General features: G+C 41.5%; 12 protein-coding genes across 16 annotated transcripts; 5 read left to right on the top strand and 7 right to left on the bottom strand.

Moving 5' to 3' along the window:
- Positions 1-223: 223 nt before the first annotated feature.
- Positions 224-27,057, top strand: LOC119745952 (secretin receptor-like). Of its 3 annotated transcripts, XM_038222669.1 has the most exons (12): positions 224-315; positions 16,607-16,726; positions 17,430-17,524; positions 18,290-18,381; positions 18,690-18,837; positions 19,244-19,412; positions 19,660-19,720; positions 19,833-19,905; positions 20,524-20,609; positions 21,437-21,487; positions 23,251-23,386; positions 23,826-27,057. In XM_038222669.1, the coding sequence occupies exons 1-12, from the start codon at positions 279-281 to the stop codon at positions 24,510-24,512; spliced, it is 1,755 nt and encodes a 584-aa protein (XP_038078597.1). In that variant the 5' UTR covers positions 224-278; the 3' UTR covers positions 24,513-27,057. The 3 variants fall into 3 exon arrangements, with proteins under 3 accessions (XP_038078597.1, XP_038078599.1, XP_038078598.1); XM_038222671.1 differs by lacking the exon at positions 21,437-21,487 and having other exon boundaries at positions 20,524-20,603; XM_038222670.1 differs by lacking the exon at positions 21,437-21,487.
- An 8,456-nt stretch (positions 27,058-35,513) lies between these two features.
- Positions 35,514-38,747, bottom strand: LOC119746386. Of its 2 annotated transcripts, none has more exons than XM_038223299.1 (3): positions 38,446-38,747; positions 37,485-37,629; positions 35,514-36,905 (listed from the first exon to the last, which is right to left on the bottom strand). In XM_038223299.1, the coding sequence occupies exons 1-3, from the start codon at positions 38,564-38,566 to the stop codon at positions 36,677-36,679; spliced, it is 495 nt and encodes a 164-aa protein (XP_038079227.1). In that variant the 5' UTR covers positions 38,567-38,747; the 3' UTR covers positions 35,514-36,676. The 2 variants fall into 2 exon arrangements, with proteins under 2 accessions (XP_038079227.1, XP_038079229.1); XM_038223301.1 differs by having other exon boundaries at positions 38,464-38,732.
- A 1,708-nt stretch (positions 38,748-40,455) lies between these two features.
- LOC119745216 (arrestin domain-containing protein 3-like) lies at positions 40,456-44,428 on the bottom strand. Its single transcript, XM_038221439.1, has 6 exons — positions 44,311-44,428; positions 43,085-43,332; positions 42,231-42,410; positions 41,616-41,807; positions 40,895-41,081; positions 40,456-40,616 (listed from the first exon to the last, which is right to left on the bottom strand). The coding sequence occupies exons 1-6, from the start codon at positions 44,426-44,428 to the stop codon at positions 40,456-40,458; spliced, it is 1,086 nt and encodes a 361-aa protein (XP_038077367.1).
- Positions 44,429-45,015: 587 nt separating this feature from the next.
- On the bottom strand, positions 45,016-51,107 carry LOC119745215 (arrestin domain-containing protein 3-like). The gene is made up of 7 exons (XM_038221438.1): positions 50,670-51,107; positions 50,037-50,150; positions 48,951-49,195; positions 48,211-48,396; positions 47,153-47,350; positions 46,667-46,826; positions 45,016-46,380 (listed from the first exon to the last, which is right to left on the bottom strand). The coding sequence occupies exons 1-7, from the start codon at positions 50,923-50,925 to the stop codon at positions 46,220-46,222; spliced, it is 1,320 nt and encodes a 439-aa protein (XP_038077366.1). The 5' UTR covers positions 50,926-51,107; the 3' UTR covers positions 45,016-46,219.
- A 35-nt stretch (positions 51,108-51,142) lies between these two features.
- Positions 51,143-57,140, bottom strand: LOC119745489 (arrestin domain-containing protein 3-like). Its single transcript, XM_038221860.1, has 7 exons — positions 56,732-57,140; positions 56,095-56,208; positions 55,009-55,253; positions 54,270-54,449; positions 53,236-53,433; positions 52,785-52,944; positions 51,143-52,501 (listed from the first exon to the last, which is right to left on the bottom strand). Exons 1-7 carry the CDS (start codon positions 56,919-56,921, stop codon positions 52,341-52,343), a joined length of 1,248 nt encoding a protein of 415 aa, XP_038077788.1. The 5' UTR covers positions 56,922-57,140; the 3' UTR covers positions 51,143-52,340.
- A 1,444-nt stretch (positions 57,141-58,584) lies between these two features.
- LOC119745491 (histamine N-methyltransferase A-like) lies at positions 58,585-63,516 on the bottom strand. The gene is made up of 4 exons (XM_038221861.1): positions 63,119-63,516; positions 62,668-62,978; positions 61,246-61,581; positions 58,585-60,246 (listed from the first exon to the last, which is right to left on the bottom strand). Exons 2-4 carry the CDS (start codon positions 62,900-62,902, stop codon positions 59,864-59,866), a joined length of 954 nt encoding a protein of 317 aa, XP_038077789.1. The 5' UTR covers positions 62,903-62,978; positions 63,119-63,516; the 3' UTR covers positions 58,585-59,863.
- Positions 63,517-65,055: 1,539 nt separating this feature from the next.
- Positions 65,056-67,221, bottom strand: LOC119744344 (melatonin receptor type 1A-like). The gene has a single exon (XM_038220217.1). The coding sequence runs from the start codon at positions 67,070-67,072 to the stop codon at positions 65,858-65,860; it is 1,215 nt and encodes a 404-aa protein (XP_038076145.1). The 5' UTR covers positions 67,073-67,221; the 3' UTR covers positions 65,056-65,857.
- Positions 67,222-70,149: 2,928 nt separating this feature from the next.
- Positions 70,150-79,140, bottom strand: LOC119745757 (probable ubiquitin carboxyl-terminal hydrolase MINDY-4). Its single transcript, XM_038222344.1, has 15 exons — positions 78,925-79,140; positions 78,117-78,236; positions 77,620-77,932; positions 77,059-77,342; positions 76,334-76,710; positions 75,992-76,145; positions 75,326-75,442; positions 74,951-75,138; positions 74,421-74,484; positions 74,164-74,300; positions 73,553-73,616; positions 72,959-73,120; positions 72,617-72,797; positions 72,095-72,167; positions 70,150-71,786 (listed from the first exon to the last, which is right to left on the bottom strand). The coding sequence occupies exons 1-15, from the start codon at positions 78,988-78,990 to the stop codon at positions 71,738-71,740; spliced, it is 2,349 nt and encodes a 782-aa protein (XP_038078272.1). The 5' UTR covers positions 78,991-79,140; the 3' UTR covers positions 70,150-71,737.
- A 933-nt stretch (positions 79,141-80,073) lies between these two features.
- On the top strand, positions 80,074-83,082 carry LOC119745406 (melatonin receptor type 1B-B-like). The gene is made up of 2 exons (XM_038221730.1): positions 80,074-80,475; positions 80,917-83,082. The coding sequence occupies exon 2, from the start codon at positions 81,045-81,047 to the stop codon at positions 82,158-82,160; it is 1,116 nt and encodes a 371-aa protein (XP_038077658.1). The 5' UTR covers positions 80,074-80,475; positions 80,917-81,044; the 3' UTR covers positions 82,161-83,082.
- A 173-nt stretch (positions 83,083-83,255) lies between these two features.
- Positions 83,256-86,217, top strand: LOC119745407 (melatonin receptor type 1B-B-like). 2 transcript variants are annotated; one of them, XM_038221732.1, is made up of 2 exons: positions 83,256-83,966; positions 84,365-86,217. In XM_038221732.1, exon 2 carries the CDS (start codon positions 84,562-84,564, stop codon positions 85,672-85,674), a length of 1,113 nt encoding a protein of 370 aa, XP_038077660.1. In that variant the 5' UTR covers positions 83,256-83,966; positions 84,365-84,561; the 3' UTR covers positions 85,675-86,217. The 2 variants fall into 2 exon arrangements, with proteins under 2 accessions (XP_038077660.1, XP_038077659.1); XM_038221731.1 differs by having other exon boundaries at positions 83,256-84,051.
- Positions 86,218-88,985: 2,768 nt separating this feature from the next.
- Positions 88,986-91,773, top strand: LOC119745408 (melatonin receptor type 1B-A-like). The gene has a single exon (XM_038221733.1). The coding sequence runs from the start codon at positions 88,986-88,988 to the stop codon at positions 90,087-90,089; it is 1,104 nt and encodes a 367-aa protein (XP_038077661.1). The 3' UTR covers positions 90,090-91,773.
- Positions 91,774-92,610: 837 nt separating this feature from the next.
- On the top strand, positions 92,611-97,589 carry LOC119745405 (melatonin receptor type 1B-A-like). Its single transcript, XM_038221729.1, has 2 exons — positions 92,611-92,828; positions 96,148-97,589. The coding sequence occupies exon 2, from the start codon at positions 96,179-96,181 to the stop codon at positions 97,370-97,372; it is 1,194 nt and encodes a 397-aa protein (XP_038077657.1). The 5' UTR covers positions 92,611-92,828; positions 96,148-96,178; the 3' UTR covers positions 97,373-97,589.
- The last annotated feature ends 7,086 nt before the right edge of the window (positions 97,590-104,675 follow it).

Genomic DNA, 104,675 nt, shown 5'->3' with positions numbered 1-104,675 from the left:
TCGCAGGTTCAAATCCCGCGAAAGTCAATTCCTTTGCTCAACATAATACAATAAGACCACGGAGCTTTCTCAGTGAAGGCTGTTCCACTGTAGTATCCTGCATCCTACCTTGCTTCAACATCACGTCAATTTAAAACAACGTCTGATCTGAACGAAGGTCTATTTTTAGCTTACAAAATGGTTTGACGATTAAAGAGATTTCTCTGTTTTGTTGGCAGGTTGGCAGTCAGATAGAAGAGGAGCAGCTAGATCATTACTTAATCAGTAGAGAGGAGTGCATGAACCTTACGGTGCAATCGACGCTGCCCGATGATGGTAAGTCGAAACTTAAAAAAAAAATGATTGCAATGCTTTCTCAACTGTAAGCTTCGTTTATTTGTGTAATTTAACACAAACCGACTTCACATCTTATATTTCTGAAAAAAATGCATTGACGTTATGAGCGACCTGATGAGGGCGCTATTAGCCTAGCAAAATGGCGGTCGAAGCTCGGTTACATTTCGCTTGTCTACGCACGGTATTTGTCCATTTACATTTTCAAATGTATACCAGCGAAGGCGAGGTGCGTTGTAAAGAGAACAAAGGCTGGTTTCCAGCTAATTCATTACAGACTTGTCTTCGAAGAGCGGGGGCGGTATCCAGTCTCCATAGAGCTACGGCGTTGTTAGTTTTTTGTTTTTACAGTGTGGTTTTTTTTACCAGACGCTGTCGCTTGTTTTGTCTGGTTTTATTTTAGTCCCCTAGGATCCCACAACCCAAGTTTTCATTTCTGGACGAAATGACATTTTCTGAACAGCGCGTTCGTGACATTTATTCTTCAACAGTGGATTGAAATGTATTATTGCGATCGTTGTGAAGCATAAGCTCTTAGATGCTTGTCAGAAATGTCAGACTGCTACTTCGGGTTATTATTTGCTCAAGGATCTTATAGACGCAATTACCTTTGAACAATCGTTCGGAAGACGTACTTGGACTACATCGTTTATTCCCTGACACAGCAAGGGGAAAACATTGTACTAATACTAATACAACCTTACATCATAGCTCTATTGGCGTGTATACACATGTTTGTTTGGACTGTTGCCAACTGTTAGTTGAGCGACCGAATGCCGTTCCGTAGCACGTACGGTTTGACTACCTGGTCCGTTCATTTCCCGCGTAAGTTAATTTGCAGTTGTGTAATTAAGTTATCTGTGAGCTTTAATTCCGTTTGACGTAAATCGGATGAGGACGCAGCTGGCTTTAGCTAATACAAACTTCTTATTAATTGCTTGTATCCCCTTCAGGAATTCACCTTTTTTCACAAAAAGGACGTGGGAGAGCAAAGCTCTTTGCACGTTTTAAAAAAACAAAATCATTTAATTCGGAAGATTTTGAGACTTTTAAGTGGCAGTCTTGTTAATCTTCTGAAATCTCATTTGAGGATTTTTTTATACGGACTCCAGCTGAAAATAACTTGTGAAATGAATCGGGAAAAATGTGTGTGCTGCCACCAAGCGTCGACAGCAGACCTATGCTGTGGTTTCAGTAACCGGTGAATTTTACTTCTCTTTGTATTAAAGTGTGACGTCATTGCAACTTTCACCACTTGACTCAGACGTGATCCAACCCACAATTATCAGTAGTGATGAAACGGAATGTAAAATTCTTTACTGCCAACATCGTCTTGACAAACATATCACTGTATGGTTAGAATTTCAAAACCGATACAATTACATTGTGCTAGGCACGAAACAGTGAAGACCCAGATGACTGCAGTGCGGATCCGTTGACCATTTCACACTGTTTCTGATTTAAGGGAGAATGTTTTTAAATATTCATCTTGCCATAACCCGGGGATCCGGGGGAAAAAAACACCTGTATCGTTTGTTTGACAAAACGTCGTGTGCCGAGTCCTTTTCTCCTGTACTTCAAAAATGGCTTTCATTGTAGTACACAATGTGTTCAAGTAAGTGTTATCGAGCTAACTTCATCGCTAGAGCGAGAATTTCAGCCGATAGAACGTCAATCTGACTTTCCAGTTTCGGAATCCACTGTCCGTAAGGATGAAATCAAGCGAGCGCAATACCAGGCCTCGATGCCCTCAAGTCTGTTTTCTAGGTCCATCAACATTTTTCTATCAGCCCTCGCAAATTGTCGTTATATTTCCCCATTGATTTTCCGGAGTATGGGCCCATCTGCTCGTAATTCCGCTTCCTCCGGTATAAGGTCACACCTGGCTAGCCAATGGCCTGCCTTCTTCCCAGAGCGCCTGAGGTATGTACTGCCTTACGACTCTCTCGTCGTCCTAATTTCATTAGCTCGATTTATGGGGGTCGTACACGCGAAACGCGCCCCTGGGCTTGGGATCGATCCGAGCAGGTTGCAGGTATGTAACGCCAAATTATCTGCAAACCGTAATTCGTCTCTGTCCGGATTCAAGAATCGAACCCTCCGTTCACAAAAAAGAAGAAGTTGGTTTGTTCCGCTATATCGACTTTTTTTGTGACAGTCCTCTGGCCGTATTCGCTTTTTGTATACGGTATCAAAATATTAGGACAAACGGAATGGCCAAGAGCGAAGAACTCATGCAAGGTGGTTGGAACTTGCCCCTACAAGCCTCAGTGTTGTCGGGTCCACCACGAGTCCGGTAAAACTAAATCACAAGTAATACTCAAGTCCAGTCACAAAGGAATGCTTTTGACACAATTCTGGTCGGAGTGGTCGGAGCTTGCCCCTACAGCCTCAGTGCTGTAGTTGAGTCCATCACATTGTCTGGTATAAAACGTTGATTTACAAGTCTCTTTACAAGTCCTGTCACAAGAACAAAAGAATGTTGTTGTCACAGGTCATTGGGATAGCCTGTAACTGACTTAAGAATGTGAGAGCTTATGATGGACTTGTGAGGTCTTGTGATGACTTACGATGGACTCATGGATGTCCATCCAGTCGTGCAAATAGGGCCTTAATAAAAGCTGTTTAAACAAAATGTAAAAAATGTATTCAGTTAAAAAATAAAACAGAGATTGATCGATGTTAATCTTGTAGGTGTGACTAAGGTATCACGGAGTCTAATTTCTTTTGAGGAAAATAATCCCAATTCTCTTCTAGCTAACAAAGATACAAGAAGTTCGTGCGTGAAAAGACTCTGACATGGTCACAAGAGAAACTATTGACTTTTTGACAACGGAACTTAATCTGTAAGAAGAAATAAACTATAATGATACCAATGCGTCATTGCATGACACAACTATACGACTTGATAAACGCAAGTTACGTGTTGTCTTTAAGTTCTTCAATCTATATCGATTTCCATTCGATAGTCCTCTCTTTACGCGCGAATCCATCGGCCCTCAATCGCGCGGTTTGTTCCGGCAGTATCTGGTTCCCTGACTCCCACGATCCCAAGCTCCATTTGTAGATCATGACTCGATTTGTCTCAGATCGTTCGGGGACCCGGGTGTTGACCGAGGCTCGTTGAGTTACGCAATAATCTGCGTAACCGGGCCGACCGGATTCGGCTGGACCGGGGAGAAAACAGTCACCTGAGCTCGCTGCGTGAAATTAAAGAAAGCGCCGCAATCAATTGGTTGTAGGTCGGTATCTGAAAGGGGTCTTCGAGTAAGCCATCGGGCCTCGAAGGACTGCGAAGGGCGAATAGTCACTCGCTGCACTCTCCAACAATACAAGTATATCATAACATGAACAACATATACGAGGGTTGTCGCAGAAGATTTGATTTCCTCAACAAATTGGATTTCATGAACCGTCGCGTTTGACAGGCAGTTCATTTAAAGTACGTGACGGTTTGTTTCCCCCCACGGAACTGGAGGCTTAGAGATAGGAATAAAGGATCGAATTACGTCCCCGTTCAATGTGCAGCAATATTGCAAAGTTCTCGTTGAAGTTAACGATGGTTTGCCCAGTGTTAACTGAACTTTGTATAACTATAACAAGCTTGAAATACTGTCTGTCACTTGTTTTATACACTGAAACGAGCAGTATCACCTTGCGATTGTCGTCTATAACATTTTACCCGGAGGTATGGGCTCATTGTAAGAACACTCACACTAATTTGCAATTTAGCTGCCGGGACAGCATATCGCAGCTCTTTTTTGCCCCTAAATTTCTACCATGGCTTGTCAACTTACGGAGCACATCAATTCCTCTTTATGAAGACATGTTGTTTCCCGAAGCAGTTCGTTAGTCCGTCCCGTATTGCACTCTAGAGAGTACCAGACAGTACTTAGGGTCTAAGTGGATAATAAATCTAGCTGATTTAGTGCATCGTGGGACTTCGCGTACGATATGTTATCTAGAAAATTTAATGTCGGAATCGTGAGCATGTGAACTAAACGTATTACCAGCGAGGTGACTACGCCCCCACATCTAAAAGCTTGTTACCCCACCTCCGCATAGAATTTGAAAAAAATTAAATGAGGGTTTTATTGTTCAAAACCTCAAGAGAATGAGACCTTGAAAGTGCCCCCCCCCCCCTGCAACATGGACCGTAAGCCGCTGGGGATTAGACCGGGGAAAAAATGATATTAGAAGCCCACAATAAATTTCTGACTGATCAGGGAAGTATGTTACAGGATGTCATCTGTGCACTTTTACCGAATTAAAGGAATTGAAATCGCGAGATCAAGTTTATCACATATTGGTGTTTCGTGAGACAATTTCGATTTTACTCAACTTAACTCCAATCCTCATTCTCGATTTCACCTCTTTTGTCTTTTTATAAAGTTTCTGGAGTACTTTTTACCCGTTTGTTTTACCCTTTTTTTTGTATAGGGAAATAGAAAAGAAATACGAAGAGTTTATTTTCCGAAACGCGACATGTCCATTTGAAAAAGTCGAAAATTGTGCATGGTTCTGAAACTTTAAAGACTAAAAACAGTATAACAGCTGTTTCTAGAGTTCATTTTTCGCTTTATTGAATTCTTAGGTTGTGCTTAAGTATATACATGTAACAGCCGTCGAAAGTGTTTTTGGTTAGACAGGGGATAGCAGGATTCTAAAGGGGAACACGGTGGCGTATATCGCGTTCCGAAAATAAACTCTTCATATATGTACTCTAATATTTTTCTTATTCACAAATGTCAATTCCATATAGGCAGGTTAGATCCCAATGCTGAAGTATTTCTTACTACCGAAGTATATTCGTTTGAAGAAATGAAATCGGCTTATTAGTTCTTATAGGCTATTTTTGGAGAAAAATATAAAGAAAAAAACAATTAATAATAGCAGAAAAGCCAAGCGATTTTTTTTGTCTTATTCTTCAATGGTATTCTCAAATGAGAAGGTCGCAGCATATATAGCCCTAGAGTATATTTTTTTCTGCTTAATTTTTGCAATGTAAAAATCAGATTAAACTATGGCATTTTCAAGCTACTGAAGGCCATACGGGAGTAGCGGACAGAGACAGTCTCAAGTGGAACGTGTTTACATCATTTGGTGATGCTATGTAGGAAAACACCTTCTACAAGACAAAGTAGCCACAGCTTGTGGGATGTCGCGGTCAGTAGAGTTTGCCATTAGGTTCTGAAGAGACTCCAGCGTGAGCGAGCATCAAAAGCAAAGCTTACACGGGCAACATTCGGCTAATACCCGTCCGGGTTTCCCCTTGCGACCGGCCTCCAATATTTACAATCTCCCCAGCGAGTCAACGCCGTCAGAATTAATCAAACTGCCACTGTACCTTCCTTGAGACTGACAGCAAATAATTCTACTGTTCATGCAGATTTCTTTAAAAACCTTTTTACTGACTGGCCAATATTTTGCTGCAGAAGACAGCAGCCCCAGGCCTTTGAACTCGAACGCGTCTCGGTTTACGCTGGGTTTCTAAAAACTAGCTTATTGTGTCTGAAAGTACGTCATGTTATTCAACAACATTTTTCGGCCTCGGGGGGAACTGTTGTCAAGCATTGAGTGGACAAGGATGCAAGTTATCGGTGTCTGGTTGGCATGTACGATCCAGTGAGGGGTCAGGGGCCTGCCATACCCGATATCTCAAACTAGCAGGTGTTTTTGGAGGGCTCGGGGTGTATTCCTCCTTCCTCCTGTGTCCTTTCCTTTGTCTCCATCGCATCCTCAAGTCAGTATTCATCCATGTCGCTTGGGAAACACTTTCTGGAGGGGCAGTGGCTGTACTAACAAAAGTCTTGCTATTTTAACGGCACATTCGTCTGGGTCGTGATTGAATAGAATGGCATCCGGAGGTGTTGACACGTAACATTATTTGCTATCATGCTGATCATTTTACATTTTTGCAACAGAACGAAAATGAGACTTCCAAAAGCCTCGATTTGGCCTTAAAATAATAACTGAACAATGAGCCAGAAAGAGCCTAGAATTATTGCTTCAAAATGTCAGGCCATCAGAGTTGTTGATTGTAGCCGAAACTCAATTTATATCTCCGATTTCTTCATAAAAAAATCTGATCGAGAAAAGATAGAAATCCTTGCTATTAAACTGAGCTGGGCTCAAAAAGAACATCGACATCTTGGCAAACCTTCTTAGTTTCTTCCAAGTGCATGATGTGACGTCCTTCTTGTAACCGCAAAAAAGGTCTTTGCTCCCTTTTCTGCTTTGCACTTTTTAACCCATGTGATACATCAAGCTTCATTAGGCCTACTCATTTTAACATTTATATGTGTGCTAGTTTTGCCTTGAAGTCAAGCATGTTAATGCGTTATCGTCGACTCGAACTCACAAGCTCATTTTCGAATTTCCAGCACCTGCCTTGGTAGATGTTTTTTAAGTTTGCATGTAGCTCATCAATTAATGATGTCGTCGAATCTCCCCCAAACACATATCAACCGCGTGGGAGCCTTAATGAGGCCGTCTGGTTTATAGGTCTGCTGGGTTGTGTAGTATTAAACACAACATAAAATATGAAAACTGGCTTTTCTGGAATTCAGTATTTCCCCTTTGTCAACGAATTCTGGACAGAGCCATGCAATTGCATCTTTGTGATATCGTGAGTATATAGGTGTGTCACTATATCCCCTTTTCACGATACGATATACGTACTACTACACGATACGATATACCGGTACTTCACGATACGTATCGTGAACTTCAGTTATGGAAGCCTTTGGCAGCTGCATGCATGCATTAAAGTGTAATGATAAGCCTTTCAGCGACTCGATACATATCATTTCAAGTTCAGTTTATATTGTGTGTCACTTTATATCCGCTTTCACGTTAGGATAGGTACTATACCACTATGATGCCACGATACGATATACTACTATACGTATCGTGAACTTACGTTATGGCAGTTTTAGTAGCTGCACGATAAATTATGTATGTATTAAGGCTGTAACGATAACCCTTTCCACGACTCAATACATAATCATATCCAGTTAAGCCTAAGTGTGAACTCGTAGCCAAGTTTCGCTATTTTTCGTATCGGGGTAATCGCTTATCACGATGTATCGGCACACCTATACATTGATGAGAACATGGATATCACTAAAAAGGAGAGATGTGGTCAAATCTAGCGACGAACAAAGGTCAAAGATGAGTACATGTAGTAGGCAGATGTGCTTTACTCTATTGTCTAAAGCGGGAAGATCCTTATATCCTCTGTGTATACCATACTTCAATCAAGCCACGCAGTAAGCTGTAATTATCGTAACCATGCGCTCACCAAAGGATTTAACAACCTGTCAGATGACGTCTGTTTAGATCGTCAACATTCCCTCAGTTTGCTGTCCTCGCTTCAGGGAAATACACCCAGCACAGCCCTTCACCGCCTGCCGGGGTTCGGCGTTTCTAGCGTTTGCAACAAGTCTTTGGTTTTTGTTTTTGTTGGTAATAATGGGATCCAAGCTCGGTGTTGTTATTAGGCCGCATCTCATCACGGCTGATCCGGGCTGATCGTCCCACGGATTCCGCTCCGTCGCTCGGTCGGAAATTTTGCCTGGGGGACGCTGAAACGCGCGTCGTTTTTTTTTCTTTTAGCAGAGACTGCAGTCACTGGACCTTATGGCAAGACTCAATTTAAAGAAGTCACAGGATACTCTCAGCTAATTTCAGATTGGACTGCTCATCGTAGCGTTAGAATGGCAATATCAGATCGGAGACGTGTCTTGGTAATTTTCAACTGCTTAAGAAACGAGAATTTGCGGTTGATCGAGTAGGAACCAATCTTCTCATTTTATGTACCAAATATGGTGTTTTTATGCACCTGCTGATGAATAAAATCTGGAATTTTTTTCATGCATCTGGTTGGCACAGTGGCCTGGATTTAGCTCAATCATAGGTGTTACGGAGTAATCCTATACGACAGCACTGCTCGGATTATAAGCGACAGTCAGTCAGTGAGTTAGTCTGTGAGTCAGTCAGTCAATGATATAGGTACAAAGATGTAGGTGACTATCTGGGGACACTTGTCAGGTCGGTCACATCCACGGAATCGGTTCATCCTCATCATAGATCAACTAGCATCCTTTCTCTGCGTAAAGGTTTTTTCGGTAATTATATGCCTCCTTCCGTGGTGGATTCTTTATTTAAAGCACAATGAAAATTTAAAACTGTCTCGCCCTTCGGCAATAGTGGGTTACGGGGGCAAGCAGGCGGGAAAAATTACGGCGTTTTCGTTTTCGCACGCGTAAGGCGTGAAACGTGGTGTTCCCTGAATCAAGAGGGAGTTCAGGGGTGAGCGCACTCTTAATCGTGGGGTCAAGTTGTGTTGCCTTGATTGCGTCTAGCTCCGAAATGCTTTCAAACAACCAACAGAAATGTTCAGCTTTTTGCGAATCCCCTAAAGCACAGGGTAGCAAATGACACACAATAAATTATGCGATTTCAATAATGGAATAACTGCGGAAACGGGGTTTCCGGATGACACGTTGTGAATATCGATTTCTTCTGTGTAAAAGTGTTGGTACATAATTTGTAAACAACCCCGTTTTGAAAGTGTTTTCTCTGCATTTTAGACATAATCTAACCGTTCTAAGAAAAAGCTTGAAAAAGCTGCTTACGGTCTGTACCTTAAAAGCGTATGTGTAGGGGATGATTCAGCCATATCGAATCTGGGGGAAATGACGTGTAAAAAAAAAATTGATGAGCATTAAACATTTTTTTTTTTAAGTTGTCTTCCGATGAGGATAAATTAAAGAAAGCATAAACCAAAACATCTAAATCAGTTTCCATTCAGCATTCACGTTTATTGCATTTTGAGACCACTTTGGCTAAAGCGAATTAAGGGCTTTGATGATAGTGTCGTCAAAGAATTTTCCACCGATGGAGAAACAACTCCCCCGGAAAAGAAACAGGAAAAAACTTTCAACTGCATATCTCTCAACTTTACCCCCCAATCAACAGACCAGACAGCCTCTTGTTTGAACAGACTGTTTCTCAGAAACATCCTGGTTTGATTGGACGAACACTTCAGGGATTCCTAGCTAACAAATCAAAGATCAGTAAAAACCAGAGCTCCTCCCCATCTATGCTTTAGTCAAACATTCCGTGCAACTTGTGTCCTCTTCTGGCTCTTCAGGGATGCCGCACGAAGCGAATCTTCTTCCCTATACTCCCTCGTGCACGGTTCTCTCTCCATCAGAAATCGATCATTCTCTGCTATTTTGGGGGGTTAAGGTCAGCCAAACGTGCCGATCCGGCGGTGCGGCGAGCGGCCCGGCTGTATACACAGCTGTATCTAAAGTCCAGGGCCTTGCTCCATTAATGCCGAAAAGTCCCTAATTGAGCAAGGGAGGAGAGGGGGAAGGCTCTGGCAGTAGCAGGCACGCTCGGCCGGCTGGAACGCGTTCAAATAAGCAAGGCACGAGGACCAAACACTAAGAAATAGCCTGCAGCTCCTCCAAGATAAAAACGGGTTGACTGATTGGTCTGGAGATAACGACGAGTATTTTGCTCAAGCGATATGCAACTTCGCTAGAAAGGGATGTCGATTGGATGTCACTTTGCGGATGTCTTGCCTTAGAAGAGATACCGCAGAATTCATTCCTTGTGTTCATTTTATGGCCGCCATTTTCAGCGAGGATTATTGAAAGGCTTCTTCTTTTTTCTGTTTCATGATGCAACACAATTTGGAAGAAAAAAGGTTTTAAAAAGGTTGGAGGTTAAAGGTCTTGAAGGCCATAGACGATGCTCAAATAACTTTGGTCATGCGCACGACGTCTTAAGATATCCAGGGACATAGGAAATCGTCAAAAACAAGATGAACAACGTACACTGTTTCTTCTTGTGTCATTGCGAGAGCCTTCATTACTTGGAATCGTGTCCTCCGTCCACATCCAATTGGGATTCAAGTTTTCAAATAAAGAATCTTCGACATCTAGAACTACGTGGAAACATTCGGACAAGATCCGTAGACGTAGCTCTGAACATTCATTTAGGACGCAAGCCTTCATAACTTTCTTGCTACACGACCGAAAAACCGCCGTCAGTACAGTGGTAAAACATTCTCGTTTGCATTAAAGTTCGAAACGAGCAACAAACAATACAATTTCAATCCTGAATTTTTTGGAAACAAAATCGTGTTCCTATTCAATTTACGACATCCTCAGAATGCAAATCGGATTCGAAAGTAATCTCCCCATGATTTTCGACCATCTTAAAACATTCAATGGGGGATATACGGTAATCCTAAAAAGAAAACTCCACAAGTGTTTTCTTTTATCACGAATAACGGTAAAATTAAGATAATATTACCGTGCAAGTACTTTGATCCTTCGGCCGATTATCCCGACGAGTTTTCAATCACGTTCTTTCGATGCCTCTCTCTTGTAAATTGGAAAAACGCGGCGCTAAGCATGCACAGGGGATTATTTATCAATCTTTTAACCCAATTCGGAAGATGGTTTACATCCAGAAATACTTGACAGAATTCTTTAGTAAACGTTCGGCACATATCGACGTTCCACGAACCACGTCCCTTAATGCTTGCATCACGATATCGTACAAAATATAGGCCAGCGTGGTATTTAGTAACATAACAAGAGGGTTTTTTTAGGGGGGAGGCTGATGGGAAACAACAATTTGTAAGTCGACGGCCGTCACAATTTGGACAACGGAGGGTCCGGGGGTATCATAAACACGTCGTCTTACAAGAGTGTCTGGCAAGAGTGGAATAATACCAACTTGTACCCCTGCCATAATGGTAATACTGGACATCTTTGTGACCAAATAAAGGATCATAACAAGATCAAACGTGTGGGGGTGTGGCCTAGTGGCTAGGGTTTGTGACTCATGATCAGAGGGTCAGGGGCTCAAATCCAGTCGCTGGCCATGTGTTGTGTCCTTGGGCAAGACACTTCATCCCCACTTGCCACATGTAGCAATGTGCACAAAATATCCAAGTTCGCATAGTTGCCATCTGTGTAATGTTCATAGAGTGTAAAATGTTTAGTATGCCTATTTCTTGATAGCTGTATACCCGAGTGACGTGAATGACGTAGTTGATAGTACTTCAAATGACTTTGGACTATGACTGGATCTTCATTATGTCCCGATGATTAAATAAGCATGTTATCCCGAAGAGTCGACAAATTACCAAATGCGCCATTCTCTGAACATTATTTACCATTCGATACCTATTTGTAGGCCTACGCTATCGGTCAACCGTTTGGTTCGTATTGTGGGAGGTGGCCCAGATGTAAATGGAATTGTCACAAATGGCTTTGACAACATGGCTGCCTCCGAATTTCATGGCTACGACTAGCTTATTGTAATGCCTATGGAATCGGCCGAATCCATTCTCCATAGATGTACACGTTTATCTGCCATAGCCAATCATAGCCTCCTTTGATTAATACATGCGTCATAAGCACAATAATAAGACTGCGCGTAGAAATCATTTTTGGTCCAGATGTGGGAGTCTTATATCAGTTTCTCATAACAACAGTGTTCTATCACGGTACGCCCTCCACTTACAACTTTGACCACGCCCATAAACTGCATATGCCCATATATGGTTCAGAAAACTTAGTTAGTTTGCAGGTCAGGGCAAGCGTTGTCTTTTCCTTGACTGTGTGCAGTCTCTCATGAGACTGGGAACGATACTGGCAGGTACTGTATGTCGCCCGCGCTCGGCGATGTTGCAAATCATTTATTTTCCCGGCAATGAGGCATTTCTTATCTCCACTGGCACAATTCCACCCCCTTTAGGCTGTTAAAACAAATGAAAACCTGAAATTTTAATGGACTTCTAAGTGGATATTTTTCCCCTCTTTTGTTGAGGCCGACCGGGGCAATCTGCGGCCGAATTGCGCGTGGCGGTGGGAAAACTGGAGGCCGCTGGATTGATTTTAGACGGCTGTTCACGGCAATTACGTTTGCAATCGAAGTAACCCAGAAAATATACAGTGAACTTCCGACGACTGTTTAGTTAGAAAGTGGGTTTGCTTATAAAGCCCCGCAAGAAATAAGGTTGTCAGGTTGGCGCAGTGGTTACTGTCCTCGCCTACCACCACTATGGCCCGGGTTCGATTCCTCCCCTGGCCCACATGTGGATTGACTTTGCAATCCCTACCTGATTCCGTGGGTTTGCCCACTATTCTTCCGCGGGGTTTTCCTCCCACCTCGAAAACTGTAATGTCGCCTCATTGTCTTCTCTCTACAGGTGTCCTCAGGCTTGCCAGCTACAGCGCCGAGGGCGCTTTTGAGGAATCCTTGGTTTCATTGCGGAAATAAAATACCAGAATTGAAAGTACATCGGTCGTTTCCAAGATGAATAAATACATTTTCACATTTTGTATACGTATGGTTACATGAGCTCACATTTTGGAACTCTATTCTGATCAAACTCTCGTAGATGTCATTTTGTATTTCAAGCCGTAACTGTCAAAGCTTTTGCATGTTTCATCAATAATTGCCGTAATTTCTTGGCACGAGAAATGCATTTTGTTCAAACAAGACAAGGCGAGCAAGAGAGAGGTAATTTACAAAAGGATCTTACATTCCTACCTAAAAAAAAAACCACGAAATTTCCATGAAAACTACAAAAACGTTACAAGTTAGACTAAAAACAATAAAAACTCGCGCGAGCTTTGTGCCACCGCAGAAAATCATAATGCATCAGTTTACACAACTGGTTGGGTTTAGTCCATTCATCGGCGTTACGGGGTAATCCAATTTCGAACTTTGTGGTCTAGGTGAGACTTAAGCAAGTCTAACTCACAAGTGACAGTCAGTCAGTGAGTCAGCCAGCCAGTCAGTGATACGACTGTAGGAAAATTGTATCATGGAATTTAATCAAACCTTCTGTTAAGGAACGGAGATCGAGTTTCTTCCAAGACATTAAGCCTACTGTTAATATGCGCGTTCCGTGGAAATATGCGCAGATAGTCTTGGCCGCTAACGCCCTTGGGGGCGTTTACGCCCGCCAATAAGCCCACATTTCCGTACCTAACGGCCGTTCCAACAAACCAATAACGAAGATTATTGCCAGCACGACCGCCACGAGGTTTCAGTCTGGTATACAAACGACCCACATATTCAGTATGGGTTCACATTCATTTTGATTGCGCCTGCATGCATGGTGCGTTCGTGCGCATTACCTTAGATGGAAAATTACATTTGCAATTTCGGACAACATTAACTTCCAAATGTCGTCTTCGCTGCGAGTTTGCGAAAATATTTCGTGTATACCCAGAGAGATTCTTGAAACACTTTCTGTTGGTAGACTTGTGTTGTAAAAAAAAATATGGCACTTACGAAATTGAAAAGTAAAATCCGTTATATCGATATTGATTTTGTTTTTCGATTTAAGGTTGTAACTAGATTTTAAGCTGCAAAGCAAGTACCGTGCCTTAAACGACCAGAAAAAATAACTCTGCAAACTTCTAACGTATTAAAGAAAAATGGGTGTTAAACAATTTGCTAACATTTTTACTTCATTTAACATACGCTCAATAAACAACTCAACTTTGCCAGTAGAACCTGTAATTTATTCTCACAGATCCTCTACATTTTTATTGCGATTCTTAGCTTTCCCCGGCCCTAACCTGGAGTTTTCTCTGAACATTTCTTTCCAGTCTGATACTCAATTGATAGTCATCTTGCCGATGAATGATATTTGTCAATTGTGAAGTCGCCTGCCCCCTGGCGACAAGCCGACTCGTCTTGTCTTCATCAGCGAAAGAATTCTTGTTTTTTTTAGAAAAACTGATCAATTTAAGTAAGCTCCAACTGTTCCCTTCCTCAGAGGACCGATAGAAGAAACCCGCTGAATAAATGAATCACGATTCCTTGTTTGTGAGTTAATGCGTGGGCCGAAATTCCGCAGAATTGGTATACTTCAGAGACCAAAATGTGAAGATTCATATCATAACTGCTCGTGTGATTGACTTTATAAAAAGGAGACAGGCATACGTGACATTTTCCCCGTTTGAACACGGCAGGGTACTCTCAGGTATTAATCCAAGTGTGTCCATTTTTAGCTTCGTAAACAACTTTTGCCAAATATTTTCTTTTCAGGCCTGTGGAAAAGCTGTCGCGCAAGAATGGGAAATTCGCTTTATCTACCTGTGAATAAAATAGAGTCTCTATTTAAAGAATGAAGCCAGGCATTCGTAACATGACTGGATGTTGACAATGAGGTTTGAAACATAATGGTGAACATTTTTTTCCAGTGGAGAAATGGTTGTTTAACGAGCAAAATAAAACTTTGTCTAGCTTTAAACAATGTTTTTATTTTTATGCCAAACATTCTTTTTGTGCAGATGGAAATGTTATTTTATAAGATGGGGATGCATGAATCTTATCATATAATGTGCCACTTTTTAAACTTATAAGTGGAACACAAGTTGGTCTTATACGTGAGTAAAAAACGTCCTCATGAGCACGTCGTATTTGTTTCTCGGGGAACATAATAACAGTCAGGACTGAGTAAGAGATAGTTGTTTACAGCCAATTCATCTAGCGGAATCAAATTTATAATACATACACGACAATTGATATTTTTATTTCTTTTTATTCTCTGGGAATTTTGCGATCAACACCTCCAAAGAATCCAGGGACCTATGGGAAAAAAACCAGACTTATCACCAGTGGATATGTTGTAGTTAATGTGAGTGCAAACTACAAACTTAAAACATTCCTCTTGAAGCAGTTAGTCACACACGCTGGGACAGAGAATATCCGAAACCGCAGGGGCCAATCACAAAAGAAGAACACTGATGTTGTCTTACTGAGTGGAAAGATGCAAGAATTTGTTTCGTTGGAGTGGCTTTTTGTTTATATTGAAATATATGACCCTCCTCATCCCGGGATGTGGACGGACTTTAAAAGCACAGTTTGAGGGTATCGGTGTCGATCCTTTCAGTCGGGTAATTGCATTGTTATCTCGGATGAGATAGTTTACCATCCATCCCCGCTTTTCAAACTAAACAAAAGCAGTTCATTTTTGGTGATCCGAATTGGGAAGCTCTTCCTCGGGCAATCTCGTGGATTCTCGGGTTACTCCTCTTCATTTCCGCCCTCTGAGCCCCTCTGATCTTTCTAGGCCAGCTCATCTGTTCTCCTCGCGTGCGTTGCATCACTCGATCGTACCACATAGGGACAAACTCGCGCCGATAGCAGCACGCGTTGATGAAGGAGACACCAAGCTAGGAAGTCCCCTTGGGCGGCCACCGTATAACACCGATTACGGAAAGAGAAAAGAAGCGGCCGCTAAAACTTCACTTCTATACCGGGATATCAAGCTCGACTCCCCTTGCGGTCAGTGCCCACATCGGTTCTCTGACGCAATCATCCGCAGCCGATATCTGATTAAAAAAAGAGCCCAGGCTGACGGCCGCAAATTAACCCGAATATAGTGATGTCAGGAGGAAAGGCAGAGGCAACTAGGGACGTAGAAAATTGGGCCCGGCTGATTCCTCAGAGTCCGGAGGTGGCCAGAAATTGTGAAAATTGAAACTGTTTGACGGAAATTATTTAATTAGAGGCATAAATGGTAAGACGATGCCGAAACGATTGCCTTACCATAACAGACGGGAGTTGAGGCTAGCCATATGGAATCGCCGCCGGCAAGATAACTCGGAGGGCCATGCATAGACGTGTGTCCCCCCCCCCCCTCCCCGTTCTTCAAACATAACCGTTCATATCAAAATGTTTATTCCTGTTCAAGTAATTGTCAATTTTGTAATTGTAAATTTTAAGGCCTCCGGCCTGTTAGAATATTGTTGAACATGTTTGTGCTACCTCGCATAAAACTACACGGGTTTTTTTCGAAATGGTTTTATGTTCAAGCCTACCAATTTCTCATTATATATACATATTTGATCTTTTTTTAAATTCCGAATTGGGATTGGTATGGAAACGTTAAGAACGTGCAAACTTTGTCAACCTTTCTTAAACGAGATTTCAAGTTATACCGCATTTGCATCACTGCAGTCATCGATGACCAAATATCATCGAATCCAAAACTAAATCATTTTAAACTTTTTTCTCAAGTTAAATAAACACAGTTTTTTCATGGATTCGATTTGAGTCTGATTGGTAATCCGAGTCAGCCACCAGTCAAAAAATTGACTCGGATCTGAGTCTGGACTCGAGTCCTCCATCACACTGGCACCTTACTCATGGTCTGGACTTTTTCTTGACACGTACGATTTCAGTTTATTTCTCATCTTGTTTTTCTTTTGCCATTCAGGAAGTCCAAGATGCAATCGAAGTTTTGACAAGATTCTGTGTTGGTTGGAAGCTCCAGTCAACACTACTGTCAGGCAGCCATGCCCGTCCATAGGCCTAACCGCTCCCCCGCCAGAACCAGGTATATTTGGTATCACGGTGCTTGTTTCATAACAAACTAACGGACTGTATTACTTAATTATATTTTAATTGACAGATCATTTTTACCTCAATTAATTATAATGACCTGTGTAAGCATTACCGGTAGTTTGCAAGAAATATGATGCGAGGAATGCCAAACGAGGGGTCGGTCATTTTACTAGACAAAATTCAGGGGGAATCATTTTGGAATGATGTTGGCTTGATATGTGCCACTTATCCCTACGACTTTAACTCATCAAAAAAAGCACGATTGGACAACATGCAGATTTCAATCCCCTCGGTGTATTTCCCACTTCTCATCATATTAGGGTATATGTGAATAGGTATAGTTGAATGCTGTGTTGTGTCAAGACAAAGGGTATGTAATAGTTTTATCATTTTTCGCAAACATAAAGTTTGTCAAGAAACTGTTCTCGATGTAAATGAACTCTTCACTTTTCAATGTTGGTCTTGTGACGCTGTTACAAGCTTTTTAAATCTAAGAAAGACGGATCCAAAAAAAAAAATCACGAGGCGACTTTAATAGTGTTCCCGGAAGGTTTGTTCTGAGTGATTTTAATCAATAATGACGGTGGAAAATGTAGTTCGGTGCGCAGTGAAGCTCGGCATCCGACACGCGTGCACATTAAAGATTCAAGAAACGTCTGAATGTTTGGATTTCTGCTTTTTGTCCTATGTTCAAGTGTTTGCTTACAAGTTCTGCTTTGAGAACGGCGTGTACGATGAGTGGACCAACTACTCCATGTGCCACTTTAGTCTGCCACCCCCGGGACACAAGGTCAGTGTTTTCATGGATGGACCCAAGACTCAGTCTCGTTCCCAGAATGTCTAACAGTACGCTGCCACCACTACCTGCTCTCTCACCCTGGTAACGGGATCATTTGCATATCCAACATTCCTGGATACGTATGCAAATGAGGAATAATCTGGTGCCTGCCTGTGCTTTCATCTTTGTTTTTTTTTTATGTGGTGACTGGGATAAAAACAGAATCACTCCCACGACTGAAACTAGGAACCAGACGTTTTAGAGTGAAATTCATTCAATCGAAACGATAGAGTTTCACTCGAGTTTTTACTGGATTGGTTATTTTCCCAGAGTTTTTCAATCTAAAATGAGAGTGATCCTCACCCTAAATCATCTAGTCCCAAGTTTTGCTCTTTGGTAATTAGACAAGTACGAAGGTTCCTTTCTGTTCTTCTGTAATGTTTCACTTCGTGCATTGCCTGCTTTTTGTTTTTGTGATGGATTAAAATGGCCTTATCATTGAAGTATAGCACGCGTGAGAAATGGTACAGATTGCATGTTATCTGTATGTAAAAAGCCCACTTTGTTTTTTAAAATCAATTGATTTTGGGGGGTTAAGTTGGACGATAGTGTAAAACTAGCCTTTAAACAATGACTCCAGAATAAGCTACTTCCTTTCAATGCGAGAAGGATGCATTGCCTCCTCGTTCCCGTGTAGAAGAAACTGTCAATAATCTAATCTTTTATATGTTACTACCTAATTTCTTTTAAATGTCTTCTTTATTTTGCTGCATTCAGGATCTGCGGGTTCTCCAGATTGTCTACAGCATTGGATACTCGCTGTCCTTGGTCGCACTGGCCGTTGCTATGGGGATATTCCTTTATTTCAAGTAAGTAGTCCCACCAAACAGAACACCTAATGGCAACACATCCCCGAATGCAATTTCATAAATTTTACTACTATTTCAAAAATTGCATATGTTCTTACGATCACACAGCGATCATACAATGCATTCAGATGAAATACCGTATAAGGGCTTCACAATCCTGAGAAAATAGGCGCGAGGCTCGAACAGAGCGCCACCAAGAGCCAAATAAAGGTAATTCTCCCCCTGTCAATATGAGAAAAAGTTGACACTCTGTACCGCAAATCATTAGTGTCAAAACATAACCCTTTAAAAACCTCTCTCGTTAACAGAAAACTACGGTGTCCTCGAAATACCATCCACATGCATCTGTTCATGTCGTTCATCGTGAGGGCGGTATTCGTCTTCGTGCGTGACATCATTCAGACCGTCAGCCTAAACATTGATGAGGAGACTTTCAGTAAAACCAGCACATTACATGTAGGTAGTCTTAGAATTATTGTTCTCCGTGCGCGAATATGAGAGGGCGCTTTGTGACTACTTTCGAGAGGCCCGTGGACGTGACACAGCGCGTGCGCGTACTGGTTTGCGCGCGTATATAGCGCGAAGTACGCACCACGTATTTTAATCTCAATGTGCTCAAAGCGCCCTCATGGGCGTAGTTGCGTTGTACAACAAACTGCTCAGTTAATCTTGTATGGTGGTGCAGTAGGTATACCACACGATGTGTACACCACAGTTCTGCAATGTATGGCCCGAAAATGATGTCACTTGGGCCTACATTATACGGCAATAAAGATGAAAACCTTGTTGAAATAGACTGTTAGATAGTAGGCCTATCCGGTCAAAATGACTCGTTACTTTACAGGGTTTTTTTACATTACAGGGCATATCCTGCCATCAAGCATTGACGATAGCCGTCAGCATCTGCCAGTACGCCCTGGTGTCCAACTATTACTGGCTGCTCGTTGAGGGCGTCTATCTCCACGCTCTGATCACACTGGCTGTATTCTCAGAATCGTCGTCACTCAAGCTGTACATTGCTCTGGGATGGGGTAGGTCAAAGGTCACACAAATGCCTGTTTCTTTGCGCTCCATGTTCTATTCTTCGTATCGCTACCGATTGGTCGAGGTTTAAACGCGGAGCGCACGACTATTTGAAAATGTACATGAATATTTTATTAAAGTTTAACCGGCCGCGTCGAAGTGATTAGGACTACGAAGTGTTGGAAGTTCCATGACTCCATGAAATTCTGAGGAAGTGATGGAAATAACTGATCACTTATGCTTTATTATTTGCAGGAGTTCCCATTTTATTCGTTCTTCCGTGGGTCATAGTACAAGAATATACCAATCCTGGCGGGTAAGTTAAGATCCAGATTTTCCTTGGTGCACGAAAGAAACAACCATAGACGTAACTGATAGTCCAACAAGAATAACGTTTTTTACATATTGACGTAATGTTAACTCTTCAGGTGTTGGCTGGCGTCCATGACACAGAAGGACATCTACTGGATCATCAAAGCTCCCGTGATGTGCTCCGTAGTGGTGAGTTGGAATACCTCCGCATTATATCTATACTGTGGAATGAAACTCGGCGGATTGTTTGAATAATACCAAGCAAGTACATCGTAAATCCTTCCTTAGCTTCCTTCATTTTGTTTTGGTTCGGTTTGGTTTGGTTTATTACCCAACATGACAGATATAAAGAAATAACATACACAACTAGAAAGCACGCAGAGAGCGCAAACCTCCGCCAAGGCTTAACAATTCCCCGCCATATTGTCAGTACACCCAAAAGAAATACTCGCATATATGGTGAAGAATCCTTAAAAAAAATCCTGGATCCTGACCAGATCCGGATCACTTGCAAAATCTAATCAATTTGTACTTGTACCAAGGACCGCCCCTAAAGACATTTTTATGCAAATCTGTTCTAAGTTTTTGAGATATCTTGTTAATAGACAAACCAACCAACCAACAAACTAACCAAATCCGATGAAAACATAACTCGGTGGAGGAAATAAAACTCATAATATTTAACATAAACATTATCTGCATAACAATGGGTGAAAAGACCAAACAAATATACGCGCTAATCAATCAAACCCTCGATACACTGCCAGAAGTGCTGTCATCGTCACAATTGATTTTTTTTATCTACAGCTCAACTTCATCCTTTTCCTAAACATCTTGCGCGTGTTGGCGACCAAGCTGAGCGCCACCAACGCCGCTGAAGCCAGAAGGTATAGGTAAGATGGCATGGCCGAGGGCTGCTTCGCTTCCTCCATTAGACCCTTGCATCCGTAGGACGACACTCCCACGTCTTTCCCCTCACCAGCTATAGAAAGAAAAAGAAAAAGCTTAGAAAGAAAAAGAAAACATTGAGCGAAGTAGTCAAGTCCTCCCAAATCAATCACAAGTCACGCAGTCTCATAATTTTTACGAGCTTATCGATTGAAATATGACAACTTTGCCAAAGTTCCAATTTCTCACCTGTGACTTGTTTGAGTTAGGCCGGACTTGACTACAACTTTGAATGCAAGAAATACGCAGTGTAGTGCCGCCAAAACATTCACGATAACACCCAACGCCCTTCTCTAGAATAAGTAATAAGATTTCACAGTCCATAATGTGTAAGCGAAGCACATGAAGGTCTCCTATCGTTTCAGGAATTTTTATACTGGAGGAACTGACCCTAATTTTAGCAACATTTAGATAAACACCAATGGCACGTTTTATCTGTTAAGTTTTTGGGGACCCAATTACTGACTCCCGTCAACACTAAGCCTTATCACAAGAAGCCCAATCGTACAAACTTGAGAAATTGGTGCCTTGTTTGTGATTTTCACTGCCAATTAAAAGAAGAGATTTGTTGAAGACTACATTGTTGATAAAGGCACCAAGATCTACAGCCACCATAACATAGCAATACATCGTATCTGATGAAGACACCATGTGGAATCCATAAGTAAACCACGCGTTCCATTTTAGAAACCGTGGAAAAAAACGCAAGTGGCGCATTCGGTTCAGGTTTGAGCTTTAGCTGTGTAAAATGATCGTGTGTTCTCTTAATTAGCTTCAGCGTGCATATCCCTGTATCAGGGAGGAGCGATCGACACTGGTGCTGGTAAATATTGCTCAAAGCTGAAGAGACACAATTAATTACACTTGATGATAAACACGTGGTGGCGGTGATGGGGCTCGTAGACACATGGCAATACTAGTTGGTGGTATATTGTTTCAGAAAGCACATTTTAGTCTGGATTAATTTGGTAACTTGCATTCGCGTGATCTGCAAACATGTCGTGCATGGGGCTAGATTTTAATGAACTGCATGGCAAATGCATATATCATAAAAAGGAATCATGTCATAAGAGTATTTGGCGGTAAGTGTAAGAATTTACTAGCCTCTATACTACTTTAGCTACAACCTTACACCATACCCGTCAAGCTCAGACGCACCGAACCCACGAAGATTCTTTTATGGTACGCACCACTTTATATCGCTAATACAACCTGCTTCTTGGTCAGATTTTATCGGTGTAACCAAACGATGGTTACACCATCGTGGTAAAAACCCTGAATTTTGAGAAGTCGTCGCCCAACTAAAGTCAAACATTTGTCTGAAAAAGTGCAGCATTTGTACATTCTGATGTTCCATTTTGCGACAAAAAATATAATACTTGAATTGGAAAGGAACGCCGTTACCCCCATCACTTCAATACCTTACAAGCATGACCCAGCATGGTGGTAGATTAATTGCACTTAACAAAAAGAAAAACCACACATTCACAACTATATCCCATCGTTACCTCATGGTACATTTGCATATAAATTACTTTGCTCTTTGACCTTTTCGTTTCTAGCATTTCAATTCTCCTGCAAAAACAAAACGGGCCATTAAAAAATACGTCCGATCGGAGGGCCTCCTGGCCTGGCGCGTTTGCCGAAATGACCCCATTTTGATAACTAGTTGCTAAATTTATTTGATGATTGTCCAAGTCAATAATTGATAATGGCCGTTACATGGCTGTACTGTCATTTTGTTCGAAGAATATAAACACTTTTTTACTTTTTACTTTTTGAGAGCAAAATGGTCAAAGGGCATAGCCCATAATGGTAGCAAGCGGGACAAGCTTTCTAATACACCCACCCATATACCATGCCTGCACGTCCACAGCGTATGAGCTCAGAAATGCTTAAACGGCCATGCCCTTTTTTATATTTCTCAATTCAATGAATGTGCCTCCTCTGCTGTTTGTGTCCATTCTAACACCTTCAGCAACATTCCCGAGATGTAATGTTTTCCTTGTTAACACTTGTCCTTTTAACCCCTACCCTTGTTATCTCTGAAGGGTTACATTATTACATGAAATCAATGGATATTTAACATCCTTGAAAGTTCGTCCTATGTGAATCACTCAGTAGTTAATTTATAAATGTCAAGATGTTGATGCGCTTTTGCTCATTAAGACACGAATAAGGGACTTAGGAGATTGGTGAAGTTCACAGCTTCACTTTTAAGCACCGGATAAGCCCAGGGGTGTGCACTCACACTATCATGGAAGGGTGACGGGATCTTTGGCTGACCTGGTTAACTGATTGGTTGACTGGCTGGCTGGCGAACTGGTTGATTGGCTAGTTAGCTGATTGGCTGTTTATTGGTTGGTTTGACTGGATGATTGGTCAACTGGTTTACTAGTTTGCCAGTTAGCCCACACTTCGAAGAGAGAACCACAATTTGTTGAAACTTATGAGGACAGTAATGACATCTCGCAAGCAACTTTGGGCCAAGTAAGGTTCCAACGAAAATGTGCCTCTACTTATCAGTTCCACCTAGTTACGATTTCAATTCCAAACTTGCATTAACCTCCGCTTTGCCACTTTCAGCAAGCTTGCCAAGTCGACGCTGGTCTTGATCCCACTGTTTGGTGTGTATTACATCGTCACCATTGGCATGTACGCCACCGACGATCCCATAGTAGTCAAGATGCGCATGTACATAGAGCTGGGCATGTCTTGTCAGGTGAGTTTATCATGACTAAGTCTCTGTCCTTGGTTCAAGTCGCTAGTGATCGCTATCGGATCTACCGACATCATCTGTACTGAAGTGCGCCCTCATCGGAGAGAGAATAAATAGGATGGTCAAAACCAACACTGTGAGGGCGCACCACCATGCAAACGGCTTTGCAGCGGTCTATTTTCAATCACTAACGTCTTGGACTAAAATTACACGCAAATTGACCAAGGAAAGCCTAGTGGCAAATTGCAGGTTATCGAGACAAACTTTCGTGAAGTAACTTACTCGTCGCTTGTTTCAGATGATAAACTTTAAACTTTGACATGTATTTTCCTCATGACAGCTTCTTGTTCATTGAGTCTTGGTTTCCAACATTTGCTTCTTAAGGTTCCTTTTTAACCAACACTCTTCAGATATTCTCGGTTAATTATTGACTTCTTTTTAGGGATTCTTGGTGGCAGTGTTGTACTGCTTCATGAACGGTGAGGTCAGAGCGGAGATCAGACGCAAGTGGCGGGTCCGTCAGCTCAATCGGACACTGAGCACTCACCGGTCGTTACGTAACGGTCAATCCAGGTCATCCTTCTCCACTCCATCTCGCCAGGACTCGCTCAAGGAGCCCCTGAAAGACGCCACCGCGGCCGACAAGAACTCAATCAAGGCCAAGTTGAGAGCGCTGAAGCGCCACGCCTTCGGGCCCTACCACAACCTGAACGGGCACCTGGGGAACGGGAACATGGCACGGCCCAGCCAGACGGCGGTGAGTGAGATCGACAACGACAGTGACTCAGCAGAGCGGGCCAGGGCGTCGTCGGAGATCCGCCCAGTCAGGCACGCTGTGGACATCGACCAAGCCGAGCCCAACGAGAAGACGTCAATGAGCGCCAAACCGCCTTACTACAACCTCCCCGAGAACACGCCCACCGTCATCATCGATGAGGCCAGGGATTCCGATGATGATGACGATTGTGGTGGGTACGAGGTAGATATGTACGACCCGCACGATGTCGGCAGTCACGAGGTCGAGGTTGAGATCGATCACGAGGCCATCGGAAGCTGCTCAGCAGGGACGTGTATGGACGGAGGCTGTGAACGAGGACGCGCTTATCCAAACATTGAAACGGAAGTGTGATTTCCCAAATTATGGTACGGTACCTTGACTTCTCGTAACTTCTCAAATCTTGGCCTCGTCTCCGGCTATTTGAGGCCCCGACGTAAAGTCACCTGGGTTCAAGATAGGTCCAAGACCTGGAAGGATCCCTTCGTAATGACACCCGCTTTCAATTTGTCAGCTATTGGAAGCTTCTGGGTATGGAGTACCGAAGTGTGACGTCATTTAGAACCAGAAAATGTAGTGCAAACGAATGGAATACGAGCGCGTTTTGGTTCACAGGCTGAATCACGCGCTTAATGTCTTTTACACACATTTTGTGCGCGTGACGTATTCACTTCGGTACTCCATTGCTGTAACGAACCATGGTCTATCAAAGAGCTTTTCTGCTCAAAACAGTAGTAGGAGCGATTCCTTAGAGTTATATTAATTTCATAAAATAGGGCAAGTTCGAGCAAGGCCAGTGGTAAACTAGTGGTTGGTTCGTGACGTACCGATGGCGCATGCGCACTGAAGTTGAAGTGCGAACGACTCTAGTCGAAATTTTGTCACGTCAACGACCGTCAAAAAATGGTAGTCGCACAATTATTCAACACTTGTTGTTTCTCTTTATTTACACAAATAATAGCGATTGTGGATAGTTTAGGACATCTTTCATAATCGCCAATATTAGTATACAATGGTGACAAAAGTGACAACTGAGCAATGAAAATGAAATTAAGCGCTTACAGTTTCGTTTTCCGTCACGAATCAACTACTAGTCGACTAGTGGTCATTTCCCGAATTTGCGGCGCATTATGTTGTGAATCACTTCTCTATAATTATACGAGATAATTAATCTAATCGCCACTATAGCTACTTTACGGACCACTTGATGTCGGCTTATCTACGAAGGCAAATGATAGTGTGATGTAAGAGGTAGGCGGTAAATTACTTGATCTTTTGTATACCTGTTAAACTTTTGTAACAAAATATGAGAAACGTGAGGGCGCAAAAATCGTCTAAAATTGGGGACTTTTCAGTCTCAGAATTTTCGATTCTTGGGGAAATGAAATTTTTAAGCATACCATTTAAACTCCATATCTGTGTTCCCATATATAAACTCCAAACAAAATAGATTGTGTAAAAAAAGAGAAGCATATTCTTTTATGTTTTATATGTAAGAACAATGTTAGAGGAAAATATTTTAAAACGGGAAATTCAGACGAGGGGGCGGTAGCCTATGGATGCATCTGCTCAGAATTGTGCGTTCAATTCAAACTTGACAATTTGGTCAACTGTTATATAACGTGCGCTAACACCTGTCCAGAATGTATAGGCAGATATCGCCCGTTGTTGTTTGTGCTGTATGTGAAATATAAAACTGAAGATTTTCAATATGAATTGAATTTATAAAATTATTGGTTAGGCCCTATGTTAACTTTGTGTCATAGCTTTCGTATATTGAAGGTTGGAAAATTCCTTGTCCTCTTTACAGCAAAAACATTCTAGTCAGTGGATCCAGAATGGGATTCATTGAAAGTATTTTCATGCGTCTGGTGTCCACATCGGGTTGTTTTTTGTCCGTTACGAGGTGTACCTATACAACGGCACTGCTCGGGTCACAGGTGCAGTCACGGAGACGATGAGTGTGTATACTATAATGAACACTTTACAGGGTCCTCTTGGACACGTTTTTTGTTGTATAATTGGTATTGGAGTGTGTATAGCCTGTTGAAAACAAACAAGTTACATTCATTTCTAGGAAATTATTTTGTTATCATCTATGTTTTCTAATGTTGTTTGGAAGTTTTTTCCCCGACTGAAATCGTCTGAAGTCGTTATTGTTTTGAATACGCCGATTGGGCGATTCGCTGTTCAGAAAATCGCCAATTAAATATATGTATTATGTATGTAATGTCATTTTCCACCATACCTTATGCGACGAGAGTAAAGGTTTTGGGTTAAGTTGCAATACTTTGTTAATGTCTGTAGACTGTGAAAATTTAGTTTAAAATATTTATAAACAGTTTTGCCGAGAATACATGTGACTTCCTGAATACACAGTCAACAACTTAAAAAAAAAAACCCATTTAAACTTATTTGTTTCTTTATTTGTTGTACAACTTTTTTTTTCTTTAATCTTGTGAGGTACAATTGGTGTTTTTATATAGATTAATGTAAACATGTATATTCTGTTTGAGCGGCATACGTCCGATGCCAAATATTGTACAGTAAAGAATGAATGGAAAAACTCTATATCCGTATCTTGCCTTTGTATAAAATTATATGTAGAGATACTATAAAAACATAATAACCAACACTTGAAATTGTCCTGTAATATAAGTGTTTCTTTGTAAATAATTCACTAAAACGGATGACTTGGACGATTTTCTGTAAAAAGGGACAATGCGGGGTTTCTATTGTAGAATGTTTAGTATATAATAACAACCTTAACCACCCGAAGCATGCATCCCGAATATTTCAAACCGCATGTTATACAATTTGAAAAATGATTTATTACACGTTTAATTGACGATAACAAATAAATGAAGTAATATTGGAATACACAATTCCGTTGAGATTGCACCGTTTTCAGCTTGTTGAATTTAGAATACATTTTAACCGTGGAGGTTTATGGTCACATTGTATTCTATGTCACTTTTTGTAGAAAAAGTCAGAACTGGATTTTGTGTCACCCTCAACTCGAATATTTGTTTATTTATAGTTTTAAATTGTTTTCGGAAGAAATCAGTCTAAAATGTTAATTTACCGCCCCCCCCCCCCAAAAAAAATGACTGTTTTTGCCTAGTCTTCCGACTTTTAGGTGTTTGAATATTGATTGATGCAGTCGGAACTTTTGCGTTGGAGAAAAGGCAATTTTTGGCCAAATTTGGTAAAAAAATGCTTAGGCTAACCCCTTGTCTTTTTTTCAATTTTTGCCACAAAATGAAATTCCTTGAAACTTGCTGGAAAGATGCCTAAGGTAACCCTGAACACATTCCAATTCGATTTGGTAACAGATGTGCCTTTGAAAAAGGAAAAATTGGCCAGCAATTGGCGTAAAAATAGTCAAAATTATTATTTATTTACTTTTATTTCCTTGCAAAAAAAGGATGATTTTTACCCAAATCTGCCAAAATGTGGGTGTTTGACTATTGATCCATGCTCCACACGTCTCCTGAGGAATTTCTGCGTTGTTTGGAGAAAAGTCAATTTTTGGCCAAATTTGGTGAAAAATGTAAGGCACCCCTTGTCTTTTTTTCAATTTTGGCCAAAAAATGAAATTCCTTGAAACTTGCTGGAAAGATGCCTAAGGTAACCCTGAACACATATCAATTCCATTTGGGAACAGATATGCCTTTGAAAAAGAAAAATTGGCCGGAAATTGAGGAAAAAAAACTCTAAATTATTATTTATTTACTTTTATTTCCTTGCAAAAAAAGGATGCTTTCTACCCAAATCTGCCAAAATGTGGGTGTTTGACTATTGATCCATGCTCCACACGTCTCCTGAGGAATTTCTGCGTTGTTTGGAGAAAAGTAAATTTTTGGCCAAATTTGGTAAAAAATGTAAGGCTAACCCCTTGTATTTTTTTCAATTTTGGCCAAAAAATGAAATTCCTTGAAACTTGCTGGAAAGATGCCTAAGGTAACCCTGAACACATTCCAATTCGATTTGGGAACAGATATGCCTTTGAAAAAGAAAAATTGGCCGGAAATTGGGGTAAAAACACTCAAAATTATTATTTATTTACTTTTATCTCCTTGCAAAAAAAGGATGATTTTTACCCAAATCTGCCAAAATGTGGGTGTTTGACTATTGATCCATGCTCCACACGTCTCCTGAGGAATTTCTGCGTTGTTTGGAGAAAAGTCAATTTTTGGCCAAATTTGGTGAAAAATGTAAGGCACCCCTTGTCTTTTTTTCAATTTTGGCCAAAAAATGAAATTCCTTGAAACTTGCTGGAAAGATGCCTAAGGTAACCCTGAACACATATCAATTCCATTTGGGAACAGATATGCCTTTGAAAAAGAAAAATTGGCCGGAAATTGAGGTAAAAACACTCAAAATTATTATTTATTTACTTTTATTTCCTTGCAAAAAAAGGATGCTTTCTACCCAAATCTGCCAAAATGTTGGTGTTTGACTATTGATCCATGCTCCACACGTCTCCTGAGGAATTTCTGCGTTGTTTGGAGAAAAGTCAATTTTTGGCCAAATTTGGTGAAAAATGTAAGGCTAACCCCTTGTATTTTTTTCAATTTTGGCCAAAAAATGAAATTCCTTGAAACTTGCTGGAAAGATGCCTAAGGTAACCCTGAACACATTCCAATTCCATTTGGGAACAGATATGCCTTTGAAAAAGAAAAATTGGCCAGAAATTGCGGTAAAAACACTCAAAATTATTATTTATTTACTTTTATTTCCTTGCAAAAAAAGGATGATTTTTACCCAAATCTGCCAAAATGTGGGTGTTTGACTATTGATCCATGCTCCACACGTCTCCTGAGGAATTTCTGCGTTGTTTGGAGAAAAGTCAATTTTTGGCCAAATTTGGTGAAAAATGTAAGGCTAACCCCTTGTCTTTTTTTCAATTTTGGCCAAAAAATGAAATTCCTTGAAACTTGCTGGAAAGATGCCTAAGGTAACCCTGAACACATTCCAATTCCATTTGGGAACAGATATGCCTTTGAAAAAGAAAAATTGGCCAGAAATTGGGGTAAAAACACTCAAAATTATTATTTATTTACTTTTATTTCCTTGCAAAAAAAGGATGATTTTTACCCAAATCTGCCAAAATGTGGGTGTTTGACTATTGATCCATGCTCCACACGTCTCCTGAGGAATTTCTGCGTTGTTTGGAGAAAAGTCAATTTTTGGCCAAATTTGGTGAAAAATGTAAGGCTAACCCCTTGTATTTTTTTCAATTTTGGCCAAAAAATGAAATTCCTTGAAACTTGCTGGAAAGATGCCTAAGGTAACCCTGAACACATTCCAATTCCATTTGGGAACAGATATGCCTTTGAAAAAGAAAAATTGGCCAGAAATTGCGGTAAAAACACTCAAAATTATTATTTATTTACTTTTATTTCCTTGCAAAAAAAGGATGATTTTTACCCAAATCTGCCAAAATGTGGGTGTTTGACTATTGATCCATGCTCCACACGTCTCCTGAGGAATTTCTGCGTTGTTTGGAGAAAAGTCAATTTTTGGCCAAATTTGGTGAAAAATGTAAGGCTAACCCCTTGTCTTTTTTTCAATTTTGGCCAAAAAATGAAATTCCTTGAAACTTGCTGGAAAGATGCCTAAGGTAACCCTGAACACATTCCAATTCCATTTGGGAACAGATATGCCTTTGAAAAAGAAAAATTGGCCAGAAATTGGGGTAAAAACACTCAAAATTATTATTTTTTTACTTTTATTTCCTTGCAAAAAAAGGATGATTTTTACCCAAATCTGCCAAAATGTGGGTGTTTGACTATTGATCCATGCTCCACACGTCTCCTGAGGAATTTCTGCGTTGTTTGGAGAAAAGTCAATTTTTGGCCAAATTTGGTGAAAAATGTAAGGCTAACCCCTTGTATTTTTTTCAATTTTGGCCAAAAAATGAAATTCCTTGAAACTTGCTGGAAAGATGCCTCAGGTAACCCTGTACACATTCCAATTCGATTTGGGAACAGATATGCCTTTGAAAAAGAAAAAAATTGGCCGGAAATTGGTGTAAAAACACTCAAAATTATTATTTATTTACTTTTATTTCCTTGCAAAAAAGGGATGATTTTTACCCAAATCTGCCAAAATGTGGGTGTTTGACTATTGATCCATGCTCCACACGTCTCCTGAGGAATTTTTGCGTTGTTTGGAGAAAAGTAAATTTTTTGCCAAATTTGGTGAAAAATGTAAGGCCCTTGTATTTTGTTCAATTTTGGCCAAAAAATGAAATTCCTTGAAACTTGCTGGAAAGATGCCTAAGGTAACCCTGAACACATTCCAATTCGATTTGGGAACAGATATGCCTTTGAAAAAGAAAAATTGGCCGGAAATTGGGGTAAAAACACTCAAAATTATTATTTATTTACTTTTATCTCCTTGCAAAAAAAGGATGATTTTTACCCAAATCTGCCAAAATGTGGGTGTTTGACTATTGATCCATGCTCCACACGTCTCCTGAGGAATTTCTGCGTTGTTTGGAGAAAAGTCAATTTTTGGCCAAATTTGGTTAAAAATGTAAGGCTAACCCCTTGTCTTTTTTTCAATTTTGGCCAAAAAATGAAATTCCTTGAAACTTGCTGGAAAGATGCCTAAGGTAACCCTGAACACATATCAATTCGATTTGGGAACAGATATGCCTTTGAAAAAGAAAAATTGGCCGGAAATTGAGGTAAAAACACTCAAAATTATTATTTATTTACTTTTATTTCCTTGCAAAAAAAGGATGCTTTCTACCCAAATCTGCCAAAATGTTGGTGTTTGACTATTGATCCATGCTCCACACGTCTCCTGAGGAATTTCTGCGTTGTTTGGAGAAAAGTCAATTTTTGGCCAAATTTGGTGAAAAATGTAAGGCTAACCCCTTGTCTTTTTTTCAATTTTGGCCAAAAAATGAAATTCCTTGAAACTTGCTGGAAAGATGCCTAAGGTAACCCTGAACACATTCCAATTCCATTTGGGAACAGATATGCCTTTGAAAAAGAAAAATTGGCCAGAAATTGCGGTAAAAACACTCAAAATTATTATTTATTTACTTTTATTTCCTTGCAAAAAAAGGATGATTTTTACCCAAATCTGCCAAAATGTGGGTGTTTGACTATTGATCCATGCTCCACACGTCTCCTGAGGAATTTCTGCGTTGTTTGGAGAAAAGTCAATTTTTGGCCAAATTTGGTGAAAAATGTAAGGCTAACCCCTTGTCTTTTTTTCAATTTTGGCCAAAAATGAAATTCCTTGAAACTTGCTGGAAAGATGCCTAAGGTAACCCTGAACACATTCCAATTCCATTTGGGAACAGATATGCCTTTGAAAAAGAAAAATTGGCCAGAAATTGGGGTAAAAACACTCAAAATTATTATTTATTTACTTTTATTTCCTTGCAAAAAAAGGATGATTTTTACCCAAATCTGCCAAAATGTGGGTGTTTGACTATTGATCCATGCTCCACACGTCTCCTGAGGAATTTCTGCGTTGTTTGGAGAAAAGTCAATTTTTGGCCAAATTTGGTGAAAAATGTAAGGCTAACCCCTTGTCTTTTTTTCAATTTTGGCCAAAAAATGAAATTCCTTGAAACTTGCTGGAAAGATGCCTCAGGTAACCCTGTACACATTCCAATTCGATTTGGGAACAGATATGCCTTTGAAAAAGAAAAAAATTGGCCGGAAATTGGTGTAAAAACACTCAAAATTATTATTTATTTACTTTTATTTCCTTGCAAAAAAGGGATGATTTTTACCCAAATCTGCCAAAATGTGGGTGTTTGACTATTGATCCATGCTCCACACGTCTCCTGAGGAATTTTTGCGTTGTTTGGAGAAAAGTAATTTTTTTGCCAAATTTGGTGAAAAATGTAAGGCTAACCCCTTGTATTTTTTTCAATTTTGGCCAAAAAATGAAATTCCTTGAAACTTGCTGGAAAGATGCCTAAGGTAACCCTGAACACATATCAATTCGATTTGGGAACAGATATGCCTTTGAAAAAGAAAAATTGGCCGGAAATTGATGTAAAAACACTCAAAATTATTATTTATTTACTTTTATTTCCTTGCAAAAAAAGGATGATTTTTACCCAAATCTGCCAAAATGTGGGTGTTTGACTATTGATCCATGCTCCACACGTCTCCTGAGGAATTTCTGCGTTGTTTGGAGAAAAGTCAATTTTTGGCCAAATTTGGTGAAAAATGTAAGGCTAACCCCTTGTATTTTTTTCAATTTTGGCCAAAAAATGAAATTCCTTGAAACTTGCTGGAAAGATGCCTAAGGTAACCCTGAACACATTCCAATTCCATTTGGGAACAGATATGCCTTTGAAAAAGAAAAATTAGCCAGAAATTGGCATAACAACACTCAAAATTATTATTTATTTACTTTTATTTCCTTGCAAAAAAAGGATGATTTTTACCCAAATCTGCCAAAATGTGGGTGTTTGACTATTGATCGATGCTCCACACGTCTCCTGAGGAATTTTTGCGTTGTTTGGAGAAAAGTCAATTTTTGGCCAAATTTGGTGGAAAATGTAAGGCTAACCCCTTGTATTGTTTTCAATTTAGGCCAAAAAATGAAATTCCTTGAAACTTGCTGGAAAGATGCCTAAGGTAACCCTGAACACATTCCAATTCCATTTGGGAACAGATATGCCTTTGAAAAAGAAAAATTAGCCAGAAATTGGGTAAAAACACTCAAAATTATTATTTATTTACTTTTATTTCCTTGCAAAAAAAGGATGATTTTTACCCAAATCTGCCAAAATGTGGGTGTTTGACTATTGATCCATGCTCCACACGTCTCCTGAGGAATTTTTGCGTTGTTTGGAGAAAAGTCAATTTTTGGCCAAATTTGGTGAAAAATGTAAGGCTAACCCCTTGTATTTTTTTCAATTTTGGCCAAAAAATGAAATTCCTTGAAACTTGCTGGAAAGATGCCTAAGGTAACCCTGAACACATTCCAATTCCATTTGGGAACAGATATGCCTTTGAAAAAGAAAAATTAGCCAGAAATTGGGGTAAAAACACTCAAAATTATTATTTATTTACTTTTATTTCCTTGCAAAAAAAGGATGATTTTTACCCAAATCTGCCAAAATGTGGGTGTTTGACTATTGATCCATGCTCCACACGTCTCCTGAGGAATTTCTGCGTTGTTTGGAGAAAAGTCAATTTTTGGCCAAATTTGGTGAAAAATGTAAGGCTAACCCCTTGTATTTTTTTTCAATTTTGGCCAACAAATGAAATTCCTTGAAACTTGCTGGAAAGATGCCTAAGGTAACCCTGAACACATTCCAATTCGATTTGGGAACAGATATGCCTTTGAAAAAGAAAAATTGGCCGGAAATTGGGGTAAAAACACTCAAAATTATTATTTATATACTTTTATTTCCTTGCAAAAAAAGGATGATTTTTACCCAAATCTGCCAAAATGTGGGTGTTTGACTATTGATCCATGCTCCACACGTCTCCTGAGGAATTTCTGCGTTGTTTGGAGAAAAGTCAATTTTTGGCCAAATTTGGTGAAAAATGTAAGGCTAACCCCTTGTATTGTTTTCAATTTTGGCCAAAAAATGAAATTCCTTGAAACTTGCTGGAAAGATGCCTAAGGTAACCCTGAACACATTCCAATTCCATTTGGGAACAGATATGCCTTTGAAAAACAAAAATTGGCCAGAAATTGGGGTAAAAACACTCACAATTATTATTTATTTACTTTTATTTCCTTGCAAAAAAAGGATGATTTTTACCCAAATCTGCCAAAATGTGGGTGTTTGACTATTGATCCATGCTCCACACGTCTCCTGAGGAATTTTTGCGTTGTTTGGAGAAAAGTCAATTTTTGGCCAAATTTGGTGAAAAATGTAAGGCTAACCCCTTGTATTTTTTTCAATTTTGGCCAACAAATGAAATTCCTTGAAACTTGCTGGAAAGATGCCTAAGGTAACCCTGAACACATTCCAATTCCATTTGGGAACAGATATGCCTTTGAAAAAGAAAAATTGGCCGGAAATTGGGGTAAAAACACTCAAAATTATTATTTATTTACTTTCATTTCCTTGCAAAAAAAGGATGATTTTTACCCAAATCTGCCAAAATGTGGGTGTTTGACTATTGATCCATGCTCCACACGTCTCCTGAGGAATTTCTGCGTTGTTTGGAGAAAAGTCAATTTTTGGCCAAATTTGGTGAAAAATGTAAGGCTAACCCCTTGTCTTTTTTTCAATTTTGGCCAAAAAATGAAATTCCTTGAAACTTGCTGGAAAGATGCCTAAGGTAACCCTGAACACATATCAATTCCATTTGGGAACAGATATGCCTTTGAAAAAGAAAAATTGGCCGGAAATTGAGGTAAAAACACTCAAAATTATTATTTATTTACTTTCATTTCCTTGCAAAAAAAGGATGCTTTCTACCCAAATCTGCCAAAATGTGGGTGTTTGACTATTGATCCATGCTCCACACGTCTCCTGAGGAATTTCTGCGTTGTTTGGAGAAAAGTCAATTTTTGGCCAAATTTGGTGAAAAATGTAAGGCTAACCCCTTGTATTTTTTTCAATTTTGGCCAAAAAATGAAATTCCTTGAAACTTGCTGGAAAGATGCCTAAGGTAACCCTGAACACATTCCAATTCCATTTGGGAACAGATATGCCTTTGAAAAAGAAAAATTGGCCAGAAATTGGCGTAAAAACACTCAAAATTATTATTTATTTACTTTTATTTCCTTGCAAAAAAGGATGATTTTTACCCAAATCTGCCAAAATGTTGGTGTTTGACTATTGATCCATGCTCCACACGTCTCCTGAGGAATTTCTGCGTTGTTTGGAGAAAAGTCAATTTTTGGCCAAATTTGGTGAAAAATGTAAAGCTAACCCCTTGTATTTTTTTCAATTTTGGCCAAAAAATGAAATTCCTTGAAACTTGCTGGAAAGATGCCTAAGGTAACCCTGAACACATTCCAATTCCATTTGGGAACAGATATGCCTTTGAAAAAGAAAAATTGGCCGGAAATTGGGGTAAAAACATTCAAAATTATTATTCATTTACTTTTATTTCCTTGCAAAAAAAGGATGCTTTCTACCCAAATCTGCCAAAATGTGGGTGTTTGACTATTGATCCATGCTCCACACGTCTCCTGAGGAATTTTTGCGTTGTTTGGAGAAAAGTCAATTTTTGGCCAAATTTGGTGAAAAATGTAAGGCTAACCCCTTGTATTTTTTTCAATTTTGGCCAAAAAATGAAATTCCTTGAAACTTGCTGGAAAGATGCCTAAGGTCACCCTGAACACATTCCAATTCGATTTCCGGACAGATGTACTTTTGAAAAGAAAATCTCGACAAAAAAGTTGTAAAAACAAAAATTTAATTTTTAAATCCCTTGCAAATTTTGATTAAAGTTCCTTTAAACTTGCAGGATTGCTATAACTATCTCAGGATTAACACTTTGTGAGCATTTTTGTTTGCCAGAAGTTTAAACGGTTAATCCCTTATAAAATATTTCCTCCAAATATCTTCAGATTTATTTCTTTTGAAATATTCAAAATTGCCAGGTAAATCACTCGCAACCATATTTTCTTATCAGGCAACATCTTTCGTGTTGTTAAGGTCAAGATAACATCAATGTCCATTATTTTTTCAATTATTACTCAAAATATTAAATTCTTCAAATGTCATTCATAATTACAATGTTTAGAGGCAGTTTCAAGGATCTGGTCTCTTTGTTGGTCACGTGGTATCCTCAGAGGCATACATCCCATAGTGATAGCGACACAATTGCATGATGGGATGTCTTTTCAATGAACTACCCCCTGCGATTACCACGTGACCACAGAGATGACGACATCCGTTACACCGTCCATAAGGTGAATTGTACAGAAGTCAAGTAGAAAAAAAACACAATATAATTTAAGCAGTTACAAGTTATACATATATTATTTTAGGGTTTAACAATGGAGGCAGAAATTTAAACATTAACATGACATAATGAGCAAGAGTTACAACAGAAAATGAAGCCTGAAACTGTATTTACTGCGGACCAGTGTACATCGCCGAGGCCGGCAGGGTAGAACTAGTCGCCCCACCCCTCACAAAACACACACACACACACACACACACACCCACAATTTGTTATTAATTTATTTACACAGCTTTGGTAATAAATTTTGCTCACCCATCCTGTGGGCGGGTCCGAGGGAGGGATTGGGGTGGCTAAGCACTCCTCCCCTGCCCTAGCCTCCCCGACTGGCCAATGTTAATTATTTACAAAATTGAACGAAATCCCCAAATAACGTCATCATCAATCTTGTTTCGTTGCTTTGGGCTTTTGGTTTGTTCATGTGCTACCTGTAACGTCTCATCATCCCCGTTTACCCTTGAACTGTTTTTGGAATTTAACACCCAAGCTATCCTGGACCAACCACTGGCATCTCATGCTTGCTCAGAAACTTCACTGCTATCTAAATATATCTAAATAGCGCATCGGAAACCACACCTATAAACTTAATTTCCATCATATGGCACCGTACGTCTGGACTGAGATATCAATGGTGCTAGACATTCGATTCCCGTTTTCATTGGTATTCGGTTCGGTATTCGATTCGGTATTCGGTGCGTCCGCGGCGTTAATGTACACGTAGTACGTGGAGACTTCATTCTTCCCGTCTGTCGAGTGTCTTTGGCTGGTCAAATGTCTCGTATCGTCGCCATCTCCTGGATTTGCTTCATTCCTTATGGAGATGCTGTCAAAGACACAAAAATAATAGAATAGATTGTCCGAATATAATGACATAGGGCCCATTCCCCCCCCCCCCTAAAAAAAAAAACAGTGTTAATTAAGGAATCGACTAATCAACCAGGCCATGCAGGGTGTTCTGAAGGGCACTCCGTGTGCCCCCCCCCCCCCCCCCCCCCCGTTATGCCACCAAAATTAAGGCAGACATCCACCATCTTGAGTCACACATGACGCATCCGCTGGGTTTTTTTTAACAGACAGCTGGCATTGAAACTTTTCTTAAGAGTAAAGACGGTAAAAATAACAATCATATTTTCCTGACCAGCTACATGCATTTAGATTTAAATAGTTGTATCGAACGATTGGCCAACATCCTATAAAAATAATTGATATTATTAGGGTAATTGCTGTCTAAATTAAGTGGGGAAAAGCCTCACCTACACAATGATCGATGAACATGTAACTCTTTGGCATGACCCAACATGGCGGATCAGTGTTTCAAGGCGTATTGGCGAATCAACATGTATAACCCAGCCCAGTTAGTATACATGTAGATGTCAATGGGTCTAAAACACAAGTTACTTACCAGCGTCGTATCAGGGCATAAATGAGCGCCGAGACCACGAAGAGTATGATAAGACCCCACAGAGACACCGCAACTATAGTCAGGACTCCCTCCAAATCCAGAGGATAAAATCTCAAGGTCAACGTCGATGAAGAGGCGGCGGATTCTTTAAGTAAAAAAGTTTGCAAGGGGGAAAAGATCGTGTCAATTTTGCATATCCGATCCCAGACTGGGAGCTGAAGTGCTCTGCAACGTGCAAAACTCAATCAGGCCAACTTTACTCACTCTTTAGCCAGCAAATTTCTCCGAAAATTCCACTGGCAAAAAAATATCATCAGTGTTTCACCAACCAAGTTTGCAGACTCAATTCTATTTTAAAAGGAGAAATGTCTTCAACATTTCTCACATGAGGTCAAGTTATTTCAAAATGAGGCTAAAACGATATAGACTGGTACATGTCCTACTATTTTAAAAGACTAACCTCTACATTCAATGTCATTAATCTGGTGCCTAACTATGGAGAAATATGTAGAAATATAGATCTAGTACCTGACATTCTAGATATTTCTTTTGGCAAAGCTAGCTGACAGCTGATTCATGCAGCACTGAAGAGTTGTTGGACTGGCTGTTTCAGATGTCAGTCTATTGTCTTGTTTTGCATGTTTTCAGTAACTTTTGCATAGTTTTGGGACTCTCATTCACAGTATATTGAGAGTCCCAAATTTTCGGACTAAGCAATGACTCGACTTGTGGAAGTCTGAAACTCATTTGTTGCAAAGATAAGTCGAATTTCGGGAACACTAGATAGGCCTAAAAGCACAGTCAACCATAAAAGAAGTCATTATGTCTTCTTCCACTGTACAATGTACATTAAACTGTTGGTTTGTGTCAGTTGTAGTGCACACACCTAAACAAGCAGACTAGCATACGATTTTACAGTGCATAGTGTTCAGTCTCATATACGAGGTACATGTTTCCACACCTTCATGCGTGTTTTTACCTGCTGATACAGTTGTCCACGGTCCTGTCAGATCCCCTAGTCCGAACACTAAGAAGCCAAAGATCGGCAGGAAACCAAAAGACCAGTACCGGTATCCCTCCATTTTGATAGCGGGTGTCCGAGTCAATAGTCACGGCCCGCGTATCCCCTTGCCACTCGCTACTTCGCACAACCATGTGTGGCAGTACAATGGGCGACACACAGAATACTATTCAGCGGTTGTAAAGGAACATAATTATGCAACTGAACAGCCTGGCGTTTGTAAAATACCAAATCAGTGTAAAGTTCTTCAAAGAGATCATTGAAGCGTGGTTTTTAAACCGTAGAGCTATGAACGGGTCTCTTGCAGCCTGCTTGTACCGAATGTATTTACACATGAGCTTTGCGACTTGAAGAGCTGGACAGTTTCACGGCCATTCGTTCCTGTGCAATCATAAAATTCAAAAGCTCTACGTCCGTATAGGATGCCAAAAATCGGATGCAAAATATTTTCGAGGCAGCAACAAATTTAATGTCTTCAATGTCAAGGCGTATTATATGCGTTTGTTTATGGTGTAAATCGAGGACACACACGCGCAACATCGTCGGTGAATCGAGGACAGGAACCAAATCGAGGACGACCTCGATTAGAAAACGTGTACAAAACTGCTGTTGCGAAAAAATTAAAATACAAACAAAGGAAATGGGAAGAGGAACAAAAAAGATCCTCGATTTACACCATAAACAATCGTGTATGTTTGTGTGAAGGGGATAAAGATTATCTGCTCAGAGATATTTTGAAACAGCTATTGTGACAAAGAAAGACTATTCATAAGTTTCTATTAAGTTATCCACTATTGTCAGAAACTGATTTTATAATACAAATAAATACAATTCTGCACATTTTGAACCTCGTTTCCACTCAATTATTACTTTACAGTTTTTAAAGAAATATAATATGTCATATACTGCATATATGATTGTTTATTTTAATATGATTTTTCATTACATATTAAAGTGATTTTACATTACATGTAAACACAGGGTTTCGGTTGAAGGCATACTCCCTTCAGATTGTATGTCTTCGCGTAAAATTTTTCTAGTTAGTTAAATAAACTGCAGAAAGACAAGTCTAACATTTCTACGGCCGCCATTTATTCTAATACCGTCCTCATTCCCTGTAGTCTTGGTTCAAGGCGCTCTCATTGAGTTATTCTGACAGTACAGCCTTCATACCGTGCGCAGCAGCATGTATGTTCCTGTTCATAGGGGTGCACGCGGGTCAGTAAATTAGGCCCAAAATTGCCTACGCCAAATCACGATTTACATGCCCACAAAGTTTCCGGTATAAGAATATTTCTATTGGGCCATGAACTTGCCGGTTTGCAAAAAAAAGGAAGGGTGGATCCCGTGCAGAGGACCGCTAGCTCGTATTTAGGTGAAATTAGGCCACAAAATGGCTCTCTTTTGGAGTGGACTGTAGGCATCTTTTTTTTTCAAAATGGCGATGTGCTTCAGGACTACTTTTGGAATGGAGCGTAGGCATCCTCTTTCAAAATGGCGATGGGCTTCAGGACTACTTTTAGGGGTGATCCTCTTTTGATGGAATTTTCCCCCAAACGTCATTGGTTAAACCCAATAAATTGAACAGAAAATGAAAAATGAGGAAAAAGCTTTAACTTGATGTGGGTATCAAATATCTTGGATAATTGTGAGTATTCGCATAATAAAGGGCGCCAGCTTCGATGAATCGCTGCTAAGTCCAATAAACCCGTTCAAATATTTGTATTACATTTATTCACCCCAGGGTATCATAATGCCCAAGCTGTTCAAAACTGGTTTCCATTGGGGCCCTGCATACAATAAAAATTACTACAAACATGTATACATATACAATATATTACAAATGCAATTCAACACATTACAATTTGCCGATTATGTGCACAGTATTCTACACACATGCAGATTCCCCAAAATGGCGTCGTTGTAAACAGCGCCCTCATTCGCCTGTATTCATTTGCCTGAGAGATTGAAGTAAGGGTAACGAGGGACGAAGTGGTCCTCACTCCTGAAGTAATCCTCCCGGTCCTGTCCGCCAGTGGGTTGATCGGGCACTCCCACCGCCTCCTCGTAAGACGGGGGAGATGCCTCCTGCAACGCGTCGTATGAGGCCGCTGTGTGTTAAAACAAATTAACGTGAATACCAGCGTTTTTTAGAAATAGAGGGCGCTATTAGGTTCGGGTGAATGGAATCCATAACCAGCAGCGCTCTCCTGTAATGTTTGTTCATATCTCGAAGGCTCATGAAAATCATGAGTGCACGGCCTTAATTTATTAAGTAAGGTTTAATAGCTGACCATCAAAACATTGATCATATTTAAAAAGTGAGACGATGTTTCACAGTTATTCAGCATGAGTTGAAATACACGTACTGTATGACTAATATTAATACCTGAAGATGTGCATTTCTGAGAGCTCCTTTTCTCAAGTCGTGCTGCTAATTCGGCCGTGAAATCAGTAGCAACCGGGAGGCTGGGCACGGGGGCAGCTGGGAGGCTGAGCACGGGGGCAGAAGTGCGCAGCGGCACGGTGCCGATATACACTAGAAATCGAACCTTGTCCAAATCAGCTTCCTTGATCTGTTGAAGAAGCAGGAGTTGTGAAATCAAATTCAGTCAATTCAGTCGATTCCTTACTTATGGGGATTCGGGTAGGCGTAGCGGTGCTTCCCTTGACTTCCAACTCTGTGGGCCTATAGGTTCGGGTCCGGTCCCAGATCAGTGGCTTGGATTTTCAGTCCCTACCTGATTCTAAGATTTTCCACTGGAATGTCGATTTGTTGTTTTTTTCCCTTAAATATCATATATCCGTATTTTCTCAAGGTTTCTTTATTTCCATACTACATCGCGGTTGCACTTTTGAAGAACTCAAGCACTTTTATACGCCTCGAGCAAAACAAGCTGTTTACATGAGAACACTGTTTGCAGGCCTACTTGTAAAGATTTTAAAACTCTGGCTGTCGGTTACCGAGAAAAAAACAGCAACCGAGAAAAACCAGATCCCATTATTCTGGTCTGGTGTGTCGACAATTGTGTGCTCTCTCCAATTCGAATGGTGAAGTGACGCCCGTACATGCAAAGCACCAAAAGAGTAGAGTTTAAAGTGTAGCCTACCTGGACGAAGTACTCGATGTCAATGAGACCGCAGCCAACTAAGCCCGAGGCTGGTACCGGGGGAATCAGCAGCGGTCCTACCGTGAAATCCGTCCTATCCTCCCGCTGGCAAGCCACCTTCGCACTCGCTGTCGATAAAGTGACATCTTCAGAGCGGTTGTTGTCAGTCACTTTGAATTTGAAGATAGTTTTCTGGAGAAAAAATATTCAAACCAGACATTAGAATGTATGTCTATGATTTCACAAAGAGTAGGCCTATGGTATCGCCACTGTGTTGCTTGAAATGTTATGGCTTACTCCTGGAGATACGAATTTGTAAGTTGGATTCATTGATACCCAAGGTATGGCCGGAAACTATGCGTGTCTATAGGCAATAGTCTACATGCCTATGCGGCAACAGTGCACTTTCATTCCCACCAGGAACTAGTGCTCATATGCCTATTCTATGAACATTTAGCCATTCTGAAACATTTAAATAGAATTTAGTGCACTCTGCTAGGCTCACCTTGTCTTTTGCGCTAGGTATTAAAGGACTACATTTTTGACCAACTGTGTACAATTGCCGGTTCATGATTGCTTTAAACATTTGTTAACATAGAGTGTTGAGATTTGCACCTGAACGAGTTTTGCCTTAAACTGCCTCTGATTCTTGCCGACGCGGTTATCCACGTGACCGGTGACAGTGATGCTTTCGCCGGGCACATAGCCACGCCTTGGCAGACCGACCGTTGTGACATTCTGCACTCGTCCAACGTTTAAGAATTGACGCGTTGTGGTCGTTTTGTCCACCTCTGTCTGAATGACAAGAACAGAAAAATTGCTGTACTAGGGTATGCAACCTCGTCTCCGTAATGTGTTAAGCATTACGCTACTACTACCAGTGGCTTTCCACTATTGTCTTAAGAACATGAGAAGCCAAGAAATAACTATTAAAAAAAATTGCATTACACTGTTCTTTCATCCTTCTTCTTTAGAATTTCCATCGCTGTTACGATCAGTCAAAGACCAAATTCAGGGAGAGGGACGATTCGGGTTCCATTATTCCATTTTTTTTAACGAGTATCCCACATGGGCGTCGCTAGAGTGTGTGGGGGTGAGTTTGTCTTCCAGTCACTATGTGAACATGTTAACAAAAGTTGTCCACATAATGCAGGTTGTGTTCGCCTTCTCTGGACAACAGGTTTGTTAGAGGCATTTTCGGGTTAGGGTTATCAATCACAGAATAAAGCGAAACATTCAAGGAAATCAAAAATAAAATTGGGGTTGAAAGAGTTTTCACAGTTTGAGTAAAATTATTATTTGTACCGAGTTTTCAGAACTACGCGAAAACAAAGGAATGTCCACATAGCGTATGTAAAACAAACATGGGTGGGTCTCCGCGTGTGGAGTTCTCAGATTGAGTCTATACACATGCAAAACCTTAGAGTTTTAGATTCTCAGAAGAACAAGAGGATGAAATTGAATCTAACCTGCACGTCAGCCATGGTGTTGAGATCAGCTGTGGGTCCGATCATACTGAAGTGCTTCAGTGTCTTGTAATCCTTGGTCAGGAGCAACTGCTTGACGGACACAGTTGCCTTGGCCCAGTAGCGAACATATCCCACTTTGCTCTCGAAGGAAAATGGGAGGGGCTGGATATTAGGGAGCTGGAACTCGAACGGGATACGGTTCGTTCCCGGCTGGATTTCAAGTTTTCTGTCAGTTCTCTGTCCATGACCTGCAGATGGAACATTGAAAGACATAAAGGGACTGACTTATCATGCATGAAGATTAAAGGTTTGGTGTTATTTTGGTCCGAAACATTTTCGAGGCTATGAAGAATAAAAAAGTTAGATCATTTTGATCGCAACTAGATGTAGACCTGAAAACATTGATTTGGGCAATATTCTTTTATAGGGCATTATACTTATCTGTACTAAAATGAGAAAATCGTATAAAAACAGCCACATTACTAACCTGCCTCGAAAACATCCAAAGTTTTATCGAAGTAATCCTCTTTAAATTCATAGTTCCCGCCATTATTTTTATTATGTCCATGCATCCTGGCGATACCTTTGAATTGCATCCGGATACCTACAAACAATAAGAAAATCCTGACATAATTATATTCTGCCTATTAATAGGCATGAAGCTTCATTAATATTCATGAACCCAACGCTACCTTCTTGCAAAGCCTGCTTTGAACTTTCATAACATGCAACCCTGTGTGTTCGTTTAAATTGTTCAGAAATTACAGAAAAGGTATACTGAAAACGGGATTTGTCTAGAAACCATCGGCAAACTATCGGTGAACCATCAGGAAACCATCGGGAAACCATAAGGAAACCATAGGGAAACCATCGGGAATTTTGTAACAAGGAAAAGACAAGTTCACTTCTTTATGTTTTTCTTTGGTTACTAAAGGCGGTTTGCTGAAATTATGGTCATTTACCAAACCCGACCTTGTCTCCAGATTCGGGTACATATCTGACTCCAGAACCTTTAGCCTTCGTGTTAAAATAAAAAGAAACACTCCACAATTGAACCTCACATTATAGGATGTAAAACACTGACGTACAGTCTTAGCCGAAGTCCCCGAAGTGGGGGCCTTACATACATATCTTCCGACGCCAAAACCGGAGAATTTATGCCTTTTATGTTTGAAAAACCACCTGCTCATTAATACATTGATTGATCCCAAACATATTGTACTTACTTTTCATGTTTTTCGAACCGTCCGAGTCCACCTCCATGTTAATGTGCCCCTTGATGACGTCGCCCTGACCAAACACATTCTTGTCCAAGACAATCTGTAGATTTTTCAATTTTCCCATTTCAAAGTATCTGTACGGATTGACTTCACAGCTCAAAAATGCATTACAATGTTGCGGTTATATTGCTCAACACAACATGTATTATACAGACAGCTTAACGAGGGAAGTGTCTCACAGGCCCTACGTGTATTTCTTCTATGCCATGGTTGTTTTTACCGTGACTTGATTTTTCCAGCGGTACGCGTGCAAAGTCCATTCTGGCTTTTAATTATTAAAATGATTTTCTTTTCATTAGGAGGGCGTTTACAAGATAGAGAGTTCAAAGAGCATGACGTCATGTATCCATAGTTCATAATGATAGTACATGTCGAGTACTTGTCTGGACATACGAATACAACGGAAGTGTAGGGTAAAGGTTATATACGTTGCAATGCATTATGGGGCCGATTGCGCTGGCAGTTTGGATTTAGTGTGGCGCGCATGCTGTCCCACTATGCATTGGGATTTAGTGTGGCGCGCATGCTGTCCCACAATGCATTGGGATTTAGTGTGGCGTGCATACTATCCCACAATGCATTGGGATTTAGTGTGACGCGCATATTTACGACAGATACTGTGACAAAAGAAAGACTATTAATACGTTTCCATTAAGTAATCCACAATTAAAGGAACTGACTTTATTAAATAAATAAACTTTCAAAATTCTGCATATTGAACTTTTTGAGCTGGGATCCATGGGAGATCAGTTGAGTTTTTCTCACTGAAAGGATCACGCAGGATAAATAAGAAAGAAAGAAATAAACCTTGTTTGACTGAATTATTACTTTACAGTCTTTAAAGAAATAAAAATTTTGTCATAAACTGCATATACGATTGTGTATTTCACTATGATTTTACATTACATGTTAAGTGATTTTACATTACATGTTAACCATTCAGGGTTTCAACTGAGGAAGGCAAGGCATCCTCCCTTTAGATTTTATGTCCACGTGATATTCTTCTAGTTAATAACATAAACATTTTATGCTGAAATTCTCGAAGACAAGTCTAACATTTTTACTGTCGTTATTTTTTCTAATACTTTCCTCGTTCCCTGTAGTCTTGGTGCAGGACGTTCTTAGCGGGGTAATTCGGTACAGCCTTTGTACCGCGCGCAGCTAGCATGCGTGTTCCTTGTCCTGATCACTGATCTCAATAGAAAGACCTCCGATCCTATATGGCGCCATCACGAACCTCCAAGAACCGCACGCAAAGCTCCTTGTTGGCTTGTGAATAGAGGGCGCCCTCTTCGGTGAACCGCTGCTAAGTCCAATGAACCCTTGCCCGCTGAAACATCGCACAAGGTAGGACGTCTTGAAACCAAGACTACGTTCCCTTAAATATATATATGTCGTTTCGATCAACTCACAAAAATCCTTTCGTAATACGTTGAGAACATTACCATAACAAAACTGCGTTCACGCTCAAGTGAACAAAGTATTACTTAGAGGAGGAAAGATTTATGGCTTACTGGAAATTTCGACAGCCATTATTGCATTAGTTCCTAGCCAGAAGACCCTAATTAATTTCGCATGGTTTGAAGCGCCGCTTTAAAGGATTATCATAGGCGCTATAAGACTCCAATTATTATTATTATATTAACAATCAACAAGATGAAGAAACAATAATGGCACATCCCAAATTGGCAGTCATCGGCAAGCTACGTCCACAAACAATGGTTTCTTACCTAAAGAGTTAATCAACCAGGCCAACGTCAATAACCTTGGTTAATTGTTACACTTCTGTTTATACACCAAAATGGCGTCGTTGTAAACAGCGCCCTCTTTCGTTCAAGAACTTGTTTAGTCCTGTTTATCTGCCTGAGAGATTGAAGTAAGGGTAACGAGGGACGAAGTGGTCTTCACTCCTGAAGTAATCCTCCCGGTCCTGCCCACCAGTGGGTTGATCGGACACGCCCACCGCCTCCTCGTAAGACGGGGGAGGGGCCTCATGCGAATCGTCGTAAGAGGGCACTGTGTGTAAAGAACAAAAAGGGTGATAACAATATCGTGAATAAGCCCCTTTTTGAGAAAAAGAGGGTGCTATTAGGTTCGGGTTAATAATAAAATTTTTACCTAAACCAATAGCCCCCTCCTGCTTTGTTTCTTTTCATACCTATAAAAAGGCTCATGAAAATCCTCAGTGCATGGATTTTCATCAAAATATTGATCACTTTTTTTAATAATAAATTGTGAGACGCTTGTTCGCACATACTCAGCAATGAGTCGAAACACTGAATGGCTAATATTAAATTAATACCTAAAGGTGTCCGTTCGTCTGGGCTCCATTTCTCAACTCGTGCTGCTGATTGGTCCGTGAAATCACTGGCAGCCGGCAGGCTCGGCACAGGGGAACGAGTGCGCAGCGGCACGGTGCCGATAACCAGTGGAAGGATTCCACTTCCGTCCAAGTACTTTATCTGTTGAAAAAGCAGGAGTTGTGAACCATTGATAAATTCAATGAGCTATACCAAAACGGCATGTTTTAATGAAAAGCGCCACCAAGTGTCAAATGGTGTCCAATTATCTTTTTATGTAACAGCGCCACCAAGAGTCAAATGAATTGTGTCGAATCGGCTCTGGCTGTTGTGTTTGAAACCGAGAAAAACTAACAACCGAGAAAAACCAGATCCAATCATTCTAGTGGTGTGTCGACAATTTTGTGCTTTCTTCAATTCTGATTGGTGAAGTGATGACGTTCGCTCGTGCTTAAAAGGCACTAATTGATATTGGAGGTGTAGCCTACCCTGACGAAGTACTGGGTGTCAATCAGTCCGCAGCCAATTAAGCCTGAGGGTGGTACCGGGGGAATCAGCAGTGGTCCTACCGTCAAATCAGTACTCTGGCCCCGCGGACAAGTCACGCTCGCACTCGCTGTCGATAAAAGAGTATTCCGAAAAGGGTAGCAGCTCTCCTTGTTCACTGGGAATATAAAAATGGATTTCTGCAAAAAACAATATCCAAAATAATACATAAGAATGGAGGTTTATGATTTCATCATCATCATCATCATCCCCATCCCCATCATCATCATCATCCTCATCATCATCATCTAGCGGTCGCAACCGAGATCTCGTTCACAACGCCACGCCAGGTGTCTTTATCCCTCATAATGTACGGAAGGTCTTCAATTTCACATTGGGTATCTCTGCCAATCACATCAATGTAGTTGAAGGGTCTTCGTCTTCTATTAGGCCATGGAAGTCTCCAACATCATACCTCAGATATGACCTGGTTTACAACACGGTAGCAGTGGCCAGCAAAGCGAACTCTTCGTTGAGCAACAATAGCAGAGAAAAGTGGAACGTCTCCGTAAATCTGTTCTTTAGTCCTGCGCTCACGCCATGAGATGTTCTGCACCCTTATAAGAAGCCTGGTGTGCCATAAAGGCTCCTTTGAAGCTCCTTCTTCATGGTCCAAGTTTCGGCTCAAGAGTATGATCGCGCGTTCCACTGAATTGCTTGAAATACTATGGCTTAGCCTACTCGGGGAGGTAAGAACTTGTAAATTGGAATCATTGATATTCAAGGAATGGGGAATTTTAGTATAATAGGCAATTAGTCAAGTCTGCGGCAACACTAGAATTATCCTATACAGCAACTGACAGTGGATTTACATGTCCACCACGTATATATATTACGACTATTTTAGCCATTCTGAAACAATTTAACAAGATTTTGTGGCTCTGCTAGGCTCACATTGTCTTTTGGCCTATAAGGACTACACTTTTGACACACTGTGTACAATTTCTCTGTCATCATTGCTTTGTAACATTGGAACAAAAGCTGCAGACATTTTTTTTACCTGAACGAGTTTCGCCTTGAACTGCGTCTGTATCTGCCTGCCACGATTTTCCACATGACCTGTGACAGTGATGCTTTCACCAGGCACATAGCCACGCCTTGGCAGGCCGACCGTTGTGACATCCTGCACTCGTCCAAATTTAAAGCCAAGGAATTGACGCCTTGTGATTGTTTCCTTGAACTCTGTCTGAATGACGAGAACAGATAATTTGCTTTACATTGGTATGCAACCTCGTCTCCATTTTCTACCAGCAGCTTTCCACTACTGTCTTAAGGGGCTGAAAGTGGACACTTGAACACGAGAGATACGAAATAAGTTAAACATTTTAGGACCGCTCATACTCTCTAAATTCCAAAGAGTGAACATTCACTCCATTCGAGTGAAGATTCACTCCCCCAGTCGGAAACTGTATAGGGACTAGACGTTTTAGAGTGAAACTTTTTTCTTCATTCGTAAGGATCGAGTTTTCACTCGAGCTTCGACTGAAGTGGTTCATTTTTCAGACTTTTTCAATCGAAATTGAGAGTGATTTTCACGCTAAAACGTCTTGTCCCTTATTTCACTCTTTAGAATTTGGAGAGTAAGTCCGACGCCTCATAGGTCAGACGCGCCTCGTTAAGTCCGACAAAATCTCACTGCTCCGTGAGAGCGGAGTTCTCAGATCGGGTCTATATAGCCTACATGCAGAGCATTAGGGTTTTAGATTCTCAGAAGAACAAGAGGATGAAATTGAAACTAACCCCCACGTCAGCCATGGTGTTGAGATCAGCTTTGGGTCCGATCATACTGAAGTGCTTCAGTGTTTTGTAATCCTTGGTCAGGAGCAACTGCTTGACGGACACCTTCGCCTTGGCCAGGTAGATGACACCGCCCAGTTCGTTCGCGAAGGAGAACGGGAGGGGCCTGTCAGTAGGAAGCGGGAACTCGAACGGGATACGGTTCATTCCCGGCTGGATTTGAGGGTTTCTCGCAGTACTTCCTTGATCTACAAATGGTGCATTTAAAGACATTACGAAAGTGGCTTAGGCCTAACTTTTGTCTATAAAGATGATTTGATGCAAAAACAAATACATGAAATAAACGGAACGGCGTACTTCTGCTACCCTGAGACTCTAGCAACCTTGTTATGCATGGGGGATCAGTAATGTGTGGAACAAAGTCGGTAGTCAATTTGTCCCGATGAATTACTAAAAAGCGCCAACCAATTTGACTGATATTGTAATTGAAAGAGGTATTATGTAACAATACCCACATGAAAGATGTATGCTTCACATACATTGTTGGGACCCTGTTTAATAGCACCAGTGGTGTTAAACGTTTACACAGGTGGTTCTATGTAGGCTATACCACCGGTGTTTAATGTACACCATATTTTCTGCAGTGTAAACACAGTATGACCTTCCCCTAGGGATTATATCTGCGCTGCAGGGTACAGTGCGCCCTCCAGCGGTCTCAACTACACGGTGGAGTGACATTTATGCAAATAAATGACACTGCACTGATTCACCGATCGATTGTAATTAGATTTCAGCACACGCAAAAACATGTGCCATTTTCAAGGTTGTTCAGATGATTTTGACCGCAAGTAGCTGCATTCCTGAAAACATTTATTGGGGCTATATTTAATTTATGAGGTATGATATCATACTCATCTGTACTAACTGCGAAAATCGAACACGTTACTCTTTTTAACACGTACAATTTTCTTATGTTGATAACACTTTTAGACAACATGAAACCCGTGAACTAAAGTATAAAACGTCCGGAAAACATGAAAAGATCGTACTTTTTGGATTTGTTTAATTTGAAACTCAGACGAGACTAACCAATATCGAAAACACACAACGTTGTATCGAAGTATTCCTCATGAAAATAACGGGGATCATATTTCCCGCGCTTTAAATAGATCCTGGTGAAACCTCTGAATCGCATCCGGATACCTGCAGACGAGAACAAGCATTTAATCCTGTCATCATATTCATGCAGATTATTATTAATATTCATAAACCCCACGCGACCTTTTTTTGCAAAGCTTTGAACTTACAGCATGTCACAATGCGTTTTCGTTAAAATGTCAAAACATTACAGGGACAAATACTGAAAACGGGATTTGTGTAGAAACTGTCGGGGATTTTGTGGCGAGGAAAAATGAATTAATTTCTTCATGTTTTCTGTGTTATTGTTTTACTGAAGTTCATTCACCAAACGCCGAATTCGTTTCTAGCTCTGGTTATTATCTGACGCCAGAAGCTTTTATTGTCTCTTTACAAAAAGTAAAACTCCAAAATCTGACGTCACATTATAGGATTCGATGATCCCCAAACACAACATTGACTTCAGTCTGAGACTGAGTCCCCTAAGTGAAGGACCAAAGCCAAAGCCAGACAAAGGCCGATGTTTCAAAAACACCTGTACAGTTATACATGGATTGATTATTCAACATTCATACATGTACTTACTTTTCACATCTTTCAGGGCTTCCGGGTCCACCTCCATGGCAATGTGCCCCTTGATGACGTCACCCTGACCAAACACATTCTTGTCCGAGACAATCTGTAGATTTTGCAATTTCCCCATGTCAAAATATCTATGCGGATTGACTTCACCGTACAGCTCTAATTTGTTCAACACAACAAGTATACAGACAGGTAAACGTCTATAGCTGGTTGGTTTTCCCTGTGACTTGATATTTCCAGCCGTGTGCGCAAAGTCCATTCTGGCTTTTAATGATTAAAATGGTTTTCTTTTTATGCGAAGGGCGCTTACATGACGTCACCATCCATAGTTCACATTCACAACAGTACATGTCGGGTACGCGGCATAGACCTGTCTCGGGAACTACCACTGGGCAATGCATTTGGATTTAGCGTGACGCGCATATTTGCGACAGATAATGTGTCAAAAGAAAGACAATTAATACGTTTCCATTATTAGTAATCCACAATTAAAGGAACTGACTTTATTAAATAAATAAACTTTCATAATTCTGCATATTGAACTTTTTGAGTTGGGATCCATGGGAGATCAGTGAGTTTTTCTCACTGAATGGATCACCCAGGATAAATAAGAAAGAAATAAATAAACCTTGTTTGACTGAATTATTACTTTACAGTCTTTAAAGAAATAAAAATTTGTCATAAACTGCATATACGATTTTGTATTTCAATATGATTTTACATTACATGTTAAGTGATTTTACATTACATGTTAACCATTCAGGGTTTCAACTGAGGAAGGTAAGGCATCCTCCCTTTAGATTTTATGTCCACGTGATATTCTTCTAGTTAATAACATGAACATTTTATGCTAAAATTCTCGAAGACAAGTCTAAATTTTTACTGTCGTTATTTTTTCTAATACTGTCCTCGTTCCCTGTAGTCTTGGTGCAGGACGTTCTTAGCGGGGTAATTCGGTACAGCCTTTGTACCGCGCGCAGCTAGCATGCGTGTTCCTTGTCCTGAACACTGATCTCTTTAGAAAGACCTCCGATCCTAATATGGCGCCATCACGAACCTCCAAGAACCGCACGCAAAGCTCCTTGTTGGCTTGTGAATAGAGGGCGCCCTCTTCGGTAAACCGCAGCTAAGTCCAATGAACCCTTGCCCGCTGAAACATCGCACAACGTAGGACGTCTTGAAACCAAGACTACGTTCCCTTAAATATATATATGTCGTTTCGATCAACTCACAAAAATCCTTTCGTAATACTTGAGAACATTACCATAACAAAACTGCGTTCACGCTCAAGTGAACAAAGTATTACTTAGAGGAGGAAAGATTTATGGCTTACTGGACATTTCGACAGCCATTATTGCATTAGTTCCTAGCCAGAAGACCCTAATTAATTTCGCATGGTTTGAAGCGCCGCTTTAAAGGATTATCATAGGCGCTATAAGACTCCAATTATTATTATTATATTAACAATCAACAAGATGAAGAAACAATAATGGCACATCCCAAATTGGCAGTCATCGGCAAGCTACGTCCACAAACAATGGTTTCTTACCTAAAGAGTACGTTAATCAACCAGGCCAACGTCAATAACCTTGGTTGTTACACTTCTGTTTATACACCAAAATGGCGTCGTTGTAAACAGCGCCCTCTTTCGTTCAAGAACTTGTTTAGTCCTGTTTATCTGCCTGAGAGATTGAAGTAAGGGTAACGAGGGACGAAGTGGTCCTCACTCCTGAAGTAATCCTCCCGGTCCTGCCCGCCAGTGGGTTGATGGGACACGCCCACCGCCTCCTCGTAAGACGGGGGAGGGGCCTCATGCGAATCGTCGTAAGAGGGCGCTGTGTGGAAAAAACAAAAAGGTGATAACAATATCGTGAATAAGCCCCTTTTTGAGAAAAAGAGGGTGCTATTAGGTTCGGGTTAATAATAAAAATTTTACCTAAACCAATAGCCTCCTCCTGCTTTGATTTTTTTTCATACCTAAAAAAGCTCATGAAAATCCTCAGTGCATGGATTTTAATCAAAATATTGATCACTTTTTTAAATAATAAATTGTGAGACGATTGTTCGCACATACTCAGCATGAGTCCAAACACTGAATGGTTAATATTAAATTAATACCTGAAGGTGTCCGTCCGTCTGGGCTCCATTTCTCAACTCGTGCTGCTGATTGGTCCGTGAAATCACTGGCAGCCGGCAGGCTGGGCACGGGGGAACGAGTGCGCAGCGGCACGGTGCCGATAACCAGCGGGAGGATTCCACTTCTGTCAAAGTACTTTACCTGTTGAAAAAGCAGTTGTGAACCATTGATCAATTCAATGAGCTATACCAATAAGGCATGTTTTAATGAAAAGCGCCACCAAGTGTCAAATGTTGTCCAATTATCTTCTTATTTGACAGCACCACCAAGAGTCAAATGAATTGTTTCGAATCTCTGGCTGTTGTGTTGGAAACCGAGAAAAACCAGATCCAATCATTCTAGTGGTGTGTCGACAATTTTGTGCTTTCTACAATTCTGATTGGTGAAGTGACGTACGCCCGTGCTTAAAAGGATACTGGAGGTGTAGCCTACCCTGACGAAGTACTGGGTGTCAATCAGTCCGCAGCCAACTAAGCCTGAGGGTGGTACCGGGGGAATCAGCAGTGGTCCTACCGTCAAATCAGTACTCTGGCCCCGCGGACAAGTCACGCTCGCACTCGCTGTCGATAAAAGAGTATTCCGACAAGGGTGGCAGCTCTCCCTGTTGTCTGGGGATATAAAACTGGATTTCTGCAAAAAACAATAGAATGGAGGTTTATGATTTCATCATCATCATCATCATCATCATCATCATCATCATCATCATCATCATCATCATCATCATCTAGCGGTCGCAACCGAGATCTCGTTCACAACGCCACGCCAGGTGTCTTTATCCCTCAGTATGTACGGGAAGGTCTTCAATTTCACATTGGGTATCTCTGCCAATCACATCAATGTAGTTGAAGGGTCTATGTCCTCTATTAGGCCATGGAAGTCTCCAACATAATACATCAGATATGACCTGGTTTACATCACGGTAGCAGTGGCCAACAAAGTGAACTCGTCGTTGAGCAATAATAGCAGAGATAGGTGGAACGTCTCCGTAAATCTGTTCTTTAGTCCTGCGCTCACGCCATGAGATGCTCTGCACCCTCATAAGAAGCCTGGTGTGCCATCAAGGCTCCTTTGAAGCTCCTTCTTCATGGTCCAAGTTTCGGCTCCAGAGTATGATCGCGCGTTCCACTGAATTGCTTGAAATATTATGGCTTAACCTTCTCCGGGAGGTAAAGAATTTGTAAATTGGAATCATTGATATTCAAGGAACTGGGAGTTTTAGTATAAATAGGCAATTAGTCAAGTCTACGGCAACACTAGAATTATCCTATACAGCAACTGACAGTGGATTTACAGATCCACCACGTATATATATTGCGAATATTTTAGCCATTCTGAAACAATTTAACAGAATTTTGTGGCTCTGCTAGGCTCACCTTGTCTTTTGGCCTATAAGGACTACACTTTTGACACACTGTGTACAATTTCTCTGTCATCATTGCACAAAAGCTGCAGAAAATTCTTTTTACCTGAACGAGTTTCGCCTTAAACTGCGTCTGTATCTGCCCGCCACGATTATCCACATGACCGGTGACAGTGATGCTTTCACCAGGCACATAGCCACGCCTTGGCAGACCGATCGTTGTGACATCCTGCACTCGTCCAAAGCCAAGGAATCGATGCCTTGTGGTTGTTTCCTTGAACTCTGTCTGAATGACGAGAACAGATAATTTGCTGTACATGGGTATGCAACCTCGTCTCCATTATGTTACTACTATCAGCAGCTTTCTACTGTTGTCTTAAGGGGTTGAAAGTGGACACTGGAACACGAGACATGAAATAAGTTAAAATATTTGGGATCCGCTCATACTCTCTAAATTCCAAAGAGTGAAAATTCACTCCATTCGAGTGAAGATTCACTCCCCCAGTCGGAAACTGTATAGGGACTAGACGTTTTAGAGTGAATTTTTTTCTTCATTCGTAAGGATCGAGTTTTCACTCGAGCTTCGACTGAAGTGGTTCATTTTTCAGACTATTTCAATCGAAAATGAGGGCGATTTTCACGCTAAAACGTCTAGTCCCTAATTTCACTCTTTGGAATTTGGAGAGTAAGTCCGACGCCTCATAGGTCAGACGCGCCTCGTTAAGTCCGACAAAATCTCACTGATCCGTGAGTGCGGAGTTCTCAGATCGGGTCTATATAGCCTACATGCAGAGCATTAGGGTTTTAGATTCTCAGAAGAACAAGAGGATGAAATTGAAACTAACCCCCACGTCAGCCATGGTGTTGAGATCAGCTTTGGGTCCGATCATACTGAAGTGCTTCAGTGTTTTGTAATCCTTGGTCAGGAGCAACTGCTTGACGGACACCTCCGCCTTGGCCAGGTAGGTGACACCGCCCAGTTCGTTCGCGAAGGAGAACGGGAGGGGCCTGTCAGTAGGCAGCGGGAACTCGAACGGGATACGGTTCGTTCCCGGCTGGATTGGAGGGTTTCTCGCAGTACTTCCTTGATCTACAAATGGTGCATTTAAAGACATTACGAGAGTGGCTTAGGCCTAACTTTCGTCTATAAAGATGACTTGATGCAAAAACAAATAAATGAAATAAACGGAACGGCGTACTTCTGCTACCCTGAGACTCTAGCAACCTTCTAATGCATGGGGGGATCAATAATGTGTGGAAAAAAGTCGGTAGTCAATTTGTCCCGATGAATTACTAAAAAGCGCCAACGAATTTGACTGACATTGTTGATAGAGGTATTATGTAACAATACCCACATGAAAGATGTAGGCTTCACATACATTGTTGGGGACCCTGTATAATAGCACCAGTGGTGTTAAACGTTTACACAGGTTGTTCCATGTAGGCTATACCACCGGTGTTTAATGTACACCATATTTTCTGCAGTGTAAACACAGTATGACCTTCCCCCAGGCATTATACCTGCACTGCAGGGTACAGTGCGCCCTCCAGCGGTCTCAACTACACGGCGGAGTGACATTTATGCAAATAAACTAACACTGCACTGATTCACTGATCGATTGTAATTAGATTTCAGCACACGCAAAAACATGTGCCATTTTCAAGGTTGTTCAGATTATTTTGACCGTAACTAGCTGCAGTCCTGAAAACATTTATTGGGGCTATATTTAATTTGTGAGGCATATTATCGTACTCATCTCTACTAACTGCGAAAATCGAACAAGTTACTATTTTGAACACGTACAATTTTCTTATGTTGATAACACTTTTAGATAACTTGAAACCCGTGAATTAAAGTATAAAACGTGCGGAAAACATGAACAGATCGTACTTTTTGGATTTGTTTCATTTGAAACTCAGACGAGACTAACCGGTATCGAAAACACACAACGTTGTATTGAAGTATTCCTCTTGGAAATAACGGGGCTCATATTTCCCGCGCCTTAAACAGATCCTGGTGAAACCTCTGAATCGCATCCGGATACCTGAAGACAAAAACAAGCAGGAAAATACTGACATCATTATTCATGCAGATTATCATTAATAGTCATAAATTCCACGCGACCTTTTTTTGCAAAGCTTTGAACTTACAGCATGTCACAATGCGTTTTCGTTTAAACTGTCAAAACATTACAGGGACAAATACTGAAAACGGGATTCGTGTAGAAACTGTCGGGGATTTTGTGGCGAGGAAAAAAAGAATTAATTTCTTCGTGTTATCTGTGTTATTGTTTTACTGAAGTTCATTCACCAAACGCCGAATTCGTTTCTAGCTCTGGTTAATACCTGACGCCAGAAGCTTTTATTGTCTCTTTGCAAAAAGTAAAACTCCGAAGTCTGACGTCACATTATAGGATTCGATGATCCCCAAACACAACATTGACTTCAGTCTGAGACTGAGTCCCCTAAGTGAAGGACCAAAGCCAAAGCCAGACAAAGGCCGATGTTTCAAAAACACCTGTACAGTTATACATGGCTTGATTATTCAACATTCATACATGTACTTACTTTTCACATCTTTCAGGGCTTCCGGGTCCACCTCCATGGCAATGTGCCCCTTGATGACGTCACCCTGACCAAACACATTCTTGTCCAAGACAATCTGTAGATTTTGCAATTTCCCCATGTCAAAGTATCTATGCAGATTGAATTCACCGTACAGCTCCAATTTGTTCAACACAACCAGAAACAGACACATAAACGTCTACAGCTCGTTGTTTTCCCTGTGACTTGATATTTCCAGCCATGCGCGCAAAGTCCATTCTGGCTTTTAATGATTAAAATGGTTTTCTTTTTATGAGAAGGGCGCTTACATGACCGTGGTATCTTTAGGGGAGCGGGCACTAGAAAGAGTCAAACGTGGCGGCCATTTTGCACGAGACACTCTCCGGTGTCGTTTATTCAACATCAAGAGAGGGCGCTCTTTAACATTAACAGCAATACGTTAACACATTACAATGACGTCACCATCCACAGTTCACATACACAACAGAACATGTCGGGTACGCGGCATAGACCTGTCTCGGGTACTTGGCATAGACCTGTCTTGGAAACTACCACTAGGCATAGACCTGCCTCGGGTACTAGGCATTGACCTGTCTCAAGTACTAGACATAGTCTCGGGTACTAGGCATTGACCTGTCTCGGGTACTAGGCATAGACCTATCTCGGTCACTGGGCATGGAGCTGTCTCGGGCACTAGGCATAGACCTGTCTCGGGTACTGGGCATGGAGCTGTGTCGGGTACTTGGCATGGACCTGTCTCAGGTACTGGGCATAGACCCGTCTCGGGTACTAGGCATTGACCTGTCTCGGGAACTACCACTAGGCATAGACCTGTCTCGGGTACTACGCATAAATCTGTCTCGGGTACTAGGCATAGACCTATCTCGGTCACTGGGCATTGACCTGTCTCGGGCACTAGGCATAGACCTGTCTCGGGTACTTGGCATAAACCTGTCTCGGGTACTAGGCATTGACCTGTCTCGGGAACTACCACTAGGCACAGACCTGTCTCGGGTACTACGCATAAACTTGTCTCGGGTACTGGGCATAGACCTGTCTCGGGTACTAGGCATAGACCTGTCTCGGGTACTGGGCACCGTCTCGGGTACTAGGCATAGACCTGTCTCAAGTACTAGGCATAGACCTATCTCGGTCACTGGGCATAGACCTGTCTCGGGTACTGGGCATAGACCTGTCTCTGGCACTAGGCATAAACCCGTCTCTGGTACAGGGCATATAGCTGTCTCTGGTACAGGGCATATAGGCCTAGCTGTCTCGGGTACTGGGCATGGAGCTGTCTCGGGTACTGGGCATGGAGCTGTCTCGGGTACTAGGCATAGACCTGTCTCGGGTACTAGGCATAGACCTGTCTCGGGTACTAGGCATAGACCTGTCTCTAGGCATAGACATGTCTCGGGTACTAGGCATAGACCTGTCTCTGGTACTAGGCATAGACCTTTCTCTGGTACTGGGCATGGAGTTGTCTCGGGTACTAGGCATAGATCTGTCTCGGGTACTGGGCATGGACTTGTCTCGGGTTCTGGGCATAGTTCTGTCTCTACTGGGCATAGTTCTACACTAGAATCTAGAACTAAACTGGAATCTTTAAAAGACTTTTCAGGTCATAATAAAGCCATTGTGTGGTCACGATGTCTTGTTATGCATCTGGTCACAGGGTAAGTCGTCATAAATGCCAATCAGTCAGTCAGTCAGTCAGTCAGTGATCGAGATATGCACAAGGTGCAATGGGCTGGCTCGTCTGGGACCGGCAAAATCTACATTGTTCATCTTCATGTCTCACTGCTGAAGGACGCGAGGCACTATTGACAAAGGGAGGACCAGCTGAAACAGAAATGGATGCTCAACAAAAAGGACTCTTAAAAGTCTCACATTTTTATTTCCTCAAAAACAGTTAAATATTTCAATCATTCAGATAAACGAGTTCCACAGAGGTAAAAGGTAATTTCAAAAACTTGCGTAAGTAGAAAATTTCAATAGTGGATCATACCTACTCCATGAAACTTCCAAAAGGTGTGTTTTTTAATCTGCGGACATCAGTTCAACAAATCGTTGTGTCTCTCTGTTGGGGAGTGAGTGAGTTATTAGTTAGTGAGTGAGTTATTTAGTTAGTTAGTTAGCTCGTAACAAACGTTCAGCCCACGCGCCGGCTGACGGCGGTAACCGCAGCTCAATGAAAGGTGATAACCCGTAATCCGATAATCCCATAATCCGTAATTCATAGACAATGATCCGCAGCTTCAAAGATCATTTCGAGGTGTTCGGTTAACATATCTGTCACCTCTCCGTTGTTTCCAATGAGGTAGCTGTTGGGCAGTTTCACACCGATAACGAAGAAGTATACAGTCTGGTACTTACAGATACAAATATAATTAGCACTTGAACTTGACTATTAAACTAAAATAAATTTATGGCGTAAGTTTTCGTAGCTTTTAAAGCTACTTCATCATACAGACTCACACAAGTGTACGTTTTTGAAAATTTACAACCGAAATAGACATACAACAGACACGAAAGAGATATTCAAAATAAACTCGGACTATTTCAAATTACAAATATACATTTGTTCCGATAAAATCTTGTTCAGACTCTTCATGTCATCACCAAGGCACAGTGTCACATGGCGATTTTGTGATTAAAAATGTGCACTGACAAACCTATAGTAGCTACGAGCTTCCCACTCGAGTAGAGATTACACGAACATTCACCGTGACACATGACCCCTTCACCTATGACCAAAAAAAAACCGCCCTCCACCGAAACCCTAATCGATGTCCGTAATGCGCATGCGTCAGTTGCTAAAAGAATGATTATCGGACTTTACTAAGTTTGAAAACATCATGAAGAGCCAAGAACGAGAAGAATAGGCTGAATTTCATTTTAGCGATAATCAGGACTCGATTAAACACAATTAAGGGAAGAAAATTGATTTTTGGAGGGGAAAAAATAAAATGTACAATTCCTCAGAGATTCAAACCCGAAACATGCAGCGAAACCACACTGATTGCCATGGATTTGAAACCATAAGAACGTATCCCGAATCAGGTCACATAATGTATTCGTTCACGTGATATGTTTCACGCATGCGTATCACGGTCAATGATGATGGAAACTTAACTATAACTCCTTCCGGGAAGTTGCCATTCTGGGTTTCCATGCGATGATGTGCTCCGAGTCGTAGTACAGGAACTCTTTGCCGTCCCTGCCGGTGGCCAGGCTCCTGAGATAGGCCTTGAACTCCTCAAGGACGGAGGAAGACACGCTCTCTCGGAAGTTCAGGACATTAGAGAGGAAGTCCAGCAGCAGGGCGCCCTCTTCCGACGAGTCGTCGAAGGCGGCCGTGATGTCGAAGTCGTGGTGTTCGTTGAGTTGGCCGCAGACGGCGTGCGGAATGCTGTGCCCGCTGAAGTAGTCACGGAGGTCGCGACTGCTGAAAAGTGGGTTCAGGTCGTCCTGTGCGAACCGAAATCTCTCCTCGATCTTGATGACGTCACACTTTTCTGAAAAACACAAGCCAGAAAGATGTTACCTATACAGTCACGGACCATGCTTTAAAGGGAATGTACATTTTGTACATCATTGGCTTTCGCTTTAATTTTTAGAAATGAACTATTTGAGGGGTTAGTATAATATGATCAAATATTGTTACACTGACATGTTTGAAGTTTTGTGTTCGAAAATGCTGGAAAAACCAAGAAAAACAAAAATGTTCAAGAAGTCTGGTTCCCTGACTCAATTAAAATTTAAATGGATCAATTTATAGATGCCGAAAAATTGTGAGGTAAGGGAACCAGTCTAGCTGGCCTGCACTCGTTCATGAACATGTAACCAAAAGCAAACACAATTCCAACGGTGGTCGGCCGACCACCGTTGGAAATGAATACAAAAATACCATTTTCTTGAAAATGACTTCACACCAGATGCCATAATTTTACAGGATGCTTTAAAGAGTGTCATTTACCAACATCCTAGTTAGGTATTTCGTAAAAAATTGGTAGTTTTATTTTTCGATGTTTGCAAATGTTGTATTTTCCCTTTAATGAATTATGAAGTGGGTCAAATAGTTTAGCGTCTATCGGAACGGATTATTTTATTGTCTGGCAGCAAATAATTAAAACTGGAAAATAATGGGGTCCATAACTTAACATAGACTGGGGTTTTGGGGTTGGTTTTTGGGGGTCTATGTCTCATTCAAAATTGAGTAACTGTTTGTATTGTTTGAAAATTTAGCAATTTAGAAAATGAATCTAATTTCGGAATGAAAGTTGAAAAAAAAAGACAATAATCATATTGCGGCCATCTTGATTTTTCCCACTCAAATCAACGTAACAAAAACGAGGCTGGCAGGGAAAATAGTCTGGTTCCTTTCTGCACAAAAAACATTATCATTCAGTACTGTTATTGGATACAGGGAGCATGACTGAAATGGTGGCAGCATGATAAAGGGAAACACAACTTTAAAGAGCGCCATCTCCTGCCCACGCAAATACAGTCCGTACCTGACTCCAATGCTACGAGTAGGACGCCCCCAGGCTCCAAGCGGCTGTACAGATAATCCAGCATTGAATCCATATCTGGCTCGTAGTAGAGACAGAACAAAGCGCTGATGAGGTGGAATTTGGTCTGGTCCCCAGACTGCTCGCTGGAGAGCCTGTACTGGGCCAGGGTCTCGGCATGCCAGTCGAAATCCACGCCACGGAGCGCCGACTGCTGCTGGATGTCCTTAACGCGGGCATTGTAGAGGTCAAGCTGGGTCACGCTGGGGTCGACAACAGTGTTGTGGATGGATCGATACGTGGTCAGGACACGCGAGATCAAGTTACATTCCACTTCGCCTACAAGGTCAAGACACAGGACATTCGAATTAAGGCGCGTGCCACTGAAAAAAGCAAGGCCATTGCTTCGTCATTTTGCTGCCCATACCAACCAGAAAAAATTATCTTAAATTCCTCATTTCAATTGGACCGACTATCGGTGGAGGACATGGGGGTGTGGGAAGGGGTTACGGGGTAGGTTTCCTGTAATTTTCAGGCAAATTTGCAGTGAATATGTTTAGTTCTGAATTCATATTCAGAGTGGAGTGATGTGGCCTCGTGGTTAAGGGCATCGGATTTGTGGTCTGCGGGTAATTCTGCAAGTTGTGGGTTGGAGTCCAGCCTGGGGTTATGGTGCATGTGCCCTTGGGCAAGGCACTTTGTCACTCATTGCTTCTCTCTACCCAGGAGTAAATATGGGTACCTGTGAGGGCAGAGATGGTTATACTGTGTCTGATTTAGCTTCCTTGCGCCTAACAGGCTGCATCGAGCTGTATACTCCCCAGGGAGCTGAGATGGTATTTGGAATGTTTCATGGGCTCAATGAGTAGGGGTAATAATGATGTAGCGCCTTGAGCACCAGTCCTGGTGGATACGTGCGCTTTATAAATAGCCACTTTTATTATATTTACTAGTTCTAAAGCCAATCTGTCGATTTATTATAGCTTTCATTATACTTGTGATGCCTATCCCTTCAAGCACCTGTCATCATAACTTCTTTTTTCAATACCACCCATTTTTATTTCAGTGTTCTCATTTACTGTTTTAATTTTTAATTTATATTGATTGGATTTTAATTTGAATTCATTGAAAATCTGGAATGCTTATCTTTTATGTTTTGTATATGTACTGTTAATTTTTTTTTGTAAACCGTCAGGTGTTGTTTTTAATCTAATGATAAACCTGAATTGACTTGAATTGAATTGAACAAGGCAGCATACAAGTTTTTGACATTCAGTAATCCTGTAGGTCTACGGAAATCAAATCTTTTCTACGTTTGAATTTTTGAACTCTAGGAAAATTAATCTTGATTAATAATAATTTGATTAATAGTATAGCATCATGACATGTCCGTCCCCACAGCATAACCAAAACAATGTAGATTACCTTCGCCACTTCCTACACCCAGGATCCGCAGTTGACCTCCCTCCGGCACGGCGACATCCAGCTTCTCCAGAATCCTCGTGCCCAGGTCATCCTTCACCCATATCTTGTAGTCGGCCAGCCAGCCGGACACGCCTTTGTCAAACTGCGCGATGCAGCGGAGATAGTGCTCGTAGTCGTTGCACAAGCTAACCAGAGAGGCGGATTGCGAATTGTCCTTCGTTATTTCCGCCATCATACTAGTGCAGTTCTATACACTCGTCCCCCTAGATCCTCTCCGCTGGCTGGCGCTGGCAGGCCCCACGTTCGATGGACTGACAACCAGGCAACAAAGCAAAAGTCAACAGACGGTCTTTAAACAAACAGCCGATATCCCCAACAAACGCTCGCAATCGATTTAAAGCAGAGTAAAATAATGATAATTCACAATCGGACAACCCTTTTTTTAATGTACCTTCTGTCTCGCGTGGAAGTTAATTAGCCGGAACTCTTGTCTACTACCGACGGCTGTAGGTGTTGACCACTACAACATCTACCGTCTATTTATCACAACAGCGTTGAGTCACTCACATTATACAGCCCTACCGTTGCAATATCATTGCTCCGTGAAGGCTACGCACGAAACGACTGACCTCTCCTTCTTATTATGGTCAGCGGTAATTTCAAGGGCGCAGGACAGTGTGGTACCGATATGCCTACCAAGTTTATGTACATGTACATGTACACGTTGTACATGTACAGCTACAACCCCTGTCAATGCACTTCCACTGAGACGCGGCACGCATTATACAATCCATAGTACGAGCGTCCTTGACCTGGGTTTATTATAAAATGCAGGGAACACTAGACATTTTTGGTAATATATATTAATTATTCACATCGTACACAAACCCATAAATATTATAATTCGCAGTTGAAGGTATCCACCTAGCTCGTGCGGGCTGCATAAGCCGTGAGGTCAATTGCAGGGGAATCGTCATGAAAACAAACCGTCAGTTCAGAATTGAAGGTTTTGGCCTGGGACGATTGGGCTGAATTGAAATCGTGGACAATGGAGGTACCTAGAAAAAGGTCAACGAGGGCAAGTGCCCGAGGACACGCCGCGATCACACTGAGCTTGCGCAGTGGACGGAGTACGCCACGCGCGGGGTGGACAACGAGAACACGGCGTGCACTACGTCTCCTCATTTAGGGCCAGGGGAATCAATCCCCCATAGGCTGGGTTTTATCAGAGCTGGGAGCTGGGGGATGGGTTATTGAATCACCCCCCCCCCCCCCCCCCCCCCACACACACACACACACACACAATTTTTCGTGATGAGAAAAAAATGTGGATTAGTTGAGGTATTCAACATCTCAACGTCAAATTAGGTTTTGCCCTTCAAAAAAAATTCCATCTTATAATAACGTCTCAACGACCAAAATGTATTGAATAGCACTGAAGAGTAGAGAAAACAAAGTACAAAAGCTTTTAAAATGCGCCTATGTTGATGTAAGCGCGAGTATACATAATTGATACATCTAAATCCTGAAGAGCGCCCCTTAGTGTAATTTGGTGAAAATTCCATCCAAAAATTATCACCCCTAAAAGTAGGCCTGAAGCTCATCGCCATTTTGAAAAGTGATGCCTGTAGTGCACTCTATTGAAAATTTGAGCAGTTCAATTTAGGGCTAATTGAATACTTTCATCCGAATTTCACAGAAATACGAGCTCGCAGTCCCGTTTTCGGCTACCTTGTTGTTTTTTTTACAAACCCTCTAGTTTACGACCCACAAAATGATAAGCCAAAAAGATGGGGGCGTGCAAATCGTGATGTGGCCGGCGTAGGCGACAATTTAGGGCCTAATTGGCCCGCAACCTTTAATCGAAGTGACGGAATCGCTCATGCAGACCTCCCTAGCTGCCACGCTGTCCAATGGCTCCAATGGCATAATATTATTATGGCGACCCCTTTAATTCACTGAGAAAGTGCATGTGACGTCACCTCCTCCCCAGTACTATGTCAGGCGCACTTCCTTGACAACTTGCATCTTTTCAATAGATGGGAAAAGGAGTACGGTACTATACGGACTGTGAGCCGCAGATATGCCAGAAATGACTGGCATGCCTGAGGATGACTTCAGTCGTCGACTACGGAATGTCACGGTTCAGGCAGCCTGAGAGAGTAATCGGCCAACATAATAGAAAATGAAAACACAGACAATCAAGAAACAAGGGACGTAAATCCCGGGTATATATCCCCCACACTTTTTTGTTTATTTTATTTTTTATTTTATATCTTCAGACAATAAATAAAAATCTATTATAAAAGAAAAGAAAGATTGTCCCGGTCTAGACAAAAGTTTGTAAAAAAACTGTCATCAAAGACCAGGGGAGGGGGATGGACTATTTTATCCCCCCCCCCCACTTTTTGGTGATGAGAAACATAAAATGCGGATTTCTAGGTATTTTTCGAACTTCCTAACATACATAATGACAAGCAATATGTATTCAATTGCACTGAAAAATTTAGCGACCAGTAATTTCTATTTTTGTCCGTGTAACTGCAGATGTATTGATTGGTATAAAGAAGATTGTCAGACCCTTCGAAAATGCCTAGCTTTAAATAATTTACAAGAGGGTGTGAGAGCCACGCCCCCTACCCGCCCCGCTCAAGGCCTTTGCGCCCACCAGAAATCGGACAAAAGTGAAGGATTTTTTTATTGTTTAAAACAAAAAATAATGGCCCCCATGCCTCCCCTGGCAATTTCACCACTGCTAGCTGCGACTAAACATGAAATAGAGGAGATCACTCGAATGAAGTTCATCAAAACAATGGACAAAGTCTGAGTCATTTTAAAATAGTTTACTTTACAATTTCGGGTGATGTTGCAGATGACGCTTCGACAGTGTTGTAGTCGAGTACTTTTTTCCGAGTACCGAGTACTGCCGAGTACTATACAGGCAGTAACTAATAGGCCTGAGACCTAATGACGTCACGCTTTGTTTACATGTGCGCTTTTCTATGTGGTAGACGGTCCCTACTTCGTCTAGCTTCCCGACTTCGCTCCCATAGGAAAGCGCATTATGTAACCAAAGCCGTTACGTCATTAGGTCTTAGGTCTATAGTGTGCGCTGCTTCTAGTTTTCTCTCTTCCTCATAAAAGTCTAAATGAATTAGAGATTATTTTCAATCTATGTTGTTCTTTAGGTTTAAGTGGGCTTCCCCACTGACCTCTTGCTGTGCGCCATCAGAGCTTTTAGCGCGTTAGATGGCTCCTCAATCTGCGAGTACTGGCATTTTATCAGGCGTCGCATCACTTTCTTGAACTGTGGATGCTTGGCTCCGTAGATGATCGGGTTGACGATGCTGTTGCAGAAGAACAAGAGGCCGCCGAAGAGCAAGAAGCGATCGTTGTTGGGGATGAAGAGCGCCACGCAGTAAGGAGTGATGCAGACGAAGAAGGCACAGACGGCCATGAAGAGATTCTTGGTGATCTGGAGCTGCTGGCGGTTGATGCGATCCATGTGGGCAGACTTGGCCGCAGTGGCATCCTCTACCACCACAAAGGAACTATTGGAGCTCGATGTGGCACCTGTGGGAGCGGTATCACTGATGCCAGAGTGCATGGCCTTCTGTTTCTTGAAGTGTCGCCGGACGTGCACGAAGATCATGATGTAGCTGGTCACGATGATGACGAGAGGGATCGGGTAGGAGACGATGGTCTGGATCATCTCGAAGGTCTTGGCCTTCGGGTGGGTGTCCAGGTCGCTGCAGGAGTGATGCTGCTCGTCATAGCCCCAGCCGCCGATGCCGAACAGGGGTGGCAGGGACATGGCGCAGATGGGGACAAGCCAGTTGACGGCCACGTTGATGACCAAGTTGCGCCTGGTGTAGATGCTACGATAGAGAGTCATGGGGTGCTTGATGAGGATCAGTCTATTCAGAGCGATTGAGGCCAAGTTGAAGAGACTGGCAGCGGAGCTGATGTAGAGAAGCAGGCCGGCTATCGAGCAGGGAACCTCGGTAGACCACGGCCACTCATCCCCGGCACTGAGCAACCCCACGCTGCTCATGGGTGCCGCTAGGCCGGCCAGCAGGTCCGCCACGCTGAGGCTGACCACGAAGACATTAGTTGACGTCCGGAGCTTCTTGCTGAACACCACGGCAAGGACGACCAGGCTGTTACCGGTGATGTTGGTCAGTGAGATCAGGAATATGAAGACGGCTACCACGACTCTGTCGGCGTAGGTTTGCAGGGAGGCGCTCATCGGGTCCTCGGTGCTCGGAAATACCGTCATGTTGTCCATGCTGGAAACTGCCGTTGTGTTTGAATGATCGATTGAAATGTTGCTCAAAAAACGAGCTGACGGACTGTTGTCAGCTAGCGTATAATTCACATCCATCGTGGTGATTGTGTGGTTCATTTTGGTAGAATTTTAGGATGATTCACCTTTGTGGGTACGGGTAGGCTTTCTTCCGTGTTCAAAGCGGACATCAACCTACAGATCGGAAAGAACAAATCGGAAATGCTCAAATAACAACAGGAAAACAATCACAGCAGCATTTGGAAATCACGAAAGCCCGTAATAGTGCCACCACTTTTTTCAAAAGCGATAATTTTTTTTCGAAAGCAATTATTTTTTTTACAAAAGAATTTTTTTTAAAATAGAAAATAGAATATTTCTGTTCCCCCTGCATGGGATGCCAGTCCATCGCAGGTTACTCCCCAGCTAATGCCCGTACCCATTTATACTCCTGGTCGGAGAGGGGCAAGTGGGGATGAAGTGGCTTGCCCATGGGCACAACATATGGCCAGCAGCTGGAATCGAACCCCTGTCCCTATGATCACGAGTCACGAACCCTAACCACTAGGCCATACTCCCCCAACGACTTTTGAAAAAAAAAACAAGATATACAAATCCTCAGTCTATGCACACAGTCAAGATACAAAGGCCGCGTTTCTGCATACGCATACAAAACATTAATATTAATGGTTAAATTTCATATAACTTAGTCACATAAACTCACCTCTACAGTACCTCTGATTGCCGCAAAGTTGTGTCACTGTATCTGACGAGACTGACAAAGGACCTTCTTTTATACCGTCAAGACAGCCTGAGCTCGTCAATACCGATTCTGGGAACACGGAAACGGGCGGAAACGAAAGCGCAACCAACAAAACCCCCGCGCAATGGCAACAGGCTGAACTTGACTCGCACGTGATCAATATGCTTCCGCCTTAGTTCCGTGTAGTGGGATTAGATTTAGATGCAACTTCCACCTCGAATTGCAAGCGAAAGTCACAATGACTCTTTCAAAACTTCTCATCCATTGTTCAATCACCATCGCACGTCCTTGTCTTTTTCCCTCTTTCATTGCGAAGATACTCATAATACTTAAAAGAGAAATACATGTTGTTGTTTTTTAAATCGATTTTGTTTTAATTGGGCGCATTGTTAATTTCCTCCACTCTGTAACGCGGGTGAAAATGACTAATAAATGGCATAAAAATGCGTATTTCGTTACTCTTTAAAATAATTCAATGCACACGTGAAATCATTCAGCATAATTTTTCAGTGTGAATTCCTTTCAAAGGGTTGGCGAGGAAAAAAGAGGGTTTGTCAAGACCGAATTATATTTGGTTTCTTGGAAGGTTTCACAAGTCCAACAGTAAACGGGAAATGTGTCACGTCAAATGAACTCTGCAAAGTACACAGGGGTTCCCAAACAAAATCAGCGATGACTCATTGGGAATGTTGCAATGGGAAAACCAAATATTTTGGTTCACTCCACGTCCAGTACATGTAGTAAAAAGGAAATCATCATCCGCAATACGTGGGCTATATACATCATCACCAGTAGATACTGCGCATGTCTTCTGCAGATTATTTTCCTGCTTTTTGTTTGATATTGTGTGATTGTCTGTGGTCTTGAATACGACTTCACAAAATACAAGTTTATGAACTTTTTCCTACTGGAGTCAAGGCTCCCGACCATTTTTATGTTGCCCTGGTAAATTACACGCGACATTTTGTAAGCCAATCAAGGAAGTACTGAAAGGTAATATACATTCGCAAACATCGAAACACAAAACTAGTTACATGTATTACGACATACCTAACTTAATAAGTGAACGATTATAGTCTCAAGCACCCTGTTAAATCATGGCAAGTACCTGGTGTGCTGTCATTTTCAAGAAAAGTGGATTTTTTAAAATCAAATTTCCACTGATGGACGGCCGACCATCGTTGGTAAAAAACAAAAACAAAATCGATTCGTAATCGTATTTCGAGTCCAAATATCACACTACACCGACACGACGCAACGGACATTAAACGCCTCCACCAGCTGTTGCTAAATGACGTCATTTCCCGGCCCCAGTCAACAACTATCCATGTTATTTGAGACCGGAAACTGAGTCAATCTAGCCGCAAGGTAAAATAGTGCGAAATGGGTTGGGAATACACATCATCATGTCTTCATCAATTCTGGCAAAGCTGGTCCCAGGACGCACAAAATTGTATCCAATCGATTCAGAATGACTATTCACTGGAAGTCTTTTCTCGCATCAGCGATCTACACTGAGGGGGCGCTGTGGTCCAATGGTTACGGTATTCGACTCGTGTGCCGTGGTACATGGGTTCGAATCCTGACTGTGGGAACATGGTGCTTGCGCTCTTGAGCATGGCACTTTACCATTATTGCTTCGTCCTTCGGATGGGACGTAAAGCCGTAGGTCCCGTGTGTTATGTAATGCACGTTAAAGAACCCAGTAACACTCGTCGCTAAGAGAAGGGGTTTGCCCCGGTGTTTCTGGCAGTGGCAGCAATATGCGCCGCAGCACCTAGCAAAAAGGTGCTACATAATGGGTCTCATATGTTCATATACTTCATTTACCCGTCTTTGGTTGCATTCTCCCCCAGCGCTTTGTATCCTCTGGCAAAAGGCACTATATAAATACAGTTATAATTATTATTATTACATAATGGGCCGGTTTTTGCCCATTCATTGGCGTTACAGGGTAATCATACACGATTGCACTGCCCGACTCACACGTGACAGTCAGTTAGTCAGTCAGTACGAGGACTGTTGGCTGGCTGTCTAGCTGCAGCAACCGATCAAAACATGGCGTTTTAAAACTCCATCATGTCTAACTTGCAACAGTTATCGATACTTCGAACTGAAAGATCCTTTAAAAAAATGCCATCAAAAATGCTGTAGTAATAATTATATGTTGAGAAACACATGAATTATGGTATATTGTTAATTGCAAACTGCAAATACACAACAGTGTAAATATGAACTGTTCGTGCGTTAATTCACCAGGTGAATCAACATACGGCATAATAATGATTCAACTAAAACAATATACACATTCTGTACCGTAAAGAGAGAGAACATGGTATCTGGAAAAAACAACACAATTAATTTTCAATTGTACCGTTTTGTTAGTCCAGCCGCTATTGCAGCAAAAAACAAACTGAGGCAGCAAAGTCAATAATTGGTAAATTAATGACACCCGTTTACTTTGCAGCTTTTTATTAAATGGTTAAGTCTTGAAAGTTTAATACCGAACCACACAACATAAAGTGACTTCAAAACATTTGATACAAAAAAGTAGCAAAAAGTAGCACCTGGGTTCGAGAAATGGATCTCTCCCGATCATCCTTGGGTGTCCTATTTGGATAAGAAAGTAAGTTCTTTGTGGCGTAAGCAAAAACTCCACGTGCTAGTTGAGTAAAAATGAGCATGTTTGGTAAAAAAATAAGCAATTTTTGAGGGTCTGACTTCTTTGGAAATCTGTAGAAATTTTGGAAGTGGGGGAATTCAATACAAACATCTTATTGAATGCTGGAGGGACCTTTTGCATTAAAGGAGACCTACAATTCTTAGGTTTATGATGATTTAGTCCAATGTGCATTAACGTCCAATTAATTTGCATCAAAAGGAAACATAACAAACATCCAAATTAAAATCCAATTCCATTGTTTTATTGCAATGCAAATTTTAACGGCAAAAATATTACAGAGGTAAAAATTAAGAACCATTCCACACTTCAAACTAATCATTCAACATTTTATATTTCCAGATGAAGTGCAACCGGCTTTTAAAATTATGTTGTTTGAATACATTTACAGCTCACCTTACGATAACATTCCTCTAACCGTATCAGGATGCACTGTGAATGCATAACCTAAATCACACACTTTGATAGGGCTATGCCTACACGAACATGTCTATTGCACTAGAGTATAATCTATTAAGTACATAACACCAAGTGTCAAACTCATTGTAATTGCAGCTCAATATTATCGCAGTATTCTTGCAGCATGGACGTATTCACCGTCTTCTGAAGCATGAAGGCACTGGATACTAGAGAATTTACTTCAGATATTTCTGTCACTGCTTCTGAAATATCAACTTCTGGTCTACTTGGTATCTTGTTTCTTGTATCACCTCGAACTAATACATGTAATAGTACATATGTGGCCAAAAAAATTCCCCCCCCCCCAAAAAAAAAATTAAACAAATTATTCTCTGCAATTTTTCAGCATGAAAAAATATCTCAAACAATTGGTTCCACTCAAAATGTGCAGGAAAAATAACAATAATGCATATTTATAAAGTGCACGTATCCACCAGTATTGGTGCTCAAGGTGCTACATCATTATTACCCTGCTCATGGGCCAATGAAACATTCCAAAGACAATCTCAGCTCCCTGGGGAGTATACAGCTCCATGCTGCTAGTTCGACGCAAGCAGCTAAAATCAATCACAATAACCATTTCTGCCCTCACAGGTACCCAATTTATACTCCTGGGTGGGGAGAAGCAATGAGTGACATAGCTTCTCTTTCAGGCCTGAACACTGCTTTACTTTCACCAACCTTTGCCACTTTTCCATTATAAGATGGGTTCCGTTCCATTCCAGTTTACTATGGCGTCTGGTCAGGCCTGATCACTGCTTTACTTTCACCAACCTTTGCCAGTTTTCCATTATAAGATGGGTTCCGTTCCATTCCAGTTCACTATGGCGTCTGGTCGGGCCTGATCACTGCTTTACTTTCACCAACCTTTGCCACTTTTCCATTATAAGATGGGTTCCGTTCCATTCCAGTTCACTATGGCATCTGGCCACCTAGATGCAAAAAGGTACTTTGTTAGTGAGGCATTGGTGAAAGGATCTCTTGGTGAGGATGGGCGGGGCTAAAGAAGTGAAGGAGGGACACTTAAGGGGGCAAACTGATCATGAGCTGGAGCAGACATGACAATGTTTGATACATTTTACAGAGCAGGATTATGCGAGGACAAAACGTTCAAATGGAGGAGAACATCAGACAAATGATGCTTTTTGAACCCATATTAAATGCTTTGCCTTTAGTGTTTCGTTTGATGATCTGTTAGTTTAATATAGTTCAAAGCTATATGGTTCAGATATTTTCTTACTTGGTACGGATGCAGTGCTCTAGCGGCGGGACTAAATCATCCTCGTGGTTTTCAGGGCCATTCTGGGTTGTGTCTGAATAGAAGAAAATTCAACATACATATAGTTTATGAAGGTCAGGATGTAAAGATGCTTGCTGACTGATATTTATTTTTAATACAATATATTATATCTTATAAATGTCCTTACTCTCTGCTGACAAGCTGAACTGCGAAGGACGCAACTACAGCATGGTCCAGCCGAAGGCATGTAAAGGCGCCTTAGGCAGCCGATATAGGACCCATGTCTGAACACGAAGCACAGCCAGAGATCGAAAGTGTTGATTTTTGTGGAGGGAGGAAAATCGGAGAGCCCGGAGAACAACCCTCTTGGTACAGGAGAGAATCAACGAACAACTCTACTCACGTATGGTCTGAGCCGGGAATCGAACCCAGGCCACAGTGGTGAGAGGCGAGCACTTAAAGTACTAGCCACCCATGTCAAATTCAAACACACAAGTTGAGAGCATGCATAACAAGTCTTACCAATACTCAATCTGATTTCATCTTGTTGCCTGGACAGACCGTCGTAGTAGTACAAGTCAAAGCGACGCTCTACTTTCCAGTCACTCAGTAGTTCCTTCTTGAGGCAGAATAAGACGCTGAAGTGACTCTCGCTACAGATGACCCAGATGGGATAGCGAGGCGTCTTGAAGTTGCTACCAACCTGAGATACATAAGATAAGTTGGCAAGTTACTTGTCAAAATTGTTAACATGAATATTCCTTTGTCATTGTCCATACCCTATTTCTTGTGACTGAGTTGCGATAGACTTATGATATGACATTCGATGGACTTGTCTGCAACCCTGCTAATTTCTTTACGTACCTTGCAGGACTCGTAATGTTCAAACAGCGACAACAGCCCGACATCGCTGCGACTGTTGACACCCTTGAGGACCATTGTGTCCTCAGCCCCCGAGTCTAGCTCCATGATATCATTGAAGACGTTGGAGACTGCCCGGCCGGTCAGAAGCAGGTTGACCATATCCTGAATGTCACGAAAAGATACAAAATTTATAATGGCTAGAAAGTTGAGCAGTGATCAGAAAGTTGAGCAAAGAAATGACTGGAGCGGTGAACCTGTGACATCCGGAACCGTACAGATGTCTAGCCTGGGGTTATGGTGCGTGTGCCCTTGGGCAAGGAACTTTGTCACTCATTGCTTCTCCCCACCCAGGAGTAAATGGGCACCTGTGAGGGCAGAGATGGTTATTGTGATTGATTTTAGCTGCTTGGTGACGAGATGGCTGCACCGAGCTGTATACTCTCCAGGGAGCTGAGATGGTCTTTAGAATGCTTCATTGGCCCAATGAGCCGGGAAATAACTCAGTGCCGTGATCGACAGAATTGGTGGATACCTGCATTTTAATATAACAGATGCCCATTATTTATTATTATGGTTTATTGGCTGACAATGTACCTGTGTGCAATAGCCATGTGCTCCCATCAACCTGTTGGTAGGCTCGTCCATATCCTCTATCACTCTGTAGAAAAAAAATGATCATAAATATCCCAATTTACTTTGTGTTAGGAATTAGTTGTAATGGACAGCGTTTGTATCCTGTCAGTGTGCCAGTAATGAGGACCTCTTTTCTTTTCTTTTGGCAGTACAAACGGACGACAATCCAAGGTTATTGATGTTCGTTAAAAGTGCTGTAATTAAAAGATTACATTTTTACATTGGTGAGTTTTCGGATTAAAAAGTTGGTAAACTGCTTCAATAAAACATGACATTCGCATGTATACTGTTTGATCTCATAAAATGGCAATGTTATGTCCATGTCCCTCACTAAATAAAAAATATGGCCGACTTCATAATTAGTTTGATGGCTAAAGGCTGGCTCATACTCGACGCAAAAAAAAAGATTTTGTGACATAACGGCACATGTTTGCGCTGCAAATTTGCAAAAGTTGAGCACATTTCAACTTGAGCAGATTTCACTGTGACTGTTTTATGACGACAAATTTGTTTCGTGTTCGCATTCGTGTGAGTGTATGAACCAGCCTTAATTTACGAAATATTTGACTTACTTGTCCACTGTTCTTGACTGTATGGCTGAGTACAGCACCAGTATGCAGCCACTCGAGGTGCTGGATTCAAACACGCCGATGTGTCCCAAGACAAACTCCAACAGTTCCTCTCGCTTCTTGAAATGATTCAAGACCAACTGCAAATGAAACGTCAGTCAATAATCAACTGGAATAATAATCATCTTCTGTAGAATTGCTGTACTTGTTGATCCCTTAACACACCACAGAACTGACAATTCTAAATTGTTGATACTCACCCTCTCTGTCAGGTTATCGGTCTTATATCGTCCGGATGATGTAAACTGAGCTCTGGAGGATGGTCTAAGGCAGAAAAAGAAAAAGAGACTTGTGACTGACTTGTGATGACCTGTGACTGACTTGGGATAACTTGTGATTGGAATGTAACATTGACATGTCATTGACTCGTGGTGATCTGCAATGACTTGTGGTGACTTGTGACTGACTAATGAGTCGTCTTGATAACTTCTGATTGATTTGTTATGCCTTGTGATTGACTTATGATGACTTGTGTTGACTTATGATGACTTGTGACTGACTTGTGATGACCTGTGATAGCTTATGATTGCCTTGGGTTGAGTTGTGGTGACCCGTGATGCCTTGCAATTGGTTTGAGATGATATGTGAAGACTTGCGTTGACTTGTCTTGACTTGAGATGACTTATGGTTGAATTGTGATAACTTTTAGTGACTTGTGATGACTTGTGACAGACTCGATCACACTCTAAAAGGTGGTATTTCATTCAACTGAAAATTGAAACCAGCTTACATAGCTATCACTGCATGTTTCTTCTCCCCTGCCCTCCACACAATGTCACAGATAGCTTGGGCCAGGCACTCACTCCGTGTCTGACTGGAAGGCTGGAGGCTTGATACCGTGGAGATCTTGCCCTCGCCGAAGAGTAGATGACGTAGCATACAGGCCTGGATGGAGGCGAGTACACCGCATGGGCCACCCTAGAGTAAAGGAAAGTATCGAAGAATGAGTCTGGGGCTGTGCATTTTTCGATAATTTAGTATTTGATCATTCTAACTTGGACTGGATCAAACATTCAAAATGCGCTAACTTGCCACGATTCTCAATTCTGAAATGGTGTAATAAAAACTAAACATAAGTTTTGTGGGCTGAATTGGCAGAACTGACCTTGTGTTGCACGATGCCAAACTCCAGCCTATTGATGTCACTGAATCCTAGACTCTGCATTCTCCACTCCTCATTGAACGCACCGGATGCTGAACCAAACAGGACATTCTTCAACTCCTGAAAACAAAAGCAGGGTGGGAAGTTATATTTTGTTCCATCCAACTGCACAGAATAGGAGCATTCCACAATACAGGCGGCAATTTAGAGGTTACCGTAAGAGAGCATTTTTTTCTAGCATGTAATGAGGGAAAGTTACCATCTGCACTCCTAACAGTATTCTTCATGCGTTACTATTCAGCAGTGTATACAGAATTAAAACACACGGCCTAAACTACAGGAAATAACTAGATTTAGATTTAAACATTCTTCAAAAGTAATGACTTCATATTCCTCAGTTACTTCATGCTATCAAAGATGACACTGTTCTATCACATTCCTTGAGCTATCGCAACTTGTCATCACTTTCCTGTACTATAGCTTGTCCTAAAAGAACAATGCATTGATTATCCTTCTAACAAAGGATTCTTGGTAATATTGTGGATTATTGATGAAATTTGCTCATCACCAAAAAAAAAAAAAAAAATTATAAATGCTATCAGCTTGCACTCTTACTGTTTTATTAACAAGAAAATGTCCAAGTTACATGCGTAAACAATGAACTCTTACTATTGCCTGTTCTTGTGTGATTGGCCGTGCGTCAGCAGCCTTGACAGACTTTCTAGTGGCCGGCTTGAGCTGCAGATTGCCAAGGTCATCATCCAGGTCATCTATGTCCCCCAGCTCTACGTCACCTAGGGCCTGCTTAACAGGTGCTGGTCTCCTAACAAACAGTAATTGTCAAGGACAAGCAGGTGGTAATTTATTAATTGCTGTAAATTATGAAATACCTTATTAACTGATTTGTCACTGTACCCCTCAAACATGCCCTGCCTATTAAATCAATCTGCTTCATCTGTGTGTCTGAGAGATGTATTATCAGAGTAATATTAAGAATTGAACAACACCCACCCTTTGTCCTCCAGTTTCCCCTTCGTCGATGCCCCTCTACTCCTTCCTGAATCAGCCTTGTTCCTCCCCGTCGAGGAATCACTCCTGTCTCTCATGAGCTCATCACCAAGCCCCATCTCCGTGTCTGTCACGGGCCGCCTGGTTCGTGACTCCGGCCTCCGTTGCGACGACTCTGAAGAAGCTTTTGTCGCAGAATCTTCCGAGTTAGTCTTGGGTCGAGAGTCAAACGTGAACCCAAGGTCCTTGAGCCTGTCCCGATTCGATGGGGATGATACTTCAGGCTTCGTTTTGTCTTCTAGGCTGGGGTCAAATGAGGAGGTTGTGAGGCCAGTCCTGGTTGGTGTGGACTTATGGGTTGGTTTCTTTCTGCTGTGACTCTGTGTTACAAAAAAAGGTCAGATATTACTTACAATTCTGATCCACAAGAGAGTATTCGAGAATATTTGAGAAGATTCTCAAACAGATCGACTCTTAATTAACCTTAAAATGGAAAGATATCTTCAGAATTATAACCAATTAATAAGACCCCTAGGGAGTATGCACGTTGTTGCTGCCATTTCGAAACAAACCACGTAATATAAATCACGGCTACCATCTTTACCCTAACAGGTACACACATAGCTCAACAGCAGGCTGGACTCGAACCCACAACCTGCAGAATTACCAACAGATGATGAGTTCAATGTTATAGACCACTCCAAAAAATATGAAAAGATTTCACTTACATCAAGACTGCTTGTGATAGGACCGCCTAATCCACGACTCCGAGAGGCACTACCTGGTCGCGTGCCACTCCTCTTAGGTAAGATGTCTTCCTTCGAGTCAATCCCGCTGCTGCCACCGTTTCTTTGAGTGTACGGTTTGCCAACCAGCCTCTCCTCAGCTGGTTCCAGGTAGTTCTCAGGCTCCTTGACGTTGGGTCGTTCCCTGATCGTGATGACGGGAGTCGCTCCCCGATTCAGTCCGTAGGTGCCTCCTACATCTTCCTGTGGTAGACCCGCCCCATATTCTGAGGATAGAACAAAAACGTGCATCATTTCAGTGACAAATCACATGTGACCGGATCTCACAAAATGAGCCCAAAATTTGTTTTTTCTTTTTCTTTCTTTATCATACAGCCAAGAAAGTGCTAGATTGCATTCCATTGTTCTACAACAGACAGACATTTGTGCTTGCATGTCGCACATGGCTGTGACTGATCAAACATCATGGAAGGGACCTTAAAGAATATGTCTATTAACACCAGATTCTTTTTTCAAGAACAGTTTGATTGAAGGACCACCTACCCAAGTCAGTTGTTTCATACACAGGTGGCTTGTTGGAAGTCTTAGCTGAAGTATTTCTTTTACTCCCCCTGTGTTTGTGACCACTGCTGCTACTGTTATTATTCAGTCCATGTTGAGTTCTGTCAGTGGAGCCGTCGGCATCTTTACCACTAGAGGGTGCACTGTCCCTTGCCTTGGACGAGGAGACATTGGAGGATGAATTCTGTTGTCCGTGGAGGGGAACAGTCTCAGGTTTGGCACAGGAGAACAACGCCTTTTCCAAGAAGTATTTGGTGATGATTTCGATCATGGATCGCAATGGCTCTTCCTGCTCCTGTACAGAAAAACAAAATCTCCACATTAATATACCAAAGATATGTGTTTGATTTGTCAAAGGGTCTATGGAACACATTTACATCAATACTTGTATTATTCTCAGAAGGAAATCCTAAAGACTAGCGCGATATGTTCATATTTTGCTTTCTTCTAATTTAAATTACAACTCATGCGAATCATACTTTATTTTTCTTGAGGAGTTTCTCGATGTGGACTTCTCGGGCCAGTTGGACTCTGTTGCTGATGCTACTTTCAGTTCTCGGTAACTCTTGGTCCATGGATTGAAGGCTAGATTTTAGCCCCTGGAAAAAGGAAAGATGTAGTCTAGTTTAACAACAAAAATGAAATGGAAAATAAAAGCAAAACAAAACCAAAACGGACATATTGCTGTTATAAATATGTCACATTCACCATAGCGATTGGCAGTGGATATTTGACCGTGAACCGGTGCCTGATTATTTTCGCTCTGTTAGCTTTACCGACACGGCAATGAACATGCACAGTGACTGATTTTTGGGACTTCAATCAAGATTGTTTTCAATGGGAATTGGTAGGATCCGCCACGGTACGTGTACAATCTGATGTGGCAAGTGTTTTTACACAACTCTGGACATGCTGGAGCGTGGCAGCTTTTATTGACGCCACATTTACCGGGTCTATTTTTTCCGTCTATTAAACGACAATAATATGTAGCAGGCCTAGCATGCCTAGGGGCCCTACTAAAATAATTGCAAAATTCATGAACATTTTTCAAGTTTAAATTTTTCTTTAATTAACTTGTTGATGTCAATGTTATTCCCTTTAGCCTACAATGTTGGTTACATTTACTGTGCATTGATACAAATACATTAGTACAAACTACTCCAGAACTATGAGGCTCCACGTAGTGGAGCCTGACAACCCGAGAGGTCTTGTCCGGAAACTGGACAGACAGACATTTCATTTCCGCAACACAAACGCTGATCAGCCTGATGGTTTGGTTTTTTTTACCTTTCTACTCAAGTATTCCCTTACGAGAGATGCTGCCACATTCTCGATGTGCTCCCTGTCCAGCATCTTGATGGCTATTCACATAATTTGCTGGGAATGAAATGGTTTTAGAGTTGGGAACGTCGTCACGCGTAGAAACAGGATTTGTTTACTGAACGTGCGGCGCCATCTTGAAAGTCAGGAATCGATACCAGCAGGCCGGATCGCGGAAGCGCCGTTCAAAAGAGAACCAAAAGAATCGATTATTAATATTAATTAAAATTTTAAAAAACAAAAAATTAACTTTTTTAATTGCAGGTTCCATGTATATAATCTTGCACTGAACAAACTAACTGATTGACTTCGGTACATTTTTGAAAATTCACAAAAATCATACATTGCGGCGTATAAAACTGCGGGTTCCAACTCACTACACAGGGGCGCCCGCGACAATTGCGGTAGGGTCATTTTCTCATTTTTGCTTCCGTTTCGGACAGTGGCGTAGCCACGGGGGGGGGGGGGGGGGGGGGGGTGGGGGGCGACGGCTAAAATGAAACCCATGAAACCTTGTCGCCCCCAGTCGCCCCCACTGAGATTTTGAGTTTCTAAAAAAATTATCATTGATCTACATGACGCCCCCCCCCCATGAAATGTTCAAGCCCCCCCCCCCCCGCGGCCCCCCCCCCCCCGAAACCAATTATCTTTGTTTTTATGTGACATTGCAATTAAGGCAGGCAATGAGTACACCACCATCTTTTCCTCAAAAAAAATTGGTTAAAGTGGTCAGAAATTGCCTCAGATCGCACCACAGAGCATCTAGAATCCAAAAATTGTTCGGGGCCCTTCAGCGGGCCCCGAACCCCACGCCGTAATTTTTTGGACCCACTTTTTGGGGGGACCAAAATTTTTTTTTGGAGGCCTAAGTGTCTGGAAAAAATAACCGGTCAACATTTCAGCACGCTTCCCTGAAAAAATATTCTGGATTCACCGTGCTAGCCCCCCCCCCCAAAAAAAAAAATATTGGCTCTAGAACCGCGCCTGGGTTCACATCTCCAATCCCCCTCCGATACGCCACTGAAATAAAGGGCCAAGCTCAAAGACAAACGAACTAAAGTTTGAATATCTTCATCGTGGGGCCTTTCAGGCTCGCACCGCACTTTCTTTATATTTTGTTTTGCATTTTCAAAACATAACTATGCGTCGCTCAATAAATTGAAGTAATTTTTTGCTACCGAAGAGGAAACAACAGTAGCTCTTTAGGCCTGCAGGCCTACCGTAAACATCCGGGTATGGCACGCGGCTAGACACGTTTACAATCTCGTCACGGATATGTGACTTCAGTACAGTATACCTGGAAACCAACAAAGCGAAACCAATATACCAGATTTATTTTTAGCCAACTGGAAAGTTTCTCTTTATACAAAAGTGACCGGCACGGGCTGTTGAGCTCATCGACATCATTTTGACCCAATGAGTGCCGCAAACAAACTAGCTTGGCACTTCAATATTGAGTACCTCATACGTAACAACGCAACACGTCTGGAAATAACACTTGCATCGCCCGTAAGCTTGGTAAGTTTATAAACGAATTGTGGACAGGGAGAATGAATTCGCATTCACCCATCTGTGTGCTACATGGCACGATATGAATAATTGCAATTATAAATAGTTAAAAAAAAAAGTGTTCAGACTGAGTATAATGTTTGGCCTTGCATGCGTGCGAAGTCTGGATTTAAAAATGCAAGCGCATAAGCAGTGCGTAGGTTTTCGTTTTCGTGATGCGACAAAATAACCATCTCCATTGTAAAGTCTTTTGGTTAAAACTGTTTTCTCCTACAAATTAATCGTTGTCCCTCATTACAGGGCAAGTCTTTGTTGTCATTAAAGTGACGATGTCCATGAAAGATGAGGCATTCTGTCAATAGTGACTGCATTTTTTTTCTTTTTCAAAGTTTAACAAAGAAATTGATTGGAACGGGCTATAACCTTTTTTCAAAATCTCTTGCTTTACAGAATGAAGAGACGACCCAACGTGGTAAACTCACTATCCAAGAACAATCGAAGCATTTTATCCACTGTGAAATCCTCAAGAATCCAAACCTACGACGGCTGAACAAGATCATCCTGCACTACCGATTGAGATGGATCTGGATATCTTGACCACACCCTCCTTGCCTCCAACCTGGGAAGATGAGAACGCGACTGGCTGGATCAGCACCCAGCAAACGATGCTATCTCTCTACAGCTACCCAGAACGCGTCGTGATAGCCTCCTTCTTCATTCTCATATCAGTCCTGACCATCTCCGGTAACATCACGGTCATCTTAGCCGTGGTGTTCAGTAAGAAACTCCGCACTTCCACCAACGTCTTCGTGGTGAGCCTTGCCGTGGCTGACCTGCTAACTGGCGTGGGGATACCCATGAGCGCGGTTGCTCTGCTCAGCCCTGGTGACACCTGGCCTTTCGCCACCGAAGCCCCGTGCTTCGTCGGCGCTCTGTTGCTCTACATCAGCGTTGGGGCCAGCGTGCTCCACCTCGCGAGCATCGCCCTGAACAGAGCCGTGCTCATCAAGCGGCCCATGACCACGTACCGCTGGCTCTACACCAGGCGCAATCTTGCCATCATGGTCGTAATCATTTGGGCCATTGCGATCCTGGTAATGCTTCTCCCACCTCTCTTTGATGTGGGAGGGTTCGGCCTCGACATGCAGTTCCGCAGCTGCAGCGACCTCCAGACTCATCCCCGTGGCATGACCTTTGACCAAATTCAGACCTTTACTTTCTATCTCGTTCCTACGATTGTCGTCTTAGCCTGCTATGCCATCATCTTCGTTCACGTTCGGCGCCATTTCAAATCCCTGAAGGCCCATGGTCAGGAGCCAATGGCAGAGACTGCCTCATCTTCTACCGGTAAAGCTCACTTGGAGATAACAACAGCCACCCAGGATTCTACCCACCGACATCGGATTAGCCGACAGCAGCTCCAGATCACCAAGAATCTCTTCACGGCCGTGTGCGTGTTTTTCTGTTGCATCACGCCTTTCTTCTTGACCAATCTCTTGACCACCATGCACCGCTTCTTGAACTACGCTGCCATCATCCTTCTCTGCAACAGTTGCGCCAACCCCATCATCTACGGAGCCAAGCATCCACAGTTCAAGAAGGTGATGCGTCGTATGATTATGTGCCAATACTCGCAAATCGAAGAGCCGTCTGACACGCTGAAGGCTCTGATGGCTTGTTTCAAAAAGCAGTAGCAAAAAAATCAAGTTTAACGAGGCTTTCTGTACCGCAAACTTGAAGGAAGCTAGTGAGCCTAAAATTTCAGATGCAAAAACTCAGAATTGGAAACATATCAACAGAGGCTCATTTTAAAACAAACCGATAATATTGTAGAAGATTTAAACTAAAAGGAACAATAACGTTTTCCGCAAAAAAAATCATTTATTGCCCTTTAAAAACAAGATATAATCGGAGATTACGGAATCAAAGCACTGTATAGACTATAGGAAAATGTTTCCGTGCAGTAACAAGATGATATGTAAAAACAGATTCTTTCTTTGTATGATGTCCGATACACAGGGAAATGATATACTATGCCTATATAGAATGGAAAATGGTTTAATGTTTATTGAGTTGAAAGTGTTATGAAATAAGCAGTATCCGTGTATATTATGCGCTTAGGTAAATATATTGAATGTTTGGCTTATAAACTATATTGGGAATTCACAATGTTTGCCTTTTAACATGTGATTAAAATAATGCATGTAATTTATATTGTATTTTTGTGAGCGTTACAACATTTAAGCTTTAAACATTTTAATAACAGTACTAAAACATAAATATTTTGAATGTTCAAGATATTTAAGTTGACCGCCCGTCCCATAGGTCTATACGTTCGAAGCCAGAGTCGATGATGGAGGGACAGGGAACTATGGTGTCTTGGCTGGAGTGACGTAACTCTTCGAGACGTCAGATCAGAATAAACACGTGATTTTCAAAGTTGCGGTGGGGCAGCCACACCATCTTATTAATTACTATCACACTTAAACAAAAATTAAGTAAAATTTGCAAAGAGGAAATAATTTTGTGAGGGGGTAAATGGATACAATGATATTTTCATTTAACTTTAAGCAAGTCATACATGGTGAAAATATAATCTTCATATACATAATGCAAGTCCATAGCTTCTTATAAAAGACATAGGATCATTTGCATTTCATGCGTTTTGTTTCTTTTCAATGACAACACCACTGAAAATTAATAACCCGTTGAAGTTTCAGCTCAGTGGATTATATTACACCTTTCGAGAAAAAAAAACCAGTTAAAAAAACACGTACAACCGTTTGATCACGACTCGGAGACACGATTTCGTCTACAGCACTCTTTTCATTCAGTCATTACTGATCGTTAAAAATCACCTACATTTTTTGATTTCTTCTTAATGACGGCAAACCAGACGGAATAATTTCACGGGGTGTTTAGTACCATGAATACGATCTTTAATCCAAGTAAGCTTTTTTGGTAATAATTTGATAGGTTACTTTGGGGATAAATGCAAAATGATCCTCGTCATGTGCCTTTCAAGCGTTAGCCAATTAAAAATCAAGTTGTCGTTCCGTGTTCTACCATTGACGCCGAGGTTGAAATGAGGCAAACCAGGGTAAGATTCTCTGTATGCCTATTTCAACAATTCTATCTCAACTAATTTGCAAACACTGTCGCTCGTTATACTGGCTTCATAGCAAATATATTCCTGGGGTATTTTGCGCATGCTCACAACAAGGGTGTATATAACGAAATAGGCTCAGTCCATATTCGAACTTTGCCATTTGCGTGCAACACTATATAGTCTACCAACTACCTACCGGTACAACGAGAAAAACGATTTTCAATAGTCAAGAACAACCCGGATGCATTGCCGTCAATTATTCACCCAACATCCGCGTTGAATACCTGGAATAACAGCTTCACTCCGATAATCCCATATTGATCGGCTAACTGCTGTGTATTTTTCAACCTTGACTTCTTTCTAAACGGTGAAAATGGCGTAGGAATGCATGGTGAGTTGTACCTTTTTGGCAGGCCTAGAACATCGGTTACCTGTCCTCCAAATAGTGGTATCTGTCAAGAGAAGATAAACAATTTGTGAGTACCAATGCCAAAGAGTCATTGTGCCTCTTTTCGAGCTCCATTCCGGTCTTTATGAGGACGGGGAATCTAGATGTCCTGACTGGAACTTACCAGTTAAAATCTTCCATTTGCTCATATATAGATATAAGTGCTTCATCACACCTTAGTTTCGAAAAGTGACGTAAGGCCTGATAAAGTACAATAAACGATTACTCTTCCAGGAAGATTTACCGATGGACGACAATGCCTTGGTTTGTCCTTCCGTCCTTCCGCATATTTTTGCCCAGAGTGTCATTGTACTAACACATGTTTTCCCCCATTATACCAGATCACATCGCAAAGCGAACAGCACCTCTGCAGGATTACGGATTGAGCGAGTTGCAGATTTCTCAGTTCCTCATGAACTTTCCAAGAGCTGGCGTGAAAACAAATAGTCTGCTTTTTTGTGTGTAATAACTGCAAGTTTTTCTGAAGGTTTACCAAAGATTTCTTGGCAAACTAGTAATATCATAAACGATTGTCAGAATGGATCTACCTATCCCCTCGGCTACCGACGTCTTGAACAGCACAACACCAGAGACGATGATCTCCTTGTACACCTACCCTGAGAGAGTAGTGGTGGCCGTCTTCTTCATTCTCATTTCCATCTTTGATGTCGTTGGGAACAGCGTGGTCATCCTTGCCGTGGTGTTCAGCAAGAAGCTCCGGACTTCTACCAACGTCTTCGTGGTCAGCCTCAGCGTGGCTGACTTCATAGCCGGCCTGTCGTTACCCATGAGCGTGGTGGCTCTGCTGAGCCCCGGTGACACCTGGCCCTTCGACACTGAAGCCCCGTGCTTCGTCGGCGGCCTATTTCTCTTCATCAGCTCCGGTTCCAGTCTGCTCAATCTCGCCTGCATCGCCCTGAACAGAGCCGTGCTCATCAAGCGACCAATGACCACGTATCTCTGGTTGTACACCAATCGTAACATCGCCGTTATGGTGGCTACCGTTTGGGCAGTTGCCATCTTTGGTATCCTGATCCCGCCCTTGGCAGGCGTTGGAGGTTTTGGTTTGGACAGGGAACACCGCACCTGCAGTGATCTCCAAAATCTTCCTGGTGGGATGACCTTTGACCTGATTCAAACCATCACCTTCTACGTCGTCCCTCTAATGGTAATCTTGACCTGTTACGTCATCATCTTCGTCCACGTGCGTCATCATTTCAAAACCCAAAAGGCGCGAAGCCAAGAGAACACGGCAGATGTGGACGCAACCGCGGCCTCGTCCAGCGAGAAAGCCAAAGACCACACGCTGGATCCAACAGCTGCTAAGGCGGCGGACGCCCGCCGGCACCGGATCAGCCGCCAGCAGCTTCAGATCACCGTCAATCTCTTCACGGCATTCTGCGCGTTTCTCGTCTGCGTGTCCCCGTATTGCGTCACCATGGTCGTCACGACCAACGACCGTTTCCGTCTCTTCAGCGCGGTACTCTTCCTCTGCAACAGCTGGGTCAATCCAATCATCTACGGAGCCAAGCACCCGCAGTTGAAGAACGTGATGCGCCGTTTGCTGCGATGCCAGTACTCGCAGATAGAAGAGCCGTCGGACACGCTGAAAGCTCTCATGGCTTGCAAGAAACAGCAGTCTAATGGATGAAGCCAGCCCGGCTCTATGGAAACAGTGGTCAGTTTTGAACTCTTATTATAATAAATCCATGCGCAGTACGGAATGGTTGGTCTTTGAATATTATACAGCGCCAATTTGTAAATTTTCGTATATGAGAGAAAACAGAATGTAACACAAAAATCATATTTAGTATCTTTTATTCAACTTAGAGCATGAGTGCAGTTTTAACATAATAATTGATATCATATTCTCATTTGTTTTTAATGAATCACTGAGGAAATGTGACATATTTAAAAGGTGAATAGTCTGGATCCAACTGCAGTATGTTTACGTGTGTATTATACGATAAGTGAACACTGTACATCATCTTTTCATACTGGCTTCTTGATTTCAGTCAAAAACATCGAAAACCGTGAACAGGAGCTTAACTGTCATTCAGGGTTTGCTCTCTGCGCGTACGTATAGCCTAACGATACATCAAAGTTCCTTTGTTTTAACTTTAATTTTATAAATTCTAAGGGTTCCAGGTCGAGCAGATATGTCGAATGATGCAATTTTTAATCATAGTGTAAACATTCCGCCTCTGTGTGTTGTTTCTTAAAAAAGCACGCAGGCCTTGCATTTCTGGGTCCTGTTGTGTTTAGCGTCTAGCGTCTAGCTTCTATTTAAACACTTTACATTGTTTACATCATTATGTAAAAATGGGCAAATGAAAGAAGTCCTGAGCCTTTAGTTATGTAACCTAGCCTTAATACGGGATGTAACACAATTCTACAATAATATTATTGTTAATCGTAATACAGCTCGCACCAAGGCTATACCAACACAAATCCTGCTCGTAGACAATTATATATACCGGATTCTCCTACTAAAAGTGCACCATATTTCAATAGGGGGCGCTGTTCAAATTCGAAGATTTTTAACACTAGATTACAGAATGGTGCACCGTATTTTAAACAGGCAGACATTATACCAGTATAATCATCACCAGAGGGGGGGGGGGGGGTTCGACTTATTTTTTAGGAATTTGTATGAAAAAAAAAAATTGACAGAGCTGAGGGGGGGTTGACCCCCCCCCCCCCTCTCGATCCGCGCTTAACTTCTGATATAAAAGTACCATGGTGTTGTCTTACAAACTCGGAACAACAAACCATTAAACCGATATTCTATGAAAGGCATTAGCCTATAGGATCATTTGTATTTATCTCTAAAGTAAAGTACCGAATTATTATCAGAAGCTTACTTGGATTAAAGAAAGTACTGGATAACACGCCGTGATTTTGTCCGTCTGGCTTGCTGTCATTTAGAACAAATCATCATGTCGGTGATTTTCAACGACCAGTCCATTGACTGAATTTTTGGAAATTATAATTGACGAAATCGTGTTTAGTGGTCCAAACTCGTGCATGGTTTTCCATTGTTTTCTCGAAAAGTGTTTATTTCCACTGAGATGAAACTTCAACATGTTAGGTTTTGAACATTCTTCTTTGGATTTGAGTGGTGTTATTATTGGAAACCAAACAAAATGCATGAAAAGCAAAAGATCCTATACATATGCCATTAAGTGAAGCGCAGTGTGCCAGACGGCATATAGGCGATAGAACCTTTGCACTAAAATTTGATTGTTTAAATAAGCTCATTTAATTTCCTTTTTAATCGTAGATTTAATGTATTACAATGCAAAGAAATATTATTTAAAGTACGCAGGTGGGGGGTTTTTTTTGCGGTTTTTTTTTTGCTGGTACTTTTCTGTTTTTACGAACATCCCGCATGCGGATATTCGATTAGTATGTCGGTTGGTGGTGGGACACTGGTCAACTTAGCGGTATAATTATAGTCTTTTTAATACCATGCAATTTGCATTGAAGTTCGATTTGATTCAATACATGTAATATCACTTAGTTTCCTTTCTTAAATTGTCAAGTTAATGTACAGCGTGAGTGAAACAAAATGACTACATTGGAAAATAAATATTCTAAAACATATGTAGCTTGCTCCATGCATTTTCATAAAAATAACATATTAAAGAACATATTATTGACTATACTGTGAAATGTTCACGTATGTTGCATATTCTATTCCTAAGTTATGTCTATTTTAATGAACAGAACATAAAATCGAGCTGTCCACTACTGATTGTTTACCGTTCTACGAGCTGATGAAAACCAATAAAAATACAATGAAACATTGACGCTTTCCCACCTCCGTGAACGAAAACCTGCAAAAGAAACCTGACAACGATCGCCATCACTATTTCAGGGGAACAATGAGTTGACTTGTTTCTCATATTCAAAACACAAAACCTGACAGTAAAAATAAGGTTCAGTCTTGCTGACTCATCTGATTAAAATCTCATTTGTTTTTGAATGCAGGTATGGCATTCGAAGGACAGCTGTAAAAATAGGTTCTTTTAGTAAAACATAACTTCTGACAGCGTGGATCAATTTCAGTAATTCATTTTTTTTTCAGATGAGCTGAAGAACAAGCTCTTTTAAGACATTCTTCATTGGTGTATTAAATTGATTGCTTTAAAAAAAACAATAATTAATCAGAGTCACTTTCTTTTTGACTCCCCTGTATTATATGCAAAAGAAAATGATATGCAGATATCCCTCCCCCTCCCCCCCCCCCTTTCTCCCCTGGTATATACTTTCCTGGTCTCTGCAAAAATCAAGAACGTGCCGCTTACTGATAATCTAGAAGTGAAATGATGTCAGATGGCAAAGGATCTCCACATTATAGTCTGTATTTGTTTAGGCTATTTAACCTCAGTAATTACATCGAACACTGGGAATAATACAACTCTCAAAGATGCTAAAGACGGATATCAAATTTAAGCTTGATTGACCCCTTTTCACTTTTTTGTTCAATTTCACGGGGTTAACTGATGACCATCAATGGCTAGTTTGAAGAAAAATGAGATATTCTATACACAAAATATGAAGTAAAATGCTGGTCCAGCTTCATCAAAAATTCTCAGAAATAAAAGTGCAAAGAGTTTGTGTGATTAAAAAACGGGAAATTCCCCACTTTCTACCATATGCAAGTATGCCGCATTGTGTATGCTGCAAACCTGGTCGCGGCCGAGCGAGTTTCAATTGACTGCGATAACAAAATATACAAAATGCAAACAGCAAAGGTGAATTCGCAGAGTATGACCAGCAAAAAGTCAGTTTGGTAAAGCATTATTATATAGCCCTTTGAATTGTGTTTTCATTTTTGCCGATGACGGTTTCGCCATCTTAATGGATATCTGTAGCCTTATACTTTCATTCCACAACATTTCTGAATAAAAATACTTCATCAGTCTTGATCGGGTGTGTCTGAGGAATATTTACAACATGATTATCAACTCAACCTCCGCACATCAGGATATGACGCTTTTTTGGTCTGGAAACTACACCACCGTACTCGATACACAAGACCCGAGTCACTCGCTGCAGACCTACGCAGAAAGGGTCGTGGTGGCTGCGTTTATTCTTTTGATCGCCATCAGCAATATCGTCGGTAACAGCCTGGTGATCCTTGCCGTGGTGTTCAGCAAGAAGCTCCGGACTTCTACCAACGCCTTCGTCGTGAGTCTGAGCGCGGCTGATCTGCTGGCGGGACTAGCGGTTAGCATGACGGTGGTAGCTCTCCTCAACCCCGGCGAGAGCTGGCCATCGGTGCTGTGCTCCATGGCCGGTGTCGTGCTCTACGTCAACTCGACTGCCAGTCTCTTCAACCTGGCCTCCATCGCTCTGAACAGACTGATCCTCATCAAGCGCCCCACTCTCTATCGTAGCCTCTACACTAGACTAACTATTGCTGTCAATATTGCTGTGGTGTGGATTGCCGCTATCGCTGTCATGGTAGTGCCGCCCTTGTTGGGCATCGGAGGCTTCGGTTACGACGAGCAGCATCACGCCTGCAGCGACCTAGACACCCATCCTAAGGCAAAGATCTTCGAGAAGATCCAAACCGTCCTCTCCTTTCCCATACCCTTCATCATCATCGTCAGCAGCTACATCATGATCTACATGCACGTCCGGCGTCACTTTCAGGCCCAGAGAGTCTTGCGAGGTATCAGTGACGAGGCCCCAACCACTAGCTCTGGCAACTTCATCTTCGTGGTGTCTGATAACGCGACCGCCCTGAGGACCTCTCACCAGGACCGCATCAACCGCCAGCAGGTCGAGATCACCAAGAATCTTTTCATAGCCTTCTGCGCCTTCTTCTTCTGCGTCGCTCCGTACAGCATCGCACTCTTCCTGCCCAACAACGATCGTTACCTGCTCTTTTTGGCCGCGGTGTTCTTCTGCAATAGCTGTGTCAACCCATTCATCTACGGAGCCAAACACCCACAGTTCAAGAAGGTGATGCGTTGCATGTTGAGATGTCAGTACTCTCAGATCGAGGAACCATCGGACACCTTAAAGGCACTGATGAATTGTTGCAGAGAGTAACCCGAGTGCACTGTCATTTATGTCGACCAATGCTTAATGTGTCATTTTGACCTTGGCAAAAGAGTTATTTCGACCCAGCTATTGTTATTTTGACCCAGCTAGTGTCATTTGACCCAGCTAGACATTTTGACCCAGCTAGTCTCACTTGACCCAGCTAGTGTCATTTTGAACCAGCTATTGTCATTTTGACCCAGCTAGTGTCATTTTGACCCAGCTAGGCATTTTGACCCAGCTAGTGTGATGTTGACACAACTATTGTCAGTTGACTCAGCTAGTGTCATTTTGACCCAGCTATTGTCATTTTTTGACCCAGAGGAGTGTTACTTTTGATCCTGAAAAGTATCAAACCAAATAGAACCAGATTCCGGATTAAATCAGGCGACCAAAGACTTTTTAGAGTGTAAGATAATACTCCGAATAAATATTGTACTAGGTTTAAACTATGTTAAATACTGTATTTTTCGTTTAACAGAGTTGGAATACCGTGGATTATACAATCGTTGTACAGGAGGATAATATGTGGATAACTCGCATATACTTTCGGAACAATGTTGATATAGACTGGAATCATATTTTGAAGCAAACCCTGTACCAAAACTGAAAACTGAAATTCAAATTTCATAATTTGTAGCACCGACCGGAATGTTCACACGATGTAGTTAGAATGTTGTAGTTTTCTAAGCATAACGTTGATATTCTTGGGAAATATGCATGTAACGGACATATGTTCACTGAGACACTACCCAGAGTTTTTAAGCCTTCCCCATTTTTACTGTTGTTTATTCATTATTTTACCAAAGAAGGTTTTCATGAGAAGTTTGGATGATGATGTGAGATATTGATTATATATAATACCATAAAAAGGTTTAAATACTGCAATTTTCATTTGCTTTATAGTAATACAATTTGGAATATTGTGAAACATGACTCACTCTCTTTCCGGTGTGAATGAAAGTCCAAACGGACCACTTCTCGGCCAACCATTAAGGATGCGGAAATGGTCAGGTATTTGGAGGCGAATTGCACGGCTGTCCTTCAGAATCTAGAAAGAAATCAAAAATCAAGTTTCAGTTTCCATGAAGTGAGAAGCTGTGAAAGTAACATCCTTTTGTCCGGTCGCTCAATTCAATAAAGGGCCCATGCAATGTATTTTTTAATGCTATCCTTGAAAATGCAGATTTGTGTCCCATTTAACCTCATTTTAAATTTTCGTTTCGCCATTTTGAAGTATGTTAATTACCATATTCATGAGCACAACAGTGACGGTGATGGGCGGAAACATCGATGCTACAGCTATGTCAGCACGAAAAGTTGCTAGAATTTTGGAAATGTTCACGTCTTAATTTTATTTTCTTTGGTGAGTCATTGTTGTTTCAAAACATGGCAGAAAGCCAATGAGCAAACCTTTCTCATAAGGGTTTTCAATGAGCAAATTTTGGGTTCACGATTTAAACAGATAATCCCTAAAGTGAACAGTGTCTCCCCGAAATGACATCACATCAACAGCGCCCTCAGTTGTCTGGAAAAGCATGGACAATTTTAAATGTTTAAAGAATTGCACTTTTCAATCGGTAGAAAATCGAAAATCTACAGCCGACTCGTACGTGTACACGTACACCGGTGCAGGTGTGGGCGAGACGATGGAGGCCATAATTATGTTTGTACATGTATGTAGCTGTGAAATCTCAGGATCAAGCTCCAGGCCATGTGGTTTGGTTCATAATGTTGTTTTACATAATTCTAAGTACAATGGGTCCGTTGATCGTGTGGTCAGTCTGCGACCTATGGCTATGGTCCGAGTGTTTGGTTTGTTATGTCTCATTGGACCTCGTCTCTGTTCGTTGAAGTTTGCTTGACAGACTAGGAGTCTTTATGTCGCGGGTTCGTCGTAGGAAAAAAAATAATAAAATGCACCATTTCGAAGGCTAGACAATCGTTTATCAATTCGTATCTGAACTGACCCGGTTATTGCTTGATTTTTTTTCTGTACTTGAATCCAAAGAATATCTTATACACGGTAAAATATCTCAATAAAAATATAGGTCCCCTATATTTGCTTTTAGCCACAAATTTCTTGGGCACGTCAGGTCCAAGAATGATGTAAACCATCCTTGTCTTCTCTTCACTTGTCACGACTATGGTGGAAGAAAAAAAACAAGAGAAGGCAAGCCTTGCAAATTAAGGTTGGCCACAGAGTGCACAGAATTATATTGAATTGATTCAGAATGGCTGTTAGCCTCTAAAAGTCTGTTCATGCACCCGAACCGGGTAAAGTCCATTCATTGCCGTTACGGGGTTATCCTATATGATAACAGTGCCCGGCTCTTTTCACAAATCCACAACCAGTCTAGTAAGTCCGGTTATATGGCCTAGCCCCCTCGGTCTGGGACCAGCAAAACGAAGAAGTTGTGCGCTTTTGAGAGCCCAATTTACCGCCCAACCTCAGTGTCCATGATCTGGATGAACGGTTAAAGCCGCAGGAGATTGAGAAACCAGTCGCCCAATCTAGCGCACACAAATCTATCTCCGTACTTGTTCCGCATGTTGCGGTTACTGCAGACACGTCAGCTCGTATAAAGCCGGCATGATTTAACAGTGTCTCATCATTCAGCACAGACGCTGTGGAGACATCCGATCGCACACAGTGCAAGTGAAGAAGACACAAGTGGCAGTATTTTTCCCCTCAAAAGCTGTGTGTGCTGTGCTGAAAATAAAGTAACAGTTGTTCTCATATACTTGGTAAGTACATTTGAATTTCCATTCAAGATTCAGTAAATATTTTATGTTTCTGCCAGTTTGAAGTCCATCACGAGAGGTCCACCACAAGTCATCCAGTTATGGAGGAAGCCACTACATGTAGTATTCAAATGAACTGTGATAAAACTTAAAAGCAGTCTAACGTTACTTTGTCGATACAATTTTGCTAGAAAGGACTTGTGATTTACTTGTAACCACACTTCAGGCCAAATAAACAAAAACATTTTAAGTGTCCCCGCCCCCTTCCTTTTTGGAGGCCCTCTTCTTTCTTTTCTTTTCTTTTTTACTTCAAAATGATATTTTGAAATCTTGCGATCGAACGTTAGCATGCATAGTCCTACCCTTGAAATTGATACTTTTTGTTTGCACAAATCGCTCATCAGCATTAACAGTGAAGCATCGCCATGAAATGGTACTACTACTAATTTTGTTTAATTGCAAGGTCGTCCTCCAAACTGGCAGTACTTGTTTGTCGCATACCTGCCACAAAATGCCAGTTAGCCTAATTGCCATCACGGTGCAAGTCAATTCCTAATACTACGAGAAACCATAAATATTGAGTTTCTTTTATAATTATGTATATAGATACAAACTGCACACACGTATTTTGTATAGGCGCTTGTGTCATGTATATAACTCAAAGAGACTATAGATCTCGTAAAATTACAGTGAATTTCTTTCTTTTTTTGTGCGACTTCTACCGTTTTGCTCTAACATTGAAAGAAAAAATGGTAAAGAAAGCCGTAAAACCGTAACAAGTATAAGGGAAATAATACATTGTAATTTTACGAGTTTTTCTTTTACATAATACTGCATGTAGAAGACAGAAGGTTTTTTTTAATTAAGTGTAGTCAGATATCCAAATAGGTCGGTCCGATTGATATGTTGTGGTGACTGACGAATAACGACGAGTTTTTTTTTCTCTAGGCCCGCTGCTATGTTTTCCTACGGCTTTTCTGTGTTATAAGTCTGATCACAATTCGTTGCCGTATCACCATGGTTTAATCACGTTACATCTTCCCCATACAACGGAATCGGTTGTCGTAATTTCATGTGAGCAAGAAAACTCTTTAACCGTGACAAAAGTCTCATTCGAAACCTTCACGGATGAACTATATACGACACACAAAGCTATGAATATCTTACCGGTTTGTCACTGAGGGGAAAATCGACATTACAGGTTCCTTGCTCAATTTCAGCAATTAAGTAACCGAGAAAAAAAACGCCGGAGCGAACTCTCGGAAATACCACTATAAATCGACGACGAGCAACGCGAACGAAATGCCGGTCGTCGGACCTCGTTGTCTGGTCGTCATATCGCGACTAGAGGATGTCGTTTGCATTAGCCGAGTACACACCTCAGTAGCCTACGTACTGTGACGCCAATGTTGTATGTTCAGGAATAATTGATTGCGATGCTGCCGACTGTTTCACTGCCTCTGTGAATCGATCTTGACTTCTTATTGAAAAGTTCCCTTAATTTTCACGTGAGCAGTTTTGCCCTTTTGAAAAGTACAGAAATTAATTTGTAATGATCTTTCGTATCATGATTTCGATCGTCGCGATGTTGTGCTAAAAGTGCGAATAATGATTCATCACAGAAGTGAAATTCGATGCAAAGAGCAACTGCGCTGCGATCAAGTTAAAGGGAATATACATCATTTGCTTTTGCTGTAATTTTCAGAAATGGATGGAATTGGGGGGTTGGAAATATATAGCAAATATAGTTACACTGACTTTTTTGAGGTTTTGGGTTCGAAAATGCTATAAAAACCAAGAAAAACGATCATTTTCCTGTAGTCTGGTTCCCTGACTCCATATAAGAAGAAACAGAGCAGTTTACATACATTGGGGAATTGTAAGGTCAGGGAACCAGTCTAGCTGGCTCGTACCCGTTTATAGGTTTGTAATCGATTGCAAACAAGTGCGATGGTCAATTGGGGCCAGTATTTGAAAAAAAGCCAGTTTTTTTCCAACGCTGATCGGCCGATCAGCGTTGGAAATTGATACAAAAATACCACTTTTCTTGAAAATGACAGTAAACCAGGTGCCATGATTTTACAGGATGCTTTACACTGTCATTCACTAACAGTCCAGCAAGGTATTTCAAAATGATTTGGTAGTTGTATTTTTTGATGTTTGCAAATGTTGTATTTTCCCTTTAAAATATGGTTGACGATAACTCGACTACACCGAAATAGAATTCACGCTAGCCAGCGGTTGATGGACTTAAAAAAATCATAAGAATGCCTACTGCATCAAAGTGTATACGGATGTTCACGCTTTAATATTAGCACGCAGGCGCAACACACGTCAAGAATCAGCTACCAGTTTAATACCAATATCTTTGATCGGACGTACCAAAAACCGCGCCATTTAAGCATCGCCGCTGCTCCACTTTTATTAACAACAATTTGATATCTAACCAAACTGCTCAGCCGCCCCACTTTAAATTGGCTTCTGACGCCTCTGCAAGTTGTTTTTAATTAAATGTTTGTGGAGGAATGTTATCGTTGTGCGGCGAACGCCTTTTGACTGCTTTCAAACGCGTAAACCGCCAAACAAATCAGGTTAGGTTACGTTTGTCTTGTCTCAATCCCCCTGTAAACAAGGAAAGCGGGGCAAGACAAGAGATAGGAAAGTGTTATCAAAACTTAATACATTTACTAAAAATACTGACCGCGTATGGTAATGTAACGTACAATCTGTGTGCGGTACTGCCGTGGTGTTAAAATCAAGATGAAAATTGAATAATTTAATGGATTTTTGTTAAGTTTATTTGGACGTTGAGAACATATCAATTTCCTAAACTCATTTTGACAATGGTTTTACAGGAGAAAAAGTTTAACCACAGCTGTGGTTAAATCACATATTCAGTGCACATAGTGGTTTAAGCAGTTAATTTCGGCCATTATGGTGTCTGCATGAGTAAAGTAGAAGAGTTTGTAGTTTTGAGGAAAATGGGGACATTAGTTTATACTCTTTCAGATGAGAGGCAACATTGGGGAGTACATGATGTCATATAAAGATAACATAGTAAATATGATATTAGGTCCTCTCAAATGTGGGCTGACGTAATGGTCAGTCTGAGGAGGGAGTACCCTTATGAGGTCATTTGAGTGACATCACAATCTTGGTACGCTATTGGGGGGGGGGTGGGTTTACTCGAGTGACGTGCAAGACCTTGGCCATGGTTAGAGTAGGGTGTGCATGGCTAGAATTTGGTCTTACACAACATGAAATGCCAGTACATTTCTTATGCACCCACTTTTTCCCTTTCCTCAACCTTTCCATTTTACAGGTTCGTAGATATCCCAACGGCCAAGATCGAAATGGGCACCAGCGATGCAACGATGGTTTTCTCAAACGATACCGAAACAGCCGTGTCCGTCGAGAGTTATTCTGCGACCGATTTCTCCATCAACACAACAACTATTTCCGGAGTGGAGAACAATACGATCATGGGTGTGAGCACCGCTGGCCCTGTGAGTAAGTCTCTGCAGACCTATGAGGAGAGAGTAGTTGTTGCCGTGTGTTGGCTCCTGATTGCCCTGATCAACATCATCGGTAATACTTTGGTCATCCTTGCCGTAGTGTTCAGCAAGAAGCTCCGGACTTCTACTAATGTTTTCGTGATCAGTCTCAGCGTGGCCGACCTGCTAACCGGCCTGGCGATACCCATGAGCGCCGTCGGCTTACTCAGTCCAGGAAACACTTGGCCCTTGTCTACCGAGGCTCCTTGCTACCTAGCCGGCATGCTGCTCTTCGTCAGCTCCTCGGCTAGTCTCTTCAACCTGGCCTCCATCGCTCTGAATAGGCTGATCCTCATCAAGCGCCCCATGACGCTGTATCGTAGCCTCTACACCAGGCGCAATCTTGCCATCAACGTGGCCGTCCTGTGGTTGGTTGCCATTGCGACCATGGTCATCCCACCTCTGTTTGGTGTCGGCGGGTTCGGATACGACGAGGCGCATCACACCTGCAGCGACCTGGACACTCATCCCAGAGCCAAGACCTTCGAGAGGATCCAGACCTTTCTCTCCTACCCCATCCCCTTCATCATCATCGTCAGCAGCTACATTATGATCTTCCTGCACGTCCGGCGTCACTTTCAGACCCAGAGATCCATGCGAAGTGCCATCAGCGACACCACCAACGCCAGCTCAAGCAATGGCAGCTCCAGCTTTGTGGTGTCTGACAACGCCACCGTCTTGAAGACAGCTCAACATAACCGCATCTACCGCCAGCAGCTCGAGATCACCAAGAATCTCTTCATGGCCGTCTGCGCTTTCTTCGTCTGCATCACTCCGTATTGCGTGGCACTCTTCATCCCCAACACCGACCGCTACCTGCTGTTCCTGGGCGTGGTCTTCACCTGCAACAGCTGCGTCAACCCGATCATATACGCGTCCAAGCACCCTCAGTTCAAGAAGGTGATGCGCCGTATGCTGCAGTGCAGGTATTCTCAAATCGAAGAGCCGTCTGACGCACTGAAGGCGCTGATGGCTTGCCGTAAAACGGTCTAAATGGAGTACACTTTGATTGAATTGGGGAAAAGTGTGACCTCGTTGATTGGCTTTGTCACTCAGAGGGTCAGGGGTTCGAATCCTCCTGTCGCTGGTAATAATGGTGTGTGTCCTTGCGGGCAAGGCACTTTACTCCCACTTGCCTCCCTCGACCCAGGGGTATAAATGGTTACATGTATTAGCAGCGGAGTAACCTGCAATGGACTGGCATCTCATCCAGGGGGGTTAGAAATGTTTTGTTTTATGCGCCACGTTGGCTAGTCTTATACTTTAATAACTTTTTACTCAATACTTTGATTGAGGTGCCGATCAACGGGAATAGTGATATCAAGTATTGACTGAATTGCTATTCCTGAAGAGGATCAGGAATGTTGATATCAATTATTTGTTTCATATTAGAATGTAGTTGCAAGAAGTCGTCTGTAAAACCACAATAAGGTATACACGTATAGTCAGGTATGATACCCTTATTGTGTTTCCTCTCAAAATGACTCTGTTACCGGTCAACCCAGCCATCCAAACTGAACAAAATTGTCCAAATTAATGTAACATACATTTTTTACCGTAATGCACCTGTGATCACTTCATGTAATCCTATACCCGATAGGTCTGTTTAATCAGCTCTTTCGTGTTTATTGACAACAAAGGCATTTTGGATGCGATTGGAGACACTGTATATATCGTTGAAGTATGTTTGCAGATGTACCGTGTCACAGTGACTTTTGATGTAAGAGAGATGGTTCGTGAGAACAGTGTGATATTATAATTGGACAGGAGACATTTAGGGACACATTTTTTTGCAGCAAAATATAGCAAGCTCATATTTTATTATTGAGTATGTGTTTACGTTTCTAGACTTGCCCGATGACATAAGTACGTTGTGTTCGGTTACCTATACGTTTGCACAGCACTGATAAAATATGAGGGAGGGGGGCAAATAGAGCTGGCGTCAGATCCCCAATAATAATATTCAGTTGATTCAGGCTATTCACCTGAAGCTTCTCTTAATACATCTGCTGATGTACACAATGGGCTGGATTTAGCCCGTTCATTGGCGTTACGGGGTAGTCCTGTACGACAGCACTGCCTGGGTCACAAGTGACAGTGAGTCAGTGATGAGTGAGGTACAAAGAGGACAATAGGCTGGTCCTCTCTGAAATCAACAAAAAGTCTTGAAAGTGAGAGATAGCGTTAGGAGTGCTGTGGTCTCCTGGCAGTGTTGTATAGTCGAGGCTGTCACAAGTCTGGTCGCAAGTCATTTCATCAGTCCAATCACAAATCTGCTCTGCTTCTGCTGTTTTTTGGCTTGGCTTCTTTTTTTTTCAGCATAAAACTATATGAACAACGAAGGCCTGTTTTCCCCCCACAATTTCATTGGGTTAGCTTGTGACTTGACTTGAGAGTGGAGGACTTGTGATGGACTCGACTACAACACTGCCTCCTGGTCCGGTGCATCGAACTTACGATCTTATAGGTAGTCCCGCAGATTTCAGGTTTTAGTCCAACTTTTGTTTTGTATGAGACACTTCGTCTTTCAACTTTTGCTTCTCCTCATCCAGGGGTAAAAGTACTTGTCAGGGAAGGGACGATTATTGTGTTTGAATTAGCCGCTTGCGTGAAGTGCGTGCAGCGTTGAGCGCCAATATTTGAGTAGCGTCAATATTTGCGGAAGCATAGTCTGTGTACTAATATTGTAATATTACGAAAGATATAATACATTTGTAGTAAAAAGCCGTATCCTCTTTGAGTGATCGCCAGTTGCTATTTTCCAGGTTCACAGCATTGTTAATGTTGCTAGAATTATGACTTTGGACGTGATACCTGGCTACATGGCATATATGGGTTTATGGCTTCTGACTAGTGCCTTTTGAACAAAGACAGTGATTAAATGGGGAACCGCCAACATAGGGCTGGATAGCTCAGTTGGTAGAGCACCGCAACGGCACGTTCAAACCCCGTTCCAGTCAATTTACTTGTTCAACTTTGACAAAATAACAATCTACAGATGAGTGAGTATAAAGTAAAAAAAATACTAAGTCGTGTGAAACTGTTCACGAAAGTTCACAACTACCTACCCTTGTAATGTACTGTTCTACACTAAGTTCATCAGTTATTGCATGATGAATACTGCAGCAGGTGTTAATCATTGGTTTCGATTTTGATTTCGATTTCGTATTGAAGCAGTTGTCCCCGACTTTCTGACGAACAACGGCAAGGTCCAGGGTTGAAAGTTCTAATCGATATTTAAAACAAACTGAAGACGAGCTATAACAGCTCATCTCGTGTTGAAAAGACATGAGACATTGTTATGTTAATCATGTAAATTATTACCGGTATGTAATGACTCATTTTGTGACGGTACACTTCATATCATACAAAATCGTATACTTATCAGTGAATTAGTTCGAAACTCATCCATTTAAAGGTTTAAAGAACATATCACTGCTTCGTTATCTGCATATCGTTCCTCAATTATTAATCGGATAATTATTTAATTGACAGATATTTTTTGACATCGCATGGATGCGGAGGTTGTGGTTTGGGGAAGAGGTATGGGATATCAATGTGAGTGTATATCCATACATTATTGGTTAATAATTACACAGTTTATGTAAAAAAAAATGCTGTATGCCATTCACTGATGTACAATGTATAACACTCATTTTTTTAAGAGACAATTACATTTTCTGTTGAAAAGTAGCTCTTACGAAATTCATCTGTGTTTTGTTCTGTTCTCAAGAGCGTGTAGTTATAGGCCTACTTCACTTTTTCTGCAGTGATGAAATCAGAAATCCCCCAAAGTTAAAATCGTTGGTCTTAGTTGGGCACTTCTATAGCATTTCCAGGGGTGTGAGTGACCACTGATAAAAATAGCTGAAATCAGCTGGAAAAGGTGTAAAACAGCTGAACTTTGGAAATCTCCTATACTTTTGTACACAGCAAGTGAGGGAAAAAAGCTGAAATCCAAAACAAAAAAAGCTGAAATCAGCTTTAAAGCTGAGATTTCACACCCCTGATTTCCTGACCGCAAGTGTGAACTTTCAAAGGTTCTGTGTTGATATTAACGAGACGCTGAATTGCTACGTGGGTGGAAAACGAATGTGGGATTTTCCCCTCGATTTGGGGACCCATGAGGCCTTGACCAGAACACATCCGGCAAAATGTTACAAATACATAATAATGGTCTGTGTAGGAAGTACGGCTCAGATGGAAGATATATTTCCGTTTATGAGGCGTTCAACGGCTTTTTAGTGGTCAACATACGTGCAATGCGGCACAATGGATAAAGATACCATGATTGGGCTACAAAAAACGCCTACCGATGCTGTCTAAAACGAAGCATATGACGTGTAAGGGAACAAATCATAGCGTGTTTTACGCACCCTCTTAACGAGTGAATTATTCGAATGAAAATTCACTCCATCTGAAACTAGTCACTAGACGATTACAGTGAATTTGTGCAATCGAAGAGATCGCCTTTTCACTCAAGTGTAGCTTCCACTCAACCGAGTCTTAATACAGAGTTATTTTCATTTAAAATCAACTGGTCCCTATGGTCCCTGGTTCGTTAATGTGACGTCACTTCTTCAGTTTAAACCACGTCCACTGCCCATTAAATACCGGTAGCATTGGAACGAAGTTAGCACAACTTACGTTTTCATCCAAAGGGCGCTAGAATTCAGTGGTGCGCGCGCGAGTATGACTTTTTACTAACGAACCGTATTAGTTTCACAAAGAAAGCAAATTACATTACATCTCTCAACTCAACCGAGTGTGACATAGAAAAGTCTACAAAAAAGTTTATCACCGTTTGCAACTTTGACCCTTGAAACATTAGTAACGATATAGTGGCTGAATGACCCTGATGTAGACTATATCACAACTAAACCACCAGGTATCTTCCTCGAAAACTCTGGGTCTATATGAATCAACATAACGCAACAAACTATCGGTCGGGAAGTTTTGCTTCTTTTCAAAGGAAATAGAAAGTGTAAGTATTTATCCTGATGATGTGGCAAACATATGTCATATTGGCACAGATAGTCAGAAAATCACTGAAGTCCAAACAAATTTAAATGAATGGGTAAAACATTGCGAGATGATTTCAGGCATAATAATATGCCACTTTTGACAATAAGAAATGTCTACTAATTATCTTTGGTCCGTCTGAACAGGCTATAACTTTTTTTCTATATTATATCTCTTTATATATTTGTCGTTTCAGGTTTTGTGTTTAAGTAATGTCAAGGCAAACTAATCTTTTCAAATATTTTGAAAAGACGTAAAGAAGGAAGATGAATTGTAAGAAGCCGTATTTTCTTTGTTATAGACTAGCTAAACTAAGTAGCATCCTTGCTCTTTGATGCAAGAAGGCACCCTACTGAAGCACCCGGCGTAAAACGAAGTGCACAATGGCCCTATTGATTGATATGTACACACGCAGACATAATTGCATGGCAGGACTACGGTACAAACATGCAGGCAAAAAGGATAGTATTTCCGTAAAACTGAATGGCTATACTCGATTGGAATGTCAGATAAAGGAATAATTCTCAAAACCAGGCCAGAACAAACAACCTAGCTCAATTTAAACCTTCGCATTTCGTTTTCAAAACAACAGCAACTAGAGAGGTAAATCTTCAATGTATCACGCACGTTTGAGTATCAGCTTTCATCTTAGATGGCTGTAATACCACTTAAGTCGGTCATGTGAGCGCCAGTAATGGACTCCAATCTCTTCCTCAAAATGAAGGAGAAAAGACAAGGCCAGTTCTTATATGCCTACTTAATTCGACTTAAACGCAGATACGGAGGATTACACAGAAATTGAAGAATCCATTGACGCGCGAGGTTCTTCAAGGGCAGATGGAGGGGGTATGAGAGGGGCGGGAGTGGAGGTGGTGGAGGTTTAACCATACCCTTACGTCGGACCATGGTCGGACTATTTAAAGTTATTACTGGACAATCTAAATTTCCTTTCCGCAAATATACGTTCGTGGCTTGAATCTTTAATCTTTACTGAAAGAATACTCCTTTAGACTATACAAGTATCCATGTACATGTACAGGGTCAGTAAAAAAACAAACACCCGAAACCCAAATGTCGGGTCTATTGTTTTATTTGAAGTTCTGCATGTAGCACTTTCAAAATCTAGAAACATGAAAACCCAATTCATAAACTTTCTTTTAGTACAAGAATCATTCAAATGAATCACTCATGTACTTTTCAAGTCACGGAATTCTAAACACAACCATCGTTTTAAAGTTCTGTCCACGGATCACAAAAAAGTGTGCGTTCTTTCAGTATAACGAAACCAATTCACACACATCCCTATGTGATTTGTTTTCGTTTTGCTGAAAGGACACTGAACTTTTTTTGTGATCCGGGCTTTCATATCCTAGTAGATTTTGAAAGTGTTACATGCAGAACTTCACTAAAACAATGGTCCCAATATTTGGGTTTCGTTTTGGGTTTTTTGACTCACCCTGCATAGTCTAAAAAGCAAGACGCGGTGGTTGTGTTTAAAATTCTGTAACTTGAAAAGTACACAAGTGATTTGAATGATTCTTAAAAGAAAGCTTATGAAATCGGCTTTCATATCCTAGATTTTGAAAGTGCTACATGCAGAACTTTACTAAAACAATGATCCCAACATTTGGGTTTCGGGGTTTTTGTTTGACTCACCCTGTATAGTCTGAAAAGCAAGACGCGTTTAATTGTACACCTGTTTGGTGTGTAGCGGTCGGCCCCCCTACTTGGTGTTGTTTTTATTTACTCAGGTTTTTGTATAATTCACTTAATTATCTCTTTATCAGAAATCGCTAGTTTCTTTAGTAAGAGATAAATGTTGATTCTTTTGCCCATACAGATAACTTACTTGTATTTACATTGCATTACGAGCCGCGCGCCCAGTGTGTGTATAATTCAGCGATGTACATGTACTTTGTTATTGTTTTGTATAGCCTCGTCCAAACTCTTGCCAAATTAGTTATGTAGAATTCCCCTAAGAGAATGTGCTTTTGGCTGTAAAATAACTGAATTTATTTGATATGTTTCAAACAATTATTTGATATCTTTTGTAGGAAATTATGGAAATTGTAACTTATGTAAAACTAGGTCAAGTTTTGACGTCTTTTGTACGAGACTTACTGTGCGTAGCGCGGGCCATATAAAAGTTAAAGTGTGTTACTAGGCTGGCCAGTCGTCGTCTAACAAGCCACTGCTTATATACAGGTTAGTGCCTCCGTTATTTATAAATCTAAACTCAGACTCTCTCAAGTGTTGTGAAATTCTCATGATTGTCAAAGATGCATATTTAAGAAACCTCAAGTATAGATCCACACGTAATTGCTTATTTTATAATTGGACGGATTTTATTAGTTCTTCTGAATTATTTATGTCAGGAAATGCTTTTAGTACTCAGTTTACTCCGGCTCCGGCTCGGTTACGTAATCGACTCCGGTAACACTATCTATTTTAAATTGCTGTATATAATTATTGGCGCATTGCCTTGGAGTTGAATAATAATTGACAAGATGTTTTAGAAGGTCTAGTGTGCATTTATTTAAACAAGATCCGGCTTTATACATTTATAATTGATGACTCAATTTACTCCGGTGATTAATCCTGATGACTCAATTTACTCCAGTGATTATTCTTGATTGTTGAGTTTGACTCCGGTACGGAAATCTAATTTAGATTGCTTTGTCGTATAGGGCATCATTGTTTATTCCAAACAGAGAGTTCTAGGAAATATGTAAATTATATTTATTAGTTGTTAAAAGGCAGTCGTCGTCTAACAAGCCACTGTTTATATACAGGTCCTAGGCTAGGCATAGTGCCGGCCGACGGCGACTCAGTTTACTCCGGCCACATCGGCGGAGTACCCAATCCGAGTAGGCTATATGGATTAGGGAAATCTTGGGCCGACTCCGGGTTAGTTTATCGGAGCTGACTCCTGGGAAGTTTCAGCGACTTATCTAGTAGATGACCAGTTAATTCAGCGGAGCTAGCAGATAGCAGAGCTGACGGTTTATTAAGCAGCCAGGGGCTGACGAGATTAATAAGCTGAGGAGTCCATCCAGCAGCGCGGAGGGCTAATACCAGCGACTTATCCAGTAGATGACCAGTTAATTCAGCGGAGTTAGCAGATAGCAGAGCTGACGAGTTATTAAGCAGCCAGGGGCTGACGAGATTAATAAGCTGAGGAGTCCATCCAGCAGCGCGGAGGGCTAATACCAGCACAGGGTTGAAGCAGTAATGCAACTGACGAAACCTTGGGTCTGCAGTATAATTAAGGGGT

Source organism: Patiria miniata, unplaced genomic scaffold (genome assembly GCF_015706575.1).
Source record: "Patiria miniata isolate m_02_andy unplaced genomic scaffold, ASM1570657v1 HiC_scaffold_7, whole genome shotgun sequence".
NCBI classification, from domain to species: Eukaryota; Metazoa; Echinodermata; class Asteroidea; order Valvatida; family Asterinidae; genus Patiria; species Patiria miniata.
Note: the sequence above shows the minus strand (reverse complement) of the source record. Positions and strands in the feature narration are given on the sequence as shown.

Bases quoted from the DNA above. Each gene is read 5' to 3' on its own strand.
- LOC119745952 (XM_038222669.1), top strand. From the start codon at position 279: ATGAACCTTACGGTGCAATCGACGCTGCCCGATGATG. The intron at 18,838-19,243 runs GTAGGTAGTCTT...TTTACATTACAG, and splicing joins GTAAAACCAGCACATTACAT to GGCATATCCTGCCATCAAGC. The intron at 21,488-23,250 runs GTAAATATTGCT...TGCCACTTTCAG, and splicing joins AGCGATCGACACTGGTGCTG to CAAGCTTGCCAAGTCGACGC.
- LOC119746386 (XM_038223299.1), bottom strand. From the start codon at position 38,566: ATGGAGGGATACCGGTACTGGTCTTTTGGTTTCCTGCCGATCTTTGGC. The intron at 37,630-38,445 runs GTGTGGAAACAT...TTTTACTTAAAG, and splicing joins AGGTAAAAACACGCATGAAG to AATCCGCCGCCTCTTCATCG. The intron at 36,906-37,484 runs GTAAGTAACTTG...TGTCTTTGACAG, and splicing joins TATGCCCTGATACGACGCTG to CATCTCCATAAGGAATGAAG.
- LOC119745216 (XM_038221439.1), bottom strand. From the start codon at position 44,428: ATGGGAAAATTGAAAAATCTACAGATTGTCTTGGACAAGAATGTGTTT. The intron at 41,082-41,615 runs GTAGGCTACACT...CTTCTTCAACAG, and splicing joins ACATCGAGTACTTCGTCCAG to ATCAAGGAAGCTGATTTGGA. The intron at 40,617-40,894 runs GTATTAATATTA...TTTAACACACAG, and splicing joins TCAGAAATGCACATCTTCAG to CGGCCTCATACGACGCGTTG.
- LOC119745215 (XM_038221438.1), bottom strand. From the start codon at position 50,925: ATGGACTTTGCGCACACGGCTGGAAATATCAAGTCACAGGGAAAACCA. The intron at 50,151-50,669 runs GTAAGTACATGT...TCTCGTCTGCAG, and splicing joins AGCCCTGAAAGATGTGAAAA to GTATCCGGATGCGATTCAGA. The intron at 46,381-46,666 runs GTATTAATTTAA...CTTTACACACAG, and splicing joins AGACGAACGGACACCTTTAG to TGCCCTCTTACGACGATTCG.
- LOC119745489 (XM_038221860.1), bottom strand. From the start codon at position 56,921: ATGTGTCTGTTTCTGGTTGTGTTGAACAAATTGGAGCTGTACGGTGAA. The intron at 53,434-54,269 runs GTAAAAAGAATT...TGTTTTTTGCAG, and splicing joins TTAAGGCGAAACTCGTTCAG to AAATCCAGTTTTATATCCCC. The intron at 52,945-53,235 runs GTAGGCTACACC...CTTTTTCAACAG, and splicing joins ACACCCAGTACTTCGTCAGG to GTAAAGTACTTTGACAGAAG.
- LOC119745491 (XM_038221861.1), bottom strand. From the start codon at position 62,902: ATGATGGCGGAAATAACGAAGGACAATTCGCAATCCGCCTCTCTGGTT. The intron at 61,582-62,667 runs GTAATCTACATT...TTGACCTTGTAG, and splicing joins GGGTGTAGGAAGTGGCGAAG to GCGAAGTGGAATGTAACTTG. The intron at 60,247-61,245 runs GTACGGACTGTA...TGTGTTTTTCAG, and splicing joins ACTCGTAGCATTGGAGTCAG to AAAAGTGTGACGTCATCAAG.
- LOC119744344 (XM_038220217.1), bottom strand. From the start codon at position 67,072: ATGAACCACACAATCACCACGATGGATGTGAATTATACGCTAGCTGAC.
- LOC119745757 (XM_038222344.1), bottom strand. From the start codon at position 78,990: ATGCTGGACAGGGAGCACATCGAGAATGTGGCAGCATCTCTCGTAAGG. The intron at 72,798-72,958 runs GTACGTAAAGAA...TATGTATCTCAG, and splicing joins AACATTACGAGTCCTGCAAG to GTTGGTAGCAACTTCAAGAC. The intron at 72,168-72,616 runs GTAAGACTTGTT...TCTTCTATTCAG, and splicing joins TGAAATCAGATTGAGTATTG to ACACAACCCAGAATGGCCCT.
- LOC119745406 (XM_038221730.1), top strand. From the start codon at position 81,045: ATGGATCTGGATATCTTGACCACACCCTCCTTGCCTCCAACCTGGGAA.
- LOC119745407 (XM_038221732.1), top strand. From the start codon at position 84,562: ATGGATCTACCTATCCCCTCGGCTACCGACGTCTTGAACAGCACAACA.
- LOC119745408 (XM_038221733.1), top strand. From the start codon at position 88,986: ATGATTATCAACTCAACCTCCGCACATCAGGATATGACGCTTTTTTGG.
- LOC119745405 (XM_038221729.1), top strand. From the start codon at position 96,179: ATGGGCACCAGCGATGCAACGATGGTTTTCTCAAACGATACCGAAACA.